At 42.2% G+C, this 144,179-nt stretch overlaps 1 protein-coding gene across 4 annotated transcripts; it reads left to right on the top strand.

The window, feature by feature from the left end:
- The first annotated feature begins 40,520 nt into the window (after positions 1–40,520).
- Positions 40,521–115,636, top strand: Kit (KIT proto-oncogene, receptor tyrosine kinase). Of its 4 annotated transcripts, none has more exons than XM_026385661.2 (21): positions 40,521–40,622; positions 73,670–73,939; positions 76,801–77,082; positions 78,171–78,307; positions 83,235–83,403; positions 87,554–87,743; positions 88,604–88,719; positions 101,031–101,145; positions 102,826–103,007; positions 104,158–104,264; positions 104,377–104,503; positions 104,778–104,882; positions 104,968–105,078; positions 106,701–106,851; positions 108,764–108,855; positions 109,153–109,280; positions 110,331–110,453; positions 113,459–113,570; positions 113,686–113,785; positions 114,110–114,215; positions 115,508–115,636. In XM_026385661.2, the coding sequence occupies exons 1-21, from the start codon at positions 40,556–40,558 to the stop codon at positions 115,634–115,636; spliced, it is 2,919 nt and encodes a 972-aa protein (XP_026241446.1). In that variant the 5' UTR covers positions 40,521–40,555. The 4 variants fall into 4 exon arrangements, with proteins under 4 accessions (XP_026241446.1, XP_026241438.1, XP_077659387.1 ...); XM_026385653.1 differs by having other exon boundaries at positions 102,826–103,019; XM_077803261.1 differs by having other exon boundaries at positions 83,232–83,403.
- Positions 115,637–144,179: the final 28,543 nt, after the last annotated feature.

Genomic DNA, 144,179 nt, shown 5'->3' with positions numbered 1-144,179 from the left:
TGCTTCTGGCTTGTACCACAGGAGGGAAATGAGGTCAGAAAAAGGTGAGACTAAATAAAAATTCTGGGTTATAGAAAGCAGGTTAAGCCCACCTGCTTCAGGATTGCAAGATGCTAAGCAATGCTTTCAGGAGGCCAGGCTGAAAAATACAAGCCTTTTTAGGCTCAACTTGATTATATGCAGTTCATGCTCCGTGATCTGTCTCACTGTCATTGAAAATCTGTCATTTATATGGTGGCCTGATGTTAGTGTTTTCCCATGAATAGGGAAGGGACATTATGAATGGAGTCGAATTGGAGGATCAACGACACACTACTATGTGTCAGGCCCTGTGCGTGTGCACACGTCATGACTGCTTTTGCTGCTCTCAGCATCTTTATGAGGTATTTCTTTTCATTCTCATTTTGCAACGAGGAAATGGAGGCCAAGAGTGGTAACATGACTTATCCAATGTCAGAGCATGCATAATAAGGGGAAGAACTGAAATTTAAACTGGTTAAGTATAAAAAATAATAGCAGTAAGCATTTCTCCTTCCAGGGATCACTGTGTGACCTCTGAGCTGTGACTTTCCATTTTTAAGTCCAGCCTGTCTTTGGAAGATTGTGAGGATTAAATGAGATAGTGCTTGTGAGCTTAACATACTGACCTTCCCAAGCAATGCAATTAATTGTTGTTATTAACAGTAGTAGCTGGATCTGGCATTCAGAAGGTTCTAGTGACTATCAGGGTGACAGACAGGGAGAAGGACAGGGACAAACTGAGAGGCGATCGACAGAGGGAAAAAAGGGAGCAGTGAGTATAGACGACTCTTTGGAAAAGTTGGTGATTTTTTTTAGTTTGTTTTTAAGAAGGAAGTTTTACCATGACTTCTGTGAACACAATTGTGTTCCCCTCCAAATTATTACATCAAAGCACTAACCTCTAATATTATTAGGAGGTGGGGCCTTTGAGAGCTGATTAAGTCATGAGAGTGGAGCCCCTCAGGATGGGATGAGTGGTCCTACAAGAGACACGAGAGAGCTCTCTCTTCCCACCATATGCAGATACAGCCAGAAGGTGGTCCATCTGCAAGCTAAGAAGTGGCCCCTCACCAGAAACAAAATCTGCTGGCACCTCAGTCTTAAGAGTTCCCCACCTCCAAAACCAAAAGAGACAAATGCCAGATGTTTAAGCCACTCAGTATGCATTTTGCTGTATGCAGCAGCTCGAGCTAAGACAATGACTGTAAATGAGAAAGGGCTGAAGGTGCAAATAGAAAAGAGTGGCTGCTGAATGAACAGTCGCCAGGCCATGGAGAAGAGGGTGCAGGAACCCCGACGAGAAATTCATCCCTGAAAAGGGATAAGGTCACTTCTTTCCATGAAAACAGAGAAACAAGAGAAGGGCAAGTGGAAAACCTTGGTATGTTTTGATAGGAAGGAAGGAAATTGAGGACTGTAGATTTGACATCACCTAGGCTGGGTACATAACTCACTGACAAAGGATGTGCTTAGCATGCATGAGATCCTGGCTTGAGCCCAAAAAAAAAAAAATTTCATCCCAGTGAAAATGGAGAAAATGTTGCTTCAGACAATAAAGAAAGGAGAAGTGCCAAGGGTAGAGGAGACTAAGATGGGGCAAGGCTTGGGGATCTATGACAATGACACCACCCCAGATTTTTCTGGCACAGCCTTGGTTTCTCTTCCATGAATACACATATATGGATGAATATTTAACAATTTGGTGTTAAACAAAAATAGTTGTTTAATCAACGTAGCAATTATTGAATCCATGTAGTAACGAGCAGCCTAAAACAGAGGTGAGATTAGATGGATAGGTGTGTGCTGAATTCTATCAACAACTCTAGTTCCCCAGAACTTCCAAGAGAAGCAGACCAGGCAAAGCTTGGTAAGGGGGCCTTGGTGGAAGGCCAGGAGATTGTAATATGCAAGGCAGGCATAGGGCAGAAGCCCCTCTTCTGTCCTGATCCAAAGCAAACAAAGTTAACTGATACCCAATATTTCTCAAGATCTATTCTACAGAACATTAGCTCCTTGTGGCCAGATACACTTTGGATTAATGCATGTTGTATTTTCCACTGAGAGTTTAGGTTTCAAATTAGTATATTGAAGGCACTGAGAAGTCCTATAGTAAAGAATCTTTCCATCAGGTAATGAAAAATGCAGTTTAATAGAACTACTCTCTGAAAAAATAAAATGGGTAGCTGAAAAGTCTACGTCAAAAATCTACTAAGTACCAAGATGGAGCTGCATGTGCAGGGGTCCTGTCTGAGAAATAACAGATGCTTCCTGACTGTCTTCTATGAAGAGTGGGGTCAGCTGACTGCAGGGCTTTCAACTGACTGACTGCACAGAACAAGTTGAGGTTGATGTGAAAATTTTCTGGATAATGAAGAAGCTAGGTGTGAATAAAGGAAGGATAAAGAGAACGGTCATGGGAGGGATCTTGGATAAGACATAGACCTAATGAGAATAGGCAAGAATCCTGTCTCGTTTTCATCAACAAAATTTTAGCAAAGACAAAAAAAAAAAAAACAAAAAAAAAAAAAAAAAAAAACCCAAACCTAAAATGCTTGTGTGTAATAGATATTTCTTGTGGGAAAAATTAATTGAATGTCACTGGCTGTGAACTTGGGGTGGGCTAAATATCTGTCTAACTGGGTTATATCTGTTCAACTGTATTCAACTGAGTATTTCCCAGACTTATTTGGCCAAGAACCCACATTCATGACAATAAAACTAGTATTCCTCTTATCTAATTTGGAGATACCTTTGGTCATATTTATCCCCCTTTGCATAGTCTGACTAAAGTGGGGAGCTAGAGAAATGTCTAAATTGGACAAGGATAATAGTCAAAAGGCCTAACAAGAAGTCCAGCATAAGTTCCAGGAGATGAGAGTGTCTAATTGTCAACATGGAGCCAAGTTCAACGCAGTCAAGTTCAATTGTCAGCCCTACAAAATCCTACCCTCTTCTTGGGCTATGTTATGGTTTGGATGTGAGGTGTCCCCCAAAAGCTCATGTGTGAGACAATGTAAGAAGATTCAGAAAAGAAATGATTGGGTCATGAGAGCCTTAACCCAATCAGTGATTAATCCCCCCTGATGGGATTAACTGAGTGGTGACTGAAGTAGTAGGTGTGGCTGGAGGAGGGAGGAATTGGGGTGTGGCTTTGGCTATATATTTGTATCTGGAGAGTGGAGTCTCTCTGCTTCCTGATCACCGTGCTGTGAGCTGCTTCCCTGTGCCACACTCTCCTGCCAGGATGTTCAGCCTCACCTCGAGCCCCAAGGAATGAAGCCACCCTTCAGTTTCTCTGAAACTGTGAACCCTCAAATAAATTCTTCCTCCTCTATAATTGTGGTAATTGGGTCCTCAAGTCACAGTAGCAAAAAAGCTGACCAAAACAGGCTACATTTAATTCTAGCACTGGAACTTAGATTCATCTCTTAGAATGGGAAGGGACCTTGGACAACTTATTCTTCAACTCCCTCCTTGTATAAAAACAGCAATGGCTACTTGGTGGACATTCACTAAAATGTCTTTCTTCACCTTCCCTAAGACACAACTGAACTACATCTCCCATCCTTACTTGTGGTAGAGCACACCAACATTTACTCTGAAATTCAGTGAATAAATCACTAGATGTCCAAGACCAAAATCCTCAAATGCTGCCCTGTTCTTCCTTGCTCCCATAACCCATCTACCATCTGTTTGGGGTCTTTAGTTTTGCATAAACACTATGCTTAGGAACAAGACCATATGCTTGGGTATAGGAGAAGGAACTCTCTGGACTCATGTTAGTTAGGATAGGCTAGGATAGGCTGCAATAATAAATAGACTCAAACAGGTTAGGGCTCAACACCACAGAAGGTTATTTCCTGCTCACATGACATACTGGAGTGGCTCTAGGTCTGGAAAATGGGTGTGTGTGGGGGGGGGAACCTTCAATCATTCAGGAACTAGGAGGATGGTGGTTCTGCACCTTCAGCATCTAATGGCCGAGGTTATAAACTAGACCAGAAGAAATAACATCACTTCCACTTCTCTCTCATCAACTAGAATTCAATTACATGGCCACAAGTGAGGATGGGAAGTATAGTCAGTTGTGTCTTAGGGAAGGTAGAGAAAGACATTTTGGTGAACAACTAGTAGTCTCTGACACAGACCCTTTGTCCCTTTTTCCTTATAAAATATGAAGCATGAGGATTTTTGACCTCAGTTTCCCCAGCTGTTAGTGTGAATAAATAGAAAGAATGGCAATTGGATACATTGGTGTCTTCCCCCCCACACCCCCGCCCGCCTTTCCTATTTCACTTCTTAATGTTTCTAGCAGCCTGGTTTGTATTTAGGATAAAAATTAGTAAATGCAGAAATAAATGAAGAGGTCTTCTAAGAACCCTTATAGGCTCCAATAACCTACAAATTGGCTCCAATTCACTCCATAAATGGAAGACAAGTGCTAGACAGCAGAGAGCCCACTGGTCTCGCAGATGGAACGTTTGGGCTCGGACTCGTTCACTTACTAGCTGTATGACCCGAGGCAAGTCAATTAACCTCTGGACCTCCAGTGTCCCTGAATTATAAGTTAAAAATGCATATACCTGCTCCACCAGGACATCTGGTCCCAGACAGTCTCCTTCCTAGTTCCCCATATGCATTCATGAGGTTCCTTGATGGAGGATTCATTTCAGGGTGGATTGGCATTGCTCAGACAGGTTGAACAGGGCTGCGTTTGGGGGCTGGGGTTGATGGGGAAGGAGACCTAACTCAAACACTCCATCAAAGCTTCACGCTTGAATGAGGCGTTTCAGTGAATCATCTATCTCTTCTTGAAAGTTAATAGAAAGAGCAATTTTTCTACAAACTTAGTATTTTTTTTGTCATGTTCGAACCACTTTAGATAGTCTACCTAAATTTATACTCATTTTTGTCTTTGAGTCAGTTGTTAAACCAAGGTCCAATGTCAGGCATGGACTCGGAGAACTATATTAAGCACTAAAAATCAGCAAAATTGGTGATATGTCATGAACCAGGCGTATATTTTTATTTTCCAAGATATTACCAATGTTCATATCATATACTTACACTTGTTTACAGTTGGTGATTATTTTTTGCATTAAGGATATATAATACTAACTAAAAAAACAATTAAATTTTTGAATATGATTTCCATGTTCTCATCAAATTGTTTGCATTACTCTAGTTCTTCTCTCCCAAGAATTTCTAAGAGTTGTGGCAATGATGCAGTTTGTTGTGGACAAAGTAAAATGACACCTAAAATGTCCCAAATTAACAAATGGAGAAAAGACCAGAAGTATATTCACACCTTGTTAAATATGATGTCCTGAAAAACCATCATGTAGACGTAGATTTTCTGACTTCCATCCTGCAGTGTCCGATTCACTTACTCATTCACACATACATTTATTCATTTGCTTAATCATTTATCCAATGCTGTGCACACAGCAATAATAGAAACTGTGAAGGGGACCAAAGAAACGTAAGAGAATTCTGGGAGCCAAAGGTTGTGATCTAGGGCTGGGGATATAGCTCAGTTGGTAGAGTGTTTGCCTCGCATGCGCAAGGCCCTGGGTTCAATCCCCAGCACACACACACACACACAAAAAAAAGATTGTAATCTAGTTGAAGAGATAAAAACAATACAGCAAAATAAAGCCAGAATGTTTCTGTGCCCAGTGCCCTGGATGGAGGTGTGCTTTTCAAGTTCTCAGAGGGGCTGCTACAGAATGAGGTCACCTGCCAAAGTTCTGAAAAGATCTTTTTGGAAGTTGATCTCAGAATGATGATAGGAGAAGTCATTATTTGAGGAGGGGGTGAGGGAGCTGGCTTAGGCATGCCAAAGAGGCTGCTCTGGTCTGAATGTTTCTGTGACTCGAAATGCGTTTGTTGAAACCTGAACCCCCAAAGTGGTAGGAGATGAGACCTTCAGGAGGTGATTAGATCTGGGGAATTGATGCTCTTTTAATATTACCCCCAAGAGCTCCTCATCCTTTCTGCCAAGGGAGGTTACAGGGAGAAGAAGCTTCTCTGAGGAGCAGGTTCTCACCAGCCCTCTTGGACTTGGTAGCCTTCAGAATGGTGAGAAGCAAACCTCTGTTGTTGGTAAGCATCTTGCGGTAGTGGCCTGAGCAAAGCCAGGCACAGACACATTATGAGCCCACTAGTAAGAAGGCAGAAATGATGAATGTGGTTTATTAAAAGACCATGCTGATTGGTTTGAAATCAACATAGCTTTTGGAAAGAACTCATGAGCAGAGGAAAAGAAGGTCAAGAGAGAAAAAGAAATCTAGAAAGGGAAGGGAAAGGAGATGAGAGTCTTCTGCAAATTTAGTCAATCGCCATTCAGATTCTATTTATGTTGCCTCCTAGTTTACATGTGTACTGCAGAAGCTAGAAAGCAAAAAAATAAAAAAAATAAAAAAAATAAAAATATGTCCAGGCTTCCTTGAAGTTGGGGTGCTGTATGTTAGCTAGGCTCCTCAAGCAGGGCCAGTTTCTGAACATGCAACCTGGGCAAACTCAGGTCCCTTTGCTCAGAGGGCCTCAGGGGTGGTTTAGTGCTTAGGTGCCGCAGTCCAGAAAGCCTGGACGATTTTAGCTTTGAATTAGTATTTTAAGTGAAGTCCAAGGGAATGAGGGTGCTTGGCATGAGCAGAGGAGATACATACACCAAAGATGTCCACTGCTGTTCTTGCGGCCATCCCCATGTGGTTTTAGGGCAGCCCCCATGAGCACAGAGTCTGGTAGATCCATAATGCACTGCAGTTCAGCAAGGCTCAAAAGGGGGACAGAGTTAAATGTCTCATGCCATATGTACAACTGCATAGCAGGCCGTGGGCAGCTCCGAGGGCCACACTCTCCATCTGAGACGGAGGCTACTTAGAACACAAAAAAGGGAGTGAAGGCATTCTGGGAAACTCAGTGCCCCAGTCCTCTAATCATTATCTCCTCATTTGCATATTTCTGACCGTATCTGCCACCCATCACTTGGGCTGAAATGAAGGCATGAAATGAAAATGAAAGAAAAAGATGGGCTGAGCCACAATTCCTTTTCTTTTTTGTTCTTCCTTCCTCATTAGTAAAACCGAAGGTAGAGAATACTAGTGGGAAATGTGCATATTAATAAATAACAATAGCTGGGCGTGGTGGTGCACACGTGTAATCCCAGAGTCTCCTGAGGCTGAGGCAGGAGGATCTCAAGTCCAAGGCCAGCCTCAGCAATTTAGCAAGGCCCTAAGCAACTTAGCAAGGCCCTGTCTCAAAGTAAAAAATAAAAAGGGCTCAGTGGTTAAGCGCCCCGGGATTCAATCTCTAGCACTCCATGCCCCAAAATAAAGAGAAAGAGCTGAGCTACTAGTGTTTCCACTGTTCTACCTATGCACGCATACGTGCTACAAAATTCAAATTGTATGATGTTGGTGATTCTGCCTGGTAACGAAATTATGTTCCTCAGTTAATTGGGATTATGTCCTGAGTATCTAAGTCAAAAATATCCTAAGTAGAAACTGCATTCAATGCGCGTTGTCTACCAAACACTGTAGCTGAGTGGCACAGCGTGCTTAGAGTACTGGTTGTTTTCCTCATGATCACATGGCCAATTGCGGGAGGTATGGTGTCCTGCTGCGTCTTGCTTGCCTGAAAAAAGATCAAAATTCAAAATTCCATGAAGTATGTTTTCTAGGAATGCAGATCATTTTTGCACGACCACAAAGTCCAAAAGCCTAAGTTGAATTATCCTAAATCAGGGACTGTTCTTACTTTTGGCATTTACCTCTGTTTACTACCTATATCTTTATTCATCTATTTTATTCATGAGTTTTAGATATTATATTCCTATTTTGGCAGATGGATCACTTTTATTCCTTCACGCATACCTGTTCTTTCCTTTCCCTTTCTTTTCATAACACAGACAATTGTTGGTCAAATCACCATTTTGCAAGTTAGATGATCGCGACCGTGGAAAATAGTATTCACCCACCACGGAGCCGAACATTCTGTTGTAAATGCTTTTGCTTTTTGGAACCAGGAGAATCAGCTCTCTTCTTGACCTCCCCGTGCTGCCAGGTCACAGACCCAGGCTTGGGCCACTTCTTTTTGCCATCTTTACTTACCCCCCCAGCCGTCCCCATGGCATTACATATTAGCCCCACGTCCATCATTCCTCAGCCTGGTCTGCACCTGACCTCCCCTCCGGGTGGTGTCCTGTGCTGCCTGCTTGACATTTGCACTTGGATGTCCAACAGGCACCACATACTTAACTTGTCCAAAGCAGAGTCCCTACTGCCCCTTCTCCAGAGCTCCAGCGGTTGCCATCTCAGAAAATGGCACTTCCATTCTTCCAGTTGGTTAGGTCCCGAGCCTGGGAATTCACTCGCTCTCTTTCCCCCCCCCTCCTTCCATAACCTAGATCCAATCTGTAGGAAAATTTTGCCAATTTTATCATCAAAATAAATCCAAAATCCAGTCACCCCATTACCCCTACTCCTGCTATCCCAAGTCCAGGAGAGCAACGTGGTCTCTCCCCACGTTACTGAATGACCTCCTGACTGGTCTCCTTCCGGCCATCCCCCTCCCATAGTTAAGTCTCCACACAGCAGTCAGAGTTGTCTTTGGAAACATGAGTCATATCCTGTCACTCGCCTGCTCAAATATCTCCAGGAGTTTTTTCATTTCATTTATATTAAAAGTATGGGGTGGCCTGGTTTCACTGTGTCATTGACCTCATCTCCTTTCACTCTCGCCCTCTTGACTCTGATGCATCAACTTTGGCTCCAAACACTCTCCGTGCACTCCAACCTCAGGGCCTTTGCACTTGCTATTCCCTCATCGGGAATGTTTGCTTTCATATGGCAGCATGACCTGCTCCTTACTTCTCAAATGTCTTACCTGCTCAAGTGTCACCTCCTTGGAGTGATTGTCCCTGATCAGTCTATATAAATCAGTACCCTATTATCACTCTCTTTATCCCACTTATTTTGCTTTATTTCTCCTCAAAATACTTATCACCACCTGCCACATTACCTACTTATTTTTGTCTTCCCTGGGAGGCAGGGAGTTTGTCTGTTGTGTGTACTATCACATCCTAGAACGTGCCTGGAATATAGCAAGCAATCAATAAATATTTGATAAGTAAATGAATTAATAAGAAGTGTCAATAAATGCATGTTTTCAATCTGCAGATAGAATTTGGAAGCTGAATTTCATATTCCACATTAAATTCTATGCAGCTTCCCCTCCCAAATGCCTCCTTAGTCAGTAGGAATCTTGTGTTTAAGTATCTTTCTCTCCCACTAAACTGGTGCTCCCCAGAGGGATTCTCAACGCCTGGCAGAGTGGCCGTCCTCAATGGAATATCTGTCGGACTGTAACACCTTAGGGCTTTCAAGAATTCATGGGCGTAACTTCTCACTCAGGTCACGCGTCATCCAGGGATATGTTTGGGGTGAACTGAAGATTCCAGCACCCACCCATCTATTTGAGCATCTGATCTGATATGCAAGGAGCACCTTCACCAGGAAAGTTCCTAGTCCCTCCCCACTTTCTAGTCTCCTGTCTAAATTAGCACTTCACTCACCCCCTCCGACTGGTAGGAAACATTTTTTCTTGTTCTGACCTCGGTGGAGCTGGACAACAGCTGGGTAACCAACATCTGTCTAATCACCCTTCCTCCCTTGGCAACTGTTAAGACATGCCAGGATGCTCTTTGCTGATGCCTCTTAAATTTTAAATGGGAACACTGGGTATTCAAATAAGGGGCCTTGATATTTACAATACCTGCTGTTCTGCTTCTGACCTGAGAAATACCTGGTTGATGGCGGTCAGGGTCCAGCACAAGCAGGCCAGCCTTTGTTTTTTTATGTGTGTGTGCCAGGGATTGAACCCAGGAGTGCTCAACCACTGAGCCACATCCCTTTTTATCTTTTATTTTGAGACAGGGTCTCCTGAGTTGCTTAGGGCCCTGCTAGGTGGCTGAGGCTGACCTTGAACTTGTGACCCTCCTGCCTCAGCCTCCTGAGCGACTGGGACTATAGGTGTGAGCCTCTGTCTTGAGTTTGGTGGGTTGAGTTCGTGGACAAAGACCCCATTTGCCTAAGTCATCACAGTAAAAGGAACTCACGTTCTTGGAAGTGTGATGATATGATTAAAGGAGGTCAACATTTTATGTATGGAACTTGAACCCTATTCAGTTTATATGGAGCAATTTCATACAAGGGGGGAAAGAAATGAGGTCAAATTGGTATCAAAGCTCCAAAGTCACATACGAGGGCTGTTTTGTATTCAGTTCTTTGCAATTTCTTTGCAAAATCATGGGGCTCCTTGTACTTCCTTCCGAACTCCTTGCTTTAGGTTGGCATGAAAACGTGTCCTTGGAGTGAGTTTCCTGAAACTCTGCTCACTATGTTATGTAAATAAATCTGTTTAATTAAAAAATAAAGTCTCTTGGGCCTTTACCAGAAGGGCCTTGCCTTTAGGTCAGAGGCCAGTAGGAGAGACTTTATCAATTGATACTGTTTTGCAACAATTATTCACTGTTTTTGCTAGGATCATCTTAAAAACCTGAACACTTGCAGGTTAAATGCTACTTCACATCAAGAAACAAGAGGTAAATCTCTTTCTTTCAAGTAAAACAACAGCAGCAACAAACCCCTCACAACCTAACTCATTTGCCCCAGGAGGGGAGACTTTGTGAAAGCCAGCTTCCCAGTTACGTTCAAAACAGTGCAGTTGGCTTCTACTGGCGTGCAAACACACTCACACAATCGAATTTATACGTAGCTTTCTGTTTTGTTTTTTCCGGTTCAGAGCAATTGTGTTCAAGGAAGCTCTAGCCAGCCATTTGTCTGTGGGACACTCATTAGTGGGGGAAATGGGCTCATCTGCCTGGAAAGGTGAGCAGGGATTTCAGGATATAAAGCGCTTCCACCTGATTCTTTTTGGCTGCACTTGCCTGTTCAGTGACCCCTCCAGCACTAATGAGGTCGTGTTATTCAGGGGGCCTGGACTGCTGGGCAGCTCCCCACAGTCCCTCAGGGACCTGCAGGTGGGGTAGGTGTTGGTTAGACCATCTTTTGTTTTCCCTTGCTTGGCCTCCAGGACTTGCATGTGGCTGGCTCCCCTGCCAGGTGACTGTCCTTGGGAAGGTGTGGTCTGTGAGCAAAGGCACAAAGCAATTAGGACACACGGCTTGTAATTTGGAGGCTAATGCTGCATTTCTCCAGATAGTCACAGCCTTTCATCAAAGTTATCATCTTCCTTTGACCTCTTCTCCCAGGGGTCACTGTCTTGTGCGTTCTTAGAAGCATTTTCGGAATCCTCTGGTCTTTATCCTAACTTTCTGGGTTTTACCCTGCTGCTCATCTTGCCCTTAAGTTGTAGATTAAAACATCGGATCTACCTTGTGCTCTCAGTTTCTACTTGAATCAAATCTCTTCTTGGTAAGAAGGCAAACAGGTTTGGGGGCTTCTGGACTGAGCCCCCCAAAGAACTTGTGTGGTTTATTCATGCATTGCATACCCAAGCACTATTTATTCTTAATGGTGAAAAGTCATCAAGAATGGACAGAAAAGAAGAAGGCCCAGGGGATTAAGCAACAGAAGTGGGTGACTGCAAATTCCTTTTTTAAATTCTATCATCCATTCCCTGTATGACCTTGAGTTTTCAAGACTTATCATAAATACAGAGAACCTCAGATAACTCAGATAACTTCCTAGGGCTATTTTGAACAATACATATTAATTGCTTAAATCATGCAGCGATTGCAAATCATTCTGTAAATGCAGAGCTGTGATATATACTAAGTGATTCTTCGTGACTTATTAAGTAAATGGAGAGCAAATTATTTTTTTCTATAGAAGAACTAATAAATATTAAGCCTTCATTGTGCACCAAACGCTTTGCTTAGATTATCTCACTTTATTTCTCCAATGACTCTGAGTTGTTAATTCTTGCATTTACCCCATTTTAGAGACAGTGACGGTGAAGCACAAAGAAGTGAAATAACTTCCCAAAGCCTTAAAGCCAGAAGGAGCCAGCATTGGGACTCTGCTCATCCACCTTCAGTGTCGCTCTTATCCACTCTGTCACAAAGCCCACCTAAGTCTGGAAGTCTCTCAAGCCACTGCAGGAAAGTTTTGGTAAGCGGGGCATGGTGTACACACACCTCTGATTAGGAGGCTGAGGCAGGAAGATCTCAAGTTCAAGGTCAGCCTGGGCAACTTGGTGAGACCCTGTCTCAAAATGAAAAATAAAAAGGACCAGGGGTAGAGCTCAGTAGTGCAGCACCTGGTACTAGGGGGAAAAATGTTTTGGTAATTCTCTTCCATTAAAATATCTAGTCCATTGGATAAAATAATAATATATAGCTAAACTCTTGTTGACCTATGTATAATTACATCTATTAAGCCATTTAATACTGACATGATCCTTAAACTGGTGGCTCTATTATTCCCAGTTTACAGATGAGGTATAGAGATGTTAAGAGACTTATCCAAGGTTATTCAGTTAGCAAGTGACAGAGCTAGCTTTGAACCCTGAGCAGTCTGGGCCTAGAGTTCATGCTCTTTATTGATAGATATGCCCTATCAATACAGATGCTCCTCAGATCAGCGTGGGATTTGATCCTGATAAGCTCATCACAGGTTGAAAATATCACAAGTGAAAATGCATTTAATATACCTAACCTACTGAGCACCCTAGCTCAGCCCAGCCTACCTGGAGCATGCTCAGAACACTAGCCTGAGTGTTAGCCTGCAGTGAGGCAAAATCATCTAACACAAAGCCTACTTTATAATAGGGTGTTGGATGTCTCATCATTTATTGGAAATGGTAACTTTCAGTACAAAACAGAATGGGTCCCTGCCATTAGCATATGATCAACATACATCAAAGTACAGTTGCTACTGAATGCATATCACTTTTGTGCCATCATAAAGTAAAAAATCATAAGTCAAACATCATACGTCAAGGAAATGACTTGTTACTGGAAATGTAGAACAGTATATGGGGTCCTCTGACACCCTCAAGTAGACTTGGCCACTACATGAACTGTGTGATCTTGGGCCTTGGTTTTTATCTGTAAAATGGGCCTTCTCCACTGATACCGACAGTTGTCTAATTCTGTAATTTAACACGTCGGCATTTCTTGAGAGAATAGTCATTGTAGTTTCAAAGATGAGTGAGAAGCAAAGATCATGGTTTTAAGAATTCAAAAAGAGGCAGGATGGCTATACAGGTTTGGAATTTCACTTGGTGTCTGGGGATACTTGAATCCAGAAGTGCTCCTGAGACTTCAGGAGATAGAGCCAGTTGGCAGGAGTAGAGAGAAGGGTTTAGATTCTAGGGAAGAGAACTGATCGTCAGTACAGGGAGGTCTAAGTATAGAGGGGCCCTGTGGGGTCCACCTAGAGCAGAAGATGAGACTGGAGCAGGACGGACCACAGACTCATAGGCCACACTGGCCTGGGGATTTGTGAATTTGGATCTCTTACTGGGAAAAGAGTAGTCACAACTCCATGATTCTCAAAACCTCCGTTTTCTACTAGAGCCAGTCTATAGAGTGCACAGAGGTTTTGATCTGAGACAGTCATGGGTGTGAATTCACCCCTGCCACTTTTAACCTTGTGATCCTGTGTCAAGGCCTTAATTTTCTCTCTGGTAAGGATCACATAGACACCAAATATGGAATCAATAAATGCTGTTCCCTCCAGCAGGCCTGGGTTACTTCTCTTCTCACCCTCATCCCAAACCTAAGAAAAGCAAAACCTAACTAACTCAGCAGTGATGAAAGTCTTTGACCTTGAAAGGAACGGTAGCCCTGTTGCCCTCAGAGGATATTATGGTCTGGGTATGGTGGCCCAGGCCTGGAATCCTAGCAACTTGGGAGCCTGAGGCAGGAAGATCTCAGGTTTAAGTCCAACCTGGGAAACTTAGTGAGACCCTGTCTCAAAGTACAAAATAAAAAGGACGGAGGAAGGAGCTCAGTTGTAGAATGTCCCTGGATTCAATCTATAGTGACAAAAAAAAAAAATAAAGGTTTTTTTTTTAAAGGAGCTTGTGCTCTCTCTCCCTCTCTTTTTTGCATCCAGTCATGAGGTTAATGGGCTCCCGCCATGCTGTGCTGCCTCACCACGGGCCCAAAAGCAGTGGAGTCAACTGACTAGAAACACTATGTAAGAGCTCAAAAAGTGCTAATCTCTATTTTAACAGGCCTGGATTGCTTCTCTCCCCGCCCCTGCCTCCAAACTGTGAGACAAAATAAACCTTCCCTCTTTTTAAGTTGGTTTATCTCAGATTTTAGTCATAGAAATGGAAATTTGACTAACACAGGAGAGTTCCTCTTCTGTTCCCTCACTTCTGCCCTAGGCAAGGCCAAGTGTTCAAACTGCTAGGCAGAGGCTGGTTAACTTCCCTGGAGAGAGGGCAGGGCATGGGGAGGAGCCTCCACTGCAAAGCTCCAGGGGTGGGAGGCAGATGGAAGAAGAGCAGCTTACACATTACTCCAAGGGAAAAGCAGGATGAGGGAAGAGTGTCCCGTGCACAGATGCAAAAGAGTAATGTTGAGAGCCACAGCCCAAGGGGCCCCAGCAAACTTCCAGCTGCCAGCAAACTTCCAGCTGCCGGCTGATGATTGGCTCACAGCGGCCCCAGCAACTTCTAGCTGCCAACTGATTGGCTCCTCTGCGGAGATGCTCATTGGGCTGTTTCCCCGCCCTTTCAGACCACGGAGCTGCTCATTGGGGGACTTTTTTTGGCTCCGCCTACCCGACCCAGCCAATTGGCCTCAAGAGCAGGAGGAGTGGGGGAGGTTGAGAGGCTTGTGGGAAGCCGGTGGTGGCAGTTGGGATCTGAGGGGATTCCTGAAGAGCTGTGTGGTGTGGTGTGTGTGTTCTAAAAGTTCGTTTCTTTTGACAAGTGGCTCCTGAATTATGCCCAGCCAGACTGCAGCAGAGTAAGTTACAGAGTTTGGAAGAATGGACCTGTGTTTGTTTCCTATTGTTGCTATGACAAATGGCCACCAACCATGGTTTAAAACAACATGGGCTGATTATATCGCAGCTCTGGAGGTTAGAAATCTAAAGTGGGTTAGCAGGACATCATTCCTTCTGGAAGCTCTAGGGGAGAATCTCTTTCTTTGCCTTTTCCAGCTTCCAGAGGCTTGGTTCCCTGGCTGATGGCTGACAATCACTCCTACCTCCACTTCTGTTCTCTCCCCTGATGAACTTTCCTGCTCCCTCTTAAAGTCCCCTTGTTTGCGTTGTGCCCTTCTAAAGATACTGTCTCCCCATCTCAGTGTCTTTAGTTAAAACACAAAGGCAAAGCCCCTCTGTCATTTTAAGACATTCACAGTCTCCAAGGATAAGGACACAGACATCTTCAAGGGATCGTTATGTAGCCTTCCACACTATCTAAGTTTTGGTATTCAGAAAATTGCCTCATCCTCTTTGACTTGGTGACCTCAAACAACTTGCTTCTCTCAGCATTTCCATCTATAGCTAGGAAGTGGCAGTAGCCATATTCTACTTGCTTCCTTTCCATGAGGTTCCATAGGGGCCACTCTATCAAACATCCACTACTGTAGAACAGACGTGCGGTGGGGTGGGGGTGGAAGAAGATGCTGGGACTCCTAGCAGCTGTCGAGTGACGAGTTCCTAAAGAAATAGACTTGGGGATGGACATATGTGCACAGGATAAGCATTACTGGGTGCTCTTAGGATAGACACCTGTGAGGGTATAAGGGAAGCAGGATTGGGTAGAAAGACCAGTTGAGCTCTCATGGAAATGCAGCAAAGGTGTAGGGGATCTCAGAGTTGGCTCAAGTTAGGGTGACAGGTGAGGCTTTTACATCCTCACATCAGCTAGTCATTATATGTGAGTTCCCTGAGGGAGGGGCAGGAGGTTGGCCAAGGTGGCTGTCTCATAATGAGGCAGTCACTTGGAGATGATATGACCCACACTCTCAGCAGCTGGGGGATTGCATGACCCAGCCATACAGCAGGGATCTTGGGATAATCCCATGACATCCCCTGTAGCAGCTTGCCCTCTTGACTTATTAAACAAAGACCAGAGAGAAAATAGATGGCAACCATCCTCCTGGGCCATATACCTCAGAGGCTTAGGGCTTGTACTCCCCCTAGCAGGTAAGCTTGACCTCAGGTCTCTTCTCCCTGTGTGTGACTTGGGGCAGGCCACTCAGCCTCTCACCTCAACTTCTTCATCTCTCAATTAGGGGAAACATTACTATTTATCTTTTATCATTATTGTAAGGGTTAAAAATGTAGCACAGAACATGGGTTGGGTTCTTTGTCTCGTGAATTTGAAGAATAAAATCCATGGACACAAGGATGAGAGCAAATTAACAGCATTTATTAGAGAAAGCAGAGCTCCCAAAGAGGGAGGGCTCCCAAGAGAGGGATTCTGAAGAGTGGCTATTGTTTGGGGGTTGAAGGAAGTCAGCTCCCTGCCCAATCCTGGGTAAGGCATTCAGTGCCCACAAGGTATTCATACAGCCTTGAGTACAAACAAAATATCAATCATGCATTTTTCCTTCTTTGGAGAGGCATGGACCCCAGTCACATAGGTCTTGATTTTTTAAAAAATATTTATTTTTTAGTTATAGGTAGACACGATATCTTTATTTTTTTTTTTTAATTTTTATGTGGTGCTGAGGTTTGAACCCAGTACCTCATGCATTAGAGGAGAGTGCTCTACCTCTAGGCCACAACCCCAGCCCCACATAGATCTTGATTTTAAAATAGCCTTTTTTGTAAGTTTCTTAGCAAAACTCTGTGGGTGCTGTTTGTGCTCTACTGCCCAGGAGGTCACCCAGGGACCCATCTCCCTATCCTTCCAGACTTGTCTCTTCCTCCTAATGTCAAAAGGATAGTCAATGTTGCTGGGCGCAGTGATACACATGTAATCCCAGCGGCTCCGGAGGCTGAGGCAGGAGGATCGTGAGTTCAAAGCCAGCCTCAGCAAAAGTGGGGTGCTAAACAACTCAGTGAGACCCTGTCTCTAAATGAAATACAAAATAGGGCTGGGGATGTGGCTCAGTGGCTGAGTGCACCTAAGTTTAATCCCCAGTAACCCCCCCTAAAAAAAAAAAAAAGGATAGTCAGGGTAGAATTCTACCATAAAATTACCATGAGTGGAAGGTTCAAATGTGCTTACCACCATTTTACAATCCCTTGCCTTCTCATCCTTTTTGACCCAAACCCAGATATTTATATGCTGTGAGATGGAAAGGAAAGACAAGAACCTTACAAGAACATGCACCATGATATAAGACCAGGAGCAAAGCCAGAGACAGGGAATTGAGGTTGGGATGGGGGAGAAGATGCTAAGAGCACTCAACCTGGAGCAGTATTGTCTAGGTGAAACACCCAGGTGCATTGTCTATGTGAGACATCCAAAAAACACAAGGAGTGGATGACTTCACAGGGACATGTGAGAACTAAATGGCACCATGCAAGCAAATCCCTCAGGACACCGTATGACACATCCCAGGTGTCCTATATGTTATTGATTTACTCTCACACCCCTCAATATCCACCAGGCAACATCAAGGCGAGAGGTCCATGAGTCAGACCTCACAGGCTCCCCAAGAGGATCAACAAACCGAATGCCCAAAGTTGTACAAAAACCGTTTCATCTGTTTCTAGGTTAATCCTTTGCTAGCACCGATTCCCTGGATTAAGAATTTAATCATTTACAATCATAACCTAGTAGTCAAAGAGGATGATGTTTTCTTTAGTTTGAGGTAGGACTGGATGATGGAGACATTGGAGAAAAACAATTCTAGGGATCTGCTAAAGGACCTGGTGTTGGTTGAGACTCCTGGGCCTCCCTTCAAGGTGACATGAAGGACGGCGAGGGAGCCCGGACCGGTTACACTTTGGATGAACTTTTCATCATTCTTTTTCCACGTGGAAAGTTTAAAAACTTGTTCAACTTCTAAACACCGCAACCCTTAGAGATCTGCTGCTTTGCCCCATGTCTCCAATGTCTCTTTCCTCTGTCCCAGTGGCAAACCCACGTTAGAAAGGGTGACAAAAGATGTGAGTCTTCAGAGCCAAGCTGGGCCTGTCCTGTTCACATGAGAGAGGATTTAGGAGAACATTGTCCCTGCAGACAGATGGCCAGGCTCCAGAAGGAGAGCTCTTGCTCCTACCCTCTTCAGCAAGTTGAAAAAGCATCCTGTGATGTGTATTTTTATTTTCTTTTTCAAATGTGCATAATTTTCAGGCCTAGCTTGGTAGGAAAACTGCTACACCAGGCCCTGGCTGGCTTTACTGATGTCCCACCCCAGAGGGTGAAAACAATACCCCACAGTAATCCCAAATCACAGAGCAAGTCAGTTTTTGGACTCAAACTCAATCCAAGACTAACTCCTCCTTCGTTTTTGGAGAGTTAAGGGTCACAGTCAAATTTCCTCTGCAACTACACTGTCAGATTTTCTTTCTTTCTTTTTTTTTTTAATTTTCCAATAAACAATAGAACAAATGTACAAAATATTTTGATAAGAAGGGCCACTCGCAGCACTATTCCTATCTTAAAGAATGCAAAGCAGTCCCGGTGACTCAAGTTTTTGGCATTAAGGGAGATACTTAAACAGACAGGATCATGCCCCTGACTTTTATCTTCGTGGACTTCAGCTCGGTGAAAGTCAGTTCACAGAAACGTTATTACTAGGCTGGAGTTGACGGTCCATTTCCTGAACTGACTTTTCATATCAGAAGGCAGAGTTGACTTTCAACCTTGTGATTTTTATTTCCTAGAAAAAAAAAAAAAAAAAAACTAAGAACGAGCAAACAGAGAGTCATGGGACTTGAGGGGAAACCCCCTGAACAACATGTGTCTGAAATGTATCTACGTCCTTCTCACCATCTCCAATGCCACCACCCTAGGGCAGTCAACTGTTATCTTGGCCTCCTGTTGATCTGCAGGTGCCAATGCTTGCCCGACTCTTGTATGCGTTCAGTACACATTACAGCCAGGGTGATTTTCACAAAGTACAAATTAGATCAAGTCACTCCCCTGATTAAAACTATAATAACTTCCCTCGTGCATAGGGTAAACCCCAGTGCAATTGCACATGCAGTCCTGCATGGCGGGTCTCTGCCTGTCCCACTAGGCTCAACTCATTATCCTTTAACCTCAGTAGGCTTCTTGTCCTTAAGAAAACTTTTCAGGCCTGAGGACCCTTGAGCATGCTCTTGTATCTAGAAATCGCTCACATTCCCATTTCTTTCTTTCCAGTGATTTCTCTCCTTGCACTTTGCACCTCAACTTAAATATCACTTTCTGAGGAAGAACTTTCCTGATAATCCGGTTTACAGGAGACTTCTTTCAAGGCATGGTGGTTCACTCCTGTAATCCCAGCAACTCAGGAGGCTGAGGCAGGAGGATTGCAAATTCGAGGTCAGCCTCAGCAACTTAGTGAGACCCTGTCTCAAAATTAAACTAAAAGAGGTTGTGGGTATCTTTCAGTGATAGAGCATCCCTGGGTTCAGTCCCTAATACCAGGAGGAGAAAATCATAAATGAGGTTTCTCATTCTTATCGTTAATCTCTACTTTAGTCTTTCTTATAGTATTTTCATCTGCTATTATTTTATTTATCTTTCTTTTTTTTTTTCTGATTCATTTTCTGCTTCCCAGACTGGATAGCAGCAGGCTGAAATCAGTGATTCTCATTCACCATTGTTACCTTTTCCATCTTGCAAGGCACCTGGCACAAAGTTAGGGACTCAGCAAATATCTGTTGAATGAACAAACACTTTCTTCTGATGGGGGTTTTAAACTTGGCTGTGCTTTCTGTGAAGTGGTCTGCTTTTCAAGTTTTAATTCTATCCAACCCGGTATGACATGCCCAAGTGTCAAAATCATCTACTTGTAAATTTCTTTGAGGTTTTTTTCCCCCATCCAATTCCACATTTTTTGTTGTCTAGTCCTTTGTGAATTCCATGAATACAAATGTAAGTCTCGTTCCGTGTATTCTCTTCACCGCTGTCTCTCCAGTAGCTACAACAGTGCTGGGAGTATTGCAGGCATTATATATGGATTGTGGTTACATAAAGGCTACCCAGGGTGAAATCTCTCAATTGATTTATTGCTGTGACTGTAAACCCACAGAGCCATGGTGCTCACAGAGTTTCCAGCCTACCAGCTAGATGTGTCCCACCGAAGTGTATTGTTTGACCTGGTTAATGTTATAAATTGTTTAAATCATTTATCGATATTTTAAAATTGGGAGATTTCAACTAAAAATGCCAATGCCAACTTTTCCTGAAAAGTTTAGAAGTCGTAGCCCTGTCTAGCCTTCATGCTCCGTAGCAAAGTGGGCTGAGCCTGGGTAGCAGCTTCCCTGTTGCAAGGATAAGTTCTTTCCATCTGCTTTTTCTCTTTCTTTCATTTCCTTTCCTTCTCTTCCTGTCCCTTCCCTCCCCTTCTTTTCTCCTTCTTCTTCCTCCCTCCTTCCTCCTTCTTCCCTTCCTTCCTTCTTTCTGTCTTTTGTGCTGGGATCTAACCCAGGGCCTTACTCATGCTGAGCACACACTCCACCACTGAATTTGCACCGCAGCCTCCGTCTGCTTTTTCTGACAGATTGTGTGGATGGAATCCTATTTCATAATAATCATCCCAAAAATAATAGTCGGAGGTTTTTAAGCTAAGTAAATAGAGAATTCCATCCAAAATTCATCAGAAATGAAGAACTAACTCAGAAAACATTTGTGCAAGACTGAGATGGCACCAGGCCTGATGAGTCTTTCAGAAATTTGTTTAAAGTTCCTGCAAGTGGTGCAGTAGGTAGTGGCTGGAATAGAAATTATTTGTCACTGAGATCTTCTATGTTGTTGAATTCTGGAGCTGGAGTAAAAAAGCTAAATTGATTTCTCCCTCTGAGGATCAAGCTAACTCGATTCATAATTTTTCAAAATCACCACACTGCCAATTAAAAGAAAAAAAAAGAGGAAATGATGTAAAGGCAATCTTTAATTCTATTCCTGGGCCATATTTCAAGGCATGTGGCAAGCAGTGCATAGGCAAAACGAGTCAAAGTGCACATTCCAACAGTAGAGGAAGAGTTGGCAACAGCACCACATCATCATCATCACCATCATCACTACCAACACTACCACAACCACCACCATCACCACCATCACCACCATCATTACCATCACCATTACTACCATTACTACCAACAACAACCATCATCACCATCATCACCATCACCACCATCATCACCATCATTACCAACATCACCACCAATACTGATACCACCATAATCATCACCAATACCATCATCATCACCAACAACACCATCATCACTAACATTACTGCCAACACCACTATCATCACCAACAACAATATCATCATCACCACCATCATCACCTGTTTTAATATGGACATTTGAAAGCAAGTGAAGCTCCCAAACAGTATAAGCAACAGTTTGTGCCTGTTTTATCTGAAGTGGGTCAAGCTACATTTGATCAGAAAATACTCTGGCCATGTGGGTAATAGGGTCAAAATAAGAAGTGACTTATGAGACCTAGAAAGGAGTTTGGCTCAAGTAAATCTGGGCCAATTTCAAAATGATAATTGAGTTTACTGTAAGCATTTTGCTTTTTGAATTTTATTTTTTGCCTCTATTGGCTCGTTTCGGTCACTATGGGGAAAAAAATAGGCCTGATGAGGGTAAAAACATCCAGAACTGCTGAGTTTGATTTAGACTAGCAATTAGATACATTTTTATAAGTGCTACTAATTGTCCCTTAAAATAAACTGGAATGCTATGAAAATGGATGTCACAGTCTAAAATTACTCATCTATTTTGAAATCTAATTCATAGCTTCCACTTAAATGTTTACAGATTATAGTAAAAACCAAGAACTACGAAAATTATAAAATGTTTAAGTGTAATTTATGAGGAATTTATCATTCGTGATTTAATTAAGTAGTTCTTTGCAGCTGTTCAGTTCATTTCTGGATAAAAATATCTTGCTCCAGCAGTACCATAGAAAACCAGAAGTTTTACCCACAGCAGTTTCCTTGTTTTATTTTTTCTTTGAAAACATGAGAAAACAATACTATAGGAAATTGGAAAAGAATGATTTTTAAAGCGTGGAAAAATTAACATGTAGTTGCTTTCTGGAATAGTAGCATTGCTGTGCGTTGTAGGAACCACTACCTTGGATTGGCGTTCATTTGAAATTTCTGGTCACATTGACTCCCTAGAGCAGCCATGCTTCAGGATTGTTGATGGGAGTTTGCTTGTTTGTTCGTTTGTTTTGAGACAAGATCTCACTACATTGCCCAGGCTGGTCCTCCACTCCTGGGCTCAAGTGATCATCCTGCCTCATCCTCCCAAGTAGCTGGGACTGTAGGTGTACACCACCTTGCCCAGCTAATGGCATCTTATTTCAAATGTACGTGTCTCTGAGTTTCCAGTTGTTTAGCTCTAGGCTGGAACCCAGACATCTATCCTCTGTAAAGCTCCTTGGCTGTATCTGATGATCTGCCATATTAAGGAAGTACAGGTCCGGTTCCAGAGGACGGTAGAAACACCACAGATATCTGAAATGGATCTGTTTCCTGTTGTCTTCAAACTCAGGTAAGTCTGGAACCTATGATCTGAACTAGGCAAGAGCCCTCTGGGCTGATGTGGTGGTTATATTCCAATTATCACAGATTGAATTCGAATGTCTAATCTAGAGTATATGATTGTAAGGGATTGGCAATCTGAGGATCTGGGTTCGAACCAGCTGTGTGAAATCAGTCTCATCTTGGGTATAGCCTCCTGTAAAATGAATGAGGTGAGGGGCTGGGAATGTGGCTCAGTGGTAGAGTGCTTGCCTAGCACACGTGAGGCCCTGGGTTTGATCCCCAGCACCAGAGAGAGAGAGAGAGAGAGAGAGAGAGAGAGAGAAATTGGAGTAAATGACCAGAATTGCAAACTGGAGGCCCCAGAACACATTCAACCAGCAGATTTATTTTACCTGAGTCCATCCACATAATGTTTGAAAACAAATTTCAGTTAAGTTCCAGATAGGGATATCTCTCTCTCTCTCTTTCTCTCTCTCTCTCTCTCTCTCTCTCTCTCTCTCTCTCTCTCACACACACACACACACACACACACACACACACACATCTAGATTTTCATCTTGAAAAGCTGGAAATTCTGGGCAACACTGGGCTTCTCATTTTCACCCAGTAACTGTCACCTGGGCAGAGCAGCGCTAACTGTCACCTGGGTAGAGCAGTGCCTGTTCCTTTCAGAAGGGCCACAAGTCTTCATATTCCTACAGGAGCCTCCCTCTCACCTACCAGCCTGCTCACACATTTATGTTTCCTGCCTGGCGCCTGGAGATGGTGGAGCTGTTGACTCTTGTCCCAAGGTCACCTCCAGTGCTCACGTGGCTTGATTCTCTAGATGGCACCTAAGGGGGGGGCTCTTTAGGTAGGCCGGCTGTTGACTGGCATCCTCAGTGGCATCTTCTTTATTTTTGAGTCAGGAAAGCCATCTCTGCTCTTCCTTTCTCAGATCAAGGGAGTCTTTAAGGAGGAGGCTGAAGAACACAGGATTGGAGGAATATGGTGGCTGTTCCTTCAGAAAGCGCCCAAAGAACTGAAATTTCTCTGTTTACAAATTCCGAAGTGAATTTACCCAAGTGGGTCTTCTTTAAGCTGAGTGTTTGTACTGCTGGTTCTGTGAAGTTTCAGCAAGAGCAAAGACATTACTAAATTGCCAGGTTTGTGCAAGTTATAATGAAAATTGTATGGCATGGAGTCCAAAATCCTTGTACCAATATAATAATTACTGTCTGGCTGGAATTGCTGAAAGGAAGTGGCTTCGGGGAGAAAACAGAAAGTGGGAAAATGTTTTCAGATTTTTCAGAGGCATCTTAAGCCTCAAGGTGGGGCATGAAGGTTGAAGGCCTTGTGTTTGGACACAGAACTGTTTGTGCATTAATTCAGTGTCACAGTTATTGGAGGGAGTGACCTAGACAGATGTATTTTCATACCACTTCCACCTAGCCCTCTTCAATATGTGCCCAATGCCAAGAGTGGCCAGTGTCCCTGTTATTCTCAGCTTTCCAAGGTAAGTGTCGAAAGCACGATCCTTTCCTCCAACCACTTTATTCTTTTTTTTTTTTTTTTTTTGGTACCAGAGATTAAACCCAGGGGCACTTAACCACTGAGCCACATCCCCAGCCTTTTTTTTTTTTTTTTTTTGTAATATATTTTTTTAGAGACAGGGTCTCACTGAGTTGCTTAAGGCCTTGCTAAGTTGCTGAGGCTGGCTTTGAACTCTTGATTCTTCTGCCTCAGCCTCTGGAGTCTCTGGGATTACGGGCCTGTGCCACCGTGCCCAGCTCAAATCAATTATTCTTTTAAAAATTTGTTCTTTTTAGATATACGTGGAAGCAGAGTGTATGTTACACATATTACATATATAAGGTATAACTTCCCATTCTTGTGGCTGTACAGGATGTGGAGTTACACTGGTCTTTATTCATATATGAACATAGGAAAGTTGTGTTCCATCTGATCAAATCAAATATTTCTGATCCTCAGTTAAAGGCATGATCCTGTTATAAAAGACAAAAATTGATCCCAGAAACTGAAGCATGTTACAGACACCTGTTCTAGTGACCCACTGGATGTTTTGAAGGAGTTCGTTGTAGAGAAAGAAACAATGAGGTATGAAAGTGGGAGGAGGATATTGGGCCTCAAAAGTTGGGAGGAGTGATGAAGTGACAAGGGGCATTTAGGTAGGGGGTCTAACAATAGCAGCACATGTTTGGGGCCTACTGTCACTGTAGTTACAGCTTCTTGGGTGATGAGAGAAAGATAAGGGAGTGAGAATTGGCAAGAAATGAGGTTAGAAATCCAAGTTACAGCCCAATCAGGAGGGTACTGAAGGCTGTGCTAAGGCCCTGGAACATTCTCTTTAGGTCGTAATGAGTCATTAAAGTTTTCTGACTGAGGCATCAGAAGTGTCATTTAGAAAAACAACTCCCAGCATGTGGCTGGGGAGGTGCATATAATGGGGACAGGGAGGGACAGGAGGGTCAAAGTTGTTTTGAGATTTCTTACTTGGATTTGTCATTATCTTCTACCTCAAGTCTTAAAAGTGAAATATCTGTTAATTTATATTTTGTTCAGTCATGATTTAATTGTTAATTTAAGGTTAGATTCAAGTAACAGCACTCTCAGTACATTTTTTAAAATAAATAATATATATTATTTTGTTCTAATATACTCCTTTATTAAAAAGGAAAACTAAAACAATAAGCACAGTTCAATTATTTAAGGATCTCCTCCACCACCAGTTTTATGACTTCCCGGGGCCTTTTCTTTTCCTTTTCTCGTTTTCACTGTGGTCGAAGTCATTTTGCAGTACTTGATGAGCCACGCAGCAGAGTGTGGACGTTGAAGAGGAAACGGCAGTTGTAGATACAGTTTAGGGGGCTGAACGACTCTCTATATGGCTGTTGTCTTTTGCTGCAGAAAGCTGAATGTATTGTGAGGCACGGGGAATGGAAACGATTAAGTCGAACATGGTAACAAGTCAATAAGCAAGAAATCTGATTATGACAAGAAGTGGAAATGCAAAGAAGCGTAACCCAGTGGGAAGGACACACACACACACACACACACACAGAGGTATTTCTGGTATGTTGTACATTGGTCTGTTATAAATGGTATCTATTCTGGCCTCATGGAAAATGGATGATTTTTCAGTAAAATCTACCAATGACAGTCCTTTGGGGACTTTGAAGGGAAAAGGGAGACCTTCTGCATAAAATACAATTACCGCCATGTGGAATGTCTCATGGCTGGGTCTGCTATTACTGCCCTGCTCTGGTAGAAACATACTTAAATGTTCAATTCCTATAAATATGGAAAATGACAGCCGATAAGGACTATAAGGCTATTTCATGAATTTCACATAACTTAGGACACATTCTGCCACTAGTATACGTGGCTGCAGAAGAATTTAAAGATGAACAAAGGCTGAACTTAGCATTTCATTATTTGGCTAATACTTTTGTTATTTTGGAGAAGTACTCACAAACTCCTTTCTGAATATCTTTATTAAATATTACTCTTCCTAATTATATATCAATAGCTATTACTAAAAATACAGTTGCAGAGGTTTTACTGGGGACGATGGCAAGGAAAAGTTAGTACGCCCACAGAAGTGACATTTTTATTTTAATGTACAACTTCCATTTTATTACTTTTCCCCCAAAGAACTCACATTTTGAATGAAGGGAGTCACACCCATCTGCCTATAGCCACACCCTACCTCTACCCACACCCCACCTGCCTACAGTTACCACCCATTTAGTCCATTCAGACTAGGATGGACTGATTAGGTCATAGCTCTCATGGTCCAATCATCTTACCTTTGACTATTCTTGCATTAACACAGGAGCTGAAGTCATCTGCCTTTAAGTTCCCGAAGGTGACAGTGATGGACTCTAGGACCCTACAGCAGTGATTCTCTATTATCTAATCATAAAATCCACAGTTTACTCCACAAATTATCTGTCTTCTCCCACGAATATACCAAAGTCAAGGCTAAGGTCTCCAGAGGACTGGAAAACTAGTCTGCTACTGGCTAGAGATCTGAGGAATCTTTGCCTCAGTTTCCTCCTATATAACATGGAGACAGTAATCTTGAGTTCTAAATAAGATGATTCATCAAAATCAGGATTGATCAACTTTAGCACTATCGACATTTGGGGATGGATAATTCTTTGTTGTGGGAGTGTGTTAGTCAGCTTTTTGTCTCTGTGACCAAAATATCTGACAAGGACAACTTAGAGGAGGAAAAATTTATTTTGGCTGGTGGTTTCAAAGGTTCAGTCTGCAGTGGTCCCACTCCCATTGCTCTAGGGCAAGGTGAGCCAGAATATTACGGTGGAAGGGCGTGGTGGAGAAAAGCTGCTTTGTCCCTGTTCTTGGTGGCCAGGAAGGAGAGAGCAGGGTGGTGAGAAGATCAACTCTTCCAGGGCACATCCCCAATGACCTAACTCCTCCAGCCACACCCTATCTGCCCACAGTTACCACCCAGTTTATTCATTCAAACTAGGATGAACTGACTAGGTTACAGCTCTTATAATCCAATGATTTTACCTCTGATTATTCCTGCATTGACACGGGAGCTTTGGAGGGGCACCTCATATCTAAACACTAACAGGGAGGTTGTCTTGTGCATCGTTGGATATTTAACACTGTTCCTGAATTCCATCCACTCAATGCCAGTAGCACTTCCCCACACTCCCTTCTTCCCAGTTAAAATGCTCAGGCATTGGGCTGGGGATGTGGCTCAAGCGGTAGCGTGCTGGCATGCGTGTGGCCCGGGTTCGATCCTCAGCACCATATACGAACAAAGATGTTGTGTCCGCCGAAAACAAAAAAATAAATATTAAAATTCTCTCTCTCTTAAAAAAAATAATGCTCAGGCATTGCCAAATGGGGGCAAAATACTCCCTTGTCTCCATCAATGACTTTAAGAACGTACCTGGAACATAATAAGTGCTCAGAAATGACCACCTATCATTTTTATTTTGCACTGTTAGTAAAAAGCAGCAATTTTGTGCTCATAAAATCTTTGTTGTTTTTCTTGTCCTTTGTGAGAACGTACAGAAAAATGGTCAAATGCAAGGAATAGGGAAAGCATGATTCAAAAAAACTATAATCAACTCCCAAACAGTTTCATTAAATGTAGTGATTTTCTTTTTTTTTTTTTTTCCTTTCACTAAGGAGAGGAAGGTGACCCAACACCAACACTTTGATACTTCCCAATATTTCCCAAATTCTACCAGGCCCCACAGATGCCTAAGTAAAGAGACTGTTGTCTCTGTGCCAGGCTTTCCGTACGAGCCAAAGGATAACGTGGTGAAATCACTTGCACACTATTATACAAGTTGCGCTCTGGTGATCCAAGCCGTCCCTGAATGTAATTTCCGTGTATTTCTTCACCCCTCACCTCTACCACAGCTATTACTTAACCCACTGACCCAGAGAGCTGCTTATTAACATTTAATACATGTTGAAGTGTTAGTGGGCTTTGAACAAAACATGAAGAAGTTTCTGATTTGCTTTTAGCTCATTGCCCTTGAACCATTACATGAGTAATTCTTTAAAGCTCTGTTCTGTCATTGCTATCACCGTGGCATGTATTTTTTTTTAAGACAAAATGAACAATTTATAAAAAAGAATTCTCCCTTCCCCATGCATGGAAGCTTTCATTCCCTTAATGAATGTTGATGAGCTCTATTATGTTGGACAGTGCCTGCCTGGGAGATCACCATGTAGAGACACTGTGTTTATTTTCCAGTTGTTTGGAAGAAGGGAAGAGGCTGAGAGACATAAATGAGTCAATGGGAGATTCCAAATCAGTGGGAGAGGTGTTCAGACACAGAAGGTGCGTCCGTAGGTATACAGGGGATAATCAAAACACATTGGAGGGCCTGTAACTCAATCTTTAGGGGTTAACAATATTGCAGCACTATTTGTGATAACAGATATGGAGTCAGCATCGGTGCCCATCAGCAGTCAAATGGATAAAGATGGTGCATATATACCCAATGGAATATTATTCAGTCACAAAGAGGAATGAAATCCTGTCATTTGCAACAAAAAGGAGTGAAATTGAAGGATAGTGTGTTAAGTTAAATGATTCAGAAACAGAAAGACAAGCACCAAGTGTCCTCCCTCATATGTGGAAATTTAAAAAGGTTGATCTGAAAGTAAAACAGTGATTACTAGGGACAGAGACAGGAGCGGGAAATGGGGAGAGGGTGAAATGATGGGGAGGGGTGGAAGAGGGGAGGGTGAACGTGATACAGGCATGCTATGGGCATGAATGGAAATAGTCCGTGACTATTACAATAAATATCTACTAAGAAATAAGAAAAACTCTAATGGACCACCACTACCACCACTGCCCCCCCAAAACAAACAATAAACAAACAAAAAAGGAATGCTTCCACTACTCTCCCCTTCTCAGTATTCATACTGAGAAAAATACAGAACTCAATCAGATGGGAACCTGAAAGCTTGTGACGTCTGAAGTGCACGGTCCTCTTACTGGCATGAGCATTTGAGGCTAGGGGCATTGAATGTGATCTAAATACTTACTAATGCCTAAGGTCACTCCAGAAAACTTGATGTAGCTAAATTTGGCAAACGGCAACTTATTTTTTAAATGATAAGTGCTTTTTTTTAAATGATAAAAGTAAATTTAAAATGCTATAAGTAATAACATATTTGAATATAAGTTCAAACAGCACAGGAATGGAGAAATGAACTCCCTACACAACACCCCTCCCCCATTACCAATTTTACCCTCCCAGCCAAAGAGGAACAGTTAAACAATTTGGTGCATGTCCTTTTCAAGTTATTTTTATTTACTAGGGAAAGTTACGTAAAATTGCTTGTTTTGTTTTGTTTTTGTGGTGCTAGGGATTGAATCCAGGGTGTTGTGCATGCAAGCACTCTACAAAAAACTGCTTTTCTTTTTTCTTTTTTTTTTTTGGTTAAACAGTCAAATTATCCACAACATTGTAGGATTTAAGTGAACACCTAACCTAATTTGAATCATCCTATACATCTTATTCTGTGACCCCGGCTTTGCCTCTAATGCCCCATCTTTAAACTTCATTTGAGCAAATAGAGATTGGTCTTATTTCTCTGACAGCTAACATCTCAAAAAGTATTCATAAAAATAATCTCGAGGGGATGGATTAAGGCTGCAGAGAGGAGGAGAAGCTGATGAGGGTAGAGATGTTGGGAAGATTATCAACATAAACTAGGTTTTGAAAAATAATTCCTGGTCACCTGAGGTCAGCATGCTCAGAAAGCCCCGTTCTTCCCTAAGGGGCCCAGTGTGCAGGGTTCGGAAGCTTCTCAGTGTGCAAACAAAAGAACACTCCAGTCCCATCCCCTTCTCTGGGCTGGCTCTGGCTGGCTGGCGTCATTTACCTTCCAGCCACCCAGGGCTCTCCAACTGCTCAGTGTGGGGCTCCGGGCTGTCTGGGAGAGAGGCTGGCTGGCTCCAAGACCCTGGGCTGTAGTCTGCAACTAAGACTAAGTTTTTGTGTTAATAACAAACAGTTAACTTCTTTTCTGATGACTGCTGGAGTCTTCGAATACTACCTGCCCCTCCTAGATTGTTGTCTAGTATAATCTTTCATCATTTGCTATTTTTCATAATAATGCCCTCGGAGGGCAATTTAAGGGGAAGCAGGGCTGGATTTATGGTCAGAAACTTGTGCTTCAATGTCTCCTCCACTGTTTATTAAAACAGATAGATTTGGGCTAAATCACTTATCCTCACTGAGTCACAATTAGATTTAATAGCTCTCAAATGGGGATAGGAAGAGATGTATCTGTCATCTATTGTGTGCTCAGTGTGGGCCAGGCACATACTTTATTAACTCAGGTACTTGTCATTATAGCCCAAGGAGGTGCAATTGACCTTATTCTCACCCCATTTTACAGATGAGGAAATCGAGGTGCAGAGATGTTAAATAATGTCCAAGATCATGTAGCTAGGGAGGGAGAGGACTGAAAGATGTGCAGTGTATGTAGAGGGATAGAGGCAGGAGCAGGTCTGGGCAAAGTGGTGCACACCTGTAATCCCAGCAACTCAGGAGCTGAGGCAGGAGGATCTCAAGTTCAAGGTCAGCCTCAATAACTTAGAGAGGTCCTAAGCAACTTAGCAAAAACTTGTCTCAAAATAAAATATAAACAGTGCTGGGGATGGGGTCACTCAGCAGTAGAGCATTCGCCTGGCATGAATGAGGCACTGAGTTCAATCCTTAGCACCATATAAAAATAAACTGAAGGATATTATGTTTACCTAGAACTAAAAAGCATTAAAAAAAAAAAAAACAAGGGGGGGTGGCTGGGAGGTGTAGCTAATGGTAAACCACCCCTGGGTTCAATCCCTGGTACCAGAAAAAAAAAAAAAAAAACAGAAATAGGAGTGGCTTTGTCTTTGATGGCTTTGACAGCTCCTCTCCTCCTGACCAGAGCAGAGTTGGTGAACATGTCTTTTTCCTTATTTAACTATTGCCCCAGATCAGAGATCATAAAGTTTTACAGCTGGATGGAACCTCAGAGACTATTAGGGTTAAACTTCTTATTTTCAGACAGGAAGACACTGGGCCCAGAGTGTCTGGGGGACTTGGGCCAGGTTCAAGCTTGTTGAAGATAGTGCTGGCCATAGATTGTGCTTCCTGTGACCCTGTTGCTCCCATGTTTTTCTGCTTTTTGGCTAAATACCATTTAGTTTTTTGTTTGTTTGTTTGTTTTTAAGGTACCAGAGATTGAACTCAGGGCACTTGACCACTGAGCCACATCCCTAGCCCTATTTTGTATTTTATTTAGAGACAGGGTCTCACTGAGTTACTTTTGGGGGGGTCCTCTCTCAGGGTCGCTCAGCCTCACTTTCGCTAAGGCTGGCTTTGAACTCACAATCTTCCTACCTCAGCCTCCTGAGCCACTGGGATTACAGGAGTGTGCCACTGCACCCAGCAAATACCACAGTTTTTAAGAAGTGTTTATCATAGAAAAAGTTAAACATCTACAATAGTGTAATGGACCCCCATGTTTCACCACCCAGCTTCAACAACCCCTGGCCACTCTTGCTTCATCCATATTCCCATGGGCTCCATAACTCCCTTCTCCATCTCTTCCACCTCCCAGGGGAATGTTTTGGAGTGAATCTCAGACACCATAACATCGCATCATAAACACAGTGTATCTCTAAACTGTAAGAACTCTGTTTTTCATACTAACATAATCCTATTATCGCATCTTAAAAAGAGGAATGTTACTTAAAAATGATCAAATATTCTGTCAGGGTTCAAATTCTCCCATTTCCTTCACTATTTCTTAAAAATGGTTTGTAGTAAGTCCTGAACTTTTATCTAGCATAAGAGACTGGAGGATATAGGGATGGATAAAAAATAATTTCTACACTTTTGTTCTGAACAGTTGGTATGAAGTTGGAAACTTAGTACAGTATTAAAATGCAACCAAAGTTCACCATGATGCTCACAAGTTCACTGCGGATGCTGAGCTCCATGCCTTCCTCCACCACTTGCTAACCAGCTGACCTCAAGTGAATGATCTGACCTATCCAAGTCTTCCTTTCCTTATCTGTAAGATGGAGCTAATAATAGACCCACCTCAAAGGGTTGTTTAAAGGAGAAATGCCATAGTACAGGCACTTGGATCAGTACATGAAATCTCATAATTACTCAATAAATACTCACTAGTATTATATCCTGACATGGCTATGATCCACAAATAAGCCCTAAAGGCATGTACAATAGAAAGGTGGGTATTTATGGCAATTATGCCGCAAATAATAATGCATAATGATTATTATTATAATGATGATGATGCTTAGGGCCAGAAATTATTTTATATTTAATGTGCAAGTCAATGCTATTGATGTCTTTGTTCTCTCTGGGGTTCTCACATACTCTCTCCCTCCAAGTCCCCCTCCAAGCTGAGGTCAGGAGCATTCAGCCCTCTAGCCACATCTCCAAAGTATTTCTTTCCTAAGGCTCCCAACGACTAGAAGAAAGCTCATACCTAATTGCAATGGGTAGCAATAGAGGGTCACAGTAATCCTGTCTGCTTAGGAAGCCTGCTCATCCTGGAATGCTGAGTTTCTGCCTATTGTCCCCTTTCACACCCAGAAGTGCCAGTGTAGATGATAAATTATATGATCACCTGCTTACACCCAATTCAAAATATCAGATGTGGGTTTTTGTTGTTGTTGTTGTTGTTACCTGGATTGAACTCAGAGGCACTCAACCACTGAGCCACATCCCCAGCCCTGTTTTGAATTTTATTTAGAGACAGGGTATCACTGAGTTGCTTAGCACCTTGTTTTTGCTGAGGCTGGCTTTGAACTCATGATCCTCCTGCCTCAGCCTCCTGAGCTGCTGGGATTACAGGTGTGCCCCACAACACCCAGCTCAGATGTATCTTTTCAAAGCATAAATTTTAGAGGTCTTCCTCCATTTATCTTCTCTTGCTCTCCCTTCCCCATGGCCACAAATGCCATTTCCAGAGGCATTTAAACCACTGGAGGCCTGGGAGACAAGCAACCACCAGGGTCTCTTCTGTGGCTGGGAATAGTTTATGGCCCAGCACAGGTAACTAGAGCCATGGTCCTGTTGGTACCTTTTCCATTGTGGAAATATAAGAATAAAGGGTGGGGCCCTAATTGGAGATCATTTAGTTGCAAATTTTAAATAAATGCACAAAGATTACAAAATTGGTCCCACCAATCAGGAAACCTGATATATCTCTACTCTTTCTTATGCTAAACATATATTTACTCCTGTTATTTGCTCAAATAGTGGAAACTTGTAGTCTTGGAGTATTTCCTACTCCTCCCTGCAGCAATGCAATGTGACTTCTTTATCAGACCAGAAGGAAAATGTCAAAAGATGAAAAGGTCATGGAGTTCACCATGAGATTACCACAGATTTGAATTGTAAGAATTCATAGTAAAAGTAATAATGAAAAAAGACATTGGATTTTCTGGGTCCAAAATAACTCCTGAAGAAATTTTTAAAAATCTGAAATTAAAGCCACCAGATGCATAATTTTTCAGTAATTCAGTTTTGCAAATATGTGGTATCCAGTGGGCGCACGGCTTTGTTTGACTCAAGCCTTGCAGAGAGACCCACGGTTGAGTTATAGTGCATTTCCTCAAAGAATTTATTATTCAGTGGAGAGATTCTGACAAGGTTACAAATAATTCTGATATGAGTTCAAGAAAGATGTATGACTGAAGAGGTGTCTGGACCATGTGCTGAGGGGATTTATGGAACTCCGAACGTGACTCTGAAAGTTTAGAAATACTTCTAATTCTGGGAGGCAACATGGGTTTAGACTGGAGGCTCTGCTATTATTTTTCACAGTGCCTGCTGTAGGAGGTTCCCAGGAAGCAGTCACTGAGGACGACTGTGACAAAGCCATCTTTTAGTATCATATTTTTAGTGTGTATGTGTAACTGTAGAGCTTTTAAATTGACTCTACACACTTTTCCCATTTCTCACTAGACTGTTCTTCCTTTAGATGTCTTTTTTTTTTTTTTTTTTGTGTGTGTGTGTGTGTGTGTGTGTGTGTGTGGTGCTGGGGATTGACTCCAGGGCCTTGTGCATGCGGGGAAAGCACTCTACCAACTGAGCTATGTCTCCCTTTTTAAACTCCCTTCTCCTTCCGGATCTTCAAGTGCCTTCATCTCAGGGTGGCTCAGGCCTCCCTCCTTGATTTCCCCCTTTGGCCTCTCGGCCTCCTTCCTTATAGCACAGAACTTAAGAGGTTTTTCAAGGAATAAATCCTTGGTCCACTTTTTTTTTTAACTTTTAATGCAGTCTAAATTCTGGTTCCACAGAGTCTGAGTGTGGGGTATGAGAGCCCATGTTTAAATTCACCAAGACCTCTTCGTTTAACTAGGGAGTGAGATGTCCTGATAACTAAGCACAGGGACTGTGAACTCAGCCTGCCAAGGGTTCTGATCCTGTTTTAAATTTTGGGCGAGCTACGTAATTTCCTTGTGCCTCAGTTTCCTCTGAAATGTGAAGAGAACAAGGACACCCGTACACTTTTGACTCTACAAATATTGTAAGGATTAAATGAATAAATGTGCATGAAGAATTTGGAATAATGGTAGGCCTTGTCAGTTCTTATTACAATGACCAACTCCCTTTGTTGGTTTTGTTTGCTGGTTTGTTTGATGCTGGGGATTGAACCCTGGGCCTTGTGCCTATTTGTTTATATTTGTACTGGGCATTGAACCTGGCCCTCTACTGCTGAGCTACACCTCCAGCTCATATTTTATTTCGAATCAGGGTCTCACTAAGTTGCCCAGGCTGGGGCCCTGCTGCCTCAGTGTCCTGAGCTGCTGAAATTACATGCATGTCACTATTTTGTGCCAACTTATAGATCTTACTTGGTTTTACTTTCCATTCTAGTATCAGGCAGCACATAGGTCCATAAAATAGAATATATGCTCCAATAAGCCAAGCAGAGGAGGTCGATTTTATAGACAGAAAAGGGATGAAGAAAGCAAAAACAAAACAAATAAAAAATACAAAAAACCCAGAGTGGTCATTTCAGAGTTTCTTCCCTTGCAAGGCAGGACAGGAAGACAGAACAGAGAAAAATAACTAACTGGTTAATATCAGATTAGTTCAAGTTATCTTTCTGTGCTAAGGAACTGCATTATCATCCTGATGGAAACTGGCCTACATGGGAAATTTGGCGGTCGTCTCTCTTTTTCTAGACAGGTCACATGTTTCTCGTTGGTGGCAAAGAACATTAGCATGAGTGACTCCATTTTGATTTTTAGTCTAGTCTTTTCAGCCTAGTGCAGGAGCCTGGTCCAAAACACCGGCTTTCTGTAAATCTTATTTATCCTGCCTGACCGTCATATGTGGGTATTCCCCAAGGAAATGACATCTCTTACGTGCTTTCCTTGTAATGAGGCTGCAGGCTCCTCTCTTTGACCCAACCCCAATCCATGAACACCTCAACACAGCCAGTTCAACTCCAAGTCCTTGCCCCCCACTCCCAACCTACCTCTGTGTCTTGTTGGGGCTGTGGGGGTTGTGGACAGGGAGTGCACATCAGGCCGGACCACCATCCCAGAGCTCCTCCTCCCACTCACCTCCACAACATGGTGGTTGCTCACCAAGGCCGGCGGAGTCTGTGTAGCATCTTCTCATTTCCCAGTCTCACCATTCTATCTGCTCAGACTTCACTCAGTCCCCTTGATCCTGTCAATCACTGCTGTGGCCTCCTTACCATTTTCTGCCTGCTTCAAGTTTTGCCCCTTTCAACTTATCCTTCAGTGAGCTTCCCCACTATCTTCCCCAAATATAAATCTTACACCATCCAACTCCAGCTCATTGGGATTGTCCTTTAGCCATTCTCCATTGTCCAAGGACGAAATTTGAAATCCTTGGCATAGAAAGGTTCTTGTCTCTGTGGTCTCAATCTTCTTCCCCAAGCCCCTTTCCCGACCTGGGCCACACACTCCTCTTCCTCAGGTTCCTCAGCCTGTCTCTTGCCTCTAGTGGTTTCCAGGGGTACTTCCATTGCTCTGTTTTCCCTTCTCTTCCACCCGATCCTTCAGAATCCAGTTTCCACCTCTTTGGGGAAGCCTCACGAGGCTGCTGCCCTAGGTTCAAACAGTACCCTGTGCACAGCTGTCAGAGAACTAAGAGCAATCCAATCTTTGCTCCTTTATGCGTCCTTCCTCTTTCTTTGTAAATCCTTCGAGGGCAGCATCTTTGTATTCCTGGCTCTTAATGTAGTTCATCCGGCTCATAGAAGGTGTTCAATAAACACGAAATGAAAGCCGAATGGAGACCATATATTATCACCTTTCATGCTCACAAACCATGAGGTGGTTATCATAGCATGGAGTCTCACAGTGAGAATCATATTTTCATTTTAACTTCATGAACAAAAGACCTTCAGATGATTACAGACAAAACAAGGACTATTAAACACCAAAGGAAGAGGCAAAGGATGTGGAAATTTCACCTTCCATATAGGAATTTCACCTCTAGCAATCCATTCGAAGTAAATAGAGGCAGGCAAGTTTTATTCACCAGGAAGCTCATCCCCAAAACATTTATGATAGTAAAAAAAAAAAAAAAAAAACAAGAAACCAATAGAGAAATGATTAGACATCTAGAATGATGGTACACCCTTACAATTGAATATTATACTGCCATTGTACCTCATGCTTCATAGAATTTTTATTGACATGAAACAATGCTCATGTCATTATTAAAAAAATATGGATTGAAAACTAGAAAATATTGTAAGGTCTTAAATTATATAGAGCAAAAATCTCTTATATGTATGTGGAGAAAACAGATTGGAAAGAACACTTTGGCATTTATATCTTTGGTGATTTTTATTTTGTTAATTTTTGATATTTTCCAAATTTCTACAATTAGCACCTTTACTTTTACAGTTAGATATTTTCAAATTAGAGATTTTGACTGTGTGAGACTGTAGTAAACCTTTCCTGCTATGTTTGTGCAGCATTATTGCTACTTCTTCTGGTAAAAGAACCTCAGTTTTTCTTTGGGGACCTGCTTCTCCCCAACTTAGGCCACATGGTATGGATAAAGTAGACCTTTAACCTGGGCTCCCTTGGGGTGGGCACTTGGCCCATACCTAGTTAATCCCATTCATCCCTTAGTGGATAGTTCTGGAAGGGCATGTGATTTAAGCCAAGCCAGTAAGACTCAGTTTCAGTACTTTAATTGAAGATGTTTCTGGGGGTAGAAAAACTCCCTCCGGCCCCACTAGTGAGCCATAAGCCTAGAGCTGCCTGAATGCATATAAAGACAGAAAAGCAAAACAGAAAAGTTTGGTAAGGGATGGGGATAGAGAAACACAGACACACACACACACACACACACACACACACACACACACACACAGCCTACTCTTCAACTCCTGATGACTTTTGAATTCTTAGGTCCAGGAATGTCTGAAACATGATCATCCCTGGGCTTTCCAGTTATAGGAGCCAATACATTCTAGGTTTTTTTGCTTGCTTAAGTCAGTCTCAACTGTGTTTCTTTTTTTTTTTTAATTTTTTAATATTTATTTTTTAATTTTTGGCGTACACAACATCTTCGTTTTGTATGTGGTGCTGAGGATCGAACTCGGGCCGCACGCATGCCAGGCGAGCATGCTACCGCTTGAGCCACATCCCTAGCCCTCAACTGTGTTTCTACAAGTTGCAGTCAAGAGTCTTCACTAAAACAACGATGAAAACAACAGAATATATAAGGTACAATGTATGAGTCAAGAGGACTATCACAGAATACAGTGCAGGACTGATCAATATACCCTACCTAGATAGAAAACATTTCCACCATTGCAAGTGCTCTGTGGGACAGCGCTAATCTATAACATGGCTCATTCCCATAGCACTGCACTAATAGAACCTTAAACACAACTGCTTTCAGTACAAACTAGGCAGGGGGCATTATTAAAATAGCTAACAACCCTAAAAGCACAGGTACTGGAGGCTGTCTGCTGTGCTCAGCATTAAACCTGTAATTGCTGGATCTAAACAGACTTGGAGGTATCTCAAGAGTGGATTAGGGCTGGGGAGCACCTAGAAGGGGCCTGCAGATGGCTTTTTAAATAACACTACAAAAGGATTTCAATATGCTACCAGCCAATATGGTCAAGTTGGCTGAATGCATGCTGTTAGCAGATATTATAGTTTCTTATTTGGGTTCTGTTTTCCCCATCAGAATGTGAGTTTCCCTGGACTGGGACTTAAGTCTTATTCAGTTTTGTAGGTCTTGGTGCCCTCCTGGGTGCTCAATAAATGTTTGCCGCATGATAAATAGGAATGAAAGCCCAGCATTCTATAACTCCCTATTTGGCTTTTTTATTTTTCCTGATAGAAGTTTCTTGCCTAGAATTAAATTGCAATATGGTCTCCTTTTACCCTCTCTTCTGAAGATGTTATCCTCTCCAATATCAGTTGATTGAAGAAGAAAATTGTAATTTCCCTCTCCGGTATAATGTTGATATTTTAACTCATAGTGATTTTTTTTTCTTATGACAAAATAGATTTAGAAATAAATCAAGATCCCAGAAACTTATGATTTCTTTGGTATCTTTAACCCTTGTCATCCTAAGAAACACAGGTGTGGTCTGAGTATCCCCCACAGCTGTCTGACTTGAACCATTTAGGTACATTAGGGTGTACATTAGGGGGTGGGTTCCCACATCTCACACTAAGGATTGTGAAGGCAGGGCCCACATCTATTAACAATAGTCCCTCGGTGCCTACCTCCTCCTTGCTGAGCAGTACTTAAAAATGTTTGTTGAACGAATAAATAAAATCAACACATTTAAGGAGAGGCAATGACACACACTGATCATTCGATCATCTTTTAGAACTGAAATATCTTAAGTGATTAGCTTTAAAAATCATTTTTTTTCTTAATCTAGCTAGGTCCTATCAATATCCAAAAGGACAGCTTTCAATATTGTGAACAGAGAGGAAGAGCTGGGAAATTATAAATTTTGGATGATACTTTTTTAAGAGACTAAGTTATACCATCTTTTACTGATGAGCATCTCCCTTTTAATTTTTCCTTTCTTAAATTCTCTGGGAGGGAATGTTTTATTATTTTATCAGAATCTATGGAGGCAAAGCTCATCATACCCTGAAAAATCTTAAAATAAGGGCACAAACTTGGGATCTTCCCACTATTAGCTATGTGATCTTGGGCTTCCTTTAGAATAATAAACATAACTGCTCTACCTATTCCACCAAACTGTTGTTGTGAGCATTAATAAGAGGGTAAGGGAGAACTATAAACCCTTATTCAGATACTGTTGTTTCCTTCCACTTAAGGAGTGCCACCATGAGCAAGTGTGTAAAGCACCTCCTAAGCAGTAAAGCCTGGCTTGAGAGAGCCACTTTACTTTTGTTTCTAAGCTAAAGCAGCCAAAAGGAACGCAGGATTTCCCAGGTCTGTAACTGTCATCTGATACAGTGGCAGAGAAACAGTACAGAACAGAATGGAAAAAAATAAAAATAAAAAAAAATAAAATAAAGGAAAGAAAAAGAAAGGCGCCCAGAAGTAAAGTGACTTAAAAACCGGAGATCTCTGTAAACTCCACAAGGCGCCCCTCCCAACTCCACCGCCCAATCTCCAGAAGTCTCAGCAGGAGCTTGCTGGGCGGAGGCCATACAGACCAATAGAAATCAACTGTGTTCTTACAGGTTACGGAGCAGGTGGAGAAACTGAGCATGAAGAATTACCTAAACCCCGGCTCAGCCTTTTACCGCGGTGCCAGGCGCCACGCTGGACGCCCCCCACCCCCTTGACTAACTGGAATGGAGAAGAATGTTGGAACCCATTTCCTAAACCCTGGCTCCCTAATTCCAATCCTCGCACCACCACCACCACCACCACCCGGGGTCCAGCCTCCTCCTTCCCCAGCAGGCTCGAGGGGCGGGCGGACAACCTTTATTGTCTAGGGAGCACCTGCCAGGTGGCAGGCCCTTGCCCTAATGCGCGCGTGGTGCCGGGCTTCACAAAGCGCGCGGGCAGCACCGCCCTTGACAGGAGCCACCTCGGGCGGGCTAACCACTTCACCAGGGAGGATAGGTGGAGAGATGCAGAAGCCTGGGGGTCGCACCCGCGCGGGCCCTCCCTGTCCTGGAGGGCACAGCCCTTCGGGATTAGCACGTCAAAAGAGCAGGGGCCAGACGCCGCCAGGAGGGAGCAAGACCCAGGCGGGGAGGGAGGGGAGGCCGAGGAGGGGAGCCGAGGAGGGGCGTGGCCGGCGCGCAGGGGGAGGGCGCTGGAGGAGGGGCTGCTGCTCCGCGCTCGCGGCTCTGGGGGCTCGGCTTTGCCGCGCTCGGTGCACTTGGGCTAGAGCTGGAACGTGGAACGGAGCTCCGATCCCAGCGCAACCACCGCGATGAGAGGCGCTCGCGGCGCCTGGGATTTTCTCAGCGTCCTGCTCCTCCTGCTCCACGTCCAGACAGGTGGGAGAGCACGGGGACCTTCGGGCCGCGACCCCCCGGCGCAGCCTGTGTCTCGGAGGGATTGAACACGCTGGGGTGCATCTAGAGAGGTGGCTGCCGGCCTTTCAGTACCCGTGCGTTCTGGTCTCCAGGAAGATTCTAGGCGGACCCTGGACTCTCCTGCGTCTTACCTCGCTCACCTGGGCGAGGAGCCCCCAGCTGCCGCTGCTGGTTGTCGGGCGCTGAGCCGGGGGTCTCACGCGAATGGGAGCAACAGAGGGGTTTAGGCGTGAGCTAGGCTGCAGGCTGCGGACGAGTTTGGGTTTGCTTTTGTGCCGACGGTGCGCGGGTGGCTGAGGCGGGCGGTTCACGGGTCGCACGGAGCGCGTTATCTTGCCTCGCAAGGCGCGGCCGCAGCTTCCTTTTGTTAAAAGTTGCGTGTGTTTGACCAGCGCACCGCAGGACCGGCCCGCAGCTCCTCCAGCGCACCAAGGGCAAAGTTGGAGAGCCCTTTCTTTGCTGTGCGGTTGCTGATTTCTAACCGCGGGCGCTCTTTGTGCACAGAGCAGGGGACTGACCCGCTGCTGCCCCTGCTACGCGCGGCGCCACCGTGGAGACGAGTCGCAGGCAGCGGCGCTTCCCAGGCGCCCGGCTATAAATTTACCAGGGAAGCGCAGCGCGCTGCTCTGGGGCGGGACCCGCGAGCTTGGAGGTGGCGGCGAATGGGACAACTTGGGCTGGGCGTGTGGCAAGCAGCCGCTAGGTTGCAGACTTTTTGCTTTTATAAACCCTGTTCTGGAGGCTCGTCCCTTTCTGCAGCGGTGTCGTTTTGTTTCTGCCACGCGCCGAGGAGCGGCTGCAGGCAGAGCTGGGCGACTGCTTCTCCGGGGAGGCAGGCACAGCGCGCTGGGACTCTGGAGTCTCAGACCCCAGGTCTCTCGCACGCCCAGCCAGAGCGCGTTACTGACCTGACCAGGCTCTGGAAGCCCTTCGTCCCGTTGATCGCGCACAGTAAAAGCAGGTGCCCGTTTTCTTAAGCAATTCTGAGATTCACGACACCCCCTCCCACGTGATTGCTGTACCCAGGGCTGCCTGAGGTGGGGTGGGGGTGGGTGGGAGATGGAGTGGAACTTCCTGCATATTTCACTTGGTTCTTCAAGCTGTTAGGAAAATCCAGTTATATCCGCGCGGGAACTTGGATCTGAAGGTGGAGGAGGATCTGCAGGCTCCGGCAGCCTCTCAGATTCCTGCCTCCCTTCCCATTTCTCCAGGTGTCGCTGGTGCACGCGCGTGTGCGGGTTGCTTGACTAGTAGTCCCTGAAGCCCTGTTATCTGCCAGGTCATTTTAAAACAAAAATAAAATAAAGTAAACGTTTAATGTCACCCCGATGATGTTAAAGGATAGGAAGTGAGTTTACGCTGGAATCAAGCCCTATCGCAATGAGCTGTCGCGAGTAGAACACTGATCTGTTTCTCGCTGAGTCTCCCAGCTTCCCGCCCCGCTCTCCGTGGGCGAGCAGAGGGCTTCCCTGTGGGAGAAGAGAGGCCTTGCACCTGGACCCCTGCGCCTTAGGAAGGATCACCAGGGGTCACCAGTGAGTGTGTGGATTCTTTGGTGGATTTGATTGCTTACCTTAAAATGAGCCTCTAGGTTCTATTTTTTTTTTTTTTTTGCTTTGTCCTTTATAATTTCATTAAAGGTTTGTGAACTAGACCCTAGTGGTAGTGGACACCAGAAAAAAATCATACTAATAAGATCATTACCTTTTAAAACACTAAATAAATCTTTGGTTTTCTTCCTTAGGCTCCACATAGCCTACTCTGACAGCTTTTTAGCAAAGGGATTTTTTTTTTTTTTAAACCACTGAGCCACATTTCCAGCTCTTTTTTAAATTTAGATTTTGAGACAAGGTCTCTCTAAGTTTCTTAGGGCCTCATTAAGTTGCTGAGGCTGGCTTTGAACTCGGGATCCTCCTGCTTCAGCCTCCGGAGCCATTGGGATTACAGGCTTGGGCCACCCTGGCAAAGGGAATTTTAAGGTGTGTCTCCTGGGGAGCAGCATGGTGTAGCTCCCAAGCTTGCTCTGCTCCTCCAGTTCTGGTCTCCTTTTCTCTGCCATTCACTGCTCCTGTGCCCTTGGGCAGGTCATTTACATTCTGGGGAGTTCAGTATCCTCTGGAGTGCTCCTGCGAGGCTTCCTGTCCAGAATGCTCCTCACTGTTAGGATTGTAGGTTTGGCATTCTTTCTCAACTGGTTCCCTGATCACTTCCTGCTTCTGTGAAATTCCTGCCTCTCCTGATCACCGGGACCTTTCAGCCCTTTTGAGGCATCCTACTGCTCTGTCCCTGGCTAAGCAGGGAACTGTGGTTTATGTTGCCTGCATTCAAATCCCACAAGCTCTCCTACATTGTTCTTGTAATGTTCCCCCACCCCCGCCCCATGGAGTTTACAGCTCTCAGTGCCCAACAGGATGAACCTGCAGGCACTAGTGAATCAGACCTCTCTTGTTCCTGCAGGTGTGAGCTGGAGTCAGCCTCACACCTGGGCATAAGGCATTCTGGATTATTTTCCTGCTAGCCATGATCTCATTTTGTAAAGGGACCCAGACAATTTGCTTCTCCCGGTTTTTGTCTTTTCCCATCCATCCACACACCCCTTTTCCCCTTAACTTTATAAATCATTGATGCTGTGCTTTTGCAACATGCTTTCTGATGTGCTTTAAATGTCACATTACACGTGCATTGTACCTAGTTATTGCTCTGTGATTGGAAACTGTGCCCCATGCCCTGTGCAGACAGCTTGGCAAAAAGCCTGCTGTTTCCCGTCCGCTCAAGCCCAGGAGGTAGTACCATTTCTGCCCGTACCATTTTACAACTGGAGAAACTGACTGAGGATAAGTCGGTTTGCCTAAAATAATCCATCAGTGGAGGAGCGTGAGATCAGCTCCATATGCCTGACTACGTATCCATTTACATGGCTCGCCAGAATCTGTTGTAAACTAAGATTCATGCCAACATGTTTAATGAGTGCTTACTATGTACCAGGTGTTGCTAAGGTTCTGGGAGGACAGGATGACCAGTTCTGATGAAGAAAGCCTGGGATTACCTGTGGTGTAGCATTTGAGTTACAGTGTTCTCATTTTAAGGGAAATATTTACTCTGGGAGGATTCATTTATAGTTCCCAGCAGGAGAGGTGTTTGACCCTGTGGTTTGAGTTAACAGTGTTAACTGTTCCATTTCAGTTAGGGTCCCTCAGAATGGAAAATAGGCTCTCTCTCAAACGATTAAGTCAGTTGAAGTCCATCCTCTCCACTCCCAAAATAAAAATGCCTTTAGCATCCTCTACTCGTGCATACTTGTGAAAGAGAAAGCCCCCAATAATGGCTGATACCACTGTTGTTTACCCCCAAGGAGCACGATGAGATAAAATGACAATTTACCACTCATTGCCTTTCTTCTCCCAGAAGTTCTCACCAAGAACGTGCCAGGTATTTTCTGGGCTTTCCTTGTAGCACATCCATGTACAGATGTTGTTGTGGTGATGAATTTTGCTGCTGTTGTTGACAGCCGGTAGAAGTTACCCTTAGGATTTTGACTCATTTCCTCCAGTCTCCTCCAGCTGATTAAAGAAGGACAGGAGGAAATGAGGCAAATGAGCCATGGTGTCCTGAGCGGAATTCTCAGAGCTGGACCGCAGCGCTGGACCCCTTAGAAGTAGTGGACGGTGCTGCAGCAGCAATTTTTTTTTTTTTTTTTGCAGAATGAATTTAGTCGAAGAGTTGGCAGGCGAGGATGTGGGAAGTGCTTTATTTTGCTGCATTCATGTGTGGTAACTTTTCAAAAGTGGGATTAAAAGACATTTGCAGGAATCCAAGTATGCTAAATTTCATATGCAGTTTCAGTAACTCGAATAGATATTTTCACGGCTGCAAACCCAGAGTGAGGAGGGACTTGGAAGGGAATTAACAGAGGCAAAAGTTTGAATTGAAAGCAAATCCATTGCAAATCTTTGTTGAAAGTAGAGAGGACTTGTAGTAAGCCTGGACCAGCAGCTCTGATTTCTGACATTTTGGGACATGATCATTTTTTTTTGACTTAAGGACTCCACTGGGTAAAGAGCAGTTTTAAGCCAACAGCCTGTGGGCTTATTTGTTTAGCTCACAGGATGCTTTTAAAAGAAAACATTGAGACAGCCAGGTGCGGGGGTACCTTCCTGTAATTCCAGCAATTTAGGAGGCTAAGACAGGAGGATCGGAAGTTTGAGGCCAGCCTCAGCAACTTAGACTCTGACTCGAAATAAAAAGAACTGAGATGTAGCTCGGTAGTAAAACGCCGCTGGTTCAATACCCAGTACAAAAACAAAAGACAAAACCAACATTGAGACAATATTTACCAATCTAGAGAATTTTTATTGTGGTTTCCAATTCTCTGTCTTCTTGCCAATTGAAGAGTGGCTCCTTAGAGTAAGACCTATACTTTTGGGGTTGCTTTAGACTCTGTTGCTCTCTACTGCCAGCCCTTGGGCATTTTGCACTGGGTCCTGGTGAATGTAAGCAGGACCAGGCAGGTGCCAGTGGAGGAAGTAGCATGGGTAGCTGGTCTTGCACTAGTCTGGCGGCTCAGGGCTGGAGCCTCGGAGCAAGTTGCTTAACCTTTCTGAACTTCATTGTTTTATGCTAGTTTGACCACTTAATTGCTGTGTGGACTTTGGACGAATTACTTAACCTCTCTGTGCCAGTAAACGTGTTGCTACATATAAAGCTTTGAGATTGGTGGCTCGTAGTACCTACTAAATATATGTTAGCCATAATTATTATCTGTAAAGAAGGAATTTTTTTTTTTTTTTTTTTTTTTATCTAAGATGGCAATAATGCCTACTCTTAATATGGCTGCCCTAAAGATAAGAAGGATTCTTATAAAGGGGCCTGGAATGGGAGATACATCTAATGAATGAATGAATTCCTCTAGTGGATAGAATTTGATTATTTCCCTTTATGGATCCTTCTATATTGGTGCAAATAACTACTAACCTGACATCTTTTAAAAGGAAATAAACTTTGAATTTTGATATAACAGTTGAGTTTTACATTTTTACATGTTAATAGTTGGCAGTTCCTGGTCTTAGAGATTGAACAGATCTTAGACTCCCTCTCTCCCTCCAGGAAAAATTCCCCACACATCTCAGAAGATTTCACCAACAAAATCATCCGCACCTGATAATTTTCCCATTCATCTTAGGCTTTACCCTTCAGACTTGCATTTCGGTCTTGACGAACTTTCCTTAGGTATCTTCGGATGCATACCTTGACAGCCAGGTTTTCAACAGTTTTGCAAAATTCTAAGATCTAGGCTAAATTGTATTATTCGGGGCGCGTGGCATCAGAGTGAAGAGCTTGGTTTCTGAAATCGACCGCCTGGGTTTTTCCATCTCACTTCTGGCCCCCGCCAGCTGTGTAATCTAGGACCTGATGCTTAACACCCGCTCCCTGCTTAGGCTTCATTTTCTCAGCTGTGAAATGGGACGGCTGCATCCTGCTCCTGCGGGGGACTCAATGAGATTCTGCAGGTGACAGGCTGTAGGCTTGGAGCTCCTGGCAGAGGAAGTGGGTAGAATCCACTGTGAGGCTGATGTTCTTAGGTTCCTCTTTCGGCTTTGTCTCTTAGAAAACGTTTGGAAATGTTAAATCAGATTATGGAGGGTGTTTTGTTTGTTTGTTTTTGGTGTTACTATGAAACTTATACCTCGCTTTTCGGAAGTTCAGGGTTTAGTGATAACTGTGCACTAACTTTTTATTTTTAGCCAACTTTCCACCAAAGGGGATAGAGAGTGTGGGGATAAGATTTGGGGGAGGGTGAATCTGGAAATACCATTTTCTCCAGATGGGTAGCTCGTCTAGGGTTCTCAACCTTGTTCCCTTATGTAAAGTGGCTTTGAAGACATTAGGAGAGTAAGGTGCTTGTCCTCGGCTGCTCTCCCAGGAGTGCAGAGACTGAGCTGAATTGGCTCAGGCACCCAGGGGTGCCCAGGAGATAGTGCTTTAATGGCTCTCCTGCTCTTCAGCAATGGAGCTGCGTTTTGAACATAATAAATGCTCATTAAACATTTTGAATCCAGCTTAAGGAAACTTTATCAATCCTGAGCTTGGGTCTTTCCAGGGACCACAGGTATGGGCTAGAGTTGGGGGGGGGGGGCGCAGATACACAGCGACTTGGTGGCATAGATGGGAAGGGCTTTGGATGGGATTTTAAAAGAGAGGTGCTCAAGTCTTGGCAGGTGTTAATAGAGACCACACTTCAGTACAAGTGTCCATGTGGGAGATAATATTTGAGATGAATTTCTGCACCTTAAAGGAAGGAGTGTCCATAGTTGAAGCTTCAATTGGAAAAAGCCACCGAAACATAGAGCAAGTCACATTAAAGTCCTCCTGGAAACTTGTCAGACCTTTGAGTTGGTGAGATGGCTGGGGTTCAGGAATTGGAGGGGAAGAAGCTGGGAAGGTCGACCCTGATTGGCCTATAGGAGCAGTGGCGTGGGGGATATTTAGTGTTGAATTTGGTCCAGATTATGAAGGCTTTGAAGTTCATGCCAGCGTGACCCAGGAGCAGGGTCACTAGGGCCTTCTGCTCTACGGTTCTGTCCAGTTCAGCACATTCTATAGCCGGTGTCACAGTCTGGGACATGCAATGCCAAGTCCTATCCCCAAGCTTGGGACATTCCCTTGCTGTGGGCAGTCTCGACTAAGGAAGATTCTTTTTCTTCTTTGAAATTTTAAAAATTTTGGTAAAAATGCACACAACCCCAAATTTTATCTTTTAACCATTTTCAAGCTCAGAGTTGTGAAGCCTGGAGTACCTTGGCATAGTGGTGCACCCCATCTCCAGAACACCTTGTCTTGCAAGATTGCAACTCTGTATCCGTTAAAGAACAGCTCCTTCTTCCCCACGTGCTCCCAGCTACTAATGTCCGTCTCTGAATTCGGCTCTCCTAGTTACCTAGTAGAAGAGAAATTGTGCAGTATTTCTCAGAAGTTTTTCTAACTGGTTTATGGTGTGAGCTTGTCAAGGTCCTCCAGAATCATCTGGGATGTGAGGTCGGAATTTCCTTCTTTTTAAAGGCTGAGTAGGATTCCACTGTATGTACATACCACCTTTTGCCTCTCTGTTCATCCAACGATGGGTACACAGGTTAGTTCCCCCTATTGGTGATTGTGAGGAGTGCTGCTATGAGCCTTGGCATACGGGTATCTAAGGGAAAGTTCTGGAGGGGCCTCCTTTAGGATGGCTAACATGAAGGCTGATCACTTTGTGTTGGTGGGGACCTGGGTAGAAGGATGTCAGTCAGGCTCTGCAGACTGTGTCTGGTGGAAGGCATGGAGGCCTGGGTGTGGGATCTGGGGATTATAAATAATTATGCCTTAATGTATACCAGTCCTATGACGATAAGAATCATCTTCGTGGAAGAAAAATGCATGGCGGGAAGGCCATCTTGAATGTTTTTCTTTGCATGAGACCTTTTTTTGGAAAGGTGTTTTTTTCTTAGAAAATAACATGGATATTTGGGTGTCAAGAAGGACATAGAGTTGATAGAAGCTTTGGGAAATAGGTCTTTTGGAGACAACTTAAAGAAATGGAATTTAATAAGACCGGAGAAGATAAGGTGTGGGAAGGGTTAGTGAATGACAGTCTTCAAATAGTTCTAGTGTGTGACGGAAGAGTGGGGCAGAGGCAAGAAAGGTGTCCCAGAAGGAAATCCCCACCCCCACCCCCACCCCCAGGAAAAAATTCTTTAATCGGAAGGGCTGGAATTGACTTTGTTGCATTACTAGAGCTGGTTATAGGGTCTTCACTGGAGATAGGAGGAAAGCCAAATAATTGTCATTTTGAAACCTTGAGGTCCTGCCCAACTCAATTGGTTTGATGACCTTTCAAGGACCTGTCTGAAATCCTTTCCAAATAATTTGGAAATGAGAACCAGCAGTTTTTCTTTCCCCATTCCCTTGGCTCATAAATGCTGTGTTGACTCTCAACAATTTTTGGCTATATTGAAAACAGCCAATATAGAACCTACAGCCTAAAAATAGGTTATTGATCTTTTGGGGTGGGGGACCTAACCACAGAATAAATTGTGCACTGCGATAGCTTAAACTGAGTGTCAAAGACAAGTCAAAGGAAGTTTGAGGTCTACAGGAATCCATGGGCGATTGTTTAGAGAATGGTGTATACACCGCTGTGTCAGGTGGGACAGTCTGTAAGGATGAAGAGGATGGGGATGAGCCAAGTGCCTCTTTTCCCTTGATTGCTCAGGGGTGGGTCATTCCCTGAGTGGTTTACCCACCACTCTCACTTCCTTCCCATCTGTCCTTTCCCCGTGGTCATGGTTCCATGACATGCATTGGATCAGTGGGGGAAGATGGTAGAAAGGAAATGGCAATTCAGCAGCCTCTGGTTGGTGACATTTTACCTGTCTCATCAAAACACATGGCCTTGTGTGAGATGGCCTAGGGTCTATGGGAGGATCAATGCTTGGTAGTTGCTAATGTGAGCCATTGGTAATAAAATTGAGCTAACAGTCTGGTCCTGTTCATTACCATGGCACAGGAGGACGCAGGCATCCCTCCTTGGGTGGAATGGCTGATTCAAAGGAGGTGATGGGACCTGAGAGAAATCTTGAAGAGTGGAAGGGGATTGGGGCAAGGGGATGAGCAAAGACAGAGGGTGAGAGTTAGCAGGAAGGCCCCCATAGAAGGACTTTCTGGAGAGACTGTGACACCAGGTGAGATGGGATTTTTAGAGCACCTGGATTTTTATTTTTCAGTAATTGAGGTATTTCCTGCAGTGCCATTATGTGATGAGATTTTCATAAATGTAATCTGGTGGAGTAGATGCTTATTCAGAGAAATGACTTTAAAAAATGGAAAAGCCTGCATCTCACTTCTGCCCGTAATTACGTCTGTTGCATGTACAATGCAGATTCTGTATGAAGATGTTCTGAGTTTTTGAGTCCAGGGCTAATTATGCTCCTCTTCTTTCCTACCTTCTGTCCCCAGCCCCAGCCAAGATTAGAAAGATTTCTGGTCCTGATATAGGATTGTGGTGATAGATCACCTCTGATTCTTTGTTTTATTAATAGATTTTTAAATCTTTAATAAAATGATAAATGCAGTATGTAGCAGGCTTTAAAAGCTTTATTTATGTCAATTCTTTTGTTCAAGCACAGTGACAGGAAGGCCCCCAAACCTTGATAAGGGTCCTGTGTGGGCTGGGGCACTTTGCAATTTTGTTCCTGATTCCCCAGGCCATCCTGCATTGGGGGCGGTGGTGGGGTCCTGGTGGTGGCCCTCCCCAGAATAGACAGTGTTTGGAGGAGGAGATGCCTGTTTGTGTTGGGCAGAGTTCTGTCCCTTAAGGAAGAGAGTCATGGATGACCGTTGTCTGGGAATGCCTTGTTCTTGACCAAATGGGGGTGGGGGAGATGGAAATACAAAATAGGAGACACCCTGATTCCTTTACATTTTGTCTTTAAGTTATTTAGTGAGAGGAAAGATCCAGCTTCATTTGGGGTTGCCCCTGGTGACTCACGTTATTTCAAAGGATGTTAAAAAAAAATTCCTAAACAAACTGGGACTTCCAATAATTTGCATATATTAGCCCCTGGATACTCTTAAGCACAGGAATTGCTTGACAGAGCTGAGAACAAAGGATGTCATCACAAAGAACTTCCAAAGTGAATGTGTCTCTTTATTGGAAGGAAGTATATATAGAAAGGAATCCGTTGTAGATACTGGCTTCTGAAAATAGTATTTACTGGAGATTTTAGGGGTGTGGCAGGTAGCTGGTGGTGCTGGCTGTTACTGTGTGTGACCAGTGTATGTTTGAAAAGAAAATGAGACTGTTAAAAAAAAAAAATCTTGAGAATTTTAGTTGGAATAAAGGCAATATGGGCACTTTTAAAGCAATACAATTTTTAGCTTGTAAGATATTTTAAATGCATTTCCGTCCTAATTTTCACAATGTAGATTTCCCCCTTAACGGCTGATATACCTTGGAAAGAGTTTCAATTTAAGAAATGGGTGATATTTAGTTGGCTGGCAAAACACTGCTTGGACTGGTTTTTCCAAATTTCTTTTTTGTCATTGTTAAATTAATTTTAAATCTAAAATTAGGTTATTAAGATAGCCAACGAGAATGTCAAATGGAGATACTCAAATGTTTTTCTGTTTGTTTTAGTAAAGTCTATCTACTATGGGGGAAATAGTAGATGAGTTTTTAGCTGATTCAAAAGCTTCACTTTAATAAAAGAGAACTCCTCCACCCCATTTTTTAAAAAAATAAATCTAACATATGTAGAAGGGTTTGTGAGGCTTTTTTTTTTTTTTTTGGTAGATCTGAATGTGTTGCCTAATTTACATTCTAGAATTTTCAGGGGGATATTATTTAAAATGATCATCCCACTACCTTTCAAAGAGGGAGGCTGGCCGTGGGAGCGGATGCAGACTAGCAGGCTTCTCTGTCCACACAGCACAGGACAGGACACCTGCAAGAGCAGGTGCCACCCGAAGACAGCGTCATTCTGTGGTGTCTCTAAGCTGACCCTGTGAGGAACCCATAGGTTTATTCATACATAATTATTGAAATGCACTGGGTGGGGAGACAGCCCATTTGGCTGGATCCTCCTGGGGCTTATGCTTTAGTGAATTTGTGTTTTTCTTTTTTTTTTTTTTTTCCCCAAGACTTTAGATCCAAGAGCACAGAAAGAAAAGGGGGTGGAAGGGGAAGAAGTTGAGAGTCTCTTAGAGAAAGTAGTTTAATTCAGGTTTATTTCAGCTCCCATACTGTGGTCCATGAAGGGAGATAGCTGAGGGGCTGGCTGGTGGGGGAGGAGAAGGAAGTCCAGACAGGGCAGCCAGGAGAGCAGAAAAAGGGGTGATTTGATTTGGGGGGTGAAGGGAGACTGGGAGGGCCTAGAAGTGGGAGCTTTCTGAGTTCTTGACACCAGTGCCACCAGCCCTGCCCTCCCTGGGAAGGCTGAGCGTTGATTGACAGATGTCCCAGCCTTGCACCACTCCAGCCTTAGTGACTTCAGGGCACGTTTTGATCACAGGTCTTCCTGGTGATGGAACGCAGCAGGAATATCCTCCCTGGAGCCTCAGTGTGCCAAGGTGTGTTGTGAGTCTGAGGTTTGGAAACTTTTTCCATTTTTCCAGAAGGTACCTGAATGTTCCTTGACAGCTAAGAGATGCTTCAGGGGTCTGGACTGGATGTTCTTTTATCTTCTTAAAGTGAAGGAACTGGTTTCAAGAGGTACCCTGCTGAGGGCTGCTCCTGACGCCTCACTTTTGACAAAGCCCCCTTTAGCCACCATCAGTCCTACCTGCACTGAGTTTCAACTCTCCCATTGCTGTCCCTGGTCTGGGTGAGGTGCCCGCTAAAAAGGGGACATTAGAAGGGACATTAGAGCATCTGAGTTTTGCATCTTAGCCTTAGGATGGCCTTTCAGAGGCCCCTGAAGTGGTAAGCTTTAAAAAGATGGACTTTAAAAAGATGGACTTTAAAAAGATGGACTCCCAGGGTAAGAACTGGCAGTGAGGAAGGGCTCGGGACTGGAAGTTTTTTCTAATCAGTTCTGGGACACTGGAACAGACTATTGCTGCTCTGGTGGTGTTAGTTCCAAGACTTCGGAAGGAATCCAAGATAGAGGTTGTCTAGGGACAGAAAGTGATAGCAGCTTGAGTTAGGGCAAGATGGCATCCCCAATGACCACAGTTTTTTTTTGGTTGAGAGTGTAGAAGAGGTGTCATTTAAAAATTGTGATGAAGCTACCAGCTTCCGAGATGCACAGATGGGTACTTAAGTAATTAATGAAGTCCTGTACTTGCTTCAGGTTTGACAGTCCCTTTCATCTAGTGTAATCATTATACTGGTCAGTACCTGTTGTTTTGGGTAAGGATTTCAGGGCTTGTATTTAAATAGATGATGTTAAAATTTGCTACCAGTTGAGTAGGTAAGGGTAAACAAGTTTTAAGAAGCAGTAGGGAGCCTATGATTTCATATATATATATATTTAGTTGTCATGGACCTTCATTTTATTTATTTTATGCAGTGAGAATCGAATCCAGTGCCTGATAAATGCTAGACAAGTGCTCTACCACTGAGCTACAGCCCCATCCTGAGCCTATGATTTCTAAGCTACTCTCTGAGTAATTTGAAAACCTGTTATCAGCCATTGTGTTTCAACATGGAGGAACTGAACTTCATTAACTTTTATAAAATCAGTTTTTATTTTGGTGGTATGTGCCCGGGATTAAACTTAAGGGCACTCGACCATTTAGCCACATCCCCAGCCCTATTTTGTATTTCATTTGGAGGCAGGGTCTCACTGAGTGGCTTAGTGCCTCACTTTTGCTGAGGCTGGTTTTGAACTCCCGATCCTCCTGCCTCAGCCTCCAGAGCTGCTGGGATTACAAGCTTGTGCCACCCCACCTGGCTTTTTTTTTTTTTTTTATGTGTTTTTATTATGGGAGCATCACGGCCACAACGCAGCTTCAGCACTGCCGACAAGGCAGCCTTTCTGCTTTGCCTCTACCCTCCATCCTACCTTGCTCCACGTCATCTGTCACTGTTTTCAGCATGTAGCTCTAAGACACAGACTCCCTTTTCTAAACGTAATGATGCTGTCAGCATCACGTTCTTCCAAATCACTGTAATTCTACTCTGTCATCAAGGATCCAGGGTACACATTTCCCTTATGGAAAAATAAATATGAAAGTGTAAACAAATATATTAATAAAAGAAACCAAGAAAGATGCATGCATTGCAATTGGTTGATATGCCCTTGTGCCATTGCTTATCTGTAGGCTTGGGTGTGTTCTCTGTTCTCTGTGGTTTTTCAGTCTGAATTATGCTGATGGCATTCCTGTGGTAATTAACATGTTCCATTCCCCACATTTCCTGTAAATTGTTGATCTAGAGGTTTGATCATTTTTTTTTTTTAAACAAGAGTCTTGGATAGGTGATATGTTCTTCTATTCGTTCATTCTGACTCTCTCAAATACCTTTGGACATTTGCAAAATTTTGTATTTTTCTTCTATATTTTGTGGGTTTTGTTTTTTCCTTTATACTTATACCTTTATACAGCACTGTGACCCATTCTTGCAGGACTGTTTTCTGTTGGCTTTCAGCTGTAACATTTAAATGAGTCAGTGGCCTGATCTTTTCTCCCCTGAGCAGAGGATTTCAAGAAATATCCTCCTCCATTCCAGCTTTAATCTATGAATAGGTGAACAGCTGTTTTCAGAACTGGCCGTTTTCTCATTTTTCTGGCGGCCCTACCAAAACGGCTGTGTTGGCGCATGCTCCATGTAGTCTTAGTTCTCAGGTCAGTCTGCACTTAATGCTGGCCACCAGCCCTGTCTGCCCTTCCTTTCTGAAGTCTTCCTGTAGCACATGCCTCAGGAGGCACCATGGGAAGTGTTTCCTGCATTACAGGATCACAGCTGCCTGCTGTAGCTTTTATACTTACAGGTGGGAGTATGATTAAAAAAAAAAAAAATCCATGGCCCATCTTGTCTTTGCTGAGTTATCTTTAATATTTCACTCTAATATCTTTTGTTGTAAAGTGTCTTCATAGTCTCATGCTAATCAGATTTTTTTCCCTGGACATTTGACTTGGCATGGGTGCCTGGATACTCCAAAAGACTCCTTTTACCTTTTTTCCTTGAAGTCGAGCAGTTTTATAGTGTTGGCAGTTCTGTGTTGATCTCTCTGCCCCCATGATACGCTGCTTTGATATGAAATCTCAAGTGTTCTTTCCTTTCTTCTTCTTCCACGCTAAAGATATTTCTTAAGTAGCATAGGCTGTTCCCTCTGTCCCTTAGGAACTTCCTTCTGTTGGCTTAGGAACTCCCATTATGTGTATGTTAGGTCTTCTTTGCCTGTCTTCTATATCCGTCACTTTCTCTTAAATTCTTTTAGTCCCTTTATAATTAAAAAAAAAAAAGAATCTTTCCCATCTTGTAGACCATTTAAGGCACTATGCATTTTTGTTTGTTCCTATGTTCTCTTTATCCTTCCTTTCTGAGATTATTTTACTTCTGATTCTTAATTCTTTTGTCTCCCTTTGGAAATGTCCATTTTTTCTCCAGCCAACTCCTTTTTGAGTTTTAAAAATTCTGAGAGTTGCTATGTTTTTATAGTCTCTTTGATTTGCATAATTTCATTTGGCCCATTTTGAACTATTAAGTTGTAGTTTCCTTTTGCATCCTTCCTAGCACTATCGTATTATTCCTATCAGGGATCTCATTCAGCCCTGTAATTTTTCTTAAAATAGATATTTGGAATTTAACTGTAATTCTTTTCTGTTTTTTTTTTTTTCCACTGAGTTTTCTTGTACTTTTTGGCAGGGTTGGGTTAGTGTGGTTTTTCTAACATCAGGGTGATCCACTGATATTATTTTCATGAAGCAGCAAATATGGACTCTGCTTCTTAATCCTATGATCTTGCTATCTTTTGTCCCCACCCCCACTTTCCACCCAGCCAGACCCACCCACCCTCTGCACTTTTCTTAGATTCCATCCCTTGCATTTCTGCTCAGGGAGGGGCTCTGTCCTGGGTTATTAATTTAGAGGGCCCAGACCTTCCCCATTGCAGAATATTCCAGCACATTGGACAGAAATGCACCCCAATGCCCTCTGTGCTCCCTAATAAGATTGCAACGGCCTCTCCCAGTCTCTGTGGGCATTCTCAGAAGGTTCTCCGAGCTTTCCAGGAAGTAGCTGATGGTAATCCTTGTAGCTGCAGGTAATTTGTTTCTACCTCATGCACAAGGGTTCCTGGGATACCGTATGACTTCCTGTTGTTATAGATGTTTTCTGTCATTTTTGATTGTGCTCTATTTGCCCATTTTTATGGTTGAGGAGATTCAACAAGTGTGCTTCCATCCCTGCAGTTGCTCCCATCTTCCCAGAGTCCTATTGACTTTTGAACCAAAGTAGTTTTAACCTCTGGGTCTACCAAAGCTAGACCAAAGGGAAATATTAAGTTCCCTGGTAGCTGCTTTAAAAAATGATTTCCTTTCAAAATTATTAAAAATTTGTTGCAGTGACAAAAGTTAGCGGTTGTAAACTATCTGGAAACTGATTAGTATGGAAATGAACATGTTCCTGACATTGGCTTTCTAAGCTTACTGTTTATGCAAACATAAGGTTGAAATCATGCAAGCACCAGGAAGCTCATTGCTAAGCTGTTGTTTCTGAGCAAAATTTATAAGAAGTGACACCCTTTTGCCATTATTTGTTTGGTATAAGATTCTTTAAGATCTGAAGGAGGTAGTGTTGTTTTGGGTTTTGAAAGCATTAAACCACATGTATTCTTTTAATGCCATCTAAGAAAGACAACATCATTACTTAATTAGGTGTATTTTCCTTTCAGCTTTTTTTCCCCCCCAGTGAAAAATTTGCATATCTCTAATTATAGTCATTGGGAAAAAAATAGTATCAGGGCTTGACATATTATTAATTTAGATTTCCAAAAATATTAAATTTCCTTCCTCCAACGTGAGTGTTTCTTTTTTCCAGTTGCTCACTAATTTTAATTACCTAACTGAAAAGTTATAATTTTAACATCCCTCTCCCTACCTTTTAGGGATGGTCATTATTCTAAAACCATATAAGGAAGGAGTGAAACTTTCTCAATGGACATATTGGAAACTCTTTTGAAAAATTCTGGAAAACACAAAAAGATCATTTTCAAATGTTTCCTCTTGTTTTCTACAAAGAGATTGAGAAGAGATCATTTTGCGCACGGGGCTGCTCATTAAGAATTCCTTGCAAAAGGGAAGCAGGCTTAATGTATTGCTCTAAGTGAATGTCACCCCAGAAAAATTAAGAGAAAAGTGAGCAGTCATTAAGCAAATTGACCAGCAAGCGTTCTGATGAATGTTGAAACAAATTTGAATAAACCAATTTTGTCCATTAGTGTGCTTTTAAACCAATGTGATTGTTTGGGTCTAATTATTTTCTATTTTTTTTGTTCAAATGTAGAATGGCTTCAGAATTAACTATTGCAGCAATTATCTGATTAGCAATTTAGGAAATTGGTGAACTGGTATCTGCCCACGCACCAAGAAATGCTTGGTATTTGACAGGACCCTGTGCAAGATCACGGCCTGTGCCAGGTCATGCCTGTGCTCTCTACTGTTTTTCACCTGCTGTGAGGGTTCAGAGGCCCCTGTGGAGAAACGTGGTTTGTGGATGTGGGCACTGGGCCGTCAGGATCGGCTCGGGTGCAGCAGATTGCAGTCTGATGTGCTGCAGAAGTTGTCTTTGCCACCCAGTGTCACTATTCTGGAGTCCTGTAGCTGTGACTGGTGCATTCTGCAACATTTCCCACTTTGAAAGCTTGGGGAATCGAGAAATCTGTGCCCGACTGGCTGCCAAGGCTCGTCAGGGGGACCCAGCGCGAGGCCGATTTCTAGGTGTAAAAGCCAGGCAGATTCGCTCACTCAAGAAAATCTGTTTTTGCAGGTTTGCTTTTGAGTTCCAAGATACAGATTCTGGTGCACTTTCTTGCTGCACAAGTGCCCTGGGTTTGGGTTTCTTCTGCTAGCTGACTGCCTTGAAGGGCAGGGGGTCACCCATTCTTCAACTGGGACCTGGACCAGCAGTGTCCTGCAGTTCCTGGCCCCTGGTAGAGAACCCCCCTGCCCTGACCAGCCGCATGGCTGGGAGCAAGCCCCAGCAATCTCCTTTAACAAGCCCCCCCCCACCCCCCCTGCCCTGCCCAGGAGTCTACTCTGGGCTGAAGTTTGAGAACCACTGGTCTAGGGTGTCACAATTACTGGACTTTGTCACAGTGCCAGGCTCGTGGCCTCTTGATCCTTTAAGGTCAGACGAGGGTGCAATTCTCAGTTCTCTTTCTGTCACACTAAGAAAGATAGATAGGAGTTTCGGTTAGTCCAGACAGGAAAACAGACAATTGCAGTACCCTGGGATAGCACAGAGGTTTCCAGAAGTGTGCACCGGTGGGGTGGGGGAGGGGAAGAGAAGGCCCTTCTAGAGGTGATATTTTATAAGGACGTATTGTGATTGTCACCCACCCTGACTACAAGCTTTCAGAGTCTGCCCAGGAATTAATCGTGTCCTCTCAGGCTTGCTGGTTTTCACCTGGCACACAACACCTGCCTTGTCCTTTGATCTCACCTAAAGGTGTCCAGCTTCTGCTCAGGGTTCATTGCCAAGGGCATAGCCCTTCTCCCTAGCCTCCTGTGTACCTCAGGCTCAAGCTCCTGAGTGGTCCTTGCAGTCCTCTTGGATTCCCAGAATGGGTAAGTCCCGTTGGCTCTGACTCTGCAGCTGATTCCTTGACACTTATCACATTTTCATTCTATAATTGTGTTATTATTGGTTTATGCCCCCCCCCCCAGCTAAATATAAACCCCATGCAATGGGGGTTAGGGAGGCCTTGCCTTGTTCACTGCCATCTGGGGCCCAGCACAGAGCAGGTCTTGAGTTTGTTTTTGGATGAATGAAGGGTAGGGGTCATCTTCACCTTTATTTCAAGGACATGGGGGCTGGTTAATGTCCAGATTTGATAGAGGTGTCACCTAATGAGTTTTGGGAAGGTGCATGGACTCTTCCCAATGAAAAGGCGGGTCCCTGGCAGGGAGACGTTGGCATCTCATGGCTTAGTTCTGGTTGTGGGGCACCCCCGAGAGAAGTTGTTGAGTATTAGTATTCCAGGGCCCTGGCAGAGGGACAAATCCTTGGCTCTTGGTGATGGTCAAAAAGTCCTAACAGCTGGTTCAGAAACCAGCAAGCAACCTGAATAGTAAAAGTGGCAGTGGGAAGTTTTCAGGAAAGTGACTGGTGTCCCATCTCTCCTGGGGCTTCCAAGAACCCGCTACCTCTTTTGCTCAAAGAAGTGGATGTTGGGGTGCCATGCTCCTTCCCACACACTTCAAATCCAGTGAAGATAAGAATAGAGATATAGCCAGGCGTGGTGACACTGCCTGTAATCCCTGCAGCTTGGGAGGCTGAGGCAGGAGAGGAGGATCACCAGTTCACAGCCAGCCTCAGCAGCTTAGTGAGGTCCTAAGTAACTCAGTGAGCCCCTGTTTCTAAATAAAATATAAAAAAGGGCTGGGGCATGTGGCTCAGTCGTTGAGTGCTCCTGGGTTCAATCCCTGGTAACTCCCTCCCCACCCCCCACACAAAATAGCTTTAAAAGAGATGCACTCCTTTGCCTATTTTAGCCAGTTTGCCTTGGCCTGGCTAAAGCTAGGCTTCCCATTCCTATCTAGAAGATGAAAGCTTGGAAGTTGCCCCCATAGGCAGCATCTCTCTAAAGAAGAAACTCAACCTTGTCAATATTTCATATAAGAATTGGCAATACCATGTATTTGTGTTATTTATAAAAAAAAAAAAAAACTTACTTTCAGAGAGTGAAGACACAAATTTTCTTTACGATAGGCATCTCAAGACCTGGAGGGGTAGATATGCTCACCTGCTTTGGGAATCTTGCTTTTGTTAGGGGAACTGGTGGTCTGTTGATTTTTGCAAATTCTTTGGAATGCACATGTGTTTACATTGGGGGCTCAACATACTCTCATACCTACATATCAACTCCTGCTTGATGAAATGTAAGGAAACTGAGTAAGTGGGAGGGAACAGCAGTCATGAACACAATTTTGTAAGAAATCTGCTGAGCTGGCCAGGAGTGTCGGTAGCATAAAGCCATAGAATTTTGCGCTTTGCTCCTATGTGCATTATTTTATTTATCAGATGTCATTTCCCCCATCACTTCAGTTCATTCCACACACCCCCTTTCCTCTCCTCTTGCCTTCCTGCCCCTTCTGCATCCTAGAGAGGCTGTTTCTCTGATGCTTTCCCTGGTACTTCACCTGGATTTACCCTCTGCCCTCTGTTGCTGTTACGTGCAGCCATCCCAGCAGTACTGGTAACAACAGGGGACGTTTATGGAGTGCAAAGTCCTTAAAGGATTTAGAAATGATGAACTGAACTATTCAGAGATGATCCTGAACTAGTTTACTCCCAATTTATAGATGTCACGATGGACTTGGAGAGGTCAAGTTCACTTCCCCCAAAGCCTCTCGTTGCTTGGATTGGAATCCCAGCAGTCTGGCACCGAAGCCCAGACCTGCTTCATGATATTCCTGTTGCTTCAAATACTCATCCAAACTCGGAGAAGCAGCAGCTTTTCCAGCCTCTAGACTTAGCTGAATTAAGTTACCAAGCTGGATTGACTACTTTTGTCAAAAGTTTCTGTTTGGAGACAATTTCAAACTTAAAAGTTGCAAATGAAGTACAGAGAACTGGGGCACACTGATTGTTAACATTTGGATACATTTGCTTTGTCAGTGTGTGTACATATTATTTTTCCTGGGCCCTTGGAGAATAAGTTGCTAGCATGGCTCCTCCTTTTTGTGCTCCTTTTTTAAGACCCTTGGTTAAACTCTCAGCCTGGTGTTTTATGAGAACATTGTACTCCCCACCCCCACCCCACCCATGAATGCCGGCTTCCCTGATTTCCACTAGGACCAAGGAAAGATGCAACTCCTATGTAGGCCCCTCGGTTCTTTAAGTTCAATTCAGACCCTAAAATGCATGCAGTGTCTTCCAGGAAATCTCTCTCTAGCACCTAGAAAACAGATCCTCCTCTTTGGCAAGATAACACCAAGGCAAGTCAAGGGGCTCCCTGAAGGTTTCCATGTATTGTGAAATGAAGGAAGAGAGGGGATTTGCTGCTTCTGTTATCCAGAGCCACAGGTAAACTGTTTTCCTCCTGCAAATTCAAGTTGGCCTGCAGTCAGTGATCAACACGAGAGCGCCTATCTCCAGCCACTGCCTCAGATAAAATGCCTTTCTGAAAGAATTATTGGTACTTTTGTTTTTACTTCCTTTGGTATAAGCCATCCCTGTGGCTGTGAGTTGACAGTTTTGAAAGTGGAAGCAGAAGGAAAAATATTTACTCAGTATGGGATCTAGGGAAGGTCTGATAGGTCCATTAAAAGTGGAATTTTAGAGGAGTAAAATGTACTGTAAAATTCACCTGTTATGATGAAAATTAGCATAATTATCATTGAAGTGAAGTGTCATTCCCAGCGTTTTTTTCAGACATAGAAAATCTGAGAGGCTGTTCCGAAGTGTAGATCATAGTTGAAGATGGGGTTTAAATAATGCCTCAGGGAAATAAATGATCTAGTTGTCAGGATGAATGAAAAATGCAATATGACAGACACGTGCAGTGGAATATTATTCAGCCTTCAACAGGAAAAAAGTTCTGACACATGATACACATGGATGAACCTTGATGACATTGTACTGAATTAAAATAAGTGAGATACACACAACAAATAGCGAAATGATTCCATTTATATGAGGTACCAAGAGAAATTGAATTCATGGGGACAAATGGTAACCAGGGGTAAGAGGGACAGTAGGAGTTGGGCATAGTGTTTCTATGCCCAACTAATTGGGATGATGAAATGTCGTGGGAATGAATGACAGCGATGGTGACACATCACTGTGACTGCACTTATTGCCACTCAACTGCACACTTAGCAAATGGTTAAGATAGATATATTTTGCCATAATAAATTTATCAAGTGCCCCATTGCCATAGGTGTGTGTATAAATGCATTTTTATATGTATACACCCCTATACGTGTATATGTGTAAATATTATCCAGTTCCTCAGTTAGTAATGTTTCATTTGATAGCGTTAGAATTTGATGCCATAGAATTAGAAAAGTTTAGAGTGACCACTTTTTTATTTTCTAAAGTTTCCCCCTCCCCAGTCTGCAGGGATTGGCATTTTGCAATTTAGATTTTCCATAGGAGGGAAGGGTTGGTGGATTAGTCCATCAGCATTTGAACGCCCTGCACCTGCCTCTGCCTCTGCCTGGGCCCAGGACGGTGCTAACTGCAGTGCCCCGCGGGGTGCCCGCCAGGATAGAGTTGGCGGCAGCCCAGATGGTGAGGATGTGCTTGGGGCCAGGCCCCTCCTCTGTCCTTGCAGCAGCTCCCAGGTCAAGCCGCCCTGTGAGTAGTGTGGCTGACCTTTGCCATGTTCTCTGTGAACTGTTCCCTTTTCCTTTGTTCTTCGTTGTTCTTTAAGTTAAGGAAGTTAATGTTGAAAGAAGGGAATGTCCTACCCCCACCCTAAGCTTCTCCAGGGTGAGGGCCTTGTTCTGGTGTTTATTGGAGGCTAGCCCTCAGCGCCTTATCTAGTGCACATTTCAATAAGTGCTTTCCAGAACTCCAAACACGGAAATCGACATATTTACCCCAGAGCTGTCCTGGACCATCAGGAAAAACCCACTGGAAATGAGAAAGTTCCTCCTTTCTGCTCAAGGATGTATCCCCACACATTGTGCTGGTCCAATTCAGACCTTATCTGACTCCCCAAAGGCGGACTTGGTAATGGCCAAGGGAGATTTCCTCTCTTGAGGTATTTTTATCTAAGATCAGGAAAGGAAGTCTGCTTCCGTCAACCCTGGGTTGTATTTTTCTTAGGATGAGTGAGCAGCGAATATATGAGGTAGTCCCGTGAAAGCCTTCAGTGCTGGTAAGCTGAGCATATCTAGAAGAAATTCTACAAAATAATTAGCTAAGAGGAACTCTTTTTTGAGTGTGGAATGATGCGGGCATCTTCCCGGATAGTATTGACTTTAGAAATTGGAAGAGCCAAGGACCAAATTCCATATGGAGGCCCTTATTTTATGTTCAAACAGTAATTTGACAAAGTAGGTGATTAGTTATTTATCTCCTAGAAGAATCACTGCTCTTTATTCTTGCCACAAAACTTTCCTTGTCCTGTCCCCGGATCTTTTTTAAGGGATTTCTTTATCTTGACCCTGTTATGACCTACCTGTTTGCAGGTCTTGCAGTTTTAGAGTTTTTTAGATTATTTTTTTTAGATGAGGAAATGGAGGGGCCTAGAAAACCTAACTGACTTGCCTGAGACTTAGAATCCAGAGCTTTTATTTGTCTCACCAGTAACATGTTTTCCCCTTTGCCTCTTTCACTAAGTATTTGAAAGCAAAAATTGGCAGCTATGCATTTTATCTAAAATATACTGATATATCTTCGTGAAGATCAAACTTAATCATTTTGCTCATGTCCTTCAACCTGAGAAAAGCTTTGACAGATGCCATCACTTAAAAGGCACTTGGTGGAAGCTTGAATCCCTGCGGCCTGGTCCTCCTAGTGAGTTTCCTTAGGAGAGCAGAACATCTGACATCTCTTTGATCTCGGTGGTGTTTTTCGAAAAGCAGAAGCAGCCCAAGGGCATCTTCTTGCAGCCCTGGCCACTGTGAGTTGGAACTCAGTGGAAGGAGTAAGTTGGGGATTCCACTGGGAGGGTGTTCCCAGCTTGGCCTTGTTGAGGAATCCAAGTGGAGACATATTTTATAGTAGAGAATGAGGTCACTCGATTGCCCAGGGACTATAAAATTAACAACCAGAAAAGCAGAAATGGTAAATGCTACAGGAAAGGTAGGAGCAGGTGATTTATGAGTTCTGGGTTTTGTTCACGTGGTGAAGGCAGAAAACGGGGGCTGATGTGGGCCCTGAGAAGGAAGCAGCTCTCACTCGCAGAGGCAGGAAGGGCCCAAACCACGGGTGGCCCGCTGAAAGCCCACACAGAGAGGGTCAGAAGGTGGGGTGGGGTGGGGTGGGGTAGGGTGGCAAACCCTGACCTTGCCTCTGTTTGCAGGGGGGCATCCCATCTAGCAATTACAAGCCTGGGAACCCACTTCCTCAAATATCCTTTGGAATGGGAGACCACAGGCGACGGGCTGGAGCCTTAGTTCCAAAAGACGGTCCAACAGAAGGGAAGGGACACATAAAATAGTGTTTTCTCCATACCTTCAGTGCCTTTTGGCACAAAATGAAAAATGCATCCCACAGCTCCTGGGGTCAGGCAGCAGCCCAGGAGCGGCAGGTCAGCTCAGGATCCTTCTCCTTGAGTCACTTGTGTCTGTCCCTGCCTGACTTCCTTCTTTCTTCTTTCTTCTCCCAGCCACCTGCCTCTCTGGATCCTCATCTTCCCAACTCTTTCGGAACCCAGCAGGAGGACCCAGTGTCTTCTGTCTTTCCACCCCACCAGCCACTGTCCCTCATAGTCACTGGCTCCCAAGAATTCTCCCTTCTCCTTCCCCCTCCCCAGACGTTGGCCCCTGAAGTTCCTGCTGCCCCAGGTCCAGGCTCTCCTCCCATCTCCCTCTGCAGGACCAGGCCTTGAGCTCAGAGATGCTGGTTTGCTCATCACGGTCAGGCTAGGATGCCAGCATTTGTATCTAGGCTCTGCTGGTGACTTGCAGTATGCCCCCAGGGCTGGGAATGAGAGGTGGCAGTTGAGTGACTCCCCCTGCTTGTTATCATCAGTGGCCAGTCCTGCACAGGGAAGACTTGGGGGCTGGTTCTCTGTCCTTGTCTGCTTCCTCACGTGCTGCCATGTCCTCTGAAGTTCCAGTGGCCATCTCAAAGGCCCTCTGTACCATCTTCTGTGGCCTGTACTGGTTCTTCTTTATCAGCTGGATCAGTGTCATTTTCTCCCTACTGCAGCCGCCTTGGGCCCGGCCACTTCCTTCTGTGCCACCTCTGTTCCTTGTACTCTCCATTCCCTCTTTGGGTGATGCCCGGACACCTCAGGGGACTACCCACTATGTGCCAGTAAGACTCCAGAGTATATCTGTGCCTCCAGCCTCTCCCTACCCCAAATTTCCAGAACCTTCTAGCTGCCACCCATGGATCCCAGTGCCCCTACATATGTTTTTCCTGGTCTAATCCCTTGGCCCCACCTCCCATATCATGGAAGCCACAAACTGTTGTGCCTTCCCCCTCCTTGCTCCTCACTGCTCAGGCCGGTCCTCCCGCAGGCCCCTCCTGTAAAGACTTCCTACCTACCTTGCTGTCCCCGCCATCACTGGCTTATGCTCTCATCTTCTAGCGGACCATGTCCCCAGTCCAGTTCCCAGAACTGTCGGGGCAGGCTCAGCACTGTACCATGGTCCAGGAGGCCCAGCGGTGGTCCCGCCTCCCTCGCAGCTGAAACTCTCTGGTTTTGTGACTGCTCAGCTCCCACTTCACTAGTTCTTCTGTGACCTTTGCTCTTGTGTCCCTCCTGGTCTAATAAGCCTCTCTCCTACCCTCAGTCTGGCCAGGGAGGGCTCTTCAGTTGGAGTTCTAGGACGACTTTTCAGGCCCTTCTTCCCCTGCCTACCCACGTAGTTTCCCAGCTAGGTTCTCCTTAGTGTAGATGATTTTTTGACTTATGATGGGGCTGTGTCCTGATAAATCCATCCCAAGTTGAAAATATTGGCAGTCACAAGTGCATTTAAAGCACAGAACCTACTAAACCTCCTTGCTTAGCCTGGCCTACCTTAAGTGTGCCCAGAACACTGCATGGACTTACGGGTGGCTGAAGTCATCTAACAAACATCTAACAAAGCCTATTTGGTAATATAGTACAGAAGACCTCCTGTGGCTGAGTCCACCCAAGAGAATAACCAGTGACTGGCTAGTCTGGGGAAAGATAAAAAATCTGAAGCGTGGTTTCTACTGCACCATCCTCAAGTTGAAAAATTGGAAGCTGCACCAACCTAAATCTGAATGTTTGTACTCCGGCTTGGTTTTTGACAAGTGTTTCATTGTATGGTAATTACCTAGTGGTCTGTCTCCCCACTGGGCTTTGTATTCCTAGCCCCTGGCCCCTCCCAGGCTAAAAGGCAGGGCTCAGATACCACTTCATCAACCAAGATGTCTCAGAAGCCGTTGGCTTTGTTCCTAACCCAGCTTTGTTTGCCATTAATTACTGACCCCTGAAACTTGGCTTTATTTGGTTTTGTTTCTTCATTCTTGAGATCTCTTGTGAATTGGTTTATCATCTTTAGACCAACCTTGAAATATACTTAAGGAGCTGCTTTCTTAAAAACCATGCTGCAGAGAAGCCTTTTGTGAATTTCAAACCTACTTTCAAATGGTTGATTATTTTACAAAAGAGTGTCTCACCATTCCTGGAAATCTTAAACTGGCTCAGATATTGAAATGGATTTTGTACAATCACTAAATATGCTGTACCTGATAGGGTACTATGACCTGGCATGCAGAGAGAAAATTTCTTTAATTTTGCAAAGTTAAATAGAAATTTGCATTGTACAAAGGAATTATGTTTTCAGGTCTCGGAGTTCAGTTCAACACTTGAAAGACAGATTATATCAGTTCCTTATTATTTATCTCATGTAAAAACCTACAAAGATTCTAACGATGAGTTCTTCCCAGATAAGTCTGTTAGTCTCTGTATTTACTGGATTAAAGATAGACTCCAACACTCTCTTATCCAGAAAGTCCTTTGGAAATGGCAGAATGGTGAATCCAAGTGCGATGCCCTTGGGGTATTCCTGAATTTGTGTGATGATGTCCCAGGAGGTCATAGTTGTAAGGTAGTTCAATTTCTGAGGTGGGGTGGTGGTGGTCAGGGGTGTGTCCTAGGGATTGAACTCAGGGTCACTCAACCACCAAGCCACATGTCCCCAGCCTTGTCTATTTAGATACAGGGTCTCACTGAGTTGCTTAGCACCTCTCCATTGCTGAGGCTGGCTTTTAACTTGCAATCCTCCTGTCTCAACCTCCTGATCCACTGGGATTTTTTTTGTTTGTTTGTTTGTTTCAAAGTGCATGTTCCTCCACCTGAAAGTACATTTGATTTTACCTTCTTTGTACGAACTGTAAAACGATAGAGGAGATTACTTAAAATGATTTGCCACTGAGTGAAATTGGCCTTCAAGAGAGCTCATGAGCTAACAGCCTAGATTGGAGAAGCGGTGTGAGCAGGATGAAGTCCCCCGTGAGTCAGCCCTCCTTCCTGTCTGCGCCTTCCCACTCCCTGGACTGTGGTCATCCCTCTGCTGTGTGTTGACTGAGCAGGTTCTGTATTCCTGGCACTCTTGAGGCATCGTGTTTCACAGGCAGACCTTACTTTAGATTCTGGAAGTTCACCCATGAGGGGCTGGAGCTAGGGGTCCTCAGGACCCTGGTTTTTCTTGAATCACTGCACGCCTTCTTACTTGGAGAATTCTGCCTTTGCCTCTCCTCGAATACACATGCAACCACCCATATAGTCTCCCCGTCTCAGCTCTCTGGGCCTCACCCTGTGGAGCCTCTCACGGTCCCTCTAGCAGCAGGATGGCCGCCTCCCTTGAGCCCTGTGATGTGTTCACTCCCCTCTGCATATTTCTGTTTCATTGTCTGACTCCTGCCCAGCACCTCTGCATATTTCTATTTCATTGCATTGTCTGTCTCCTGCCCAGGGCTGTGGAGTCCCTATCAGCATGGAGTTCCAATTATGCAACTGGTGTATGTTGCAGGAAAAACTGGAACGGCTAAGGAGCAGACCTCTCCTCAGTGGAATGTGGTCAGTTCTGGCCCCTCCTCCCCAGGCATGCTGTCCTTCAGCTTGCAGGGATGCTGTCCTGCAAGAGCATTTTTGAGGACTTGGGTGGACTTCACTGAGTTCCTGTTCCCCCTTCCCAGTGTTATTCTATTTCCACTATCATCTCTTGTAAGTAACACCTCCAGGGTGTGGTGGAAGTTACTAGGATCCTTCCATCTTGGTTTTCACCCACTGTATTCCCATGGGGATATAAAAGTGTGTCAGAAGCCGTGCGACACACATCATTAGCTTTTATTTTTATTGTGAATTGTGGTTAAACAGTACATGAACTGAGGAGTAGTTTGAACATCAACTTCTCTACCTTGGTCACATAGTTCCTGCTCTACTTCTCTAAAACCCGAACAGGACCCTCTACGTGGGTTTTCTTCCTAGCCATTGTTTGGCCTGGTTCCTTATATTTGTGTCCAAAGGAGGAAAGGTTTTGAAATGACTTCCTTACTTTTAGCCCCAGCTATAAATCCAGGCCTTGCAGCTGTAGACACTTGTGAAGGATGCAAGGACCCGGAAGTGATGGTTAGCATGGCCCACCTCTGCCGGACACCTGGGAGCACCTGTAAGTCACTCCGCTCACTCCGCTCTGTGGGCCCTCTGTTAGTCTGTTAATTGACACATTGCAAAAAATTCAGGTATGCCTTGAATATTTTGTTTTTGTTTAAAAAATGAAAGCTGGACAACTGGTATATCTTTAGGTAAGAGGACCAAACTTTTTTTTTTTTTTTTTTTTTTTTTTTGGAGTTTTGATTGATTGATAGGTTCCAAGAGAGTTCCCAGAGAGTCCCCAGCTGCCATATTCACCATTCGCCATACCCCCAATGCATGATCTGCAATTTCTCTTCCTTTTTTTTTCCTTTTTTTAGTTGTAGCTGGACATAATACCTTTACCTTATTTATTTTCATGCGGTGCTGAGGATCAAACCCAATGCCTCACACATGCTAGGCAAGTGCTATACCACTGAACTACATTCCCAGCCCCAAATCTGAAATTTATTATTCTCGTTTCCTTAAATGTTGTCCTCGTGAGACAGTCTGGATGCAGAGTCTCCCTAGGTTTTTGTGAACTGGAAACCCTTCTCTACGAAGGCTTCACCCACCTTGAACTCAACAGTAGATCTTTTTTAATGGAGCTGCTATTAGAGTCCCTTCTTAGTTATGTATAGGCATACACTTATCTTTCATCAGTTTTTATAATGTGAGCTTTGTACATATGATTTCTACATGATACATCATCAAGCACAATTTCCATAAACAGGTTTGGGATTAAAACCAGGTGACTCAGATGGAGTGAGTGGAAGAGCAGAGATAAGGGTAATCAGCTTGAGCTTTAGGTGCCTTGGGCTCCCCATCAGCCTGATTTAAAAACAAGAGCCACTGGGTCATTCAGCTTAGAGTTAAAAGAGCTGATGCCGCAGGGAAGGGGTGTGACCAGGGAAGGGGTGTGACGTGGTCCCTGCCCTCAAGCACAACCTGGGGAACAATTAGAAGTAATGACTAATTAATTTTTTAAATGATGAGATTTGTAATACCGTTAGGGGGACTCAGGCTCAACTAGAGGTCAGAGTGAGCACGTAAGAGCGAGCCCAGGCGGCTTGTGAAGTTTTAGGCCGTAACTGGACCTTGAATTGTTGAATTTTTAAAAATCGTAGGTTTTTTTTTTTAATTGCGATAAAATACACATAACATAAAATGTGCCATTTTAAATGTCCAGTGACATTAGTTATACTCACAATGTTCTGCAGCCATTACCACTGACTATTTCTAGAACTTTTTCTTTCATCATCCCAGACAGAAATGCCATTCATTAAACTAACTTGGCACCCCCCAACCTCTAGTGGCCTCAAGTCTTTCTTTGTGAGTTATCCTATTCTAGGGTACCCCACATATGCAGAATCATATTCTTTTGGGCCTGACTTAGTTAACTTGGTATAATGATTTCAGTCCTTCTGTGTTATAATACATAGCACATTTCATTCCTTTTTATGGCTCAGTAGTATTCCATATTGCAAGGCTATGCCATATTTTATTTATTCATTCATGTGGCAATGAACAGTTGGGTTGTTTTCACCTTTTGACTATTGTGAATAATACTGTTATGAACATTGGTTTACAAGTATCTGTCTAAGTCCCTGCTTTCAATTCTTTTAGACATGGTTAAATTTTATACCAGTGCCTTATGAAGCTTTGAGCAGAAGATGTGGTGGCGTTTCTTCTACTTTGTATTGTTGGTAAAATCTGATGTCGTTGACTGTTCACTAGTACCTCCTTTGTGGTAGGACTGTCTTTATGCTTTTTGTAAGCAAGTACTGTCTTTTTGGCTCAGTACTTAGCAAGGTACCCAGGATAAGTACTTACTGAGTAGCACCTGAATTTCCTAACCTAGTACTCATTAGAGGAGTTGTCCCCCAGAGTGCCGAGTTTTGTCATCTATCATTTTCTTTTTGGTTCATTAATTAACATATGTTCAGGGAACAGAAAACAGTTCTTAATATTGGCTTTAGCCAAACATAATTAAGGAAGTACATTTACTACTGCAAAAAGTCCCAATATAGATAAAACACAATTCAACAAACATTTGTTGACAACTTGCTGTATACCAGAAACACTTCAAAATGTGTCATTTCAGAGCAGTTTCAAAGCTCAGTTGTAATACCTGTTTGAAAGATGTTCCTTTAATCCGTACTCTTTTTTTTTTTTTAACTGTGAGACCATTATAACAACATTCCAGATAGTTTGGAAACGAGAGAATAAGCATTACCCACAGTCCCACACTAGCAAAACTCTCTTTTCATTTTATAATGTGAATCTGAGAATTGAACTAAAAAATCATTTATTTGGAAAAATAAAATCCTGAATGCAGCTGTTGGTCATTAATTTTTAAATAATTTTGTAAAACTGGAAGTAAAACAAGGTACTGGTCTCATTTGCAGGCCTCCGTTTTGCAGTTGCCCGTAACTATTTAATCAATGAAATAAGCCACTCTTCTCTTGGTGGAGCATTGAATTGACATACGACGTCTTTGGGGGACAGGGCAGTGGACTGCTGGCTTCTGTGCAAGGGACCAGGTATTCAGGCACCTGTCCTCCCTTGGGTCTTTTATATGATCAGGGATTGAAGGGGATGCTTTTGTGACTGTGCCAGGGGACAGAGCACAGTTTGGATGCACACTTATGGGCTCCTTGGGCTCAAAGACCTTGCATGGGGCACAGGAGGGTAAGACATGGACGGGCCCCCTGGTGAGCAAAACCCTAACCCAGGACGCGTGATGGAGCCTCCAGAGGAGTGATGGCTAGGATGTGCTGCTGCAGAGGGGAGGCGGCAGGAACCCACTTGGGCCACCACGGGAGCCCTGCACGTAAATAGGAAGTGGGTAAGACCGGACCGATGTGGAGGGGCGATAAGAGGTTCTTTCTAGCATAAATGCGCCTGACATTTGTTGTTTTCTGAGTGCCTGAGACAGAGCCCGGTGTTTTATACTTTAACTTTATAATTGCTGTCCCCACTTTGCAGATGAGGAAACTGAGGCAGAATTCAGTAACCCACCCGCAAATGGCACATGCAGTAGTGGCACTGCCAGGGTGCATGTCTAGACATGCTTTGATTCAGTCTGTTAGAATGTTCCACATGGTTATTGGTACTTATTGAAAACTTCCCAGCCCTGTTTGCACACTTCCTTGATTGTCCTAAGAACTCTATGAAATGAGGATATTTTCATTTTCCTGTGTGTGCCAGGCATGGAAACTTGGACACAGAGAGTTCAAATGACCTACCTTAAGTCCCACAGCTAGGACTCCTACCTGGCCCTGGGAAGTCTGGAGAGGCCAGCAGTCTTTTTTTGGTTAATAAATGAATCATGTTTCTGTGAGCCTGTAACATGGACTCATGAAGAGTTTGAACGGATGGAAATACATGGCAGTGTACATCCTTTTGGAATTTTTGGATCAAATTTACTACCACGAGCGTATTGACGTAGAGCTCCTTCTTTTTAAAAAGGGATGATTAATTGAAGTAATAGCATCTGCCTTTATTGCTGCCTCCATTTTTCCTTCTTCACTCCTCTGTACTTGCAGACACCCAGCATCCTTAGCCTGGCTGCCCTGTTCGGACATGGGGCCCACCAGTGGTCTCCCCTGTGGCACCTCATGTTGTTTGTGCTTAATAACATCTGATGATTTATAATCAACCTTATTGTCACCCTCCCCAAACCATGGTGGCTTGGGAGCCTTTTGATGGGGGTGTCCTCTGCTTAACACAGTGGGGCTACGGTTGTGCCTCTGGGTCAAGTATTTGTCCGCATAATCAAGAGGAGTCAGACTGGTCATCTGAACACACACCTGCGGAAACCGTTCCCGGCCTTTCTGTTGGTGTGTGCTGTCCCCGCTCTTTGCAGGTGTGAGTAGGTCTCCTGTTTCCTTTACCTTCCAGCTCCTTTGGCCACAGCCTGGTCTACTTTTGCAGCTTTTCAGCCCTGGAGCCAAGAGACATTCCCACTCAACTCCAGTGGTGCTCTTGCATTTCTTATGGTCTCTTTGTAACCAAGTCAAGGTGTTGTTTTCCATTTCCTGTGACCTTGCTGTGGCATCTGCCCTGGAGCCCCCAGCTCTGAAGCTCTCTGATGTGTCACTGTCTTTGCCACTTCTCTGGGGCCTCTCTTTCCTTCCTTTTGAAAAATCTCTCGTGACTCTTTCCCACTCTCTTGGCTGGTAGAGCCCTGCAAGACTGGCGCTGGGTTTTTTGTTTTCCCCCCTTTGATGATCTGGTACTGTCAGGGGTTTTTAACTTCACAGGGCCTCTCTGTGCCATGACCATCTGAACTCCAGGTGAACCTCAGGTCGGAAGCCACTCTCTGCTGAGAAGCCCCTGCATGCACCAGTTGGCAGGTGCGAGAGGCGCCTGCTCTCCCGTCCCAGTCCCCATCCGATCATGTCCCTGTCTCCCACCCTTGCTGTCCTGGACTTGCTGCCTACAGAAGGAAATGAAAGCCCCTAGGGAGCTCTGTGTGGTATTGGCCCACCTCACCCAGGGACCTTTTCTTCTGCACCTGTCACCTAGGTCGTCCATGACAAGCTATAACAACATGTTCTTCCTCTGGTTGCTTCTCCTCCTCTTATTCTCGTCTCCGTCAGCAGGTTCTCGTTGCTGTCACCTGCACACCAGCACCTCTCACTCCTTCCTTGGATCTGGTCATTTCTCTGGTGTCTTGCTGTGCGTGCCACTTTTCAGTGAAAAACTGATGTTCCAAGTACTATTCCCAGGTGTGCAGGGCTGGGTGTGCAGGTTGACCTGGTCTCATATTTGGCCTTGCCCCTCACCCTCTCCACAGGAACCCTGTTTTGCAGCCAGGCTGGTTTCATTATAGTCTGAAAGGCCTCATGTGCCAACCTCAGTGCCAGCCAGCTCCTCCTCCTCCTTGCCTCCCCTTGATAGGCACTGATACAGTCAGGGCCCAGCCTGCCTCTTACTTTGTCTTCATCTTTTTATTTTTTGGTACCAGGGATTGAACCCAGGGACATTTAACCACTGAGCCACATCCTCAGCCCCTCCTGCCCCACTTTTCCTCACCCCTTTTTTGGGTGTCTTATTTAGAGACAGGGTCTCTCTGAGTAGCTTAGGGCCTTACCTAGTTCCTGGGGCTGGCTTCGAACTCACAAACCTCCTGTCTCAGCCTCACAAGCTGCTGGGATTCTAGGTGTGCACCACTGCACCCAGCCTTCGTCTTCATCTTAAAGCTTGAACTTGTAGCCGTATTTTACTTATTCTGGCACATAAGCGGTTTGTTCTTTAAGCTCTGGAATGTGTGTGGAGACCACGAGTCACAATGACATGTACTTTCCCCAGCCCTAACACGACGCTTTTGCAGATCCTCATGAACAGACCTTTGAATACATAGATGCCTGCACGAGTAAATGAATTGTCTACTGTAAACGTTCTCAGGTTCAAGTTTCGTATTTGGAGTCTGAAGTTTGCGTCTTTATTAAACTAGATACGCTGGCTTCCTGTCGAGGAAACCTGTCTAGACATTTAGGTTGATCAGGTTGAAACCCAGCTTCTGCCGCAACTGTCTGACCTTAAAAATGGGATTCTCGTTTTCTGCCTTGAGATTCTGAATAGTTCTCCTTTTAATGAATGTTGCCATGTAAGGAAAATTATATAGAAATAACTGAATTCACAAGGCCTGAAGGACTAAGGATGTCATTGTCATGTACGTTCTGCCAAAAGCATGATCTACTGGTGGCTTTTCATTACGGTAGCGTGAGACTTTGTTTTTGTGGTCTCTAACCCAACTGTCCGCTCCATGACGATGGCCCATAATCAGAATAGAAACCTGACCCGCTGGCGTATTTAACCCAAGAAGGCTGTGACATCTAGCAAGCTTGGAACACCAAATGTGACCCTTAGGATTAATTGAGGGTTGCAGAAAATAACTTTCTAGATGAACTTTAGAAACTCTCTAGACAGAACTCTCTTCCTAGCCATAAATAGCCAGCAGCTTTGTCCTATTTTTATTGTAGAGAGCACAGAATATGGAACTCGGCACAGGAAGAAATGTTTTATTTCGCCAAGGAAGATCATACTCAACATGATTCTTATTTTTCTTGGCAGGCTCTTCCCAACCATCTGTGAGTCCAGAGGAACCGTCTCCACCATCCATCGATCCAGCACAATCAGAGTTAATAGTCAGGGCTGGCGACCAGCTCCGGCTGGTATGCACGGATCCAGACTTTGTCAAATGGACCTTCGAGACCCTGGATAAGAGGAGTGAGAGTAGGCATAATGAATGGGTCAGGGAGAAAGCCGAGGCCGCGGACACCGGCAGATACACCTGCACCAACCGAGGAGGCCTGAGCAGCTCCATTTATGTGTTTGTTAAAGGTAAATGCCTGACCGCAGGGAACTTAACATCCTGTTCTTAATTTCTGATGGCATAAATGACTAACCCAAATTTAGAAATATATCTATTTTTCCTAGGACTGGGGATTGAACCAGGAGTGATCTACCATTGAGTTATAAAATTAACTTAGCACCCCCCCCCCCCAAAACTTTTTTATTTTATTTTCGATTTTGAGGGTCCCTGGAGTGGCCTGGAATTTGCAAACCTCCTGTCTTAGCCTCCCGAGTTGGGAGTGAGATTAGGTCTGAACCACTGCACCTTGGTATGTGTCAGATTATGCTGGCTGGGTCTAGAAAACCTAAAACAAGTGGATAATTTTTTTTCTTCTTTTTTTTCTTTTTGCTGGTTTCTCCCATTTCTTGGTACATAGTGGCTTTGAGTGTGACCCCAGCTGGAGGTCTGCAAGGCTGTGATACTCTTCTTAATGAGATTGTTTAGTCCATTTGTCCCGGTGCTCCAAGTAAACCCTGAGAATAAATTATGCCCTTTGGGAAAGCTACATTTTAATGCCTTCAGATACGAGATACTCCCATTTAGCAAAAACACTTTGGGGAACCAAAGGCCTCTAAGGGCCTAAACAAACCAGCACTTCAAAAGATTTGGCTCTCTCTTAGAGAATAAATGTCGGAAAAACAACTTGGACAGCTAACATCCCTTGTCTGTCATAGATTCTTTGTAAGTCTGTTCCTTTAAAAAAATTACATGGTCTTAGCAAAAGGAAAAGAAAGGTGATGGTTGGATTTCTCTACCTCATTTCCTATAAAGAATTCAGTGGTGCGTCTATTTGTGCTTTTGCCATCTTGTTAAGAGTAGGTTAGCTGGGCAGGGCTGTATCTTTTGGCTGATATAAACACAGATTTATGGAAAGTTTGAGACAAATTCAAGTTACAGGAGGAGAAATGAAGTCCTGGGTCTGGTCTTGGGCATACCAAAACTGGGACTGTCATTAAAAACAGGCCTGAGGGACAAGGCCTTCTCCATGATATTGTGGATAAACAGTGGCTCCATTTATCATGATGGGCAGTCTGAGCTACCCGAAGAGTCTATTTCCTCACTGCAGTATTTGAGTAAGATTACCAGTTCTGTCTTCCTTGGGGAATTGTTAGAATTGTTCAAATGCTAGCATGCTCTATCAAGGGTTAATAAAGCTGACTTGGAAGATTGCTATGAAATTGACTGTGTCTCAGCTTAGTTTATCAGCTGTCCTCTCCTGAGTGGGTAGCTGAGAAGAACTGTCCACTGATAAGCCAGAGCTAAGCTTCAGGGTACGGTTCCATAATTGTTGAGCCAGTCCACGTGACCTTTGAAAAGGTGCTCGTAATTTCCAGGTGATAATGAAGCATCGTTCCTACTTATTAACAGGACGAGTAGACAACTGGATATACGAGGAAATGCTGAATTAGCCAAATCACTCACCCACCTCACACAACTTTCTTTACAGGAAAGTCATCTTCCATAACTTGGAACTGCCTTTAATTACAGATTGAAGGTGATTGGATCCTCCAGTAATCTATGTCATAGCAGTGAAGAAAAGTGGGGCATGGTTGGAGGAGCTAGAGGCTGATGACTGAGAAACAGTAGGGAGAAAAACAACCAGCTGCAGTTTCTTCAGATCATAGTGTGACCATGACATTCTTTGAATAATTTTCTTTTCAAAGTTAAATGATAAAATAGAACTCTATTTCAGCGATATCAGATTAATTTTTGTGGGACACCTGGTGTCCAGATGTAAAGGACATCTTGAAAAACCAATTTTTAATGTAATCTGTTGACCCACCCATTTATCTGCATTTTCATCACAGAGTACAGGGTGGCCTGGGATTGTGTCCACAGAGTATACAGGATAGTCTCTGCTTATGTGAGGTCCCTGTCGGTTGGAATCCTTCCCTGACTCTGCCCCATGTTGTGACAGAATGATTAACAGTGTTCCCTTCTGCTCACAAATGTCCTGGCCTGGGCAGTAAAGTATCTCAGTGACAGTCCTGCAACTCATAAGCTCTACATGTGCATTTGAAATTATTTACCTTCTACATTTCTTTTGAGAAATATGAATATTGAGGCCCATGTGTTATTTGGACTGCCCAGCCTGCCCAGAGTTCTCTAGAATCTCTTCAGGAGGTGGACCATTCTGAAGCCTTGCCGTTCTGGAGAACCTTTTCCTGCCCCTAGCTGGAATTACGTGACTGACCTATTGACTGCTGCTCCTCAGGCTATTACCTTGTTCTTTTCTTACAACTGTTGTAATAGAATATTCTCAGGATTTTAAGAACTCAGATTTTGGGATCTATCACTCTTGGCTTTGAGTTCTGCCCAGTAGTTTCCAGGGTATATCACTCGAGGAGTCTTGCTATTGGGAGACCTGAGTCTTCTTATCCAAATGGAGATAATGATACAGGTTGAGTCAACCTTATCTGGAAATTTGAAATCCTAAATTCTCTGAAATACGAACCTTTCTGAGATTCAAAGGGACACGCAAAAATTTTTGTATTTTGAATTAGGGATGCTCAACTGGTAAAGTCTTTGCTCAGATTTCAAAAATCTAAAAATCTCTGAAATCTGAAACACTCCTGGACTGAAGCATTTTGGATAAGGGGTACTCAGCCTGTTGTACTCATCAGAGACATTTTGAAGACTGATGATGAGTGTAGTGGTCCAACCTTGGTGCCTGACATTTGAAAAGTCCATAGGATCATTGAAATCAATTTTGCTCCTTTGCACAGAAAGAGGCATTTGGATCACTAAGAATTGCTGTCACAAAAAAAGCAACATTTTAAATCTTTTAAGAATGTTTTCAGTGTCTGGGACCAGCCATTCAAACTACTAATTTTTGGTATGTTTATAGATCCTGATAAGCTTTTCCTCGTCGGCCTTCCCCTGTATGGGAAAGAAGACAATGATACGCTGGTCCGCTGTCCTGTGACGGACCCAGAAGTGACCAGTTATTCCCTCATGGAATGTGAAGGGAAACCTCTCCCCAAGGACCTGACATTTGTCCCTGACCCCAAGGCTGGCATCACAATCAGGAACGTGAAACGCACCTACCATCGGCTCTGTTTCCGCTGCGCTGCCATCTGGAAGGGCAAGTTGGTGCAGTCAGATAGGTTGATCCTGAAAGTGAGGGCAGGTATGGGCATCATCTTTCCAATTTTCTAGGCACTTGAGAATCTGTTCACCTGAGGTTGGCTTCTGTCTTTTCACTGTGCACCTAAGCATAGGTGATCAGGACATGGGCCCTTCATTAGGTCCCCTAGCTTCCAATTAATGTCAGCTCTCACCATGGCAGCCCTAAGCGACTCATTTTTTGACATTTTCTAGTTGAGATGGGGAGTCTGCCGTAGATTGGCACATAGACCACATTGGGATGGTCATTAAACCTACTGGCTTAGGTCATCCCCAAGATACATAATTGCATCAAGTGTTCACACCAAGAGAAACCCAGTAGGAAACTTTAATTATGCTGTTTGAAAAGATTAACCTTGCAATGATTCATTCTTTAATTTACTATTGACATGTGAATCGACTTTGTCTTTAGCCGATTAATTTTAATACATTTCCAAACTATTCCAGATCTGAGAAGGAAAGCATTAATTGACTCTGGACCTTGTTATTATTGTGGCATTATGTAGAATATTTCAGAAGCCAGAAGATAATCTAGGTTTTGTACGTGAGATTATCTAATTCAACACCAGTTGGCATTCAGCTGTTAAGTCATTTTTATTAATGCTTTTGAAAAAGTACGCTCTTTGAAATGAAGGGAAGTTTGATTATTTAAAACCTGTGGTTTTCAGAAGCAAGCAAGGTATTGTTTGTATAATGAATGGAAAAGATGCTGTTTGGTTAAAAGAATAAAATTCCTTGTAAGTCCCATCCCCTGAAATCATCAAGATTGTCTGAGATGGAGAGCAAAACTGCTGTACAATGGGGCGGGTGGGGATAGGGGGTAGGGGGGTGGAGTGCTCCTGTTTTGAAAAAGCATTTTCTAGAATCTCATATTAGGCATACTATTCTACTCAATAGTAATTAATTTATTTGAAGGATATATGATATAATTGCTGATGTCCTCAAATAGGCAAATAATATAAGTAGGTGAGTACCATACTTTAAGTTATAACAAAGGAAACTGTGCACATTTGAGGGGGAAAAAAAGGGAAGTTAAAATTTCATGCCAAAATAGAATGACTGATTTGAGGGCCATATTTCTTTTTATTCCAGCCATCAAAGCTATTCCAGTTGTGTCTGTGTCCAAAACAAACTATCTTCTTAGGGAAGGGGAAGAATTTTCAGTGACATGCACAATTAAAGATGTGTCCACATCCGTGGGCTCAATGTGGTTGAAGGACAACAGTCTGGTGAGTGAATTGTTCCATTCATTCATCTCAACATGTTGTTCTGCATGGGAGTCTTTAAGGTTTTTTTTATTTGTTTGTTTTTTTTAAGAGTGTCCTGGGCGGGACTCCACTGGCATGCTTAGCTGCTTAGCTGGTATGTTCAGATGCTTATCTGCCCTTTATGTACTTCTGCATATACATTTATTATTAGTGACAAGTAACTGTCATGTTGTAAATTTATTGGGCGAGAACGTCAGCATCATATTATTAATGCTGTTTCTTTGAATGACTTCAGTAGGGAAAGTTTTTTTAGAAAAGGAGTGGTCAGCTTCATCAATACCTTGCTTTAAAGCTATTGTATTATGCAGGCCAGATTACTTAAAGTAGAAGGGGTTGCTAATGTTTCCCTTCCATACTTACAAAGAGTAAATGGTCTCAAATATGAACCAGAAAGCGCTTTCTTCCCCTACAAAATGGCCTAATCACTGGAGAGCCAGGTTTCTTTTTGTATGGATCTGATTTCCTCCTTTGAGGCTGATTACCTGAGATTAAGTTGCTAATGGTTTTCTATTTGTTTTAGTTGCTATTAATAAAATGGTTCTCTTTAATCCAAAACATTTGGACATGGTTAGGTTCTCATTCATTTAACAGATATTGAATGTCGGAAACTGTGTTAGGTATCTTACAAATTTTAGCCAGGTTTTTGTTTGTTTGTTTGTTTTATTTGCTGCTTTTTTTTTTTTTTTTTTTTTTTTTTTGTAGTGCTGGGATTGAACCCAGGTCCTCCTGCATGCTAGGCAAGGTCTTTCTTCCTGAGCCACATCTCCAGCCAAGATATTTAAAGCTGTTTCCTCCCCCGCCCCCCATTCCTAAACACTCATATTACTAATAAGGCTTTCAACTGTCTTAATTTCCCTAATATTTTACTTTTAAAATCCTCACTGATCAGATTTTCAGTAGCTGTTTCTTTCTTTCTTTTGAGTAACCTTGGCCATCTAGTTAACTAGCTATCACAGTGGTTTCTCTTCATTACACATGTCTGCGTTAGATTAAAAAAGAAATACTACATTTTATTCCTCTCTCTCCCCCCTCCTCCTCATGCCTTATTTTCAACATTGGCAATTTCATGCCTGTTTAAAGAATTCTTTGCCAAAAACATAACCATGGTAATTAGCACAGTGCAGACTTTCTGATGGTATTCATGTAGACCTGTGATAGATATCTTGCTCAATGAAGCCTGCCATTGACCTGGACAATGGATTGTATTAGAGACTTATTCTTTCAAGCCAGTGGCTCAGAGAGAAACAAGTTTTAGTTTTCATATCACATAATGTAATAAAAGCAATAGCTTATATATGGATTTTTGGCTAACTTTACGGAACACAATCCCATATTAATTGGCTTTCTATAATCCTTGATGTCAGATGAGAGAACAATTTAGACTGTTTTGTATGTGCATTTGAGCCTCTATAACTTGAAAATTAGCCTTTTTGAGATGAGAAATTAAATTGCCCCAGGCGGTTTTGTTCAGAACCATTTTTCCCAGGAGTCCTGCATGCCATTCCCAATTAATCCACTGGCGTTGGTAGATAAGCCTTCAGTGTTGGGAGCTCCTTGGGGAAATCCCAGGGTGTACCTCCAAGGGTTAAAGAAAACCAAATCACATGCAAACAATATGTAATGTGTGACTTGCAGATGGGGCTCCTGGCTGTCTGCCAAGGTTCACCCGTGAATCTTTGATTGATATCCTCTGGCTTAATTTGGAATGCTGTTAGCACTATCAAATTATTCCAAAAATCTATAATATTTGATCCTGACCTTTTAGAATTAAGTTTATCTCACAGTGAAATTTAGGATAAAATGACTTTTTAAAGTTGCTGAGATTATTTGTTTGAGCATAAGAGAGTCTTGGAGTTCCTTCAACATTTGTTCAGCTTGGTAACCTTCCAAACTCTAGCATTTTTACTTGCTTTCAATTCTGAGCTTGACTGTATCCTAAATTATGATCTCTGGGTTGAATGTGGAAGTTGCAAGTTATCCCATCCGCATTGACCCATCCAGAGTTGCTGGTTGGCTTCCTCCTGTGGACTCTGACGCCCTTGAAAGAAACAGATGGAAGATTTTTTTCAATCTAGAACTTAGTATGTTCAGTCTAGAACTATCTGTGTTACTCTGCTTTTGGAGAAGAGCAATCTGAAGAACAATAGCTTGAGAAAGGCATTTGTAAGCTTGGCTTCACTTGGCTGTGATCTGATTGAGTGGAATGGCCAAAATTCTGCCAATGATTAGGATAAATTCTTAGAAGGGGTGATTTCAGATCTACACAGCGTTCTAAACTGGAAAGGCCTTTAAAGATAAATTTGTTTCTTCACACCCCTTTGGAACAACTGCTAGGCCTAGGATTGGTGGTGTCTTTGACTTGCCCAGGAGCTCACACTTAGTTAACAACAAAGCACGTTTCTCTTCTTTCCGTTCACCTTAAAAACAGTCCATTTTTATGTGTCCTAAATATTAATGTAAAACAAATTTCCAAATTGGGCTGGAGGTGTGGTCCTGCCTAGCATGTGGAAGGCCCTGGGTTTAATATTTGCATTGAAAATAAAATTCAAAAATATAATTAAAAACAAGAAAGAATCATAATCCCATGTTTGTAGATTTCAGTGTTGTGTAATAAAAATGTATTATGAGCTTCATATAATTCCAAATTTTCTAGTAGGTATATTACAGAAAGAAAAAAAAAGTTAAAATTCATTTTAATCAAAATGTCTTATTTGACCCAGTGAATCCAAAATGTTATCATTTCATCCTATAATTAACATAAAGGTTATTAATAAGATATTTTGCATTTTTTATTATACTCGGTTTTCAAAATCTGGGATATGTGTCACACACACACACACACAGAGCATAACTCAGTTTTGACTACCACATTACAAGTGTGCAGTGGTTACAAGTGGCTAGTCTTTAAAATGTAATATAGCCCATTTTTTTTATATTACTTTTGTCTCTTCCTCCATGCATATGTATTGTCATATGGCTGCAGTTTTAAAGTACATCCAAATTGTGATTTTTCAAGTAATATAAACATGTATCTTTAAAAAAATTTTTTTAAATATTTGTTTTTATAAATACACAAAGTTAATCTAACAAATATCTCATACCCCCTTCTCAGACTTAATGAATGTCACATTTTCTTTGTTATAATTCTTTTCACATTTTCCAAAGTTTTCTTTTTAAGTTTTCTTTAAGGTGGACACAATATTTTTATTTTACATTTATGTGGTGCTGAGGATCGAACCCAGCGCCTCGTGCATGCTAGGCGAAGCACTCTACCTCTGAGCCACAACTCTAGCCCACAAAGTTTCAATTAAAGACCTCTTTGTGCATCCTAGTAGATCCTCATTTTTTACATAGTCATAATTTTTATTGTTATCCATACCTGATAGGTCATTTAGGTTCTTTTGAGTTTTAACTGCAGTCAGCATCTTGGAGCTTTTGGCATCTGTTGTTATTTCCTTGAAATAAATTTGCTAGAGTTTTCCAAGGAGGACTGCCAGGCTGTTTTCTGAAGGACTGTTCTGACTTACAGCACTGTCCAGTGTTCTATTAGGGTTGCCACAGTCTGGCCAAGGAATCACCCTTGATTTCATTCCATGTCAATATCAACTCTTGTTTCTTTTCTTTTTTTTTTTAATATATTTTTTAGTTGTAAATGTATCTTTCATTTTATTTATTTATTTGTTTATATGTGGTGCTGAGGATTGAACCCAGGGCCTCACACACATGCCAGGCAAGTGCTTTACCACTGAGCTACAACTCCAGCCCCGGTTGTTTGTATTTTCATTGTGATAGGAATGTGTGTGCACTTTACAGAAAATTTGGAAGATTAGTAGTGGACACATTTTTTTTTTTTTTGGTACAGGGATTGAACCCAAGCATGCTTAACTACTGAGCAACACCCCCATCCCTTTTTAATATTTTATCTAGAGACAGGGTCTGTCTGAATTGCTTAGGGCCTCACTAAGTTGCTGAAGAAGTTGGCTTTGAACTCTTGATTTTCCTGCCTCAGCCTCTGAGCTGCTGGGATTACAGGTGCTCACTACCGCACCTGGCAATAGTTGACTCTTTTTAATCTTTTCAAGGAATTGCTCTAGTTTGTACTATGGTTTTTTCATGCTATTTTAAATGCATGCAATCTCTCCTTGTCTGTAGACAAATAAGAGTTGAGATGATAAGACCACGAGGGTAGATTCACAGCCCTTTCTCTTCAGTTTCTGCTTAAATACTCCAGCGTGGTATTCATATGTCTTATGTTTCTCAGAACTCTTTCTTGTACAAGAACTGTGGGATGGGGACTGGGGATGTGGCTCAAGTGATAGCGCGCTCGCCTAGCATGCATGAAGCACTGGGTTCGATTCTCAGCACCACATAAAAATAAAGATTAAAACTAAAAAAATAAAAAAAACAAAACAAAACTGTGGGATGAGTTTTCAAGTTAGTTGTCCACATTTTGATCCTATTTTTTTCTGCAGATAATAAATGTTAATAAACTAGAACATTACTAATGCGAATGTGTTTTCTTTCAATCATTGGAATATAGCACAGGAAATGTTAATATGACATACGTGTGCTGACTCATTATAATATATCAGTATTCTGTAATATTTCTTATATGGTAACTTTTAAAATATAATACTGCAGGGAATTTGAAATGAATTTTCATGTTTCTTTCCAATCATTAATAATGACTATCTTTCAATATAACCCTGTAAGATGTGAAGAGTTCCAATGACAGTCTTGTCATGATGCTTTATTATTCCTACTTAAGTAGTGTATAATGAATGCTAATATGGAGAAGTTAATTGCTGCTATTTTTAATTTAGGAAGATCCTGAATATAAATTATATGGTAATCTTTGATTTTTTTCCCCCCCTTCTGAAACCAGCAGACTAAAGCACAGGTAAAACGTAATAGCTGGCATCAGGGTGACTTCAATTATGAACGTCAGGAAACGTTGACTATCAGCTCAGCAAGAGTTAATGATTCTGGAGTGTTCATGTGTTATGCCAATAATACTTTTGGATCAGCAAATGTCACAACAACCTTGAAAGTTGTAGGTAAATATCTCTATGGGAATGTATAAATTACTGGCAATAGTGAAAGAAGAAATTACTAGATAGTTTCCTTTTTATGTAAATGAAATTCTAAGAACAGATTCTTAGAATTTTATTATCACTGAATGAATGAATGAATGAATAATCTCCCTGTCGCCTCTTACAACTACAACACAAATGAATTCCACCAGTTTCACAGAAGAAAAGTCTGTCTCTGAAGTTTAAACCTGTCATTCCCTGTAACCACCCACTCTCCCTTTCCCGGCAAAGTACACGTTGAGCTTTTTCTAAAATCCTAGTCTTTGCTGCATGACTTGAGTTTGGAAACGGTTGTAGGTTTTTTAATTTTTATTGGGAAGGACAAATGCTTAGAGGCTGGAGTATTTCTCTGAGTCTTTCAGTAGCTTTCCTGTGCCCGTCATTGTGATCATTTGTGGTGCATCCAGAGTTGGGCACCTCCTGCCTGGTGCTCCCCGTCACCTCCCTCTGTCAGCAACCTTGAAGGTGATGGATGGCATAAGCCTTCAGGAAGGAGGCCCACTGGGGCGTGGGGCATTGGTTCTAGAGAATCAACTAGAAGAGGGTCATCTGCCCTGACCCCATCTTATCTGGTATGCGCAGTTGGTTCAGCTTTATCTTCCCTGCTCTAGAAATCCCACTCAGCTTGTTTTCTAAACATCTCTTTACAGAGAGCAAAGTGTAGTAAGTTACTTGAAGTTGCTTGATGTTTTGGGGGCTGGGGGGTGTAACTCAGTGGTAGAGCACTTGCCCAGCATCCTGAAGGCCCCGAGTTCTATCCTAGCACACACCCCTCCCCCCTCACCAGAGTTGATTTATTGAGAACAATAATAATTATCTTAATGTAATCATATTCCTAGTGCTTGGCTTTAATTAAATACTTGTGGGGTGGTGGAATTCATCATCATGAGCAATATTGAAATGATGTAATATTTGTTTACATGTCTCTCCCCCTCCCCCAATTTCTTCAGTAATTTATGTTGCAGTGACTGATTTCTGATTCACCCCATAGTGATCTCACCAAAATTTGGGGGTTTCCGCCCATGTTCTAATGGACGGTATCTCACCAGAATGAATACAGAGAAGTTACGTCTTGCAATTATAGAGTTAGCACACAGAAAGTATACCAGTTTGTCCCTAAATGTGATTGTGAACCATTTATTAATTTGAATAGAAAGCTGTGCTTTTAAAATATTAAACTCCATAAGCACTAATTTGCTAAGTTGATTAGGGAGCATGTTGATATATCAGCTTCAGCTCGAGAAAGCAATTAGTAAGGAGGTTTTGAGCATATTGTTGTATGTAATCGGATTTTAAAAATCCATTCATCAATTTCCAAGAATTATAAATGTGTGACTGGAAAGACTTGTGGCTATGAAATCTGACTCTGGTTTTGTATTGTTTCGGGAGGGGGTCAGGATGGAAGGGGAACAGGAAAAGACAGAGAAGTAAATTTTTAGCAATTGAAAATAGGATTCGGATCCAACATGGAAAGGTAGAGAGAAGGTGGCTTTGGGACCATCCTGATTTTCCCAAATTGTATAGAGTGAAGTTATACATGATGTTACAGGGATACAAATAATGTGGATATGATATAGATACATATAAAATAGATATAGATAATAAAAAAGTTACTATTATGAAGCATATCAACATACCCATAATCCCACCTAGTGATGGTTTTTTATTTTCATTTTGTGGCTAGAGAAACTTGAATCTGACCTGATTTTCAGTTGAGGGCTGTACTACTTAACTTTCTAATGCACCCTGCTTCAGTTCCACCTACATTTTCTCTTCTAAGAAACACAGCCACTAACTCCCACACTGGAAAGGAGAAGCAGAAGTAGGTTTCATGGAAGTATCAGATGTAGAATTTATACTTGATTAAATATTCAAGTATCACCAACTTCTTAATGCATAAGTACTTGAAAACGATCATACTTGATGTTATAACAATTCAGATGGAGTTCTTTGATTCTTTTTGTTACAGCAACCAAGGTAAAGTTTTAATAATTTTTACATTTTGTGGATTTGAAGCTGTTTCACTGTATTGAGCAAACTGGACTACAGAAAGCTCAAGAAGACTAAGTATTTTCTATACGGTCATTGTGAAAGAAATAATTTCAGTGCAAATATTGTCTGAAATATCTGAATATTTTGCATTGTGTACAGTTTTTGAATGTATGACCTTGAGAACCTGAAATTTTAATGTAACATGCATATGATGAATATTTTAGTCCCTTAAAATTAACCTTAATTGGCTTACAGAATGAATGGCAAGGTATCATTTATGATTTAATAATGAAATGGGGTCAGGGTTTCCATCATTCTCCAGTTTTTATTTGGATAATTTTTCATTCTCACCTGAAAGATCCTTTTTAAATTGGTAAAATGGACAAAGAAGATTTTGACTGTGTTTTTTTTTTTTTTTTTTTTTTAAATTCTGAAATTGTAAGAAATTAAAGAGCAGTAAAAATGACAATGCCAGCCTCGTGGATCTCAATATTATTTACCCAGATAGCACCAAAATTAATGAGTAATTTTAAATTGTATAATTAAATAAATAGAAGAATAAAATTAAATCTCCATCATCCTATTAACTTGTTAGAACTACTTGTAAGATTTTGTTAAACTGATAATATTTTTGTACATAAAAATTCCAATAATGACATACAATTTTACTTATATTCTCACAAAATAAAAGTGGGTATGCTGTAGTAAAAAGAGGTAGACCTGACTTCTCTCAGACCTGTGTTCAAACCCAGTCTCTGCTGCAGAGCTCTTAAGCCAAATGTAAATCATCTATTTCATCTAATAATTAGAGGTCATCATCAACTTTGTCTATAAGCTAGATACCAAATCTATATATTTTTTTCATCTATAGAGATTTCAGCTCTTTCATTATTATATTTAAACATCATGATTGTTAAGTAGAATGTATGCTAAAGTGCTTAAGGTAGCCCTTGGCATATAGTAAACAGTCCATAAATAGTGGCTATAAAAATAATATGGACAATTATTTTATTGCTCTTTTTCAAGTTCTATTTTTTTTTCTTATATAGCCATTTCTAGGGCTGCGTTATTTAACCAGTTTTCTATTTTTGTCATCTCAAAATTATTATGACTAGTATCAACAGCCCTGCTTTTGTGTCTGTCTGTCTCCCTCACTCTAGGAAGAATTCTCAAGTGGAAATTACAGTAGTAAGATTTAAAAATAGATAATTTAAAAAAATCTATATTGCTAAATGCTTTCTAAAAGAACTGTGCCAGTTTAAAGTGTGTGAGTCAGTGTGCTACTTTTGCCACACTTGCAAGATTCTTGAATTTATTCTAAATTAGTTTTGCTATTTTTAATAAGGGAAACCTGGTAGGGTATTTTAATGACTAGTTTGGCCAAGCGTTTTTCCTTTTGTATTTTAATGTCTTTTCCCTGTTACCTCAATTAACTTTACTACACAGACTTTTAAAAATGTGTATGTGTTCAAATTTCTTTTGTAGAATGTTTTTGTTCTGTTGTTTCCCAAAAGTCTAGAACCTGCCACATCCTCTTAAGTCTGAGAGGAATCAGTACCACGGTTTAATTAAAAGGATGTTTTGATTCTTCATTAAAATGGTCTTTGATTTATCAGTGATATATGAGGGCACCTAAGTTTATTTTTCTTCAAATAAAAAATGGCATTCCTTCAGCATCTTTTGTAGAAATTAGGGCTATTTTTTTTCTTCACTCATGACATTTTTAAATCATATGTATCAATTTATAGGGTCTGGGCCTGGGCTAAGTATTTAGCCCCAAGACCTACTAACCTAATAAGCACTGGGACTAGTGGAATGAGAAGCCTTTTGAGATGGTGACAAGTCTTTTAAAGAACTGTTGTTTGGGGAAGTCAGGATTCCCTGTGTGTGTTTCTTCTCACCTTGAGACAACAGTTTCACAGAAGTAAAGCAAAATGAATCAGGGGCTAGTTAAACTTGTCTTGCTAGTTGATTAACTAGCAACAAGCAAGTCCTCTTTTTAATTCTAAGAGGACGTGTGTGTGTGTGTGTGTGTGTGTGTGTGTGTGTGTGTGTGTGTGTGTGTGTGTGTTTTCTTGGACGGTGGTAGATACTGATTTCTGTCTCCCTCTGTCACGATTAGATAAAGGATTTATTAATATCTTCTCCATGATGAATTCTACGATATTTGTAAATGATGGAGAAAATGTGGATTTGATTGTTGAATACGAGGCGTTCCCCAAACCAGAACACCAGCAGTGGATGTACATGAACAGCACCACCGCTAACAAGTGGGACGATTACCCCAAGTCTGAGAATGACAGCAATATCAGGTAAGAAAGGGACCTGGGCTGGGGGGGGGGTGTGTGTCACACACGTACCCCACTTCCACTGGCCTTCCCAGGTCCTATTTCTGTGACCGGACCAAGGGTTGGAGGGATGAGGAAGGGTTTAGGGCAGTCCAAGGCTGCCTCTCCAGGCCCCTGGCCTTCCCAGGTCCTATTTCTGTGACCGGACCAAGGGTTGGAGGGATGAGGAAGGGTTTAGGGCAGTCCAAGGCTGCCTCTCCAGGCCCCATCTGGCATTCCATTGTGCCTGCGCCTCTTTGCCTTGGTCTTCTCCTTTGTAAAAGGGGCCAGGTGTCTCTGAGTGTAGCTGTCTTCTGAGCGTAGCCCAAAACAGTGACCAGAATATATTCAGGACACAATAAATAATTTTCTCCAGAGGATGAAGAAAGTTAATGCCTTTACTCATTGCTTAAAACTCTAAGGAAACTAAGAATCATTAAGTAGGTAGCTTTGGGCCAGGTAGTGAGCTCAAGGGCTTTTATATCAGACCCCTTAGTTGATCTTGATCTTCAAAATATTATAATAAAATAGTAGCAACAGAAATGCCTTATGCATGCTGTATATGTAATGTAAGGCCAGGAGAGTAGCCAGGGACGGAAAGAGAGGGCACAGGCTCAAGGTTTCCTGGGTGCTCAGATGGCCTTTCCAAAGCTTTGTTACCATACAGCAGGCACTTGTCCCAAGTCAAGCGTACACATTCATTAATGTGGATTTTGTTAATACTGAATTAAGTGAGTCCTATTTTCCCCCAAACAGGCATCTGTTTCCTGGTAGACATGAAAAAGACATGGACAGAGGTGGAGGTGGTGTCCACTGTGGGCTGATTTATTGTCCTTTCCTTGTAGATATGTAAGTGAACTTCACCTGACCAGGTTAAAAGGGACTGAAGGAGGCACGTACACATTTCTCGTGTCCAACCCTGACGTGGACGCTTCCATGACATTTAACGTTTACGTGAACAGTAAGTCCAAGGGAGGGGCTCCTTATCTTTTTTATTTTTTATTGCATGTTGTGGCTCGTGTTTGTAACAGCTGCAGAACCGAGCTCATTGTGTACCATGTAAATAATGTTTCATGATAATTTTGACCTTAACAAAGACCTCGTGGTTTGGTGGTGAGGAGAGAAAACCAATTCCCTGTCCTACTTTTCACTGACCACATGACCTTGTTCAAGTGGCACAAATTCTGGGGGCTGTCTTTGAAGTAAACAGGAGCCATACAAGTTGAAAATAGCAAGTTGAGGGAAAAACGCGTTATTATTGATTGTTGAAACAGGAGCCAGATGTTGAATGGGAGCTGGGTTGTGGTGTCAGGTGGGAAAGAGAGGCCATCAAGCCCTGACATGATTTCTTTGTTACAGTGCTTTCTCTTTCCAGGCTCTGATGCAATTTGTGTTTAGATTGTCCTCCCTTAAGACCAGTGCAGTATTGATCCAGCTCAAGGGTCTTCCCAAGTAACGTGTGGGTCTTGTGGGAGCAGGTAGCAAGCAGGTGGTCTAGGAAGGAGGGTGGCTGTGTTCCTGGGGACCTCAATACTGCCCTGCTGTGGCCCTGCCCACCTCCTACCTGCCACATCTTAAAGAAATAATCTACACAGGGGTTGAGGCTGAGGAGGGCCCATAGGGAGTGTCTGCCAAGTGTAGGGCTTCTTCCTGACTCTACACCTGGTCTAACTTGCAGTTCCAGGGAAGGGTGGACAGGTGCCTACCACACCATACCCACTAGAGTATCCCAGTAAAAGGACTGTCAGAATTGGCCCTTCTGGGGTTTGGAGGATCTGGAGACTATAGGGAAACATTCCTCACAGATAATTTAGCAACTGAACTGAGTGCTTTGAGTGCTTTGTGTGTGTTAGGCTGCAGGAGGGGTTGTGGAAACAAAGGCTTCCAGCCCATTCCTTGCCCTGAAGGAGCTTACCTGCTGTTTTGCATAATTAACTCTTGTGCTGCTGCCCCTCAGCCAGGGGGATGGGATGGGTAGTCTGATCCATTAAAAAAAAGAATGAAGGAACAAAACAGCTAGTGAGTGATGCTCAGGACAGATTTTTGATTACTAATCTATAGAGATTTTCTTACTATATCAGCATTTCCAAAATTGCATTTCCTAAATTACATGTTAATAAAAAAGGTCACATGCATGTAATTAAAAACATGTTGTTTTTTTTTAAATTACTGGCCTCTCCAGAATCCTTAATGTGCTGATGTGCATCCCGCCTTCCCTAGAGGATGCTCTGGGGTGGAGTGTATTATCCCAAACTTGTTTGACCCACAGAACTTGCCCTTTTCAAGGGAAACATGTTAATTATTATTTCTGTTCCTCAGAGCAGTTTTGATTACGTGGTATCTCATTGGCCCTCAACTCAAATGTTTCTAGATTAATTCAGATGTTAATCAAAGGAGCTTAGTATATTACACAGGGGCAAAATTATCTGTTTCTGAAAAATCTTAATATTCAACTAACCTAAGAGGTAACTGTAGGCAAATCAATATCCTTGCAAGCTGATACGCATACTGATCATTCAAAACTTTTTTTCCCCCACACTAGTACAGCAGAGCTTCTCAACCCATCTAAGGCAAAATGACTCCCTGTTCCACCCCCAACCCCCAGATTCCCAATTCACCGTGGATCAATACTTCTTCCAAAATACAGCCAAAACCAGTTGCTTGAAAAGTGAAAAACAACAGAGATATACAAAATACAAGCATGAGCTGTTTCATTCATTATATCCCACTGATTTTAAAAAAAATGGCTTTGCCAAGTCACTCCTAAATGCTCTGAGCCTCCCTGTCTTTCTGTGGACCAGTGACGGCGTATCGGAGGATCGTGGGTGTGGAGTGCCTCATAGAACTCAACATTGAGAAGCTCAGCAGTTGGGGAGTTTATAAAAATCAAGTGTTTTGTGTTCTCTCTTTTCCCCCAGTACCAGGGCCAGAGGGACATTTAATTTAGATGGGTCCCTTTCTGTGGTCTTCACGCTTCCTTCTGTTACAGAGCAATCTGTCTTTGGTCTTGAGATACTGGCCCCAGAAGGACATTTCTCACCTTTTTTCTCGGGGGGCAGAATTGCTACCACTTCACTTATAATTCTAACTTGCCATCCGACTAGACCAGATTCTAACACTTTCAATGATGAACTTGCACCTCTTTGAAATTAGATCAAGTGTGCCCTCAGCCTTCCAGGGGACCTCGTTCTAGGGCCTGGGTGTCCAATCCCCTGCTGTATCACCCCGGGGATACAGATAGGACAATGTAGGCTCTGCCCTCTGTGGTTAAGTTCTTCAGGGAGTCTCTTCATTCATGAGTCAGTTTGTTACAAACACTGATTGAAGGCACTCATTTTCACTTGCTAACACATTGGACTTCCCAATGTGAACTCCCTCTGGTGGGGCCAGCATTTCTTAAATGCTCTTTTCATTTATAATTGGTTGATTTTTTTGTGTGGACTTTTTTTTATTGAAAAAAGAATCATAGTTTATAGTATTATGGGATAAGCCTTTTTATTTTGAAATTTGAAATCAAAAGCTAAATTTGTTTTAAAGTTTAGAACTTGGAACAGATGTGTTCATTCGGGCATCATCTTACCTGAGGCAATTACATAGGTAGGTCTACTGTGTGGCTTATTCTGTAAATATGCTTAGCCACCAGGGTGAAAGGAATCACATTCTGCAAAAATTAGAATTATAAAAACCAAGGTAATAAATGCACAGGGTTACTGCAGAAATTCAGGTTGTTTAGTGACACTGATTCATAATTGCTTAATAGATTCACTGGTGAAAAATGTGAGTAGAAACCGTTGATTTGGAATGAATAAATGTTTGCTGGTGGAAAAAAAAAGACATTTGTTTTGAAATTTTCATCTGTAGATTTCAGTATATGGAGTGTATGTGAGGTTGGGAGGTGGGACTTTAATCCCTGTGTAGGAGACTTTTAAATTATTGAGCTCAAACAATTTGTGTTAAGAGAACAATTTAATGTGTAACATGTTAAGCTTGAGAATGTTTTAATAGTGTTTTTAATTTCTTTAACCAAGCCATGATATATATAGTCTGTTAAACTGGCTCAGTGTCACTCAAGGTAGTTTTTATGGTCTGAAGCTAGGATGTATTTGCCTTCTTTGAATAGAACTTCCAATGGAAAATAAACTAATGGGAGTTTTCATTACAAAACAAAGCAAGCTGGGTGTGATCATACATGCCTGTAATCCCAGGGATTGAGCAGGTTGGAGCAGGAGGATCAGAAGTTCAAAGCCAGCCTAAGCAATTTAGCAAGACTTTATCTCAAAGAGTAAGAAGGACTGGGGATGTAGGTCAATGGTAAAGCACCCCTGGCCTCAGGGCCCAGTACAAAAAAACAAAATAAGATAAAATTCAGTTATTTTTTGCATTGAATTTGCATTACTGTGATTACTCTTGGAATCCCTTATCCAAGATGAATATAGAAACCAAATTCCTAGTTACAAAAGTTTGATATCTTTTGGTGAAAGTGGTGCTTTGTTTCCCTTGCAAATAAAAATTAGGAGGAATGTGGAATTCTAAAAACTTTAAATCTTTACCTAAAAGTACGTATGTAATAGGGCTTTTACTTTTTCTCAAATTCCTGTAGATGTTAGCAAAAATTGCATCATCAAGATTTTATAGTTAGCCTGTGCTACTTACTTAGAAATCCATAGTTTCTTTGGTTATAAGAAACATCATACAGTAAGATTCTTTAATCAGATCCTGGGCAAATAAAAGGCCAGGTTTGTACTTCAACATTAATTTATATTAAAGTCAATTTAATCGGGCTTTTTTTTTTTTTCTACACTACATCAGATTTCTTGGATAAATAACAAGCTTTATAGTGGGCTCAAGTGGTAGAAAGTGAAGTAAATGTTTTGTAAGTTTATTTTGGCTTCTTATTTCAAATACTCATATGAGTCCTGAAGTAGTATGTCTAATTATAGAAAAAAGTTGATTATAAATCCATTACTTTTTAAACCTCTGGAGTGATTTTTTTTTTTTTTAAAGATCCTGTAACTTTGAATTAAAACTTCAAAACATCATCAGCGTTTCCAAATTGGTATTTTGAACTTAAAATATGTGGCATTTAAATGGTATGTAGGGGTCACCAAGAGATCTCTCTCCAATCTTAAAGGAGCACCCTTTAGTGACAAAACTCAGCCAGTTGAGGAACACTGCTGCAGTCTCGGATGGTGATGACCGGAGGCTGACATTGAGAACCAAAGGCTCTGCTTTCATCCCGGGGCCTACAAGAGCACCTTGTACATTCAGCCAGACTGGAAGCCCAGATGACCCACTGGCCTGCATCAAATTACTCTCAGAAACCACTGATGTCATTCCATTTATGGAATGGGATTAAAGGGGGGATTGAGGTACAATTTAAGGACATGCTAAATAATGTATTATTTCTAAATCACTGTGTCTTATAATTAACATCCTGCCTGGTGTTAGGCGATTATTTATAGATCCTACAATATACCAAAATCAGCCAAAGCAATCAATCAATCACCCAGAATGAAGTCTCTTGATGAGAAAGTTCCCCTTGGACCACATTGACAGAGTGTGGGTATTTTTGGTCATGATAGAATCCGGTTGCAGATGGCTGGACCAATTCTAGGTAGAGGCCACCGCAGCGCAGTGGCCTGCAAGTAAAGCACATGGCCAGAGTGCCATTTGCCAAAAGAGAAGGTGGGCCTGTCCAGCCGGCCGTGTAGATTCCGGGGACTGCCTGCCAGCCTTCAGCCATCTGGGTCACCCACCTGGCTGGAATCTCAGGGACCGCTTCCCAAGCTGAAACATTAATGGCCAGCTTGCCTTCAAGGACTGCTCGGTTTGGGGCCTTTGGGCCATTGTGTCCTTCAAGAAGATCCTCATAAAACAGCAAAGTTACTAGAACTTGGCTTCTTTCGGAAGTTGGATATCTTTTCCTACCTCATAACCCTCCTATTTTTTTTTGGGGGGGGGAGGGGAGCTAGAGGTCAAACCCAAGTCCCTCTACCACTGAGCTATACCCCAATCCTTCTAGTTCCACTTTTAAAAATTGATAGCTCTTCCAAACCCATGGATATTCAAACCATACTTGTGTTAGAGTCTAAGATTTTTAAATGTAAACACATTCTCTCTGAGTTTTTTAAAATCTCTCAAGGGAGATTTTACCTTTTAGTGTTTACCCCCATTAGATAGATTCTATTGGAATCCTATATTAAATTATTGGAATTCTTAACCATTAAATAAAGCTGATGCTAGTAGAACTCCTCTCTGACTTACTTTCTGGGGCTACCACAGGAACTGTAGGGTAGCTTGGTTTATGTGAACATTGGTATATGTTCTTAAATTAAAACGATATTTTCACATTAGAAAAGTGTTAATGAAGGATATGTATTGAAGCAAACATTTAAAAAAAGCAAGTTTTAAGCTTACTTCTAAGTTTATTTACTTTTTATTATTTACTAATATCCCTTATTACTCTTTCAGTGCATTTATTTTTAATTTTTTTAATGAGGTCACACTGCTTCACAACCTGATATTTTGGTGTTGAATCACAGATATGTTGTGAATATCTTTCCATGACATAAAATGCCCTTCCACAGCATCTTTTTGGTGTCGTGGTGTGAGGATCTTCTGTGGTTCATATAGTGTGTGTCTGATGCCATTTGGAAACATCATGGAATGAGGCAGGATTCTGAAATGATGTGACTGACTTCCAAAAGAAACCTGTCAGACAGTTGTTTAAAGTTGATAATTATCTCGTTTAATCTTGAAGGAGTGACCTTGCTAAGTGCCTGGAAGTTAGCGAGGTCACCATCTGTCGTTTTCTTTCACGCTCTTGTGTCTTCCACATATGTGTGAAAGCTGCACAGTTAGGACAGTTTTAACTTAAACAATAATCCTCAGATCTTCCTAGTGTGGTGGCAGATCTACAGAGAAATAGTTGCTTGTCTTTTCACAGCGATCTTTTTATAGGTAATGTGTGTTTATTTGAGATGTCTCAACAGCGTTTGATTTTCTCTTCTTGAAATTTTGTTCTCAAATTGGTTGGGATTTATGAACATTGTTCCTGATGTGACAGACTCTAATATCTTCTTATAAAAAGAATCTATGGATAAAAGAATGGTTTTAGACACTCAAATTGGGGAAGAAAAAGGCATGGCAACCTACTTTTAATGGAGGATTTGATTTTCTTCTAATGTGGAAAAAATTCAACATTGGTAGCTACAAACTAAACATTTTCCCCACTCAAGTGTTGGTGTAATTTTTTTCCTTCATATCATAAGAAAATTGGTCTTGAGTGTGTTGCTGATTGGGAGAGATCTGTTTGTTTTTTTGTTGTTTTTTTAAAATCTTGGCAGGGAGGTACGGGGTTTGAATTCGGGGGTACTTGACCACTGAGCCACATCCCCAGCCCTATTTTGTATTTTATTTAGAGACAGGGTCTCACTGAGTTGCTTAGCCCCTTGCTTTTGCTGAGGCTGGCTTTGAACTCTCAATCCTCCTGCCACAGCCTCCTGAGCCTCTGGGATTATAGGTGTGCACCATGGTACCTGGTGGGATCTGTTTTTAAAAAGCTAACTCTTAGGGAAGAAAGTAGCCCCCTGGATTCTCAGGCCCTTTGCTGTTCAGTTTGTGGCTTTTTTTTTTTTTTTTTAATGTATATGATAGAAAGGTGGGGAAACAGGTTTAGGTTTGTTACTACATAAAGTTTGCCGAGGTTGTCCCTGGACTTTGCTAACAACAGCATGAGGAGTCTCTTTCATATGGTGGTACTTCCACCCTGTAGAAATTTCCTTTTCAGTGGAGCCAGGTGTGTTTTTACATCAAATTAGCCTCCTTCATTTGTAAATGTGCGCGGGGTCACCTGTAATTTAGTGGAAATTTAAATTAATCCAAGAATAGATACATAATTTTTCCATGGGCATTGTGTCAATACCCTTCTCCTCCACTTCTGAATTATAGGGCAAAATGAATTAGCTACTTTTACAGAGTACAAAAATAGCATTCATCCCATGCCCGCCCGCTCTCCTTGGCAGCACAGGGGCTGGGTGGGGTGGGGGTGGGGCGCTATGTTGTGGTGTATGCTCTGGTCCCCTCCCATGTCTGGGGCACACAGCAGCAGGATACCGTGATTCTAGCTGAGGAGGGCTTTCTCCAAGTAGTCATCATTTTCCAACTACATCTTGAGATGGGGCGATCTTTTTGATGGCTGTTTAGAACAGGGATTGGCAAACTAATCCCTCAGGCCAGATTCAGCCTGCTGCCTGGTGTTGGATGACCAACAGACTAATTTTGGGGGTTGGTTGCTGGGGACTGAACTCAGGGGCACTCAGCCCACTGAGCCACATCCCCAGCCCTATTTTGTATTTTATTTAGAGACAGGGTCTCACTGAGTGGCTTAGTGCCTTACTTTTGCTGAGGCTGGCTTTGAACTTGCGATCCTCCTGCCTCAGCCTCTCTAGGATTACAGGCATAGGCCACCATGTCCGGCAATTTTTTTTTTTAAATGGGGAAAAAAATCAGAAACTTTCATGAGACCTGAATAAAATTCATATTTCAGGGTCCATAGTAAAGTTTCACTGGACACAGCCCTGCCTGTTTGTTCAGGCAGTGTCCATGGCAACTCTTGTATTCCAGCCACAGGGCTGAGTTGATGCAAGAGACACCTGACCTGAACGCTCATCTGACCCTTTGCGGTGGAAGTTTGTTGACTCTTATTTGAGATGACTGCTTCATTTCTTTTCTTCTTCTTCCTCTTTTTTCTTTTTGAGGGGAGGGGTACCAGAGATTGAACCCAGGGGCACTTAACCATTGAGCCATATCCCCAGCCCATTTAAAATTTTTATTATGACACAGAGTCTTGTTAAGTTGCGTAGCCCTCGATAATTTGCCGAGACTGACTTTGAGCTTGCAATCCTCCAAGAGTCGCTCTCTCAAAAATAGCTGGGTACAGGAGACCACAGTTGAATTTTTGTTTTGTTTGTTATTGAAGTACTCACGTACCAATTTCTGGGTATTCTTAGAAATGTGTGAAATGCAATCTATTCTGGAGATTTTCTAAAAAGTTTAATATTTCCTTTAGTATGTAAAAAAGTTACCTTGAGTTATTTTTGTCCTCCTAGTTTAGCTGATTTAAATTCCTCTATTATAACAGTGTTGTGGCAGGAATGTAGGTTTCACCCAGACCAAAACCAGGGTAGTGACAGATTTCTGAAAAGCACTGCCTCGTTGCCATTAAACACCAGCAGCCCTAGACTTGTAGAAGCTGAAATTCATCCTTTGGCTCGCTCTTCATTTAGTCTTTTTATTATTTGGAGACTTGAGCCTGTGTTCTTTGTCCTGCTGATGACATAGCGTGAGCAAATGTGCATGTACAGTAGGAGATGGGTAAGGTGGAACTGGACAAGAGAAGAGCTGTACTCAGCGTGCTTCTCCACACGGAGATGAATGAAAGAAGGCACTTCCCAGGGTGCATATCCACACCCAGCCCGCAACTGCCAGCTCTTGGTATCTGTGCTATGTTCTTAAAATTCATTTCCTTCTTGCCTTCCACATGGACCTGATGGTAGGAAAAGGGAATATTTTTCAAGATTACAAAATCCGTGGAGTAAACCAGTGAATGTTTAGGATTTTTAATTGCCCGAGCAATGAATTCTTCATAGTTGACTTCCTACAAACTGATCGGTGTTGTTGAAGATACCAGAGTGACCCAAGTCTACCATGCTCTGGAAAGGAGAAAGACTATTTTTTTAAATCTCCACTGGAAATACATAACTTATGCACCTTTAGGCTTATCTAAACCTCCAACTTGGGAGGAATTAGGGAATGTGTCATTTGGTACACTGCTTATTGCAGAATAGCTAAGAAAACCCAGCTCGGATTTAACCTGGAAAATTGCAGAGTTATGTATCTTTAACAGCAAAATGTATATTTAATGCCTTACACGGTGCATTGAGGCACTTACAAATGCAGATGAGCCCAGATTTTCATTTTTAAGGAATCAAATTTCACCCTTGCTCATTCTTTATGAATTAGACATTTTCCTAATGCAACTTGCCATTTATAGCCCATACTGGACTAGTTTATAATTAAGCCTTTTCAGAATGAGGTGTTACACTACCAGCACTCAGGACGGGGCTGGGGCTGGGGTGAAGTGAGAGGTGTAAAATTTAAGGAGCCACTCAATGGCAGTTGCCAACTTAAGAGACCTTTGGGATCTGTGCCTTCTCAATTCCCCACCTGGGTTGCTCCTCTTGCTTCACCCTATACCTGGCCCTCGTCAAGGTTTCTTGAAGATGCTTTTAAAAGGCCCATTGCTGGATCAGAGTCCTTGCTTACTGAAGCTCTGGAGGCGGGCCCAAGAATCTGCATTTAACCTCTCTTAGTAAGTCTAATGCACATTGAAGATTTAGCACAGTCTGAGGCCCAACAGGACAAAAGCTGCTCATCTAGCCTCAGGTCATGATCCACCTGGGATAAGAGCTTTAAAAAAACCACCTAATTAACCAGCATCAGGAGCAAGTAGGCCAGCCAGACCGCACAATTGCCTGCCATGGCCCTTGTATAACTGCTACCAGGTGTCATGCTAGGAGGCTTGGATCTTAGAGCACTTGTCACCAAGGCTCAATGTAATTGATTATGTAATTTTGAGCTGTTCCAATTTTTTAATTAAAAAATGTTTTATAGGTTCATTTTTGGCTACATGTTCACTATAGAATAAAATTAGAAAATAAGTCAAAAGAACTATCCATGTTCTGCTACCCAGAGATGATCATTGTCAACATCTTAAGGTATTTTTTCAGCCTTATAAAGCTTCTTTTTTTTTTTCCCTATTGTGTTAATATTTAATTCCACTAAAAGTCCTTCATGTGGCATAGTGGGCATTGGGTGGGACAACTGACAAAATGAATGCAGGTGGAAATAGATCTGTATTATGAACTTGATTCCCATTTGAGTCCTATCCATTATCTTTGTCATCAATGTGTGACCTACACATCATTAATCTCAGTATTTAAAAAAAAATCGTATGGCTAGGCATATATGAGGATTTCTTATGTTATAGCAGTCTGTTATAAGAATAGTAGAAATAACTTCCTGACCCAGAAAAGTCACCATTTGGCTCTTCTTCCAGGTCCCTTCTTGTCACTCTAATTGAATGCCTTTGGAATCTTAAAGACTTGTTCCTTTGGGTGGGATCCAGTGATTGCCCTTACTATATGTCTGTGAGGTCAGACCCTGGGCCAGGAGTCAGAGGTGTAAAGAATAAGATGTGGTTTCTGCTCCTGAGAATATGGGAAGCTGATGGAGGAGGAGGACTGAGATTTTGTGCAAGTGTCAGATGCCAAAACAGGGAGAGAGAGACCATCTTGGTTTTGGAGAGTTGGAGGTTGCTTCAAAAAGGAGGTGACACTTAAATCGAGTCCAGAGAGAGACCCCACCGTATGGTGCCTCCAGTCTTCAGCAAAGTAGCATTCTCCTAAGAGTCCACTGGTTTTTTTGTGTTATGTCCTACTTTTCAGCCTGATCACACAGTTGCCCATGATAATTAAATGAAACTTGCCAGATGGATGCTTTTGCAAGATGATGGCTCGTCTTCTTGCTCTATTTGTGAAAGCTGGCACTGGATCCAAGCTCTCAAGGATGCTCCTACCTTGAGATCGCTTTGGAGAGTGGTTCTTTTGTGTGAAATTTGCCAAATGGCCTGCCCATCAGCAGGGCCAGGCTGAGTGACAGGTGGGTGTGTCATGCATGTGGACACTCCAATCCTTGCCAACTCATTTTGCCTCCAAGGAGGTGAGCTACTGAGAGGTTGTTCTACGAAGAGGTCTTTTATCAGTATTACCTTCTTTTAGAGAGATAGGCTTCCTAGGCTTCTGATCCGTCAGTCTCCTCACCATTTATTGCTCTTATAAGTTGCAATATAATTAATATTGAATTCCCAATACACCCAGTTAAAACACATGCACATTATCTCACTGTCTTAAAGAAGCAATTTTCAGATCATTGAAGGGAGTATTAAGAGTGGCAGACACAGTTAACTTAATCTGTAGAAAACTTGATTAGCCAAGGAGGGGAGGTACTTTAATTAGAAAAGGATGAATCAGTAATAATGATTAATAATAAATGCATCGTTTCTTTTCTGTGAGTCATTCTTTGTGCGCACAGTCTCATCTGTCTTGTCTCAACATCCCTATGAAGTGGGTACCACTGTTATTCCCATGTTACACATGAGGAAACAGAAATTAGGAGGGACATTCTGAAACTTAAAGGGGCAGAGCCCCATTAATGGTAATAGTGGGAGCTGGCGCTCAGATTGCCCACCACACACTTGGCCTTCATGGTTCTGTGTTCAGATGTGGCCTATTCCTTGCTATCCCTTTAAGGGTATGGGTGGGCACTGACCATGTCCTCAAGATGAACAGTTTAGGGGCTTGTTCTCAAAGCATTAGGTGCCTTCAAGCTTATCGCCTTTAGAACAAATGAACATAAGTTCATCTTCCTTTCACTTCAGAAATGATTTCAAGAATTTGAAATTGTTGAATATCCATTGATTATTGTAGTTACATAGAAGTGTCAAATTAGAGCCTTCCCGCTGATACAATTTATGTTTTTGCTGATTATATCCAGACTCTAGGTACGTGTATGAATAAAATTCTTGGGCTGGCTTTCTCTTCTAATTTTCTGTCTGTATTTTGCATGGGAAATAAAGATTTGGAGTTAAAAGCACATTTTGTCTTTTTATGTTTTTGCTTCCCTATAAATAGGATGATTCAGCTCTACATCAGCACCACCCTTCTGGCCCCCTATCCTGTAACAGTTCCTAATGTCATCTCTTCCACTTGCCATGATAACCTGAAATCCTATGGCAGATACCGTCATTGAATCCCACTGTCAGGAATCCTTTAAGCAGGATTTGTACATTTAGAACAGTTGGGATTCGAGAGCACTTCCCAGAGCCATTTTTCAGATTGTCCCTGGCTGGAAGCAGAAACCTGCCCGGTGGTCAAGCGAACTCTTTTGCAGAGACTGTCACATCTCCAGGGCGGGTGGGGATGGTCTTCATGGGGTGTGGGCAGCAGTAATTGTGAAAGTCATGGCTGGACTCTCCTGTCCACTTCTCTGTATCTCCCACTCACTGGTTCAGATTCTCCCTTTGAATTTGTCCCCCCGAGTTCCCCAAAACCCCCTCACACCCTCAAAGGGTTGAAGGATTGGGAGGAGTGGGGCAATTCTTGCTGGGGTTTTTCAGCCGTCTGACATATGGCCACTTCTCTTTTCCTACAGCAAAACCAGAAATCCTGACTTATGACAGGCTCACAAATGGCATGCTCCAGTGTGTGGCAGCAGGATTCCCAGAGCCCACAATAGATTGGTATTTTTGTACAGGAACGGAGCAGAGGTGAGATGATTATTTTTGGCACTACTTAAAATGCAGAAGGGAAGGACTACAATCCAGTTGAATATCAAATGTGGGTTCAGATTTTTTTTTTTTAAAGAAAAAAATGCTTCGGTTTGATTGTTATTTTTTTTTTCCTATCCATGTGGCTGTTTAGTGGGGATAATGGCTATATTTTTCCTTGTAGACATTAATTTTGTTGGCTGAAAAATGATTACTGAATGACTTCTCTATTTTGGTGGTTATCTTTTTGGATTTATCATGCAATTTCTAGCCTGCAGGTAGATAAAGCAATTTTCCAGGACAGAGTAATTAGATTTCCATTCTATACACAGGAGGTAATGTGTGTGGGAAATGTGGCTGTAGTTATCATGAAAAAAATTACCTCAGAAGTTAATTGCCAAGTTACCAAAAAGTAATGATCGCGCAATTACAACATACATATGGCATTTGTAAGCGACGGGTTTTTATAAAGGTTTTCTCCTTGATTAGGTGCCCAGCCCCTGAACAGGGAACATCTGGCAATATTCTGCTTCTCCCTCGAAGTCCACGCTTAAGCCTTAAATTGTCCCTTCACATTACCTGAAGACGAAAATGGGGTCAACATTGCTTTTTTATCCTTCAAATGCTATTTTATGCTCTGGCTTTAAAAGCCCGGTTTAACATCACAACTGAATAGTTAGGATGCAAGTGGAAATTTTATTTTTCCCAAAATAGACCTCTTTTTGACAACATGTCAGTGGAGGTTTCGTAGGCGGATCATTTAGGGATGAGCTTTAGTGGAATGTTTTCTTTGGGGTAGTAATAAGAGGGGAGCAAGAGCCCTGGACAGCATGCCCACAGTGGAAACGGCTCTGGTTGTTGCAGTCTTCAATTCAGCAAATATTTACAGAGGGACAACAGTGACAGGTGGTGCTGGTCTAGTGCACAGAACATACTGGGTCCCTCGTTTATGAGGCCATACGGTAGGGGGTGGAGAGAGATAGTCGACAAGATAACACCTAACACAGGTAGGTGTTCAGAGAGGAACAGGAAATGGAGTCAGGGTAGTGCAGCCAGGGTCTGGCCGTGAACAGCCTGCCTCCCAGTGTGGTGGAGCAGCACCAGAGGTGGGCGGTACCTGCCCACCCAGAACCCTGACCTCAGGTCCTTGCTTCTGCAGTTCTGAGGGCTTCTCTGTCCTTGCCCTTCTAGATTTTTCTTGCTTTCCTCTTTTATGCCTCTCCTTTCAGCCACTCATATTTTCATAAAGCCACACCCTTTTAGTATGTGTTGAATATTTGTTTTAAGGATCTCTTGTATGCCAGGATCTATGGCAGTTGCTATAATTCATTTCTAACCGTTTAGTAATCCTCCAGCATGGGTGTTATCACTCTAGAAACTGAGTCCTGGAGAATTTATATCGCCTGTGAGAAGTCAGCAGAATAGGTGTGTTTAAGGCAGGATTTTAACCCACATCGAACTCCAAAATCTCTTCGTCTTTCTTCTCTTCTACAGTACCTTTCCTTCTCTGGTCCCTACCTGGACCACAAAAGTGCTCGATCCCTCATCAGACTCTAAATACTCTGCAAGGGAGTTTTATTGATCATGAATCCCTTTGTTACAAGCGTAAAGCAAATGCAATGAATTGGATGTGTCCGTTTGTTCTCCCAGTGTGAGCCTGTGCTGTTTTCTTGTCTCTAGATGTTCCGTTCCCGTACAGGCTGTGGATGTGCAGATTCAAAACTCATCTGTGCCACCGTTTGGAAAACTCGTGGTTCAGAGCTCTATAGATTCTAGTATGTTCCGGCACAATGGCACAGTGGAGTGTAAGGCTCACAACGATGTGGGCAAGAGTTCTGCCTATTTTAACTTTGCATTTAAAGGTAACAACAAAGGTATATTTCTTTTTAATCCAATTTAAGGGGATATTTAGGCTCGGTCTACCATATCAATCATGATTTTAAGTCCATTCCAACATTGACCATGTCAATTCTGCTAATGCCTGCATCACACCATATTGTCATCAAACTCGCCAAATTTTATTCCATAGTAGCTTGTCAATAAAGTTATGCTTTTTACTAGAGTAATTTTAACCACATTATCTTATGTTTTATGTGTGTGCATGTGTACACGCTCATGCGTGTGAACAGTTGTCTCTTTCTTACTAATACAATATTTTGTAATTGTCTCCATTAGAAGGGGGTAGAAAGTAAATCGGGGAATATATTTATGTGCAAACATCATTCAAGCAATTTAAATTTTAAATTCGATTTAAAATTTCAGTCTTTTAAAATAGGTCAATACTTTGCCAGACACTATGTCATAAAGTAACTCATTCCTTTGTGTAACCATGTGAGCCAGCCATTTCTTTAAAATTGCCTCATAATGACCAGCTCTTCTAACATAAATTAAATGATTCTTGAGGACAAACTGATGGATTCGTATAAAGTTAGAAGAAGACAAACTGGAAACCTAGGATTTTTTTGAGTTTTTTTATTTTTTGATTTGGGAAAGACTAGTGCCAAAATGTTCTGTTTCCTCAGTTTTTTGAGTAATGAAGGAAGGAAACTTCCATTGTTCTCCATTATTGATTTTTCAGAGAAATAAAAAGGACAGTTTGTAGAACATTTTTTCTTGGTCATAAAATACATTTATGCACAGTTTAGAAAACTTGGAGAACACAAGAAAACAAAAAGTTGAAAATAATAAGCTACCTATAAAGGAAATTTCATTTTAAAGTGATCCAAGGCAGGAATTTGAAGTACAAAGTCCACTCAGATGTTGCTTTTCGTGGTAAAAACAGCATGCAATTATTCATGTGATACAGAAATCTCAACTTCTTAGTGATCTGGCTTAACTTGTAGTTTTATCCATTCATTTGAATACTGAGAGTCAGCTATAGCTAGGCTGAGGATCTGAAACTCATGGCTGTGTCCCATGCATGGGCTGCAAGACAGAGGTGGGTCAGTTTGGGAAGGTGCAGAGCCCCTGTCTAGCTGATAGTTTGTGATACCCATTTCTCTTCCATCTTAGAGCAAACCCATCCCCACACGTTGTTCACGCCCTTGCTGATTGGTTTCGTGATCACAGCTGGTATGATGTGCATCATTGTGATGATTCTGACCTACAAATATTTACAGGTAACCATTGATTTGTTCTCTCCCCTGAGTGCTATAATAACTGATTGATCATTAAAAGGTGATTTTAATTGATCATTAAAAGGTGATTATGTCTTTTCTTTTCTCCCCACAGAAACCTATGTATGAAGTACAGTGGAAGGTTGTCGAGGAGATAAATGGAAACAATTATGTGTACATAGACCCAACACAACTTCCTTATGATCACAAATGGGAGTTTCCCAGAAACAGGCTGAGTTTTGGTCAGTATGAAGCAGGGGCTTTCCATGCAGCCTGTTGTATACATGTAACAGTTAGTTTAGGGAACTCAATGGCTTCCTTTGTTTTTTATTCCACCTGAAACCAGAAGTGTTTCGGTGACATTTGACAGAAACTAAGTCGGTGTGGCACAGAGAACTCTGAAGGGAACCATATGTAGGCACACTCGTCTTTGAATTCCTTTGTTGATTTTGCAAATTTGCAGCTGGCCCTTTAGTCCCCTTGCCCCTGCTCACCTCGTTGTCTTCCTCTCTGAAGGGAAGACCTTGGGTGCTGGCGCCTTCGGGAAGGTGGTGGAGGCCACTGCCTATGGCCTAATTAAGTCGGATGCGGCCATGACCGTGGCTGTGAAGATGCTCAAACGTAAGTTCCTTGCAGGGTACTGCACGCGCCCAATGCCAGTTTGGCAAATTTGTCGTTTACTGAAGCGAGCTGTTTCCGGTTCTAGCGAGCGCCCACTTAACGGAGCGGGAAGCCCTCATGTCGGAGCTGAAGGTCCTGAGCTACCTCGGCAATCACATGAACATTGTCAACCTCCTCGGAGCCTGTACCATTGGAGGTGAGCCCCAGGCCCAGTTGCCTTTTATTGTCACATTATCAAGTGAGAGACATTTTAATATGACTTTGATGGTGTTTAATTATAAACTGTTTGCAGGATTTTTACCCCTATTTTTATTTTCTCTTGCTAAATTTTGTTTTCCTTGTTGTTCTTACAATGTGGATTTTATTATTTTTATGGTTGGGAACCTTCAGACTCTGCCGAGTTATTTTAACATGTATTATTCCTCTATAGACTATAGTTGTCCCACTGTACGATTGACCATTAGAGCTACTTCTCCCTCCATCTCCATTTGGTTCCCATTTTCTATTCTTTACCTCCCCCTTCCAGCCCCTAGCAGCCTCTGTCCTCCTCTCTGTTTCTGTATGATCAATGTTTTTATCTTGCACAAATGAGTGCGAACATGCAGTATTTATTTTCCTGTGTCTGGTTTATTATTACCTAATCTGATTCCTACATATTGTATACATGTATCAAATTATACTCCATGAAAGTACCAAATACCATATGTAAGTAGAAAAAAAGAAATATTTGGGAATTTATATCATAAGAATAAATGAATATCCAAATTGATGAATAAATGAGATTTTAAAAAAGATTTTACTTTTATCATCCTGAAGAACAGCAGCCCTAGACATTATGCCAGTTATCGTCAAGTATGTTACATTGATAATGACCCATTCTGACCAGAAGACTTTTCTTGTTTGCCAGCTTTATATATTGTTGCATCATGCTTATTAGTCAATGAAGGGTTTATGTTCACTTGCATACCATAATTTAAAATGGACCCCTGAGCTTCCCAGTTCTCAAATATATACCAAATGAAGCAAGCTTGTCACTTCTTTAAAAATAAAATTTCCAATTCTGAAGCCTACATTGAAGTTCCTCTGAGATTTCTATGATGTTTGCAGAAGGCACTTTGGTCTAAAGGAATACAGAAGTGTGGGATGAGATGTCCTCTTTGGGACAGATCCACAAGAAGGTTGATAGCTTTTGCTACTGTCTTAAAACAGTCCCCAAGTGGTGCTTCTCTGCATCTTGACTTGTTCATGAGACAATTTCCACCCAAGGTAATTTTAATTGCCTATGAACTTCAGAACTGCGGTTTCAAGCAACCATAACACCAAAACTCTATCTTAACTAGTCGTGCGCAGAACACGGGTCATTTCAGGTTTTCGCCCACTTTCCAGTCTGGTCTCAGCTGGCTGTTCCTAGTGGTTGATTTTCCTACTGTGCTGCAGTTTGGGCTCTTCATTTCCATAATAACATTACCGAGAGTAAGGGAAGCCCTGCTGTAAACAGAAATGAATCAAAGGCTTCACGTAGGAATCTTTGATGGAAGTTACTGCTTTCAAAGGTTCTGCTATCTGCAAAAGCAGCAGTCCTGCTTGGCTCCTGATGCTCATGCCACTTAGAAATTCAGGTAGATAGGTGCTTTCTTGTTTTATTTTACTCCACGTGTGTCACTTTTCTGATAAGTGATGTTAATAGATAGAATTTTATTGGGATTAAGTGGCTCAGCCATGGAAGGTGGGTGTTAATGGCCATGGCGATGCTCACAGGAGGCAGAATTATCTAAGAGAGATTTCACCTGTTTCTAACCTTTTCTTATGTCTTTGTAGGACCGACCCTGGTCATTACAGAATATTGTTGCTATGGTGATCTTTTGAATTTTTTGAGAAGAAAACGTGATTCATTTATTTGTTCCAAGCAGGAAGATCAGGTAGACGCAGCACTTTATAAGAATCTTCTGCATTCAAAGGAGTCTTCCTGGTAAGACTGATTTGCATAAATAGTCAGCTGTTGACAGGCAGTTTGTGGGGTCATAAGGGTTTGCAATCAAGGCTGATTCTTTAAAAAATGAACCAGGTACTCTGAAGTGTGAAATCAGAATTATTAAATTATTTAAATGTGATTAACTGTTTAGGAAGTTCAAATAGTGTTTCTGAGGATTCAAATCATGGTGAACTTAGGTGTTTGCTGATTCTTTTTTTTTTTCTTTTTTTTTTTAAAGTGCGTGTTTAGATTTTTTTCCTAAGCCTAAATTTTCTCTGACTGAATGGATTCTGTACCTGTTTCTTTTATCATGGTTCTGTCCTTGCCTGTGTGTTTCCATTTGTACTGTTGAGCTTGGTACCACAGTATGGCTTTACAGTGAGACTGTTTATAGGAAAATGCTAGAAACTGTCAAGTTGTCACAGTAAAGTCCTTTAAAACTTCTAACAGAATGGTGAAGAGCACTGAATGCATCTCTACGTGAAGGGTTTTTTTTTGCCATCAGCCACTGAATCACCCCTATCTGACCGATTCCCCATTGAATTCATCGCGCTCTAAGAAGCATAACTGCTTTAGCACATTTACAGAAGTTCTGGACCTAATTCTCCTCCCTTTCAGCCGCAGCACCATTCTGAAGCTGAATAGTGTGTCAAGAACTTTAGGTTCTGTTGACAGCCAGTGTAGACACGTACACAGCCTTCACTTGCCTGTTCTTCCTTTCTGAAAAACCACCCTTCAAGACCTCTGAATTCACCGGGCTCAGTGACAATCCTAGTCACACCCAGTCCCTTTCCTTGTATTGCTGCAGTAATGTGCGGATTTCCCCTCTCCTTTTAAATTTTCCTCCAGAGTCTAGGGGTAGAACTCAGTTGCAGAGTGTATCCTCAGCATCTGAGAAGCCCTGGGCTCCATCCCAGAGAAAATAAAATTTTTTATCTCTTACGTTTTGAAATGATAAGACTGCCTCGTGAACTCGTACCAGGCCTTGGTCAATATCATTGATAAGCAGTTACCCTTTAAAGCCATTTTTTTTATGCCTCTGGCTAAAGCTTAAAAGGGGGAGTTTTTTTATTTTTTGTTTTCAGTCCTAAAAACTTGAGTAAAGTGGTAGGAAAATACTGTAAAACTACCTTTCTAGTTTCTCCTGAGCATGTATTCTTTATGTGAAGACACGAGCCACTTTGTCTTATTTCTAAAAGCTTGGTCCTGTATGTATTTTTTAACTTTCTGGAACAATGGCCTGAATTGTGCAGTCCTATGTGATGTTCTTTGTGCTTTGGGATCCCATATGGGTTTGGAGCCACCAGCATACTCTGAAGGAGGTTGTTGTCATGGTGTTTCTATGCTAATCAGAAGCAGGAAGTACTAGAAATCTTGAAGACTCTCCAGCCAAATGTTGCAGATTCAAGAGGTCCAGATGGTTCAGAAAATCATCCAAATTATTGGTGTTTATCTGAACCAAACTTGGTTTTTTTAAACCTTCTCCTATCAGTCGCTATATGTTAACCATCTCCCCACTAACACGACTCCAAAGCTCTTGTTCTTCATCTTGAATCTTGGGGAGGGGGGAGTGGGGGCGCTAATTTAGAAAGTTTTGAAGTTACTGTGAGATCATGTTTTTGGCTCTCTGTTTCCTGTTAAATCCACCATGTCTAGAGATGGAACACTTCTAACCCACGTCCCCACAAAAGGACATCTAATTCCTGGGGATTGCACCCTTGTATTGAATATTAAAAAGCTGATGTCTTATAGAACATGATTTTTACTCTCCAAGTATTGCTTTCCTCCAGTAAAAGCAGCCCATAATTAACAAAATGGATGAGGAGATGAATCCTGTCCTCTCGTGCTCCCCCAGCCCACCTCCCCACTCTTTTCAGACATGACCTGATGGGTACTTTGTCTCTCCTAGCAATGACAGTAGTAATGAGTACATGGACATGAAGCCTGGAGTGTCTTATGTTGTCCCAACCAAAGCAGACAAAAGGAGATCTGCAAGAATAGGTGGGTACCTATATATATACATACACACACACACACACACACACGCGCACACACACACACACACCATTTTAAAAATTAAGTCTCCAACCTGTGTCCTAAGGATTTTGTAACCCAGTCCAAGGTTGTTGAATATTGGCTTTGTATTTCACTATCTACCTTTCCTCAATACTGGGGAGGTGATTTGCCTGCAAGTTTACATCTGCTCACTGATGGTCAACCTTTGGTATTGTCATTGCCACTATCTATTCCCAACCTTTGAAGCTGTAATTGCTAAGAAAATCTCTGTCTTCCTAACAGGCTCATATATAGAAAGAGAAGTGACTCCCGCCATCATGGAGGACGATGAACTGGCCCTTGACCTGGAAGACTTGCTGAGCTTTTCTTACCAGGTGGCAAAGGGCATGGCTTTCCTTGCCTCAAAGAACGTAAGTGGGAATGATCTGGGAAGAGTCAGTCTTCTTTTTTTTTTTTCTTTTGAGAAGAGAGCATTTTAGAGCCCTAGTTAGAATGCAGAGTGTCATTTTGAAGTGTGGTAACCAAATGCAGAGGAAATTTAGTTTCTTCATGTTCCAACTGCTGTCTCTTTGGAATTCCTGTTCTAATTCATAAGCTTTAAAGTGCAAACCTGTCTAAATGAGTTTTCCATGAATATTCTTTTATATGCAGTGAATTCATTTAAAATTTTTGGCTTTAGGATATAGTATATGCTTCTTGAAAACAGTAGGATAATATTATATCAGCAAAAGCAGGGGTGTACCTCATAGTTGCTATGCTTGGTGAAGCATATATGTTAGATTTCATTGAAGTTAGACCTGAAATATTATATGCATAGCTTATGAAGTATCAGAAAATAGGAAATCAGAGAGAATAGTAAATTTGGAAAGGATGGGGATGGGAAGAGAATGATGGGACCAAAACAAGGAACATAGATCTGGAAGGGTGAGAAGAATTCTATAAGAAATAAGAATGACCAAAGAGAACAAGGTCACAGCCCCTAATCACTGGTGACATTTCCAAACAATTACCAAACTAAAAGAGTATATAGGAGAGCTGAAATAAAGACTCTGTTCCTTACATCTTTGGGAGGTTTCAAATTGAACTTGCCAAGGTATTTTAGGAGGTCCACTGAAAGGACATTAAAAGTGGTGCATGCAAAATTTTCAGTTTAAAATTGATGCAGCTTGACTATTATATATTTTCCTATGAATGAAAACAGTACTGGGGGGACATTTATCAGAATTCGTTTTGAAAGTGATTATAGTAATTAGGATGCTGATAATGTGAACCAAAAATATGAACATTCAAGGCATAATTTTGATTTTTATTTTTGGTGCACTAAATACTTTAAAACAAAAGTTTTGGGTGTTTTAGAATGTAAGTAGCATTCTAGTATCAAAAATAGTTTTCACTCTTTGAAAGGTAAAATGAATTTTAATGTTTTTTTTCTTTTTTCTTTTTTTCCCCCAAACTATTAGTGTATTCACAGAGACTTGGCAGCCAGAAATATCCTCCTTACTCATGGTCGAATCACAAAGATTTGTGATTTTGGTCTAGCCAGAGACATCAAGAATGATTCTAATTATGTGGTTAAAGGAAATGTGAGTACCCATTCTCTGCCTGACAGTCCTGCAAACGATTTTTAGTTTCAAGTTTTAATAAGAATTGTTTTCTAAGATTTTCATAATGCAAATTCTACCTTGAAATATCATGCATTTTAGCAGTCAAATTAAGTGTACTTCAGCAAAATTTGCATGGAATGTTGAACATTTCACTACTAACATTTGATAATACAATTCCTAATTCTAATTGTGTAATTATGGGGCATGTGAAAGAAACAGAAATAGCCTTAATTTTCATTATAGTCTCTGAGAATAGCAATGAACTTGATTTTGCTCAAGTGTAGCAAATGTAGACCTGAAGGTCACAGCAACAGAATTTTTTTTAGAGATTGACATGCTATATGAAAGTGATTACAATCTGAAATCCTGTTCAGAATTAGCTGTATAGAATGTTGGATCTTATAATCAATAGAGGGCTATTAAGTAGGTTCATAAATAATAATTGGTTTGTAGAACATGGTAAATTTTTTTAAAGTGCTTTATTTCATTGCCGGTTTTTATTATATCCTCAGGACAAACCATGCTTTTAGAATGTGGTATTTTTCTATTTTTATTAGTTACAGAAACTAAGGCATGGTATACAGTAGTGATTTTTTTTTTTTTTTTTTAATCTGAGATGACACTGGTCAGTAGAGGCTGAAACCAGAAATCCTGATTTTTCAGAGCAGTCTCCCATTGGTATGGAAAACGTACCCTCCTTTATATATATTCTTCTATGCTTATTTTCCCAGGCCCGTTTCCAAAGTCCAGATTTATTCCTGGAGGTAAATTTTTGTGTCCCTTACCATAATGTAACATTTTCTCCTCCATTACCGTAGCATCTCTGTTGGTAGGCTGTGCTCGACTTGGTTTTTATAAAAGTGTGGCTGGGTTTAATCCCCATACCCAAGCACATCATTCTGAAAAAGCTCCCCGGAGGCCATCTATCATCACTAGGAAAGCTAATAAAATCAACTTCTCTTCCTCCTGGTCTAATACTAAGTCTAAGTCATTGTGATAGTACTTATGCCACAGCTTCTTATTCACTGTTTACTGTGATTGACAGGGTGGGTGAGGCCCCACCAGACCTCTAGACCTTGCACTTCAGCCCAAGTCAGTTGAACTCACCAATCACCAACATTGCTCTCAGGCTACTCAGTAAAGAGAATTTATGAAGTAAGTTAAAAAAACAAGGAAACATAACATGTTACTGCCCCCTAATTTAAGTCATCATCATTTGAGATTTCCTTGCTATGTCAGGTTCTCTGAAAATTCTCCCAATACATGGAAGTTCTTAGTCATTTTTATGCCATGGGCCCTTTCAGAGCCTAGTGAAGTGTATAGCTCCCTTGTTAGAATACTGTTTTAAATGCATAAAATAAAATACAGAAGATTACCAAGGAAAGCCATTACACTGATTTCAGTTATCAAATTTTAAAAAGTAAATTTGTGATATGTCAATGCATACGTTTCTCTGTTATACATAGAGCTACATATTCTATTACAAAACTATTGTAATTTCAAAGTGGTGATGAATGTAAATGTTGTTTTGAAATACTTGTAAATTCTAATAGGATATGAGGATATCTGTGATTACTCTTGTTGGACAAATCACGGTACTACAAATGCTACTGTGGTTTACTACCTTCATTTGTAATTTTTTAAAGGAAATGCTAGGCTTCACTTAGAAGTTAGTGAAAATAGGATGTATTTCTTTCTTTCTTTTTTTTTTTACCTTCCAAGTACACAGGCCCATAGTTCAAGATACCTATCGATCTCAGGTTAAGAGCCCCATTCTGCAGCTTTAGCACAAAATCTGGGGAGGGATATCGGAAGGCTTTTATTTATTTTTTATTTTTTTAGCCAACTAAAATAACTTTAAGACTGGAAATAAGTGTCTTCCCAGTTTTCAATCCTAAACGGATTAAGAGAAGGATTGATTTAGCTTTTTATGGTAGATTAATATCCGGAAATCCAGTCTCTAAGAGGAACAGTCACAGAAAGTTTTGTTAGACCTTAGTGGGAGGATTCAGATGTGAAGTCCAGCTGTTGGACTTCAGCCCTGAACCTGCCTCTCCCCAACTCAGAACAGCCATAATCATCACAAGCCATTATTGAGTACTCACTTTGCTAGATGATTGTTTTTATTTTATTTTTTTTTAAGTATTAGAAAAGGCTAAGCATTTTTACCCACATCTATGTGCCCTGAAACAAATCATGAAAAAAAAGAGAAGTGTTGCTTTTTGTTTTATAGAAGAAGATTCTAAGGCTTAATTATCAATACTTAAATGATTTTTCCAACGTATTAGTGAGAGATAGTTTGGGTTGTATATGACAGAAAACAAAAGAAGGCTAAGGGTTGCAGGCGAGGGTGCTTGGAACCAATTCCTTCTATCTTTCCAAGTTTGGCCCTTCTTGGGTGTAGCCCTTGTCTTCATGGTCCAGGGTAACCACCAGATAAGATAGAAAGCCAGCTATTACAACCAAAAGGCAAGGTGGAGGAAACAACACTCCAAGAAAGAGGGAAGAGGCCCACTGTATTTTAAGGAGGCTTTTCTAAAGCCACCACACAACACTTCCTCACTTAATCCCAAAAAGGAAGCCTCAGGGCTACAAGTAGTTGCAAAGCAGTCTGGGAAATGTAGTCCTACTTGTGGGGAGCCATGTTTCTGTTATTACAAGGGAAACATTCACTGGCAACGGGGCGGTCCCTGCCTCACTGAAAGTCAGTGGTAGAGCCAGGATTAGAACCCATGCTTGTTTGTCTGACTTCTGTATTCTCACTCACTGTGCTGTACTGACTCCAGGTCCCCATCCTAAATGAGCCACCCATTCCACAGGTTGTGGGCATCATCTGAGATCATGTAGGCCAAAGGTCTTGTGCGGTGGTACTCAGGTTCTCATTCCCATCTTTCCGTGGGAGAGATTTTTGCAGGAATATTTCCTGTTCTGCTTTTTTGAGCTTCTTCATTAACATGGTTGAATCTGCTGTGCTTCCCTCCTAGGCCCGGCTTCCTGTGAAGTGGATGGCCCCAGAAAGCATCTTCAACTGTGTGTACACATTTGAAAGCGATGTCTGGTCCTATGGGATTTTTCTGTGGGAGCTCTTCTCTTTAGGTAATAGCATCCTTGATAATGACACCATTGTTAGATTCAGAAGTTCTTGAGATTTCATGAATGTGCTGTGCACTTGTAGTTGATGATTGTGGTTTGCCAACTGTTTGTGCTTCAGGAAGCAGCCCCTACCCTGGAATGCCGGTCGATTCCAAGTTCTACAAGATGATCAAGGAAGGTTTTCGGATGCTCAGCCCTGAGCATGCCCCTGCTGAAATGTAAGGGTCAAGAAGTCTTTCTTTTAGATGATATTTTCCCCCTTTCATTTTCTTTTTTTGGACAGAAACTCAGATGTCAAGGGTTTACACTGTTTGAAATGTCACTTGGTTCCTTTTGTGACCACCCTGATCAAATGTCATTGCTGTAGTTTCTTTTCATAATCTCTTGTCTCCAAAACTATGGAAACTTTTGACAATGTCTCACACAGACAGTGTTTGCATATGTCATCTTGTGTCCAGGGGGATAGCCCTGGGATTCTCACGGAAGTGGTTGCATGGCATTCCCTGGGAAGACAGGAGTGATAGTTAATGTCCGTTTTGCAGGTATGACATTATGAAGACTTGTTGGGATGCTGATCCCCTGAAAAGGCCAACGTTCAAGCAGATTGTTCAGCTTATCGAGAAGCAGATTTCAGAGAGCACCAATCATGTGAGTCCGCTGGCCAGGTGTAGAGTCCCTGTTCTCCCAGTTCCAGCTGTGTCATCCTCAGGTTCAGGGGTGGGGCTCCCCAAAACCTCTCCTTGACTTGGGTTGTAAACCGGGCTTCATGCAGTGGGAGGAAAGCAATGGAAACCAGTTCTTTCTGCCCACTTCCCCTGATCTGAGCCAGAGAAGGATGAGAGACAAGGAGGGCTGGGGGTGGAGGGCTGTGTACTCTGAAGTGTGGAAACAGGAGTCCGCTTAAGGATTTGCCTTGTTCCCTCCTCCACCCAGTTGTCAGTCAGGGGGTCAGTATGGTTTCCGTCTCATGTCAGGGCCGTTCATCCCTGGGAGGGTTGGGGTGATGTCAACTAGAATAAAGGCACTGAAGCAGCAGCTTGTGACTGCGGTGAAGTTATTAGCCTTCTGTGCAAGTGGACATAGCCCACAGTGGCAGAGGACTGTCATGCCACAAGCTGTATTGAAGGAAGGAAGAGTTGTTTGAAGTTGGGAACTCCATCCCCGTGACTTTGGGGGGGGGGGGATGGTGAAAACTCAAATCCATTATTTCCTCTCCTGCTTTTAAGGAGAATTAGCGATTCTTATTTGACTCAGATGTTTTTCCCCCTGAACTCCATGCTTGGGGCTATCTTTTCTAATAGCATGCCACTGATACTTCTGGGTTAAAGCTTGCTCTGCAGGGTGTCAAAGCATATTTCAAATTAAACAGCATTTTCCACCCAAGTGCTTTGATTCCTGACAGAAGATCCCTGGTAGAGCTATGAGCTTCTCAGCAAATTACATCTGCAGTTGGGTCGCAGTTGGCTACGGGGATTTGTAAACCTTTTTAATAGGTTAGAGAGTGCCTGTTCCCAGATGTTTCCCATCAGGAGAGCTAGACTTGCTTACATCCTTCCACTGCTTCTTGTGTAAAATTATTATACTTATTTTTTTGGAGAGAGAGAATTTTTTTTTAATATTTATTTTTTAGTTTTCGGTGGACACAACATCTTTATTTTATTTTTATGTGGTGCTGAGGATCAAACCCAGCTACCGCTTGAGCCACATCCCCAGCCCTATTATACTTCTTGTGTAAAATTATTTCTTTGGGAAAGAGGAGAGGAATCAAAGCCTGTATTTGTTTTGTTAATATGATTTGGGTATTAGCCACCAAGTTCTTGGAAACCACCTCTCTTCAACAGTCGTGGTCTGTTACTGGTGGTTCTCAAGTGATAGGTGCCCCTTGGTTGCTGTGTTGCTTGCCGGGACTGCTGTATTGACTGTGGGCTTATTTTCCTCAGATTTACTCCAATTTAGCAAACTTCAACCCCAACCCAGAGAATCCCGTGGTGGACCATTCCGTGAGGGTCAATTCCGTCGGCAGCAGTGCTTCTTCTACCCAGCCCCTGCTTGTGCACGAAGATGTCTGAGCAGAGCCAGCATACGGACAGGGTCTGCCCTGCAGGAGAAATCCCCATTCTTTTGGCTTCCATGATGGTTATTTTATTCTCCTTCGACTCGCATCCTACTCCAGGGTAGTGGGCCCCCTACTGTAATCCTGTCTTTATGAGCACACTTTAGTGGCTGATGATGATTTGTTTTTTTTTTTTTTTTTTGGTCATCAGCCACCATCCCATTACAAAGGTTCGAACTGTATATATTCCCAAGTAGCTCCTACTATAAACAGAAGGAAATTCTGATTTAAAGAAAGGTAGGGGGAGATGGGCTAGATGCCCAAAGTTCTTCCCAATGCTTCTCTAATTCTGGTCAAAAATACGGTTGTTAGTTTATTAAATACATAGAAATAGTCACAGTTGGCCTATGGAACCATCCATAATGATAAGAAGATGCAGGATCAGAAACTGCAGCCTAAATCCTTTATGTAGAAAATAGAACATCATTAGAACAAAGGACACAAGCAGGAACATCTGGGCTTGAGAAATCTAGTATTTCATGCTGAGAATGAGACCTAGGCCATGGAAAAATGCCCCCCAAACAGGAATAAAGACACTCTGCTGTGGACCACTGCATGAGCTTTTGTATAACTGACCTGATTTTTGAAATAGAGTCTGCTATTAGGGAGTTGAATTGAAGACAAGGCCTCCCTAGCCAGCGATTGTATATACTCATCAATAGGTTGTACGCATTTACACGTTGGAGGGGGGAACCCACGAGGTTTGGTTTCTGTGTACAACCCTGGTGTTGTGTCCATTGTGTATAGGAATAGATGAAGAGCCAAACAAGCTCAAAGGAAACAGTTAATACTGACTTGATTGTTTGTTAAGGAAAAAAAAAAAAAAAAACATGTAACTGCCAAGCACAGTCTTAACAAAACCTCCTCTTTTTAGCCAATGAACTTGCTCTACAGATTCTCCAGAACAAGCCTCCTAGCTGCAGAATGGCATTGTACCCAATGGATTTGATGCTGTTTGAAAAAGTGACTGATTTACCATAGCACGATTCCCGCAGGAAGGAGAAAGCAATGCTATCTTAGTGTGGAATCTGATGTTAAAGATTCTGATGTAAAGCTGGAAGTGAAAGATTCAGCCTCCTTTACAGACACATCCTGGATGTCGGGCCAGTATCTGTATACCTGCGTATGCATGTGCTTGTGTGAATGCGTGTAGACAAGGGACCATTTTTGACTTGAGTCCAAGAGGGTCCTTCAGTACCCGAGGAGTAACTCGGCTTCCTTCATCAGTCCTATTTCTCTGCTGTCTAGAGTAGCTGGCATAGAGGCTATCAGAAGCAGAGTGCCTAAGGACCTATTTATCTGCCGTCCACCCGCACTTAAGGCACTCTGTTATTTATACTCAACATACTGTACCCATTGCTTAGACGTTATGTAATGCTATGTTCCGCTGAAACGTATTTAAATTCTACCCTTTAGGCTGTAACCTGGATATGATTCTTGTAGTTTACCTGACCCCTGCTTCTCATCGCCGCCCAATAGAAGAAGTAAATGCATACATAGCAAGATTGGTGTGTTGTCTTGCAAGGGTCAGGTCTCCTCCTTCACAATTCCCCTCATCCATCCCTTAGAGTACATTCAGAGAGAAGTGTGGCCATCGATCTGGAAGTGACCATTTGCACTGGAGTTCTATGCTCTCGCACCTTTCCAAAGTTAACAGGTTTTGGGGTTGTGTTGTCATGTAAGAGATTGTCGCCGTTTGCCATACTTTGTCCAAAAATTTCCTTTGTGTTCCCATTGACTTTGATCATGGTAAGAAAAGTAGTTGTTAATTGTAGATGTCTAGGTACTTCAGGGCACTTCATTAAGAGTTTTGTCTTGAATATTCTTGAAAGTTTATATTTTTATAATTTTTTTTACATCAGATGTTTCTTTGCAGTTGCTTAATGTTTGAAATTATTTTGTGGCTTTTTTTGTAAATATTGAAATGTAGCAATAATGTCTTGAATATTCCCAAGCCCATGAGTCCTTGAAAATATTTTTTATATATACAGTAACTTTATGTGTAAATATATACACGGTGCAAGTTTAATGGATATTGGTGTTTCATGTGTTTTATTTCCTGATACGTTGTCCAATTGTTGACAATTCTGAAAAATTCTAATAAAAATGTAAATATATAAATCAAATGATATTTTAAGATTTCTTAAAGTGTTTTCACCCTGACAGAAAATTTCACACCCATTTTGCATAAAACACATGCAGGGTGGTCAGATCACACTAGGACTTATATACTTGAAAATTGAATTGGTATTTATTAAAGATTTTTGGTAGGCACTACCTTTTCTCATTTTTATTCCTACAGCCTGGGGCCTGTATTTCAATTGAAAAGCAAATGTAGAAAACATCTTGAATTTTGCACATAGCCATGATGATTAATTTGATTCACGGGAAATGACCATGTTTGTCAGTAAATAGCAGTCAAATAACAGCAATTTCACATCCAACCTAATGTCCCTGGAAAGTTTCCTCCAAAAAGAGATTGTCTAAGAATTAACTTGAACAGTCGAGTAACACACAGGGTGACATGGGGAATCCCAAGGAAGCCGATCCTATTCTCTTTGCCTTAGGTTTTGAAGACAAGTTATTACATCATGAGAGATTTGTGTTCTATCCTCAGTCCTTATTGGCTTCTGGAACAGAGTTAAGTTATATCCCTGTGTTGGTCAGCTTTTCATCACTCTGACCAAAATACATGACAAGAACAATGTAGAGGAGGAAAGATTTATTTGGAACTCAGTTTTAGAGGTTCGGTCCATAGTGGGCCACTCCATTGCTCTGGGCCCAAGGATAGGCAGAACATCATGGCAGAGGAAAATTGTTCAGCTCCAGACAAATGGAAAGCAGAGGGAGAGGGAGGGGAAGGAACCAGAGAGATCTGATAGAATCCCCAAGGGCATGTCTCCACAGCGACCGATTCCAGCTATGCCCCCCTACCTAGAGTCACCCCTAGTAGTCTTTTTAAATGATTAATTTATCGACGAAGTTACAGCTTTCCTAATTCTCTGAACAACCCTGTGTTAGCTAACCCATGAGCTTTTGGAGAGAGACCTCATATCCAAATCATAACAGTCACTCACTTGGAGGGTGGTTCCTTGATTTGACATAGTCATATGACTGGACCATTCTGTGGGACCAGATGGTACTGTTGAGTACCATTGGAACCTGTAAGAGTTCTCCCAGTTGAAACTTAAAGAACACTCTGAACCATGTAATCTTGTAAGAATGGGTTAGGCACCTCAACACCATCAGTCTTGACTTCCTTTATGATTGTGACATCTACAGATGATAAATTGTCTCCTGAGGATAAGTCAGGGATAAAAGGCGACTGTAATGAAGGGCAACACTTTTCAACTTGGGAGGAAATTATGTGGCCAGGAACATCAATAATCAACAAAAAACAGACCCGTGGTTGTCATTATTTTATTGCAGACAAGAATGGGTGATAATCACAAAATGAAGTTCTTTCCAGATGTTTACACGGTCATTCAGCCTTTTTCCTGTATGTGGAATCTTGAGTCAGAAGCAAAGAGCCCAAAGAGTTTAGTTCCCTCACTGGCCCAGCTTTTCATTGCAAAGTAGTATCAGGCTCTTGATGTCCAAGCTGGGTTCAAATCCTGTTCCAGTCATGTCTGTACCATGACTGCTGTGTAATGTTGGACAGATTAGCTCTTGAAATCCATAATGCATAACATCTACCATGATGTACTTGTATGGAACTGTCGAGGTCACTTTGTTCACGTGCCTAATGTGTAAATAGTGCTCAAAAATGGTAACTCTGGTCATGGCAAATTAGGCTTATTAAATTGGAAAGAGGAAGCACAGTACTCCCTTACTGGATAGCTCAGTAGAACTATATAATCAAACATTTGATTTTATCATGGTCTTTTTCCTAAATGCAAACAACATTGCACTAGAATGCTAGGAAGCTCTATTTCGATGTAGTGTCTTCTAGGCTCTTACTAAAATTCTGCAATTTAGCTGGTCATCAAAGACTCTGTGTTCTTGTTCCAACCTTCCTTCTGGATTTCCCTTTCCACAATTGTGGGCCTGTGAGTATGCCTCACACTCTTCTGCTTCCATTCTTGGCCTTGTGTCTTAAATAACTGTCTTTCAAGGCCAGCAAAATTCTTTTTCTGAATTCCCACAACACCTGGTAGTTCTTTTGCTCATACAATGGATTTTGCCTTATACTGTAGCTATTATGGCTCTTTCCTACCCCCACTATATCCAGACTTAATTAACAAAATACCCAGATGCTCTTGGGTCACTAGCTTCATTGGTATCATTTACTTGCTCAAATATTGAATTATCCAGACATGCTGAGATTAAATTGCCCAAGAGGTTGCAAGAGTTCATTAAGACTTAGCCGTAGTGCACAGAGCCAGAATTTGTATCCAGATCCAAGCCTCTGCCTTTCAGTGATGGCAAATGCCTGGTCTTCCCAGGCTGGCATCTCCCACTGCCCTGACCATGCAAGACATCACTCGTCCATCCCAGCACTCATCCCGGCCTCCCTTAGGAGTCTGAGCCTTGTCATGAAGCCCATACAAATCCACTGAAGGCCTGAGGACAGACTTCCCTGTCACCCTTAAAAGATGACCACGACCTACGTTCTTGAGGAACACATCTCCATTCCAGATGCCCCTGAAACTGCTAGCACAGTGCTCCATGAATAGTTAATTAAATCTTGTCGAACAAATAACGTTTTATCATTGGGAGTAAAGGAGACCCAGCTGGGAGGACACAGGGCTCCAGTGAAAATGGACAAAAACGTGTAACAAAACTCTTTGTCCAGGGTGGGACTTCATTTTACACTGGGAATGAGAAGCATGCATGGCTTTAGGAAGTTCCTCTGCCTGACCCCTTACCAAGACCTATACAACTGCTTTGTGGGAATTTTAGAGAAGTGAATAAAAGGAGTGCTTGGGTAGATGGGTAAGGGTGGAAGGAAGTTCTCTTCCTATTCAGAAATGGGGAGAGGGGCTAAGGCTGCCAAGTAGAAGCCCGTGTGTGGGCTTGAACTATAGAAGCAGGAGACTGCTACCCTAGACCCGACCTTGGAGAGGGTCGGCAGAGCCAGCACCTGCCAGGAGGAACGCCCTACAGGAGCACTCTGGACCAGCTGGGCAGCCTTCTGGTGAATTGTATATGACTTTAACATGTATTTTTATGGGGAACACACAATTTAACCCATAACAGAAGGTCTCAAAACCCCTCTGTGTTGTAGCAGGTGACCTGGTCCTCACTAAAGTACTGAAATCAATTCTCCAAAATCTCTTGAATGATCTCCAAAAACATGTCCATTGCAGAGGACCTTGATTATTTATTGTTTATTTGAAGTTCCAATTTGATTTAGGGCCTTGTAGTATGTTTGCTAACTCTCATAGCACTTGTCTAGATTTTGAGTCTCTAGATTTTTTTTTTTTTTTTTTTGTACCAGGAATTGAACCCAGGGGCACTCGACCACTGAGCCACATCCCCAGTCCTACTTTGTATTTTATTTAGAGACAGGGTCTCACTGAGTTGTTTAGTGCCTCACTTTTGCTGAGGCTGGCTTTGAACTTGCAATTCTCCTGCCTCAAGCTGCTAGGATTACAGGCGTGAGCTACCATGCCCAGCCTTAATCTAGGGCTGCACTTAATTAATCATGGGATAGTCAAGGTCCAGCACAGAGAGAAAAGGCAAAGTTTTACTAGTAGTACCATACAAAGAAGGAACTTTATTTTAGTGAGGCTCTATAGGTAGTAAAACCCCTTAGTTTTTGTTGTCTGTATTATTTCACCCTCGTTCTTGAAAAATATTCTCCCTAGCTATAAAATCAAAAATGGTCTTTATGTTTTTCAGCACATTTACTTCCAGCCTTGTCTGGCTTTCACTGCTGCTACTGAGAACAGCCCTGTCTGTGGATCCCCTGTGGATAGTTACCTTTCTTCTTTATTGTTTCTTACATTTTCTCTTTGCACTTGGTGTTTGAAGTTTCACTATGACATATCTAAGCTTGAATTTTGTTTTTAATCTTTGCACTTTTCAAATAATATGGATTGGTGTCTTTCAACAATACTGTAAAGTTCTCAGTCCTTTTAAAATTGCCTCTTCCCCATCCTGTTTCTCTCTCTCTTCCGGGACTCGGACTCAATGCATCTTAGACTGGCTCATTCTATCCTCTGTGACTCTTTATCTTTCACAGTTACTTTCTTTTTGACTTTCTGTGCTGCATGCAAGAAAATTTTTGCCTTTCCTATTGTCTGGATCCCCCTTCAGCTCCTGTCCATGGAGAATTTCTTGTTAACCCTTTTACAGAGCCATATAGCCTCAATAACATACCTTACAATACCAATAACACACCATAAAACATTTCAGCATACCATAAAATCTACCTGTTGCAAGGGCACATTCAATAATTTTATTGTACACCTATCTCCACAATCCAATTTTGGAGCCTTGCTTTCATTCCAAATATTTTTGTCATGCTAACCAGGTGTGGCAGCACTTGCCTGTAATCCCAGTGAATCAGGAGGCTGGGGCAGGAGGATCTCAAGTTTGAGACTAGCCTCATCAATTTACGGAGGGATTAAGAAACTTAGGGAAAATTCATCTCAAAACAGAAAATAAAACGTGGGAATGTGGCTCAATAGTTAAGCACCCCTGAGATCTATCCCCAGTACCCCTCAAAAAAATTCCTCATACAAATAATTAATTTTTCAGTTATTCTTACACTCTAAAATGCCACCACATATTTGATTCTTGTAGCACATACTCATAGCTACCTCTAGGATCTTTCTAGATGTTTTGACCCTATAAAAAGAATGGTGATAATTGATGGATTGGCTTATTTGGATAATTATCAGTAATGAGGAGAATAATGATAGCAACTATTATTTAATGCCTACTGTGTACCTGGATCTGTAGTTCATATTTTATACATATTACTTTAAGCCTTATACTAACCCTAGGAGGTAGATATTGTTTATCCCCACTTAAAGATGAGAAACATTTGTCTCTGAGAGGTTTGTTATCCTTTCCTAAAGCTCAGAGCTATAAGAGGCAAGTTATAATGTGTTTGACCCTGAATCCTAGGATTTTAATCTGTCTATCTGTCTATCAATCTATCTATCTATCTATCTATCTATCTATCTATCTATCTATCCATCCATCCATCCATCCGTTCATCTTGCAGTGCTGGGGGTTGATCCCAGGCCCTTGAGCCTGCCAGAGAAGCTCTCCACCACTGAGCCACACCCCTAGCCCAATTCTAAAATTTCACACAGCAACTTCCTTAATCAGGTTGCTACGTGAGCAAGCCCTTCTTGTCCTTTTCTTGGTTTTGGCTGATCTTTTAGCTATTTTATTTCCCCCTGAAATATAAAATATAAGAAAAGGTAAAAGAAATCTGAGCTACTCATAGCTTACTCCTCTAAGATGCTGGTTAAAAGTGTGGTTGAAGCTAACATGAGGCCTCAGAATTATGTGCTGATTTCACAGGTTTATGATCTGCTCACTCACTCTCTTCCATGCCACTCGTTCCCTTGTCCCTTGGAAACACCTCTCCCTCTGTTTCCAAGCCATTTCCACTGGAAGCTTATGAGAAAGTGTGCTGGGTTTAGAGAAGGGTGTGGGATCTGGAGCAGAGAGAAGCGTAGAAAGGGTGAAGCGAGGATTGCAGATCTGTGCGGGTGTGAGTGAAAACACCACCTTCGCCTCCCTTGAACAGTTGTTGCTGTTGGTTATAAATTAACAAGCTGTTACCCATATGTCCCTCTGCCATCGATTCCATTTCCCTTGGTTAACTGCAGCTTTTATGATGTGGGTTCTCCTGTGGAGGGTTTAACCTCCCAAGGGCTGGAGCTCAGGGTCCATGCTCCTGATTGAAATAAATGTTCTCGAGTGGCTCGCCTGGGTGTCTCCATCATCCATGGCTGGCTTTGAAGTGTGCGTGCTCTTTTGAGCCCATCAGCAGGACTGTGGCGTATTTTGCCAGACTGACCTTTTTCTTTGTGGTCTGTGGCATAGCAGTCACTCCTGAGCTGTAGCAAATCAAGAATGAGGACAGGCAAAAGGACTTTCTTCATGGCTGCTTGTCTCAAGATAGGAAGAGGTGTTCTCGGGCAACTGAAAATCCTCACAGCCACCCAACAGGACGCCAGGCCTGGATGCCAAACCGACCTCTATGGCATCTTTTGCTTTGAATCAGGGTGTGTGGGGGGTGTTGGGTATAGAAAACTGATGTAGGTGAATTTCTCTATGGCAAACACCAGATATTCCAGTTGACATGATTTATGGAAAACAGTTTTCATTTGAGGAGCTACTCAACTAGCAACTACATGGGGTGGCTTTGTTAAAAAGGATATAGATTTTAAGCAGGTTCAGGAAGAAAGAATTCTATAGTTGATTGGTTACGTCTGCCTGGTCATGGGTATGGGGATTCGCATCATGTGTGCCAACTCTTACATACCACCCTTGTGTGGCTCTCGTCATGTTCTAAGTGCTTTACATGCATGAGTTAATCTTCTCAATAACTTATTGTCTCACAGATGAGAAAATTAAGGCATAGAGAGGTCAAGTGTGTTAGTCAGCTTTTCATGGCTATGACCAAAATACCTGACAACAACAACTTAGAGGAGGAGAAGTTTAATTGGGGGCTCATGGTTTCAGAGATCTTAGTCTGTGGTCAGCTGACTCCATTGCTCTGGACCTAAAGTGAGTCAGACCATCATGGCGGAAGGGCATGGTGGAGGAAAATTGCTGAGTTTATGGTGGTCAAGTAGCAGAGAGAGTACAAGGAGCCAGGGACAAGATACATAGTCCCAGGGGTATACCCACAGAGACCTATTTCCTCCAGCCAGGCCCCACCTTCTTATAGTTACACACCATAGCCATTCAAATTATTAATCCATTAATGATTCACTTAATGGCTCATAGTCTGATCGTTTTTACCTCTAACCATTCCTGCATTGTCTAATCTGAGCTTTTGGAAGGGATGCCTCACATCCCAACCATAACATCAAGTTAATTTGTGCAAGGTCACTCAATTAGTATAGGGCCAAGGCAGGATTTGAATCCAAGGAGTCGGGCTTCAGAGTTTGGATTCTGAATCACCACTGTATGTGTTAAAGTGGACAGTGGCAATAGGAGTCCTGGAAGTTCACCTGCCAGACTTCTGCTCCTCACAGCTACCCTCAGACTCTCTGGCCCTTCACAAACCACCCTTGGGTAAGTCCCCCTCAACTTAGCGGCCTAAACGCCCATCCTGCCAGGAGGTGGTTGACTGGGGCGGATGTCCTCTCTCACTGGAAGACTTCCTGTCAGACTGTCTTGTCATTTTGGTCAAGACAAATGACTTAGGTCTTTCTGGTTCAGAAAAGGCTTCACATTTGTTCCTGGCCTAAGATACGAGAGGGGGTCTTTACCGTGATGCTTACTAGACAAGAGCTTCACAGGGCTCTATCACCCTTCCTTCCTCCCAGGCTGACAAGGCTTAAGATTCTCGACCTTGTAAAACGAGATGGCTTTTTCAAACAGATGAAGATTAAGTCCCAAGGATGAAAAGGTGCTCAAAGCACATATCTGTGACAATTTAACCCAGGTCTCTGGAATGCATGAGGTCTGTTGGTGACAGGGAAGTTGAAGACACTGGTGTTTCGCCCTGTCTCAACTGTGCCACTATTTGCCACTAAGGGGATCCTTTGTTTGTATGTTTTAAAGCAAACATTTATTAAGCACCGAGCACCACATTGCGATATTCACAGCCACCGAGGAGATACAGATTTATCTGCATTACAAAGATGAGGACCCTGAGTCTCAAAGAGATTAGGTAAATTTTGTTGGACTCCAAAGTCTTTCTCAGTGGAATTGGAAAAGTTCAGCTTGTGTTGTTACTGTTGCTGCTGAATCCCAATAAATGAAAATGCCATTAAGCAAAGCAGATGTAGCAACAGGGTTCCCAGAAGTCTACCTGCCAGGCTCCTGCCCCTTGCCTCAGCTACTCCTCATTCTCTAGTCCTTCACAGAACGCTTTTAGGAAACTGAGAAAGTCCCCTGCAGAATAGCAGCTTAAAATTCCATCCTGCCCAAAGGTGGCTGAGTGGTGGATGTGTCCTTTTACTGGATAACTTCCTGTCTTGGGGCATTTGGGGCTCTTCCCCAGCCACCTAAACACAGGCTCCTCTGTTTACTCAAACAGAAATATCTGAACGGAAGTACAGCTGTGTCTACAGGTCTTCTAGCTTTCCCCAGCACTAAGGTCCTTATTTTCAAATTTCTTTGGAATTTTTATTTAATATACAGACACTCCTCTGTACCTGCAGGGAATTGGTTCTCAGATCCCTGCAAATAACAAAATATGAGGATGCTCAAGCCCTTTGTATAAAATGGTATAGTATTTGCATATCATCTGTGTACATCCTCCTGTATTCTATATGTAAATGCTATGCAAATAGTTGTTATACTGTATTGTGTAAAGAATAACAAGAAAAAAATCTGTACGTGTTCAATCCAGATGCAGTTTTAAAAAGTATTTTTCTATCCTTGGTTGAATTCATGCATATGAAATCTGCAGATATGGGGGAGGGGCTGATTATACTACTATTTTGAAACAAATTTGCTTAATTCAAACTCTTCTATAGATACTCAATGTTTACTTTGATATGATTCCTGCCATGCCTTTCTAGTCTTAAAAAAATTTTTTTTAGTTATTGATGAACCTTTATTTTATTCATTTATTTATATGCTGTGCTGAGAATCAAACCCAATGCCTCACACATGCTAGGCAAGCACTCTACCACTGAGCCACAACCCCAGCCTTTCTATTTTTATATGCATATATCTATTACTGAAAGGAATGGGATCGTACTATATGTATTCTGCAACTTATATTTTTAACTCACAATATATCATGATTAAAACTCCGGAGTACCATTTATACATTAAATTTATAATTTCCATATAGTATGAATATACCCAAAACCTAATGTTTTCAGAAAAGAACTTGTCACATTGGTTTTTGGAATCCTAAGAGCTTATATTTTTTAACCCACACCTACCAAATGCAGACATACTTTTTTTTTGTGGTTTTTCTTGTGGTTAAAAGATAAGTCAAGGGAATTATGTGAAATTTGATTTTTGTTAGTTTATCAAATAAACATAATCCACGTGAGAGGGCCGAGTGCAGCGTGCTAGGAGAGGTACATGTGCTCATTAAAAGCTCATTAAATCTGAAAATATAATATACTTTAGCAAGTAAAAATGGACTTGAGACAGTAGAGGGAATATTAGTGTGCCTGGATTGATTTTTATTGAATGTATTTTAAAAGTAAGATTATTAACTTTTCTTAGGTGACTAAAGGAAATTGGAAGAAAAGGAGTTATTTTCCAATCACACACATGCTTCTACAGTTCACCTACCTATGATTAAAATAAAGCCAAACCACACCAGGGTTACATTAGATATTCACTGTTCAGATAACAATAGGTTATCACTTTCTTTTTGAATTGCTCTCCAATGAATGCTACCCCCCTCCTTCCAAGAATGTCAATCAGTCCTTACTCCTGTTTGGGCTGATTGGTGAAGCATTAGCCTGCTCTTAACCGACAATGAAAATAGCTGCACTCCAGGTACTTGTCAGGCAGTATAACCTCTAGCTCCCTGACACTCAGCATCCATCCAAAGCCTAGTTGATAGAAACAATGCTTTTGCACAATTGTCTAAAGAATAGTCAGTTCATCTGTCCTCTCTGTGAAATTCGAGTTCTATCCGTGAACATAAGAAAGCTGTGTTCACGAATTAGGTTGTGGGATCATGGTACCGTAATTCCAGGAAAAATGTGACTTTGGGGCAATCCATCCTTATTGTGATTAACATTTGATGGTTGGAGACAAGAGATTTGAGTTGTTGTTTTTTTCTCCAGCTATACCATGTATTAGCTGTAAGACTTTAAGGGAGTTATATTAACTCTCTAAATCTCAGTTATCTCATCTGTTCAATAGAAATAAGAACAGCTCCTCCTTCCTAGGCTACTGGTAGAATTAAATGAGATAGTCTATGTTAAGTATTGGCAATACAGTACTCACTATATGAACCAACAGGAGTAGCCATTGTTTTAACCAGCACCTTCTAGGTCTTCTGCGAATCCTAAAGACTGATAACCAAACTCAGGGCATGTTTGGACCAACAGGTTATTCTCTAGTTTGCCTCCACATATGCTCATGCCCCCCAAGCTGTGCTCATCAAAGTCAACTGCTTTCCCAACATATTTAAGCCAGTTGAATTTGCTACTATAGTAATATATTTTAAAATTTGTATTAAAATATTCCAAGAAATATGACTAGAATTGTTATTTCAATAAAAATCAAGGGAACTGTTTGAAAAGACTTCATAAAGGTGAATAGTCAAGAAAAATTGTCATTAATGTAGATATGCATATAACAACTATTAAAAAATGGGGAAAGGAGTATCAAAAACTAGATTGGGAGAAATACACAGTCAAATGCTTCATAAATTGTATAATTTCACACTCCAATTTAAGTAAGCTGAAACTCCAAATTACAGATGATGCATTGTGGATGTAATTTATGTAAGAAAGATGCACTGTGATTTAAATCACAGGACTCTAAATCAGAGAAAGGACGTGGCCCTACACAGGCAGATTGGGGAAGGAATGTACATCATAGGATTAATTTAAATAAAAGGTTTAAGGTGTGTCTGTATAGTGATTGTGTTTGTAAATATGTGTCCCACTTTAACCAGCCTTTTTTGTTTCTGTTTTTGTTTTTCCTCAACCAGGGAGTCGCTGGATACAGATCATTTCTGTCATCACGAACAGCACTTTTCCGACTCATGAGAGAAAGCTCTCTCTGGTCCCAGAACAAGCAGTACTTTTCCATGAGTCAAAATGTTTTATCTTAATGGATTTTTGTGAATCAAATAATTGTGTTTTTTTTCTCTTTGTAGTTATTCCTGGAAAGTTTAGAACCAAATTAGGTATCTACCCCTTACAAATGAAGACAGTTTGATAATATGCATTTTTGTACTAATCCCATGCCTGGCCAACATCCTCTTTCCCTGCATTCCATTTTTTTTTAGGTTTATATTATTTTATGTAACTTTATGTATCATTCAAGGTACATATACAAAACTCAGGACAATTCTAACTATGTCAGATAGAGAGGGATACATATATATATATAAAACACACACGTATGTAATGTATGTATACGTATATATATATTGCAGGGGGCGCCGTACTAAGGATTGAACTCAGGAGCACTTGACCATTGAGCCACATCCCCAGCCCTATTTTGTATTGATTTAGAGACAGGGTCTCACCGAGTTGCTTAGTGCCTCGCTTTTGCTGAGGCTGGCTTTGAACTTGGCAATCCTCCTGCCTAAAGCCTCCAGAGCTCCTGGAATTACAGGCATACACCACCACACCCATCGATAGTGAGGGATTTGATGTAAGGAATTAGATGATTTAAGCATGGCTTAAATTGCTAGAAGGGTAGGTTCTAGAATGGTCCTCCAAGAATGTCTCCCTGAGAAACAGAACCCAAGGGACCCTGCAGCTAAGGCACAGCCAGGAAATGCAAGTCAGGAGGCGCCCACTGGAACTACAGACTTTGAAAGCTCACCTCATAGCTGCAGCTTAAAGGTGTGGAAACTGCTATCCCCAGGCTGCTGCCTCTGTCTTTTTGTTCCCATGAAGGTAGGGAGGATGTGGCAAGGCAAAACAGAAGCACACGTCTCCAGGTCCTGGGACACCAAGAGCAGTAGCCAAAGCAAGGGGAGAAGATGGCTTCCAGGTGGACTTCAGGACGTCATACAAGGACTCTGACAGATGCCCCTGAATTCCCAGCAGGCACCTGGCTTCCAGAGAGTCCAGGTGCTCTGCCATCTAAGCTCAAACTAGAAGGTTCTTGTGAGTGCTAAGGGACAATCCATGTGTACTCAAAGTATTGGTGTGAGTCACCATAAATCCTTTCTGGTCCAAGATGGGGAGACTCTAATTAGGAAAATCCTCCCCATCTCTTTAAGTAGCAAATTATTTTATTTTGTCACATTCGACATACCTGTCTTTCCGGAGACATATATTAGAAGTAACAGTTGGAGGAAACTCAAAGGGGAGACTCAAAGTTTGAACTGAGCTCTGAGTTGACCTCTTACTGCCCACATCACACTAAGCCACCCCGAGATGCAGCGTTCTCACTTACATATAATAACACCTTCCCTAATTATGCCATGTAGTATTTCGGGACCAAAGGAAATTATAAGTGTATGGTACAGTTTACTTTATCAGACTGGCCTGTGGTAAGGATTTCATTTTGATCACTCAATTTTCTAAATCCAATTCTATCTGCTCTACACCTCATCCTACCCAGCGGGCAAGAGATGTAAACCAAGGGCTCGGGTTGTGGCTCAGTGGTAGAGTGCTCGCCTAGCATGTACGAGGTACTGGGTTCGATCCTCAGGACCACATCAATGTAAAATAAAGATATTGTATCCACCTAAAACTTAAGAATAAATATTAAAAATAAAATAAAGAGATGTAAACCAAGCCATTACTAAGGTTTCTTTCCTTCCCAGAAATATACGGGGAGCTACTGGGACTCAGACAGTGAGGGGGATTTCTTAGTTTGGTCTGCCCAGATCTGTGAGATGCCTGTGTTGGAGTCACCCGTGGCTCCTTGAAGCTGGGGGATTCTGCTGCTTCCAAACCAGTTGGACACCTGGGTCTTTGTCTCCAGGATTTGGGGCATCTTGGGGTCTGGTAGTCCTTTGCCTTCAGAACTGTTCCCTGCTGGAGTATGTGGTACTGTCAAGTTACCTGCTGCAGCACAAAATTTCTATTTCCTGTAAGTCTCAAGTAACCTCCCCAAACAGTCCTGTGGCCCCTGCTCAAGTGCCCACCTGCTCACCCCTTCCTGGAAAAGCTATCATATACCTGTGCTGAACCTAGACTTCAGCAAATGAAGGATGCAAAAGGGAGATCTGTTGTTTTCTGGCAACTTCTGCCTGTCACACAATTAATCTCTCAACAAATTACACTGCCACATCTGAAAACCCGTTTTTAGACCTGTCAAGTGTTCTACAGATGCACAGAACATAACTCAGGGCTTCACTTTCATCTAATCTCATCCTAGGCTGGTTCTAACAAAGAGCTGCTTTTGAGACCCAGGCTTTGGCGACTGCCTTGGGAAAATTGCACACATTAAAAAAATAGAAAGCACCATTTTAATCACTATTTTTAGCAGGCATACCTACCAGAAAGGAAGCGGAGAAGCCTAATGTTCGGGTCTGTCTAATCCCACTAATATGCTGAGCTCAGCAGCTGGGTGACTTCATACAGGTCATTTAAGCTCTGTGGGGGTTGGATTTGTCATGTTTGAAATGAGATGGTTACGATATGTCCGTGGTTTTCTAAATACTCAGTAGGCATGAGGATGGGAGTGGATGGGGCCTGGGGTCTCCACCTCTGTTTAACCAGAGCTACATGACATTTATTGCAGTTTATGTGTCTGGTTTGAAAAAAGAATTCTGCTACTCAAAGCAAGAAAGAGGTTTTGAAAACCAGTGGACTGGCTGATCTCTAGGGTCTGATTCTGTGACTGCATCTGGATCTGCTGAGAACTGGCGATGACCTGTCCCCAATGAGTCCTTCTGTCAGATGTGAGCAAATGCTGACTGTGGCCTCGGCCTTGGGCTGAGAACCAAAGACGTAAGGACAGGATTAACCCTTGAGGGACGTTCAGCTTCTGGGGAAATAGGAGCTGATGGCTCCACGGCCCCTCCTCTGCCAACCCCGATCACTTTCTAAGCTGGAACACCTCCCCATCTTGCCTTGGGCTGTTTAAATTTGAGGTGGATGAATCACAACATGGACGGGTGATCTTACACGCTGTCTGTGGCTGCCTTACCTGCTGCTTTGGCATTTTCAAATGAAGCCCACAGTTCTAAATCTAAAGTCCAGATTCACAGCGGGTAATATTAATGAATCACTTAATCCCTACAGTACAGTTTCTGAGTACCTGCTCTGTATGAGGCAAGAGACCAGGTGCCAGGCTTACAGTGACAAATGAGGCATGGACAATGTCCTTAAGAAGTCTATGTGCTCCTGGGGGAGACAGATCACAAATACATAACACTAAAGTGGGAGCTGGGGTCCACACAATGACTTGGGAGCACAGAGAAGGGGACAATTAGCTTTGCCTGGGGAATTGGAAGAGACTTCCTGTTGACTGGACTATAGTAGCTACTCAATAAATATTTATTGAATGAGGCAATGTTTGAGATGATGGACTTTGGAGCTAGACCGCTTGGAACTACATCCCAGCCCCATCACTTTATCAGATCCATGACTTTGGGCGAGTTATTTAACTTCCATGGGTCTCAGTTTTTCTATCCGAAAATGAGGCTAATAGTACTGACCCTTTCTCAGAGGGCCGTTATGAGAATCTAGAGTTAACAGGAGTTAAGTACTCACAACAGCCTTATTCCCCTGGTAAACACCCCACCCCATTTTGCTGATTACTATGAGCCTTGAACCAGAGCCCACTGAGCACAGAAGAGAGGCCAAGAAAATGCACGGGATCAAGTTCAAAAACATGGGAGAGCTTTCCAGAAACCCAATGAGGAAATTTGCTTTGACTGGTATTTTTAAAAATGGATGGGGCTTGATGAGGGCATTCCACGTTTTATTAGACAACCATATCATCATTTTGTACTCCATAAACATGTACAGCTATAATTTTTCAACGCGTATTTTTTTTTTTTAATTTTGAAAGGGGCAGGGGAGTGTGGGAAGCATCGTCCCCTCTGTCCTCCCTTCTCCTCTGTCCCTGGACTCTCCTCCTTCTCCGTTCCACTCTTTCCTTTTTGTCCTCCTCCTGGGACTGTGATGGTTCATCTTACCAACCTGGCTGGGCCACGGGTAGCAGGACAGCTGGTTAAACATGATTTAATGCTCCCTCTCCTCCTCCTTTTCCGTACCTCAGTTTTCCTTTCCCTCCTGCCACTCTCTTCTGCTCTCTCCTCCCCGCTCTTCCTCCTTCCATCTCTCTTCCTCCTTCCGAGGTCTGTTCTTCTCACCCTGACCCCTCTTGACTCTCTCGATTCCTGTGCTTCCCCGGGCTGCCCACCCACTCAAGCTGACCGTACAGTCCTTCCCCACAGCCCGAAAAGCCAGACCCTCCTTTCCTCTCCATCAGGATTTGCACAGACCAGAGCCAAGACATCCATCATTTCTGTGGTTGCTGCTTCTCAGTGGAAAGAGCCAGTGGGTGCCCCTCGGTAGCCAGCTCAGCCAGGGCTCCCAGATGACAAGTGCAGCTGGGGGTGATGGCAGCTTTTGCTCTTCTAACTTTTCACTGTCAAACTCTCTCGTGGTTTTCAATGGCAGCAAGCAACAGGGACAGATCCATCCCTGCTGAGAGCCTGAGGGCATAGAGCCTGGATCCTCAGAAAGAAAAAAAAACTCATGAGTTTACCACACTCAGAAGTTAAGGCTCAGGCATGAAGAGGAAGCCTGGAGCCAGAGCAGAAGGCCTTCGAGAAGTCGGCCTGGGCACCTCCCGAGAGGGGCCTTCATTTCCTGGGCTCTGCCAGTGATCCCTGCAGGTGGATTCTGTTGCAGATCGTGGGGCTGGAGTGCTACCGAGATAGACCAGGTCCCTGCCCTCCCGAGATGACGTTGAAGTTGCAGAAAGACCCTAAAGAAGTAAAAATGCAAAACAAGATACTTTTAGATAGTAACGAGTGCTGCAAAGAAAATAAAGTCATTAATGAAAATATCTTTGTGGGCAGAGTTGGCTTTCAATTGCAGGGTCAGCAAAGTCCTGCCTAAGGAGGAACCCCTAGTGCAGAGCTCTCAATTACAAGAAGGAGCAGCCATGGAAAGACACCTGGAAGAGTATTCCAGCAAGGAGACGAACACGAGCCAAAGAGTCAGGTGGGAAGTGTCTGGAGAATAAAGGTCCCAGTGATGGAGTGTAGGGATCCAATGGGGAGGGTGGTGTCTGATGGCTTTGGGGAAGGGGCCAGCCACCAGGACACTTGAGGCCTTGTAAGTCATGTCTCTTAGTCTGTTTGGTAAGTGACCAAGAATGAGTGGATGATTTTATCAGGAATTTATTCATAGGAGCATAGGTGCCCATTGGATTGCCAGGGACAGATGTGGAAAAGAGATCAGCATACAGGGGTGGCAGTCGACGCTGCATGGCTAGTGTTGGTGTTGCCAGCGCTGGCCCCTGGGCCCTGGATGGCAGCCCCTGCTGCTCTGCTGGCCATCTGAGTGGATTCGCTGCAGTCATCACAGTTGCCTCCAAAGAGTGGGTGTGTTAGGCAGGCTCTCCAGAGAAACAGAATTAATAGGCTATAGGGTGTGTGTGTGCATGCGCGCCCGTGCGTGTGTGTTGTTATAATGAATTGGCGCATATCATTATGGAGACTGAGAAGTCCCAAGCTCTGCATTTGGCAAGCCAAAGTCCCAGAAGCACAGATGGTATAGCTCCAGCCTATGTTGCTGAAGGCCTGAAACCGGGAGAATTAATGATGTCGATTCTTGTCCAAGTTCAAATACAGGAGAAGACTGATGTCCCAACCTAAGGCTAGCTAATCAGAGACCGTGAATTCTCCCCTACCAAGTCTTGTTTTATTCAGGCTTTCAACTGATGTGACCCACCAACATTTGCTTTACTTAGTCTACATATTCAGATGTCAATCTCATTCAGAAGTGCCTTCGCAGACCCACCCAGAATAATGTTTAACCAACTCTCTGGATGCCCATGGCACAGTCAGGTTGATAAAATTAACCATCACAGTGGACAAGTGCAGCCAATGGGCTCAGAGGTCATGTGCCTGCTCCCTGGGGACCAAAAAAAAAAGCCTGGGAAAGTGAATATCTAAAGTATTCTTGAGTGGGAAGCAGAGTCTACTGGGGAATGAAATTGACCAAATCATTATGTGCATGTACAGATATGTCACAATGAATCCTGCTATTATGTATAATTATAATGCACCAATAAAAGGAAAACTCAAAAGGCAGGGGATTTCCCATGTATAGAAAGTGGGTTAGGGTTCTGGGTAACCAAAGAAATGGCAAATGTCCACCCCATCATGTCATCATGTCAGTTTTTAACTTCAGTGCAACGGGAAGTCACTGGAGAACTTTCAGCAGGAAGCTACATGATCGGATTGAGAGTTTTTAAAGGTCAGCCTGGCTTCTAGGTGGACAGTGGGTGGAAAGGCAGCAAGAGTGAGACAGCAGGAGGATTCTGGAGGGACGATGTTGAAAGAGAACATTAGCCTGGCCAGCACGCTTGCAGTGAAAGTGGGAAGATGTGGTTAGATTAAGGTTTTTTTTTTTTCAGAGATGAAATGAGCAGGACTTGCTGATGGATTAAGGGTAAGGGGTTAGGTAATGGGGCTAGTCAAGGATTTTAGTTCTTTCAGTTAAAAAATTCAGAGAGCCAGGCATGGTGGCGCATGCCTGTGATACTAACAGCTTGGGAGGCTGAGGCAGGAGGATCACAAGTTCAAAGCCAGCCTCAGCAAAAGTGAGACACTAACCAACTCAGTGAGATCTGTCTCTAAATAAAATACAAAATACAAAATAAGACTGGGGATGTGGTCAAGTGCCCCTGAGTTCAATCTCTGGTACCAAAATCATAATAATAACAATAATTTCAGAGAGTGATACAAGTTACAGGGATGGGATGTGGAGTCTGGGGAAAAATATGCTTGTTTTGATGGGTGAATTTCAACATTCATGAGTCACCTATTTGTTCTCTAAGTGACAATATAAAGTAGACCTTTGGGTATTTTAGATAGGATTCAGAAGACAGGTCAAGCTTAGAGAAACTGGCAGGAGCATATAGCTTTGCTTTGGCTTTTGCTTCCACTAATTACTAGCTGCATGAACTTAAGCAAGTTGTAGACTATCTGTGAGCGCCAATGTCCTCAGCCATAAAACAGGGTGTATTAGTTTTCTTGGGCTGCTGTAACAAAGTACCACTGGGTGGCTTCAAACAATAGAAATGTATTTTTTTTTTCATGGTTCTGGAGGTTCAAAAGCTGAACTGGAGGTAGCAGTAAAGCCAGGATGCCTGCAAGGGACCTTGGAAGGAAGCTTTTCTTGCTTCTCCTCAGCTGCTGGTGGTCCTCAGCGATCTCTGGAATTCACTGACCAATCTCTGAGTCAGACGTCATGTGTCACTCTTTCCTCCCCTTTCTGTGTTTCTGCACTGAACAGTTGTGTCTTCAGTCTCTTTGGGTATGGACCTTTCTCACTGCATGACACTTGCCCTTCTTAGTCCTGCATGACACTGAGATTTTTGAAGAATATGATTCTCCATCCCCTTTGTCAGTCATCATTCTTCATTTGGAGTTTGGGCAGTGTTCCCCTATAGTTAGATTCAGATTTTTCATTCTAGATAGGACAATTTCAAAAAGTGCGCTCTTCCAAGATGCCCATTGGAAGGCATAGGAAGGTCATCTTTGCCACGTAGGCAAAGTTATTTTTTATTAAACATTTTAATGGTGGTATAGTATATATTCAGAAAAGTGCACAATTAATCAATGGGCAGCTGTGTTAGTTACCATAAGATGACCACACAAATATTATCACAACTAGGATCTGAATAGAATACTAACAATATTCCATAACCCACCCTCGTGAGTTTTCCCAGTAACCCCTTCCTCGCTCCCTTTTTTCCAAAGGTAATCACTAACCCAATTTCTAATATCATAGATTGATGTTGCCTATTTTAAAGCTTTATGTTTTGGTGTGTCTGGCTTCATTAGCTTTACTTTATACATTTGTAAGATTGGTTTGAGTATATACTTCGTCCATTCTCACTGCTGTATAATATTTCATTTTAGGAGATCCCTTCCATCAAATGTAAATGTTGAAACTCTGAACCCCAATTACTATTAATATTAGTATTTAATATTAGCCTTTGGAAATAAATAGACATAGATAAGGTCATGAGGACAGAGCCCCCTGATGGAATCTGTATCCTTAAAAGAGAAAGAAACTAGAGCTCTCTTTCTTTGTCAAGTAAAGACATAACGAAGAAAACCCCTCAACCGGAGCTGAATGGGCTAGCACCTTGATCTTGAACTTCTCAGCCTTAAGAAATATAAGAAATAAATTTCTATTATGTAAGTCACCTAGTCTAAGGTATTTTTGTTATGCAGCCTGAACGGACTGAGCCAGTAGTACTATGCACAGGCTTGTACACCTACTTTGTTGAACATGGATTTGCATTTCTGTGGGTATATTTGCAGGAGTGCTGGGTTCTGGGGCATGCCCTGTAGGTATTATCAAACATTCTTGCAGAATGGCTATATTAATTTTTCCTCATCCCAGCAGGGTGTGAGTTCCTATTGCTCCAAATCTCTCTACCACTTGTAATATACTGACTTTTAAAAATTCAGCCAATCTAGAACATACGAAGCACCCTCCCTGTGATTTCAATATGCAGTGAGGGCCTTTTCTTAGACTTTTTGGTTATTGAGCCATTCATGTTTATACAGTTCCTGTCCAAGAATTTTAGGAATTGTTCTTTTGTTTTTTTTCTGTGATGGGTTTTCTGAGATTTTCTTATTGACTTGTAGGAGGTCTGACTATTCTGGATTTGAGTCCTGTGCTGGATTTATGTACGGAAGGGGTATTCCTTCTCTGTTGCTTGCCTCTTCATTTTCATAATGACATTTTGGAGAATCAGAGTTTCAAGATAGTCTAATGTAAAAATTGGTTCCTTATGGTTATTGTGTTTTGTTTAATATTTTACTTTTTCAAAGCCGTGAAGCTATTTCCATATTCTATCTTCAGAAGCTTTTGTGGTTTACCTTTCACATTAAAGCTACCATCTATCTGGAGTTGATTTTTGTGTGTGGTGTGAGGTAGGGGGTGAGAGGCATTCTCCATTTTTTTTCCCCCACAGGATGTCCAGGTGACATGGTTCCAATTGTTGAAAAGACCAAGTTTTCTCCTCTGCTCTTCTTGGCCACTTTTATTGTCAATAAGGTATGAAATAATGAATTATTTTATTGTCACTAAAATATGTGTAGTTCTATTTCTGTATTCTCAATTGTGCTCCTTTGGTTTGTGCAAACAATTGCAGCCTTTATTAGAGTTTGATTAGAGCTTAGAGCTTTGCACTATGTCTGGAAGATGGCTAACAGAAGTTCTCTAGATTTGGACATCACAATTTATTGGGGATGGGGTGCTATTCTTTACTCTTTGTATTTCATAAAAAAACCTAGAATTGCCTTGTTGAATTTTAACAAAAATATCTCCTGAGTTTTTAATTGTCACCCAATGTATAAATCAATTTGAGAAGAACTGACATCTTTATAACATCGATCTCTGGTTCATGAAAACTGACATTATCTTTCAGTTTATTTAGGATCTCTTTAATTTCACTCAGTGACATTTTATGCTGTTCGGTGTGTAGATTTTGAATAGCTTTTATTAGATTTAGTCTTAGATATTTGAATGTTTAAAGAGTATTATAAAGGATATTTTAATAATGTTTTATTTGCTACTGGTGGCTAGCATATTAAAGCACAAATGACCTTTTGTCAATTTATATTCAGAAATCTTGCTAAATTAACTTATAATTTACAAAAAGTTATCCATAGAGTCCTTGGATATGGACACAAATCATGCCATCCATGAACACTACCAGCTTCACTTCTTGACTCAGGGTGCTTTTACGTTTTATACCTTTTTGTGACATTGTTGTCCTGATGGCATTTTGCTGGTTGGGACCTCTGTGTATCTCAGGGCACTGTCACCTTGTTCCTGATCTCAAGGCTCAAAGTTCTGCAGGATTTCTGTCAATACTCTTCACCAGATTTAGGCAGTAGACTTCTATTTCTAGTTGGCTAAGAATTTTTAAAAAAAAATTTTTTATCATATATGAGTGTTAAATTTTGTGAAGGGCTTTTTCTGCTTCTATTAAGATGATTATGTGATTTTCCTTTTGTTCTGTGAGTGTACTACATCACATCTATTGATTTTCAAAGGTTCAATCAACTTTGCATTCTTGGAATAAACTCAGTTTAGTTCTGATGTATTTTCTTTCTCATATTCAATTTGCTAAAACTTCTTTATTTCTTTTTTGGCGTTCCATACCTAGGTCCTGAAAGATGCAACACTCCACCACTGAGCTATGTCCCCAGACCAGCATTAATTCTTCTTAGAATTTTCATCTATGTTTGTGAGACACTCTGGCCTGCATTGTAACCTGCTGAGGAGGACTTAATGTCAGAGTTTTGTTGGTCTGATAAAGCCAGTTCAGAAGCTTGCTCTCTCTCTCTCTTTTTTCTTTCTATTCCCAGATATTGCATAAGATTGATATGGTTTCTTCCTTAAATAGCTTAAATATGTGGAAGACTTCACTGATGAAGCCATCTGTGTCTGGGTTTTAGTTGCCGGAAGGATTTTACTACAGATTCACTTATTCTGACAGATAGAGGACACTTTGGGTTTTTTAATTAATTTCAGAATGGGTTTTGGTAGGCTTTCTTTTTCTAGATATTTGTCTAATTAAGCTAAATTATTAAGTTAATTGGCAAAAATTATTCATGATATTCTTTGATTATATTTTCAATGTTTGTAGAATTCAGAGTAGTACTTACTTTTTATTCTTGGTATTAGTTATTTGAATATCTCCCCCCCACACTTCTTTACCAGCTTATCAAAAAGATTATAATTTTTTTTTAGTCTTTTCAAAGAACCAACTTTTAGGCCTTTGTATTGTATATCTCTTTTCCTTTATTCATTTCTGCTCTTATCTTGATTATTTCCTTTGTTCTACTTTCTTTAGTTTTGCTTTGCTTTTTCTAATTAAGTCTTTTACTTAATTCCCAAACATTTGGAGATATTTTTGTTACTGATCTCTAGCTTAATTTCACAGTGGTCAGAAAACATACTTGGTATAATTTCATTCCTTTGAAATTTTTCAGTTTTGCCCTGTAACTGAACATTTGGACAACTTAAATATAAGTGTGCCAGGGGTGTTTGAGGGGTACCTGTGTTCTACAGTTGTTCTACAGTTGTTGGCTGCAGTATATACATTAATAGGTCAAATTATATTCATTTATGTCTATTTATATTTACAAATTAAGTCAATTTGTTTTTCATCGTGGTCTTCAATCTTTTGAATCCTTTTTTACTTCTTGGTTTTCTTTTCAGGGTACTGAACATTAAACCCAGGGATGCTCTACCACTGAACTACATCCCCAGCCCTTGTAATTTCTATTTTAAGACAAGATCCTTCTAAGTTGCTGAGGCTGGCCTCATACTTGCAATCCTCCTGCCTCAGCCTCCAAAATTGCTGGTATTATAGGGTTGTGCCATCTTTCCTGGCTTTTATATCCACATCAATCTTTTTGTTCACTTATTATATCAATAACTAAGAGAGATGTGTTAAAATCTCTCACTGTGTGATTTTTTTTTCTGCTTCCGTATTTAGGTGTGTCACTTTCTCCATTACGTATTTTAAAACTTTGCTTTTGCACTGCAGGCAGCTGGCATAGGGTTGGCTCACCCTAATCCACTGAGCTGATTTGAAGCTGGTTCTTTGTGAGAGCTGGTCTATTCCCATCTGTCCTCTTGGTTAATATTCTGAGATGTTTTAGGTTAGACATACATTAATTCACGGAACAATATTTCCTGCATGCCTGCCATGCTCTGGACGCTGTGCTAGGTGTCGAACCCTCTGTATCCTCCAAGCATTATGAGCAGAGTGCACGGTCTCTGAGAAGGGGTTCCCGGCACCAGGCTGGGTATTTTTACCTGGCTTCCTCATTTCTCAGGGTTTTCAATTCTAACTCAGAATGTTCCTTTTAAATGTATAACTCATCCTATATCCTACTGCCCGATGAATCTCTCTGAAGCATCTCCCTCCTTCCATTATTCATTCACTCAAAAACTTTATTTTCTAATGACTAAAACTCTTTTGTCCAGCTTGGAGTATCCAAGGGGGACTACTTTATCTTCTCCGTTTGGCCTTATCAGTACTTCCAATGTCCTCAACGTGGGTGAACAAAAAATGCAAAGAAAGAGAAAAATGGGAATCTGTTGAAATAATTTTTTTTTGCAACTCTAAGAAAAAGGATGTTCTTATAATTGTTGGGAAGTATAAGAAAAAGTTTTCTAAAATGGAACAATTGTGACTGTGAACTAAATGATGCTTTGGCATTTTCTCCAATTTAAAAATATCCTGCACTTATGTAGGTCTTAGATTTAAATTGGCAAGACATTTTATTTTTAGCCTCTTAACATCTTCCAAAAGATAAAGTATTTACATTTTAATTTTATAAATATGGCAGAGGATGATCAAAAGATAAATATCTTCTCCCAAATGATCCAGGTAATAAAACCATCCATCTCTCTGGTCTTTGGTTTATTTTTCTAAATGTGTCAATTCAGCATCTATTCATTGATGACTACTATCAATCATCGCTGTCAACAGATATTTCCTAATTACTCAGGTACTGGGTATACAATAATAAGACACCATTTGTGAAGCTTCTATTCCAGTGGATGAGCAGAAATTAATAAATCACAATATTCAAATTTGATGATGACATACAACACAGAAAGAAACATGTACACAAGTTTTAGAAATACCTGGTGCTATGATTTGAGTATCATCCAAAGGTCCATGTGTTAAAGGCTTGATCACCAGCCAGTGTTGCTCTTTGGAGGTTCTGGAACCTTTAAGAGAGAGGGCCTAGGTGGGAGAAAGTTCACTGGGGCATGTCATTGAAGGGGATTTTGGAACCTTGGTCCCTTTCTCTCTCTGTTTGCTTCCCAGTTTCCATAAAGGAAACAGATTTCCTCTGCCACCTGTTTCCACCAAGTTGTACATAAGTCCAAACGCAATGGACCAACTGACTGTGGACCGAAAGCTTCAAAGTTGTGAGCCAAAATCAACTTTTTATCTTTTTAAGCTGATTATCTCAAGTATTTTGTGATAGTAATAGAAAGCTGACTAACCACATGGTCTATCCTAGGGGTTCAGGAAAAACTTACCTGAGAAGTAATTGTGCTAGACATCAAGTAGATGAGAAAGGACATGAATTCCCAGGCAGAGGGTACATTGTGCATGAGGCCCTGAGGCAGGAAGGAATTCTGCATCTCTTAGAAGTGGAGGGGAAAGTCAGTGTGGCTGGAGGTTAGACCACATAGGCCAGGAAGTCCCAGAAGAGACTGACAAGGCCGAGAGAAGAGAGAGAGAGAGAGAGAGAGAGAGAGAGAGAGAGAGAGAGAGAGAGAGAGAGAGAGAGAGTCTTCAGAGGTTATGTTGATGAACTGTGAGACCTTAGGCAGGTCCCTTAACATTTCTAAGCCTCAATTTTCTTAAAATGGGGATGATTTTTTAATGTGCTAAAACTCTAACCCCGACTCCTCCCCGAGTTGTCATTCGATGCCAATTTGATATATTCATTCAGATCTCTAATAGGCCTATTCAACTCATTTCCAAAACAGAATTGTGGATTCCTGCAGCTCCATTCTCTGGATTTCCCCCCTTATTTCTTTTCCCCCATTTCAGTAAATACCTCCATCCCCCACCCAACTGCTCAGCTCCAATCCCCAGAAGTCGTACTTCTACAACTTCCCTCTGTACTTCTCGTGTCATTTCCCCCCTCATTTCCCACACAAAGAAAGTCTTGTTGGCTCTGATGCCAAACCAGACCCCAAATCCTACCACTTTTGAACATCTCCCCTGTTATCCCTGCACCTGAGGACGACATTTTCTCACCTGGATGAGTGCCACAGCCCTTCCAGCTACTCCCCTGTGTCTATTCTTATTCTCCTATGATCCATTACCCAGGTAGCAGCCAGAATGTTCCTTTTAAATGTATATTTTCTTGCCATCTCTCTACAGCAAATACTACTACAGCCTCCCTCTGCACTTCAAATGAAATCCAAACTGCCAGTCCTCAGATGAGCAGGTCCTTGGCTGTCTCTCTGAGACCTTCTTGTACCTCTTCGCTCTCCATGCTCCGCCATGTTGGTCTTCTGTTTGTTTCCCAGCCATGGCTGATCATCAGGTCCTTCTCATGAATCACTCTTCAACTAAAAAAATCACATTCCCAGAGAAGGCTTCTCTGGCCTTCCATCTAAAGGGGTGTCTCTCTAGAGTCACTATCTGGACTAGAGAGTGACTATCTAGTCATGGTGATAACTTATTTTAGTTTTTCAATAACAAACTCCATTCCCTGAAATTATATCAAAGTTAATTACATCTTGCTAACCTCACCCCAACTTCCAAGTATAAATTCCAAGGGAGCAGGACCATGTCAGCCCCATCCTCCTCCCTTAGCAAAGAGTCTGGTACAGGGTGGGAGGGCAGTGCAAATACGTGCTGGCAGAATTAACCAACATGTGGATGAAACCAGGTAACGGGAGCCCATTCAATCCAAGAGCCAACATCTATTTGCCTAGACCGTGCATTCTATTTTCATAAGACCAGCATTTCATCAGCATGGCTTGATTTCAGTTTTTTAAGGCCCAAACCTGTTGGCTTTTGTACAACCCAGGGCCTATTCTCAACATCACAAGCTGTGTCAGTAAACTTCACCCTGATATGAGTTCTATAACAATGGGCAGCTCATTCCCCTGATTAAGGTCTCTTCCTTCCTTCCTTCCTTCCTTCCTTCCTTCCTTCCTTCCTTCCCTCCTTCCTTCCTTTCTTCCTTTCATGTTTCAGTTTAAAAACAAACATAAAAGAAGTCAGGAAAACTATCTCCCATAAAAGCACATAAAGTTTCAACTAATGGTTTAAAACATCTATTGATTGCCCAGTGGATGATTTGTAATTACAGATTACACATTTGGTGAATTGGTCTTTGTGGGCCCTTTGAAACTTGTTTTATTGGGCTAACAGATAATTAGGGTCTTTTATGTATACAGACCATAACTGCTCCTTTGGAGCAATTAAAGTTTGCAGAATGGATCCCCAGCTCTGCTGCTTCTTTGATGCACCCCTCCAGCTCCTATTACAGCCAGCAAGGAGAGAGAGAGAGAGCGAGCTCAACCTGGTGTTCAGGAAGAAAGGCGTTTTGCATTCAAGGTAGATCCAAAGCCTGGGAGGGTGAGGGAGTTGTTGCGCAGTCCCGAGGCCGTCTCAGCTGCCCCCAGCCAGCCTTGGGCATGGCGTCAATTGCCGCTGTTTCCTCACCAGTGTGGACCACCAACCTGCACCATGTCAGACTCAGCGCTTTCTTTTCTGGGGAGGGCTCCCCATTGTTCAATTTCCAGTTCCAAGGATCTGTTCCCAGGCTGGCGCTGTGTCAACACAACCTTTTCTTCAGGACTCCTGCTTTGAGACCTACTTTCAAATACTCATCACAAAGTTTTATCCATCCCAACTCAGACTTGGGAGAAACATCCTGGCTTAGAGGCTCGGTTCGAGAGTCTGACGGGTTTGAATTCAGGCTCTGGCATTTTCTAGTTATGTCCCCTTGGGAAACTTGCTTGTCTGTAAACAAA

This window comes from Urocitellus parryii, chromosome 10 (assembly GCF_045843805.1).
Source record: "Urocitellus parryii isolate mUroPar1 chromosome 10, mUroPar1.hap1, whole genome shotgun sequence".
NCBI lineage: Eukaryota > Metazoa > Chordata > Mammalia > Rodentia > Sciuridae > Urocitellus > Urocitellus parryii.
This window is presented reverse-complemented; position numbering and strand designations above follow the sequence as displayed.

Coding starts and splice junctions, on each gene's coding strand:
- Kit (XM_077803260.1), top strand. CDS start 40,556: ATGAGAGGCGCTCGCGGCGCCTGGGATTTTCTCAGCGTCCTGCTCCTC. Junction 40,623..73,669: donor CCTGCTCCACGTCCAGACAG/GTGGGAGAGCAC, acceptor TTTTCTTGGCAG/GCTCTTCCCAACCATCTGTG. Junction 108,856..109,152: donor AAGGAGATCTGCAAGAATAG/GTGGGTACCTAT, acceptor TCTTCCTAACAG/GCTCATATATAGAAAGAGAA.